Genomic DNA, 135,000 nt, shown 5'->3' with positions numbered 1-135,000 from the left:
AGTTTTTAGCGCAATTTTGGGAATCAATAACTTGAAAGTACAAAAAGTTTTTGCAAAAAAAATTGAAAAAACTTCTAAATTTTTCAATTTAAAAGCTTTTTTTTCGTTTTCATAATGATTTTTTTTCAAAAATGTTTTCCAATTGACCTATTTTACTATTAAGTTCAAATATATCTAAGTTCTATTTTTCGCTTAGATTTTTTATCACAACATGCAGAAGAAAACGACACCAACTGCTTAAAAAAAAACTTTTTTTTTGTTTTTTAAGACTGTGGTCAGACTATTCTGTGTTACTGGCACAGTAACCGGATATCCTTGTTCCGTTTTGGTATGTTCAGTTTTTAAAATACGTGACAGACGTTTTGTAGAAACATGATCAGTTTTCTGTACAAACCGATTGCTGCAAACTATTCTCGGTCCGTTTCGAAGTAGCTTGGTTGGTGTCGATTATTCATCCGTTATTATTTGTTGAGTTCTGATAGTTTGATTTGGAGTTGTTTGTTGAGGTGTTTCCTTGTTGAAAACTTTGAAAACTTGAAAATTGGCACGGAATCTCTCGGCATGCGTTTGTGTATATCTGGAACCATTCACTTGAGACAGTTAAAGGAGGACAGTCCCAGCCATTGCCAATAACATGCCCCTGCCATTCCAAGGGGACTCGGTTTGGTAGCTTGCGAGCGCATTGTTCGAACCTCTTGTTTGAAGGCCAATCGATTCACAAGGCACTACGCTAATGAAACATGATCTATTGAAAATAGTTTATAGAACTTTTGTGTTGAGGAAACCATCTTAAAAAATTTCGAGACATTAGTCTTCGAGAAGTCCAAGCTTCCTTTAAATATCTGAGTGTTTGAAAGTTGTAAAATTGCCATGTTTTAGATCATTTTATGAAGTCTTTTTGAAGTTTGTTTCACAAATTATTTATGCTTGGCCGATTTATTTTTGCACGAAAAATTATCCTGCGCACGAAATTGTTTTAAGTTGAAATGCAGCGAGCAAATTGATCATATTTTATATATGGGTGTATATGGAGTCTTAACAGTCCTAAGGTTATGAGTCTCAAGGTCAAAAGTTTTTCCCTAATTTTTATATGAACCAAAAAATGAATTTTTTGAGCGCTAAATGAAATTTTAATTTTATTCAAATGAATATATTTCTTCATCTTAGAGTTTTTTCTTCATCTTAGGGATCAAAAACTTGAGAAAAAAAAATTTTGAAAAATTAAAAAAAAATTAATTTTTTTTTGATGTTTTCGTTTTTCTTGTCGTCAAAATTTGTTTTCCAGTTTGCATATTTTACAAGGACTGACGCGAATCTAAGATCTATTTTTTTGCTCAGATTTTTTTATCACATCAACCCGAAAAAACGACACTAATTGGAAAAATAATTTTGTTGTAATTTTGTAACACTGGTCGGAACAAGCTGTGCTATTTGCACAGTAACCGGCTGTCCTTGTTGGTGTTTTGTCTTTTTCTTTCAACACGAGACATTGAACTGAAATGCGCTGCTTATTTTGTAAGGCTGATAAAACTTTGAATCATGTGCAAATATGAGTGTTTGCTTCTATCCGAAACTTTGAACAAGTACTTGATTTTTTTTGAAAAACAATTGCAGGATTATCCGAAACCTTTCTGCTGACTACTAGATTGGCGTGAGATTTCAGTGCAAAGAATTTACTCGAACTCATTTGACATTTTTTGTATAAAAATTTTAAGCCTGATTTCAAGCACTGAATACTCAAGGTGAAAAAAAAATCAGTCAAAATTTTTCGAAAATTGCCTGAAAACGCAGTTTTTCAAAAAATTTCCCGCGGCTTAGAAAAATTGGTCGAAATAGGATCTTTATAGTGATTTTAGACAGCTGAGAAAATCAATTTAGTTAACCTAAAAAAATCGACAAAATAAAAAATCCTAGATCCGCCTCTGGCCCCTGCTATCATTTAAGTCATTTTAGAGACTTAGCGGTTAGGTGAAATTACTAAAAAGGACAAATAACGGCTACGAAGATTTGCTCATTGTTTCTCTTATTAATGTCCACGCCCTTGAATGTGAAATTACTCAATTAGAACGAAATTCAATTAGCGATTAGGAAAAGTTGAAAAAGCAATTGGGGGAAGTTATTAACATTTTTGTTCATTTTTAAGCTGACGTATTTGTACTCTAATGTTTTTCTACAAGAACGTGTCACGGTTCACGGTTATTTATGATGTGGTTTTCATTGATTCATTAATGATATTGTGCCTTTTCTCTCTTTTTTCCTTTGTACGCAAGGGCTGAAAAATGAAACAATAGTCTTTTTTCGATTCCAATGCTGCTTAACTTTTTTTGCTTCTTTGTGATTGCGACCAGCAAAACAGGTTTTCAGTTTGATGACGTACAATTTGCTCTCCATTTAATGAACAATTCCCCCGTTTAAAACGGTAAGACTGAATTTCAATGAAGCACGTAAGTAGCTGCAGAAATGCAAAAAGGAATATGGTTGTACCTCTTTGGAATGTGAAGCTTACCAAGGAAGTTTACTGAGAGCCTGTCACATGCTGACATTTACTCTTCTAGTAATTCTTGACTCTCTTTTACACACATTCGAGCCCATTAACCCCTCAATTTTGAAATTCGAAAAGCGTACTTAACATTTTCATATTGCAAGTGAGCGACCTAAATTTACCCTGATTTGTTTACATTGCAAAGGAGAAGCAGGAAAATTTTTTAATTTCAATAGAGCGATTTGTTGCGCTTTAATCAACCCGAAGGGAGAGAACTTTCGTAATCTATGTTGTTCACGCTGTGATTTATAGAGGAATTAGTGATTATTTGCCTCTTTTTACTACCTGTTCGGCAGTATGTTTTGCATTTTCATCCAGTTGCACAAAAATGAACTAAATGAACACGTTTCATTTTGAATAATCCAACATTTTGAATACGGGCGGTTTTTCAATTTTTACGTAACGAGAGAACATTGCGTAATCTTTTTGTTCACGTGTTTTTTTTATAAATCAGGTCACGTGCATGTCCTTGAAAAAAATGTCCACTTGCGTTCGGTTGACCAATTTGACTAATACATAGGCAGTCGAACTGCGATCACACTATACGTTGTTCGCCTACAAACGGGAAAAATTTACCCATTCTTCACACGCTTCCTGTGCTCCTCTTTCCTGGTGCTAGGAAAATAAGACAACAGGCCATTAATACGAGAGGCCATTAAGACGACCAATAAGAGTTATTACATGTACAGTGAGCAGTTCGAATTTAAGCGGTTTAAATTTAACAGAAATACAATGTGGAGAATTACATGTGGCGTCGTTTTTAAGTCCCACCACAAACGGTTGTCGTCTTAACGGCTGTCGCCTTATTTGCCGGTCACCCTCTTTCGTTGTATTTGGACGGATGGTTCGGTTCATCTTGATTGCGTATCAGTTGTAAATACTTTTTGTTAAATTTTTCAATGGGAAAGCTAAGGTACTCCGGACGGGGAATTACTACTTAAGAAAATTGTAGTAAGCAAATACATAATTCATATCCCTATTTTTATACCGGGAAACAATTCAATCTCTTAGGCATTAGAACTGCCGCTTTTTACTCGATTAAAACAGAACACAAAATTTGATCACAAAAGCTCAATTATTTCAAGCAGTCTATCCTCAAAACGGCGTCAATCTATAATTTATCCGTCAACTCTGACTTTGCCGATTTGCTACTTCCTCTAAATTTATCTTTCACTCACCTTTAAAAAGACATTTTGGGAAAATGTCAGCAGCTCTGCCTATTCAGACGTTGCCGCAACTACAGGACTCGTTCGCGTGTTATCGCGAGAGGGAGCCCGAGCCAGACAAAGTGATCGCCACCTATATCTGGATAGACGCAACTGGACAGAATCTGAGGTGCAAGTCGAGAGTGCTGGATTCCAAACCAAAGAAGGTTGAAGGTACCATACACAAATAATGTTGGAATATGTACGAAAACAGATGTAAATTATTTTTGCTCCCTCTAATTTTTGGTTTAAACTGGTTAATTAGGGGGCTCTGCTTCTACAAACCACCCAGATATAGGGTGCCGGACATCAAGCCGACGGGACTTGAAGCCGAATTGTAACTCTTTTGAAGAATTTTCAACAGTATTTAGTGGCGTTTTCAAAAAATTTATGCCTCCGAATGGGTACTACTATGATAGAGTGGTCCCTCGAAAAAGCAACTATGATAGACGGGTCCCGTATGCATTTTGCATGCTATAATTTTGAAAACCAAATTGTGTATAAATTATTCATTTTAAAAATCTCGCAAAATATGTTCAGTCAATAACTTTTCAGAGTAAAAATTGTAATTACTACATTGTTTATATATTGAAGTTTCCTCGCATATTTTTACTTTACGGTTTAACAACCATAATTGGATTGACTTATTTGTCATCAAATTCCACTATTGGCGTTTTTTTTTTTTAACCTTAAAGTGGCGAGGGAGAGGTTTTAAGACGTAACAAATCATAAAATTTATTTGAAGATATACTGCGACATCTTTCTGAATGGCGAGATCATAATTATTAACCGTTTGAGAGCTCTATATGTCTTATTCTCAAGGGACCTGGTTATTTTCAAGGGACCACTCTATAATTAGTAGCAAAAAGTTCGGACAGACAGAATTAATTAAAATGAGCAATCAGTGTGTTTCGACGCTTTTTGCATGCAAAATCTGGAGCCGAACAACCTTGAATTTTTTGTCAGACCAAAATCAAAATGCGAGATCGTCGATTATCCGATGATTATGCTAGCCTACTTTTTCAATACTGCTAGGAACATCCAGATTTTACTATAAAACATTTCGACGCTTCGGATGTTATTACCCACCGTGGTTATAGGTTTTGAGCGAAACTCGTATCTACTCAACAATCTCCCTCCCATTATTATATCTACCAAAGAGTCTCCAGCCTTGTAAATAAATTGAGTAAATTCGCACTTGCGCGTTGTATGTAAATTCGAATTTGGCTGCATTCTGATTGGTCGAACGTTCGCTGCAATTAATCTTTTTAACGATCTCCTCCCCTTTCTTGAAAGGGGATTATTAAGTAGATTCCGTAACTCTGCTTTATGAACTTTCGACGTATTGTTTATTTCAGTTTTAATTTCGGTTGATGTCTAGACAGTTGCTCTTTTTAATTAACTCTGTCTGTCCGAACTTTTTGCAACTCTCTATATCATAGTAGTACCTCCGAATGATGTTAAGGAAAGTTGAAAAATAAAACATGGCTGAAGGCAATTTTCTTGATTATAAGCTATGCATTTCAAAAACCGGCTGATACATAAACGGATGCCAATCCCAACCCGGGTTGACAAAAAAATGCTTATCATACTATTTCATATTATGAAAAAAATGCTTATCATACTATTTCATACTATTTCATAGACCAAAAAAATACTATGAAAATAGCATGATAAGCATTTTTTCCCTACCACGAAATATTATGATAGGCATTTTTTCCATCCTATGAAATTGTATGATATGCATTTTTTCCATCAATGGAAAAAATGCATATCAAAAAATGAAACATTAACCCTGGACTTTTTTTCATAAGAAAACCCAGAGTGTAACTCGCAGTTACCACGCAGATGAACTGCATTTGGCAATTTTTGCCACCTACGTTAATTGTTACATTTTCACATGGAATTATACACCAAAAATGCAACTTTTTGTTTATGGCTAGATAATTTTTGGTTTGACAATTTTGGTAGTTGAGAAAAAATAAAATAAAATTTTGTTAAATCTCATGTAAATTCATCCAGAAACATCGTTAAATTAATTTGGAAGATTTTATTTTTTCTATAGCAAAATGCTTATCGTACAATTTTCATATATGAGAATATTATGATAAGTAATTTATTGACCAAAATTAAAATCATGTTTTTATTGAGCAGAATGATTCAAAAGATAGAAAAAGAACAAAGTATTTCTCTAAAAACGTTTAATACAGTTTTTAAATTTTGTATGAAAATTGTATGATAAGCATTTTTTCCATAGTCGTCATATATGAAACTATATGATAAGCATTTTTCTTTTATGGACGTCAACCCGGGAAGTGATTCATTGTCATGAACAAAGCTTATTATGGACTAAACTTGCCTACAATTTTGAAAAGCAACGTTTTACAGATGAAAAAATGGTGCTTTGAGGTGCTTGTAAAGTTTAAATTTCGGCCTGAAGTCCCTTCGGCTTGAAGTCCCGTCGGCTTGTTGTCCTAGACCCCAGATATAAACCTCACTTTCACGGTGTAACCATTATATTTACGATGTTTTATATGCGGACCAAATGTGTTTTCAATTGGTTTATCGACTCACATGCTCATTTTCAAAAAAAGACGTCGAACAAAACCTTACAAAATATTCACCTTCAATGCTCACATGCTCATTATCAAAAAAGACAACGTCGAACAAAACTTTAAAAATATATATTTGGAAGAAAGGCGGGGGCGGGGTTGGGATTGAAAAACCGATTTTGTACACTTCCCAACCTGTTACAAATTAATTTGGCAGTTGTTTTACGTGTTATTACGGCTAAATGCGAGTTGTTGTTACGATGTAAAGTATGAACAAAAAGAATTCCACAATAGTTAATTTGTTCATGTAAAAGTTTCAATATCAAATTCCAAATAATTTTAAAAATTGAAAGTGAAATGTGGTGGGGTAGAAAGCAAGAGCCAAAAACCTAACTCGGGTTACCAAATTAATCTGAAGAATACACCCATATTACTCATCCTGTCTATTTTCCACGCATCTGCATTGCGAATCGATCAATTTTCACAGTAGTTACATGAAAAAAGGAGCCCTTGTGTCGATTCTAAATATATGCAGATTACCCTGACTGGAACTTCGATGGATCATCCACTGGCCAATCCTCCGGCCACAACAGCGACTGCTGGCTGAAGCCCTGTGCAGTCTTCCGAGACCCCTTCCGACGAGACCCGAATGTGCTGGTGCTGTGCGAGGTGTACCAACACGACTGGACTCCCGACGCCCACAACAAACGACACTCGTGCAAAAAGGTAACAAAAGACCAGAAGACCAATTGAGTTCATGAAGTGCACTCAATACCTTTGATTTAGCTAGATCCTAAATTTCGAGGTATTTCAAACAGAAATATTTGTTCATCAAGTTTTACAGTCTGAATTTAATTGATTTTGAGTTCTTGAAGCTTTTCAAATCTTTAAAATTTTTGAAAAGGGAAGTTTTTAATTAAGCAATGAATTTTTCATTTTTTTTTCGATTGAACCAAATCAATTTGCCAAATGTACCTCCTGAATTGTTTCGTCTAATTGAGTCAAAAAAATTATGCTTGCAGGCAATGGACGCTGTGAAGGACCAGGTTCCCTGGTTCGGAATTGAACAGGAGTACACTCTGGTGGACCAGTCGGGATTCCCCCACCTCTGGCCACAGGGGGGATTCCCCGGACCCCAGGGCCCCTACTACTGTGGGGTGGGGTACACTAAGGTGAACGGGAGACAGATTGTAGAGTCTCACTTGAGTGCTTGTCTCTATGCTGGAGTGAAGATTTGTGGGACCAACGCGGAGGTCATGCCTTCACAGGTAAACGGGGCTGAGCGGTTATTTTTGAAAATCAAAGTCAATTGAGTCAAGAGCGTATCTAAAATATTTACTAGAGTAGCAAAATTTTTTCTATAAGTATTCAAAAATTCTACGCTTTTTGTTGTTGTCGTTGCGTTCTTCGTTAACCTCCCTGCCCGTGACTTAAGTTATATTAAGCACTATGAGCGCTTCTGGAAAAATTTTCATGTCGGTCGACCACACGAATATAAATATGGGGGCAACTATTTGGGCGGGCGATGAAGGGGTCGAGTTTCTTACGGATTTACCTAGACAGCTTTTCCGTTGGTGGACTAAGTTTTTCAAAATGTTATTGGCAGGCGATGAATTTTGGTCTGTGGAAGCATTAAGAAAGTTCTTCGTCTAATCCTGAGTTTTGAATGGCAATTTGATTGCTATTTCTCATTTTCAGATGTCGGTCATTTTTCTTCATATTGTGTTGATTTTCTGAAGAATATATTGATGTAATCCGGGTAAAATTCCTACAAATCTTGGGAAAGTCTTATATTTCCTCACAAAAGAGTACATTTTACAGTTCTCAAACATTTTTACGGTTCTGAAAACATATTATGGGTTCATCTTTGGTCTTATCTAATCACGTGCGCTTTACAATAGATTTGATTCTAACTGAGAACGACTTGGTAAACATATTGCGCTAAGCACATGGGCCTGTGTTGCAAGCCCGCATATTTGCAGAAACAAAGTTCATTGTGAACGGCAAGCAAATATGATCAAGACGTTATCAAATTGTACCGAATTAACAAATTTTTCCGTAGCCTTGAGGTGAAATTTGACCATGCAATGTCTGCGAACACTAAGTTTGCCGTTAAGAGTCAAAGCTTTGCCGCCCTGATTGACTTCTTCATAATTCTATACACGTCTATTAAAAATGCATCCTTAAGCTTTTAGACATTTAGTTTTAGATATTTTCCTTTATTTCCTGGTCAGCAAAAATTGTTTTCGTCATTTGGATGAAAAATTACTTGAGACACAATGACAGAAGAACACTTACAATTTCGCGGCAAAATTTCATTTTTCGGAATAGAAAATGAGAAACAAAAATCTTTTCTCACTTTTTGAAATTTTTGTAAGCGTATATCGAAAAATGCAGATCATAAAATTATTTTTCATATAAATTGTTGAATAATAAACATTTTTCTATGAAAAACAAAAAATTCACACTTCAAACATTTTTTATATATCCGACTTTTTCGGAGTCGATCTTGCTGAAAATGAAATGAAAAGAGCCATCAACATGGAAAATATGGTGCACGGACTGCATATAATTTCAGTGTTTTTTTGTTTAAAACATGTTCAAAACGTTTTAAACGTTTAAAACGTTTTTTTAAATCGAAACGTGTTTTTTGTAACCCTGATTAAAACGCCCTGTTTATTTGAAAACGTTTATTTAAAAAAGATATTTTTCAATTTTCAAAAATAATATTAGAAATAATTAAAAAAGTAAAAAGTTTTTGTCTATTTGACGGCCCTCATGTTAGAAGCGCATAGAAATGATTCTGTACAATAAGAACATTTTTTTCTCAAACTTCGAAACTTTTAAGTCATATATGGAATGCAAATAATTCAATTGATTTTTAGTTCATTTTAAACGACAAAATAGTTTCCAAGCTTAATTAATAAATTTCAAAAAAAATTCGCCTTTAAAGTGATATTTGTTTGACATGTTTTCCGTTTTTCGGTTCAGAGAGATGGTTATATTTGTCAAAATAACACCTAGGAAATTAAACGTATTTGCTCTCGATGAACTTATTTATTTTCTAAGCTGGAACTCTGTATCCTGCAATTTCAGAAATTAAAACTTTTAAACTTCTTAGACTCACACAATGAAGATTTAGACTGATACTGCTGATTAAAGTTTTTCAGATAGCTGTTTAACCAACACATGCAAGTTACTTTAAAAAAACTTAAACGTTTAAAATCAACCTCATCAACCTCCTGTCTTCATAAGTACTGCCGAAAGTTTGAAATAAGATGAAACAAATTGATAACAGATGCCCTGCAGAAACGTTTGCGAACCAGAAAATTTTTAAAATTATGTTACTTCACATTTTATGTTAGTTTTCCTAAAAATCAATTTTGTCAAGAAAATCCATTCCATGTTAAAAAGCTTACCGGACAATTCTATAGATAAAAATGAATGAAAATGGCATTATAAACACCTTTTTATACAATGGGATTTAGGTAAAATTTATTTCTTCGTAAAATTTAAGACAGCAGTTTTCATATCAAAACAAGGATAGGCGGTTATTGTGCAAGTAGCACAGAATATTTCGACCATATTCTTAAAAAAGCAAAAAAATGTTATTTTTCAAAAGTGTCGTTTTTTTTCTGCGCGTTGTGATAAAAAGATCATAACAAAAAGTAGAATTTAAGCATAATCGACAGTCATAATTAAAAAGGCCAATTTGAAATCAGTTTTTTTTTGTTGTAGAATAATAACCAGAAAAACGAAAAAAAAAATAGTAAAAAATAAAGTTTCTGTTGCTTTGCTGGCTCCAAAAATGGCTCCAAAAACTAACATCACGTAAATTTCGCGTAAATAAGCTATTGTAACCCTGCAAGCTTGCCTTAATAGCTCGAAATTAGACCAAAAATCAACAATTTCGAACCGGTTTTTCTCGACACTGAGAAAATTTATATAGTTTTTTAATGTCGCTCAAATCACGACTAAAAGGCCTTTGATATGATATATAACTCGACCCATTCCGATGATTGTTTGTGGTGTGATAAAAACCTGAGTTTGCGTGGAAAACAAAAAAGAATGAACTAACCACATCCAAAGAAAAAATTACCTCACATTTTGCAAATACGGAACAATTAGTATCAGTATTGTTCGAACTTAGGTTCCGTTTTTCTGATTTTTTTGGTCAAAAATACCAAAATCAGAAAATTTGCGTATAAAAACGCACAGGTTTAAAAGCAAGATAACCTCACAGATAAACTGCTTTTAGAGATTCGCCATTCCAACGAAATTTTTTACACATTTTTTTGCATGTGAAGAGAAAGTTTCTAATGAAAGGTTTCTATTGGTGTTTGAAAACTATGTCCTGCTTATCAATGTGCTTTCAGCCGAAGCACTAATGGAGATTTTCGGAGTTTAAAATCACCCAAGGAATAACCCAATGGACCAAAAACACTATCTCTACCCCATATATCTACTTCGAACTGCGAAATTAAGAATAATCGAAACTGTAGCTTAATTCGTAAAAGTTGGGCTACTGAAAAACTGGCTGACAAATTCATATAATAAAAATTAAAAATATCAATCATACTGAAAAGCAAAACAGAGTTTTCTAAAGCAAATAGGAAATTTTCAACTTCAGCTTTCAAATTTAGGCAAAAAAGAAAACTTGTCACATTTCCTGGAAAATTCGGGTTTTGTTTTGTCCAAATTACTGCTTTCTGATCGCATGAAAAAATAACAGGTAACTTAAAAAAAACAGGTTTATTCTGCTAAATTGTTAAAACTTTCAACACAATAGCGGAATGATATTTCATCTGAAAACAGAAAAACACTGATTACTCCGCATATTAGTAAGCTAGCCACCATATGACGTTGCAATTAACGTCAAAGTGCAGAATCTAATGGTGGGCGGATTAAAAAATCTACCTACTGGAATTGCCCATATATGCAGTTACGCTCTGCTGCCGAACAAAAGGAAAGAAGGTTGCTCAAGTTTCTATAATAGACGGATTAGAATTGAGTGCAACCTTCAAGAGGGGTAAAAAAATAAGAGTAAAACTGACTGAATAATGAAAATTGGAGATCAGTACTCGAATTGAAAATTTTAAAAGAATAAATAACTTTTGAAGCTTTTTTTTCTCTGGAACAGTTTTGTCTGTGCAATTTAATAATTTTGGCGGATTTTTTATAAGAAAAATCGGGTAAAAGGTCTTGAGCTTAGAACTGAGAAAAAAATTGAGTTGGTAAGATTGCTAACTTGGCTAGTTTGCTATAAGAGATTTAATCGGTCGATCTTTTCAATCATCTATGAGCACTTTGAGTAAGCAGCGAATTAACAGACGCCAAGCTTTACTAGACATTGACGCCAAATGTATCCAAGTCTTACTAGATATTGAGCGCGCGCGTGAAAATATAAAAAAGTTCCATAATTCTTTGAAATTTAGTTTTTTTCTTTCTAATCAAAAACCACTTCAGAAACGTTAAATCGTGTCCAAAACATTGTTTTTCACCTGATGCTATTTTTCACCCAATTGCATTTTATTGCGGTTTTGACAGACCTCACCTACTGTCAAAAAAGAGTGCCCGATAAAAAAGGCTTAATTTATATACGAAAACAAAAAGATCTCCATTGCTCAAGTTTTCTTTCAAGAAATTTGTTCGGTGCAATTTTTAGAATGCTTACATAGACAGTCTACAGGGTTTGACCGAGACCAAAGATTCCCAATTTCGAGAAATTGTTCAAGTTTTTTGACAGAATAAATTACCTGATACCTTTATATTAAAGTATTTGACTCTTCTGACCTGTTTTTAGCTTAAACACAACAAAGAGAAAATTTGACTGAAATTTCCAAATTGAAATGTTCATCTTCAGCTTTTTTTTTCCGAATGGACACATACAACTACGGCGTTTTGTTTTCGAGACAAATTCGTTTAAAGTTTTGAGTTTTTACTCCAATTTGGGGCGAGTCGAACTTAGCTTTCTTTTTCTCTGCTGCTTACCCACACTGGATTTTCATCGATAGTAGTTGCTTATAATGGATTATTAGTGACAAATAATTGATTATAGATGCCAGTTTTGAAACTTAAATCCATTTTGAGACACGTCAGTAACGTGTCCCATTAAAGGTCCAATCAGTGAGAAATAAATTTAAGTATACCTCATAAAGGGGCATAAAAAGCCCCAGTCCAGAAAAAGTCCGCAAAACATTGTTTATAAATCATAGTATTTAAAAACTTAGTATTTAAAAAAACTTAGTATTTAGAAAGGTTCCGTTTTTGTTTTTCATTCAGATTTTGTTAATAACTATTGAAATAGACTCGTTGTTGCTTTTCCAGTGGGAGTACCAAGTGGGTCCGTGTGTGGGAATAGAAATGGGGGATCATCTGTGGATGGCCAGATTCATCATGGACCAGATCAGCGAGGACCAGGCAGTCGTGGTCAGTCTGGACCCCAAGCCCATACCCGGCGACTGGAACGGGGCAGGGTGCCACACCAACTACAGCACCCTTCCCATGCGAGAGGAGGGAGGCATCAAGTAAGTTTGGGCATTTTTACATATTATTTGGAGATTTAAAACACAATTTTAGGCGTGAAACATGCCGCAATTTACTTTGAAGACTATAAAATGAAATTGTACCGATAGCATGGCAGTTCATTTGATTTTAATAAATTATGCGCGGTGTTCCAGCATGAGGGAATCCCTCGCATAGTCAGTCGGATTGGAAAAATTAAGATAATCAAAATCTTAAAAGATCCTCTGCGCACCCAAAGGTCCCCCTTTGGTACTTTTTAAGAAATCCATTTTTGGCCGACCGACCCTAAAATTTTTCTAAGGCGCCAGTATATATTAATTTTGAGGTGGAGCGCGCGCGCCAAAAGCAATTTTTAAGTCAAAATTTTCCGAAAAGTGCCCAAAAACGGATTTTTTGACCAGTTTTTTTTCATAAGTTTGCCTGCGGCGCAAAAGACTTTGTCTAAATAGCGTCTCTTTAGTGTTCTGGGACCGCCCGCAAACTCAATTTGGTCGAGCTAAAGAAAAGAGCGACAAAATTTTCAAAACCTTTTTGAAAATCCGCCCCCCTCTCTCGAGAAAATCCTAGATCCGCCCCTGGTTATGAGAATAGTATTTTCATATCGAGAGGAAATTCAAACCGAATAGGAGAGAAGACCCTTACTGTTCTTAGGAATCATTTTTTTTGTGACGAAAGAACTAAGACAGTTTCTTCAGGAATTGTTAAGCTTCTTCCAGAGATTCGCTTTTCTGCCTTTGATTAAAATGCGCTTTTTTCCCAATTAGCGCCCAGAAAACGTTGCATCATTGAGTGTAATTTGAAGGAGAGAAGTCGTTAAAATCTTTTGTGCCAATAGTTTTTTGATCTTGCCTCATAGCAAGAAAACAAATCTCAGAAGGTTTTGGAAAACAAAGATTCAATGTTGTGAAGCCGAAGGATGGGGATTTCTTTTCCGACCCCATTTTTATATTCCTGCTAATTTTTAACAAATTAGTTTCAAAGCAAGAGATCAGAAAATGAGAAAATTTTAAAATTCTTTTATCCAATAAAATACGAGGAGTAGTGGCTACAGATTTTGACCTGACGCTTTGTGTAGAGTTTTTTTTTAGAATAATCGGAGTTTGCAGGCTAAGGTGTCTGTTTTAATTTTCAGGTACATCGAAGAAGCGATTGAGAAACTGAGCAAACGACATGATGCTCACATCGCCGCCTACGATCCCTCGGGTGGCGAGGACAATAAGCGACGACTGACTGGACTCCATGAGACAGCCAGAATCGACCAGTTCTCGAGTGGTGTCGCGAATAGAGGCGCCAGTATCCGAATCCCGAGGCACTGTTCGGCCGAAGGCAAAGGGTATCTCGAGGACCGAAGACCGGCATCCAACATGGATCCCTACGTTGTCACTGAGATTATCGTGAGAACTACTCTTCTCAACGAAAAGTGATTAACTGTGAATGAAACACCTGAAATGGAACTCTCAGAAGACGACAGCGGACTGATTTATCTGTAATAAACGTATAACCAACCAATCAAACTTACACATCAGTGCACGATTTTTGAACCAAGATTGATCATTTATTGTGATATGATAAAAATATATTGAAACTATATCTTTTGGTTGTCAATAGGTGCCATCAGGTGTAACTCAGCCCAGTGGAAATAAATTTTCGAATCAATTGGGGTGGCGTAAGGAAAGGCCTAAGAAATCACTCCTTAACAAAATTGAAATGTAGAGTTATGGACAGCAAAACAAAATAAAACAGGGTTCTTTCTATTTTGCTCTACAAAAATTTTAGATGTATACTTAGATAAAACCGTATTTATGAACAAAAACCCTGACTATTTGCAGTTTTTTTTTCAGTTTTGGGGTATATTTTGGAAGTGGATCAATACAGCTGCATATGGTTCGAAATATTGTATTTTGAAATGCCAAAATATTGATTCAGAGCTGAACGTTAGATTTATCGACCAGTTTTGATTAGCGCCAAAAACGATTCTCGAAACGCTTTTCCAGGTGCGAGAAATTCAACTTGGACTACGGTTCAAATTTCTTGCAAACATTGAGGGTTAAGACCCCGAATCACTCATTGAATGCTTGTTACCGATAGTCTGACCTTGACAAAACAAATTTCAATAACTTATCTATAAAAAAGTAAATTACTGTCAAAAAATTTCTTGAAACTAAGACATCTGAAACTGTCGTGGAAGTTACGAAAACACATCGGACATTTTTAAAATTCTAAGGATTAGATTGACGGAAATGCATGGAAAATTGTTCATCCGCAAACCAATAAAAATGAATGAGGGTTTTTATGTTTGGACTCCTATTATTTGAATTTGACGGGACAAAAGTATTGATCGACGCAAGTATTTCAACCAGCTTAGGCATTTTTTTCTGATAAAATCAATGTGTTTTGTATTCAGTTTGAACGCTTGAATACTTCAATTCCTTTTTGATAAATACGGTATTGTTTGCACCTGCTTGAGAAACAGTGGGATCTTAAAAATGAGACCCGCAGTACTACGCAGGATGCGTTTTGATTACTTCAACAAGCAACCTACATTTGAACACAATCGCTGCGATTTGATAAATCGATTTCTATCTAATCTTAACAGTTAATGCTAACTGTATTACGGATGTGAACGCTCGTTCATTAAGTTTTGTGGTCTATAGTGTAAAATCGTTGGCGTAAAGTGAGGAAAATAGACGGAAAAGTTTTTAATCGTATTTGACTTTTTTTTTCAAATACTTCTGCAATGGCATTATTTATGCAGTACTCTATTCCATCATCAAATTGTTTCCTATAGCTGGATTTTGAGTATAGTTGTAAGATGTATTAAACATCACTCCAAATACCTGAATGATCAATTTAAGCAACGCTATAAGTCGGCAATAATTCGTGTCTAATTTAGAACCTTCTTTGTGCATCGATAAGTTTCGCATCCAAAAGTTCTAACTGGCAAACAGCTTGTTTTTTTTGAATCATTTATTTTTGTGGTCTGGTCTACATTGGAAGATTTATTTACCAAATATAAAAATAAAAAGCCGAATTCGAGGCTAGCGGTTGCCTAAAAAAATCAGACCTGAAAGATTCAGATAAACTGAGCCCTTCTTCCGAATATAGTACGGTTGAACATAACAGTTCAGCTGAGTTTGCAAAGAAAAATATTGAAATCACTTGCGATCAGTTGAGACCATTGTCCAAACTACCGATTTTGTTAACTGCTTAGCTAAAAAAATTGCTGTTTTTTAATTTTTACAGAATTCTTTTTAGTTTTCTTCAGTTGAGACTATTGTCCACAGTACCAATTTTGTTAATTGCTTAGCTGAAAAATTTGCTTTTTTAATTTTTAATGATTTCTTTTTAGATTTCTTCAGTTGAGACTATTGTCCACATTACCGATTTTGTTAATTGCTTAGCTGAAAATGTTGTTTTTCTATTTTTTAATGATTTCGTTTAAGTTTTCTTAGAAATAAGTAAAATTGCATTTAGTCTCCAATACATGCTTTCCATGAAATTATATAGTAACATGTCTAAACATTATCTCATCAGCTTTGTTTATTAAATCAGTGTACCTCAGTTTAAAAAAAAAGTTTATGTTTGATTCCTACTATTTGAACTTGACGGGACAAAAATATTGATCTACGCGATTGTTTCACCCAGCTTAGGCAATTTTTTTTCTAATAAAATCAATGTGTGCTTTGTATTCAGTTTGAAAGCTTGAAAAGTTCAATTCCTTTTTGATAAATACGGTATTGTTTGCACCTGATTGAGAAACAGTGGGATCTTAAAAATGAGACCTGCAGTACTACGCAGGCTGTGTTTTGATTGCTTCAACAAATAGCCTTCATTAGCACACAATCGCTGCGATTTGATAATTAGATTTCTATCTAATCTTAGAAGTTAATGCTAACTGTATTACGGATGTGAACGCTCGTTCATTAAATTTTGTGGTCTATAAGTGAGGAAAACAGACGGAAAAGTTTTAAATCTTTTTTGATTTTTTTTCAAATACCTCTGCAATGGCATCATTTAGACAGTACTCTATTCCATCATCAAATTGTTTCCTAAAGATGGATTTTGATTATAGTTGTAAGATGTATTAAACATCACTCCAATTACCTGAATGATCAATTTAGGCTACGCTACAAGTCGGCAATAATTCGTGTCTAATTTAGAACCTTCTTTGTGCATCAAAACCGGTTAATTCGTGTCTAATTTAGAACCTTCTTTGTGCATCGATAAATTTCGCATTCAAAAGTTCTAACTGGCAAACAGATTGTTTTTTTGAATCATTTAATTTTGTGGTCTGGTCTACTTTGGAAGATTTGTTTACCAAATATAAAAATAAAAAGCCGAATTCGATGCTAGCGGTTGCCTTAAAAAATCAGACCTTAAAGATTCAGATAAATTGAGCGCTTCTTCCCAGTATAGTATTATTGAACAAAGCAATTCAGCTGCGTTTGCAAAAAAATATTAAAATTTCTTGCGATCAGTTGAGACTATTGTCCACATTACCGATTTTGCTAATTGCTTAGCTGAATAAGTTGCTTTTTTAAATTTTAATGATTTCGTTTTAGTTTTCTTCAGTTGAGACTATTGTCCATATTACCAATTTTGTTAGTTGCTTAGCTGAAAAAGTTGCTTTTTTAATTTTTAATGATTTTGTTTTAGATTTCTTCAGTTGAGACTATTGTCCACATTACCGATTTTGTTAATTGCTTAGCTGAAAAAATTGCTTTTTTAATTTTTAATGATTTCTTTTTAGTTTTCTTAGAAATAAGTAAAATTGCGTTTAGTCTCCAATACATACTTTCCATGAATTTATATGGTAACATGTCTAAACATTATCTCATCAGCTTTGTTTATTAAATCAGTGTACCTCAGTTTAAAAAACAAGTTTATCTTTGATTCCTACTATTTGAACTTGACGGGACAAAAATATTGATCTACGCGATTATGTCACCCAGCTTAGGCAATTTTTTTCTGATAAAATCAATGTGTGCTTTGTATTCAGTTTGAAAGCTTGAAAAGTTCAATTCCTTTTTGATAAATACGGTATTGTTTGCACCTGATTGAGAAACAGTGGGATCTTAAAAATGAGACCTGCAGTACTACGCAGGCTGTGTTTTGATTGCTTCAACAAATAGCCTTCATTAGCACACAATCGCTGCGATTTGATAATTAGATTTCTATCTAATCTTAGAAGTTAATGCTAACTGTATTACGGATGTGAACGCTCGTTCATTAAATTTTGTGGTCTATAGTGTAAAATTGTTGGCTCAAAGTGAGGAAAACAGACGGAAAAGTTTTAAATCTTTTTTGATTTTTTTTTCAAATACCTCTGCAATGGCATCATTTAGACAGTACTCTATTCCATCATCAAATTGTTTCCTAAAGATGGATTTTGATTATAGTTGTAAGATGTATTAAACATCACTCCAATTACCTGAATGATCAATTTAGGCTACGCTACAAGTCGGCAATAATTCGTGTCTAATTTAGAACCTTCTTTGTGCATCAAAACCGGTTAATTCGTGTCTAATTTAGAACCTTCTTTGTGCATCGATAAATTTCGCATTCAAAAGTTCTAACTGGCAAACAGATTGTTTTTTTGAATCCTTTAATTTTGTGGTCTGGTCTACATTGGAAGATTTATTTACCAAATATAAAAATAAAAAGCCGAATTCGATGCTAGCGGTTGCCTAAAAAAATCAGACCTTAAAGATTCAGATAAATTGAGCGCTTCTTCCGAGTATAGTATTATTGAACAAAGCAATTCAGCTGCGTTTGCAAAAAAATATTAAAATTTCTTGCGATCAGTTGAGACTATTGTCCACATTACGGATTTTGCTAATTGCTTAGCTGAATAAGTTGCTTTTTTAAATTTTAATGATTTCGTTTTAGTTTTCTTCAGTTGAGACTATTGTCCATATTACCAATTTTGTTAGTTGCTTAGCTGAAAAAGTTGCTTTTTTTAATTTTTAATGATTTTGTTTTAGATTTCTTCAGTTGAGACTATTGTCCACATTACCGATTTTGCTAATTGCTTAGCTGAATAAGTTGCTTTTTTAAATTTTAATGATTTCGTTTTAGTTTTCTTCAGTTGAGACTATTGTCCACATTACCGATTTTGTTAATTGCTTAGCTGAAAAAATTGCTTTTTTAAGTTTTAATGATTTCATTTTAGTTTTCTTAGAAATAAGTAAAATTGCGTTTAGTCTCCAATACATACTTTCCATGAATTTATATGGTAACATGTCTAAACATTATATACTCATCAGCTTTGTTTATTAAATCAGTGTACCTCAGTTTAGAAAAAAAATGTTTGTCATAAACTGCCATTCAGCCTTTTTTGCTGAATAAGTATCACTTTTATTATTTAACTACGGTGGGTATAGTTTTTTATTCCTTCAGGCAGCATGTTATCGTTTCAGCAAAATTATCACACGTTTCAACAAAACTTCGGAGGTTTTTTATATGACTCTCTTACACTTCCTACATCCAACGAAATTTTTTTCGGATTCGAGAGGCTGAAAAAGAAAACTTGTATCCCTTATAAGCTAAGATTTTTATGCTGTCTACTTCAAACTTGATTATGACAGGACAATGATTAAGGATTTGGAAAGCTTTCATGTGATGAAGCCTCTATCTTGCAATTCTGTAAACAGTTCTTGAAAATCTTATCTAGGCAGCTCTTTTTTTTCGTTCTGCTTTTTTAGGTTGCGAGGGAACGCACAAAAATGAAAACTCCTCTCGTGACGTTTAGCAGATTCTGTCCAAGATCAGTGAGTTGACCTGCAATTTTCATTTTCAATTATTATATTTTTTGGGAGGCAGCGAGAGGATCAAATACAAAGCAAGACATAACAAAAAGCTTGAAAAAACCAACACTGTAATGCTGTTAGTTAATAGTCTGATTTAAATTGACCGGGCAATCCGCGTTAAACTTGAAAATTAAAACGCGTTTTTCTCAAATTGGATTGAGTTTAGGTGAAAACTTATGAAGACAAAACTTGCTTAAAATTTTAGCAGAATTAATATGGTGTAATTTGTTTTTAAATGGTTTGCAAACTTTTTTGGAGAATATATCCTTCTTAAAGTTTGTTGGGCTACTTAAGGGGCTCACTTTGGGTGCATATACAAAACAGTCCCATACAAAACAGTCCAATACAAAATAGTCCCAAAAACCATGTAATGGAGGAAAAAAAACAGTCCAATACAAAACAGTCCGGTTTAAGGTCGCCGGTGGGCGCGTTGCACGCTCGTCGTCGCTTTGCGGCGATAACCGGCTCTAAATTTCGTATTAAGTCCTACCGTCTGTTGGCAAGCTTGCAACACGTTGGCGCGACTGCGGCGGTCACTATTTTGTTCATTATGCTTGTTGAACAAAGGACAATTCTCGGCCTGCCGGCTTGTTAAAACAATTATTAATTGGGACTGTTTTTCGGACTGTTTTGTATCGGACTGTTTTTTCGTTCATTTTCATACTTTTCCGGACTGTTTTGTATTGGACTGTTTTGTACAGACACGTCATTTTGATATAATTATGTCGGTGATCGACTGGATATTTTTGGCGTAATTTTTGATTAAATAAGAAAAGGCAAAATGACCCATTTAACGGATAAACGTTTGGGCCTGAATTTCGCAAAACAAATAACACCATATTAATTCTGCTAAAATTTTAAGCAAGTTTTTACCTAAGCTCAACCCAATTTGAGAAAAACGCGTTTTAAATTTCAAGTTTAACGTGTTTTGTCCGGTTAATTTAAATGCAGCGTGTATTAAATTTCATTCCTGTCATTAACCACTCCTTCCAGATCTGAAAAAAAGGAATGGTCTAGACCTAATTCTATTCTTTTTTGAAGTTAAAAAAATTCAGCTGAAATCGAAATAGAGTTTGGAAAATGAAAACACTCCATTTCATAACGATTTTCTTAAAGAGCTCAAAACTGAAATCATAGTGTATTCCTTTTTGAAAGTCCACAAAGCAATGAAACTCTGATGAAGCAAAATCGAAAACTTGAATAGCAGTGGTTAGAAATTGATCTTAACTCCAAGTTCATCACGAATTTAGCTCCGATTTGAAAAATAATTTTCCTTTTTTATTACATTACAGGTTTGTGCTCAGAAATAAATTTGTTTAATTTATCATTAAGCATTGCGTGTAATTGACAAAAGCCCTGCTCGCAGTCTAATTCATTTTATTTTTGTTCCAGGTTGTTAAAGCCAATTCAGATTAATAAAATCGCACGAAGACGCAAAATGAGGCCACTAAGCCGATATAATATACGCTGAAACCTATTGGACCGAAAAAAAATTTTTCTTCAAAAAAATCGAATTCGTAAAACTACACGAAAAAAGCAAGCTTCGAATAGAAATGATAATTAAAAAGCTACCTGCTCAAAACATATAAGTTGCAGTATTTCCAATGTAGAGGAACAGGAGATTAAAAAATCCCAAGATATGAATCCGGTTACAAAAGTTATTTTCGAGCAAAAAATTCTAGTAACCGATTGCAACAACCTTGCTTATCGCAAGGGTAAATGAAATGAGTTTTTCTTAAAAACAATCATTTTGACCAAGCAATTTCGTTTTCCGCGCGTTCTTTATGGGCATATGTTCCCATTACCGACGCTAATGGAAATTTAAACGAAAAAGCTCTATCAAGTGAAATAAGAAAAAGTAGAAATAAGCATCGAATTAGCGAAAACTCGGCTATGTCTCGAATTCCAATCTGCGACCTAGCAAATTTGAGTCTCACGCACTAACCACGGATGCTTAAAATCCCCCAAAAACTAGCCACCAATAACGCAGCTACATATGCTAACACAGCTACATATGCTAATAAATTGCCAATTCGATGCAGCAAAAGTAGCGCCAAATACAAAAAGACACAATTTTGCATGTATTAAATTGGAAAGCATAAAGCCAAATTATGTATAAATTATGCATTTCAAAAAAATTGCTAGATATATTGAATTGGAAAATTTCTGAAGCCGAGATTTTTTATCTTTTAACAGCTTTTTGAAACAAATAACATTTCTCAGTTCATTTGATGAATTAAAGATAATTTACTACCGCAGCCTACCGATTCAAAAGTGCGACCAAAAGTAACACTTAAACGCGACTTCGGTTGGAAAAATAGAAAGTTCGTACTAATACACTTTTCTTCGCAAATAAATATTGTCTTAGATTATTAATTGATGATGGAGTGTTCGATTTTTAGGAAAACCCACCTAACATCCAGGCGCTTGTTTTGATTACGTTTTGAGCAAAAACAAACCTGTAGATTCTACCCGAGTCATGGGTTCTGATTACGTTTTGAGAAAAAAACAAACAACACAGCTTTTTTAATTATATAGAAGAAACTTACATTTACTCCAATCATTCGAAATACAAAGATCTGAAACTATTCAACTGATCTACAAATATCCTGATCTACTCCAAACAATCTAAAAAAGTTTAAAACTATAAAATTCAGAAGGTATTCAGGCAATTCGCGAGTTTTAAAAAGTTTGACTTTAAAGAGGTACATTTAGGAGCTCGAGTAGATTGGTTTCCTGCAAATCTCGCAAGCCATCCACAAAAGCATTATATGCAGAGTTGTTTTTCGTCTCTAGTACCCTAAGCAGTTCGTAATTTTTCATGAAGGTCGTCTCGTGTCGAACGATCGTTTCTCGAACTGTATCTTCGATTACTTCATGCGAAATGAGGTAGTCACAAAGAAGCTCGCATGTCTGTAGTCGCATACAAATATCGAAGAAAGAGGCACGTAGCAACTTGCTACGGTCAATGTCCATCTGAAAAAAGTCAAATTAGCTGCAATTCGCTAATTCAAGAGATAATTACGAAATATAATAATCCAGTTTAGAAAAATCTAGGGGCTAAGCTAGGATTTCATCGGCGTAATTGACACAGAAATGCCAGTTTTTGGGCATTTTTGCGAACGTTTTGAGAGAGAAAAATGCATTTTCCAGCACGATCTCCAACCTCAAAATTATGCGGCCAAAATTGAATGTCTTAAAATAGTATCAAAGGAAGGACTATCGGGTTGAGGGGGGGGGGAGGGAGGCAAGTTCATGAGGGAAGGTTGTTGTTGTTAGTGAGGGACGATCACAATGATGTCGTGGGAGACTCGGAGAGTCTCCCCACTCTGCAGACGAACGATAAGATCTTCTCTGGGTGTTCTTGTAGCCCAGACAGATCTGGATCTTGCCCCAGAGTGTCAGATCTTTCTTCTTCTCAGAACGGACAGGATATCATGAAACGTTCGGTATCTTCAGGGGGCTGGTTGCAGTAGCGGCAGATGTCGTTCTCGGCTCTCCTGTGCCGATGGGCTACATACTTCAGCCAGGGAACCCTGTTCAGCCTCAGTTGATGAAGGATTCTTTCTTCTCTTCTTGATCGGTTTCTGTCAAACTTGAGGACGTTTCCATTTGTCGCTAATCGGTAAGTTGAGTCAGTCGGCGTGTTTTTCATGTAGTCTTTTTGCGTTCTGGCTTCATTCCCTTCTCGCAGATGATGTCCGATGCAGGCTCCTTGCGGGATTTGTACGCACCTCCTGCTGCAGACCGTTCTCCAATCTGCGCGGTACTACTGGACGCCTCTGGACTTGAGGCGAGGTCTTCCTTGAGACTTGATGAGCGGACTGAGTCCGCCCCCTCCCCTATCTATCTCCAACGTTTATTTGTTTCTTAACTCCGCAACTGAACCGACCGATCACAGTGCTTTTGCGCTTTCTGTTGCAATCACTTAAGATTATAGAGTCTTTTCTCTGCCAATCAAATGAATTCATTTTTGAAATGAAGATAGTCTAAAAAAATCATTGCAGGAAAAATTTCTTGAAAAAAATCTTTCAGGGAGAGAACATAAACAACAGACAATTGGAAAGGTGTCAACGAAGGAAACAGAAAAATACGACTGACTTGTTTTTTTTTTGATTTCTAAGAAATGTATCGTCTTCGAGTTTCGTAAAACTCAAGACGAATTTATTATGGAAAACTGTCAACTTTTCTGTTAGAGTTGACCTAAATTGAGAAAACTATATCAATAGATATATTTTGTATTGCACTTATAAATCTAAACATTAAAAACCGATTCCGAAACTAGAAGTTGCTTAAGAACCATTTCAGATTTCGTATTTCGAAAGCGTAATTCGCCTTCCTTTCAGCAAACTTATTTGAACTAAACTTAAAAAGAAAACAAAATACGTAACGCGAAGATAAAATTAGGCCTGAACATTTTAAAAATATTTTAACACTACCTATATAAGTGTCTTCACTACGTTTGTTGACACTTCAGCATCTGATTTACCGACTAACTAGGCTATTTAAAACATATTTGATCTTGATACCCAACATTGAAAAGATTCTTTTGTTATGTGAGCGAAAACTGGATCGTTGTTTTTATTTTGTAACAGGATCAAGAGCCAAAACTGGATCAAGTGGTAATTTTTACAATCCGTTGTGAAATTTACAGTTCAAAATCCGTTTTTGGAACTAACACTCATTCTTTATTCACTCCACCAGGACTTTCTTTATTGGAGAGCGTAATTTGCCTTCTTTCCCGTAAAATAATCTGCAGTGAACATCAAGTCATATCGCGAAAAATCAACCGAATCAACAAAATGAGCCGAAATGATAAAATTTTATGAAAAATATTTAAAATTTCAATTCCCTATTGCTATGAAAAAGACTATCACTTGCAACTACAATGGAAGATGCTGACAGCAGAAGAAAAATTAGTGATGTGACTACTAAGCCGACAATCTTCAGGCAGACACCAGTTGACCCGAAAAAAAGAGAGTTTGTCGAAACTTTTTTTAATCTTTCAAGTCCCTCCCTGAAAAACTAGTATAATTTGCTTACAGCGCAAAAAATACCCAGGGATGTGACTACTAAGCCGACAATTGTTGAGCAGACACCAGTTGAACAAAAAAAAAGAATTAAAAAAGAAAATTAGTTTTTCAAGTCCCTCCCTGAAACTGGAATCAACAACAGTTGCACTTGCAACTGCAAAGAAAGTTGCTTACAGCGCAAGCAAAATCCGTGATGTGGCAACTTAGCCGACAAAACTTGAGCAGACAAACGAAAATCCGACAATTAATTTTTAAACGAATATTCATTTGCATACAATTGCTAAATACCAAGATCCGGCCGAGACTCAATCCCAGACCTTAGAGATGGAACCTGGAAATAAAAAAGAGCAAATAGAACGGTCCAGCACGGAAGAAGTGAATAGAGCGGCCATGCTAACTGCTGCAACTGATTTTGTGAAACTAGTTGTTAAATCAAAAAAGTAGTTATTCCGATTTGATAACGCTTGCTAATCGCAAGCGTAACGAAATAGTTAAAAAGAAAAGAAACATCAAGACACTATTTTGAGTTATTTCACCAACGTAAATCATTATAAAAATAGAATTTTCTCGAATAACTCAGTACCAAAACTTTTCTGCCTTCAGCTCAAAATGGAGTTAGTAGGCACTGCTTGAAAAACTTCACCGAAGAATTAAGTTTTTTTAGCACAGTCATTCAAACAGTGCCGATAAATAGAATCTTCAACAGATGGCAAAATTACTTGTATAAGTTCTTCATTTGAAACAAAGAAAGAAATTTATTTCTCTGATTCAAAAATATACTTACCTGAATTTTTTTACATTTACAAAATCATTGACCAGCGCGGACACTAAATAGACTTTCTGGTCGAAGGGTAGTGCCCCAACGATTCTAAGCACTATGTATAATTGTAGCATAGACAACCACAATAATTACTTCCACGTGAAACTGCTTCAAGATTATGATTTTAAGCTTTCAATAATTGTAACAATGAATTCACGCCGATTATTGAGTTTTTTTAGGCGGTCATTTGGTACCATTAGAACCCCATAACAAATTATCATTTCCCAGCCTAACCGCCGCGAAAGACCCATCAAATAGACGTTTATGCAACCTTTTTTCAAAACAGTTTATAAACAGGGTTAGAAAATTCGTATTTCGAAATCATGCATCAATTTTAGCACAAATTTAGCAAGATGGTTATATTATCATTTCAGATTGTGATGTCCAAGTTGACGCTAATCCAAATTCTTCATATCAACACATCCGAAAAATTCGACTAGTAGAACTTAAAAAAGCACTGGCAGCCGGCCCTCTCGGAGTAGCAATCGTATTAATTCTTACTTCCCCGTAGAAAAAAACATTGGCAGGCTTAAGTGAGGAAAAATGTGGATAAAAAAATGCGATTGAAAACAATGATTCAATAATGGATTTTATTCAAAAATTCGTTTGGTCAAATCATTATTCCCCAGAACATAAAGATGTTTCATTCTTTGAACGTAACTACTCACTGGCGAGACATTTATCGACTGACATTCAATTGGAATCAAATTATTTTCATGAAGGATATCAAAGAGTTTAGATCCTCGATATAACAATGAATACTTTTGAGTTTTTGACTTGATTCTCATAGTTTTCAAAAACTTTTTATTAGATCTTCTAGTAGTTCTGCTGTGGTAATCGAAACAAAATAAATAGTTTAGATATTTTTCGAAGTGATGACCATATAAAGATCGTCTAAGAAATTTTAATAGCTCATATATGTCTAATTCACGTACTGTAAAGATTTTTCTTGAGGCAAAAAAAATTGAAGCGTTCATCTTTATTATAGCTTAATGGTTGATGAGCTGTGAATTTTCGAGCAATGGAGTGAACCCCCCCCCTAAATTTTCTACAGAAAATGACTGTCACTTATAAAAGAATAACAGTCAACTAACAGGATTTCTTCTCTGTCCTAACACGCCGCTGGGACCCGATTTGCCAAGATGTTGTTCAGCTGGCACAACTCAGAAGGTTTGCCTCCTTTTTCCAATTCCTTCAGAAGTTACAGTGGAAAACTAGTTGCTGCGAAAAGGTTCAAATTTTGGAACTGACTACGGGTACATACAAACACAAAGCGGATTTTGATTTAATTTTTACGATGCCAGGTTTTAAGTCACTGAGAATCTGTTGATCGTTAAATATAGAACATTTGCGAAGTACACCGAGTCAATAGATTTCATACAAAACTTGAAATTACGTTTCCAATATCCCATTATCTCTGTCTATTTAAGCAGTTATCATAATAAATTTATCGACTGAAAAATAATTTTAAAAAAATAACAACACCCAAAAAAAAACAATGGGATATTGTAACCTCGAAAACACCATGCTTAGTTGTGCATATCAACAACGGTTTTTACGGTTCATTCCAACTGATAGCCTTGGAAAGTGTTGCATTCAAATGTACATTTAGGTCTTCACTGCTCAAGCAATTAAATGTAAAGCAACAAGTTTAGTAAACCAAAATGAGAAAAAATGAATCAGCTTTTCTTTCTCCATTTACATTTCATTAATTATAAATGCAAATTTTATTGAATTCATAGCAAAAATAAACTTAGGGTAACTATTTTGAAGCTGTAACTAAATGATATATCAAAAGGGAATAGATGAAAATGATGTAAGACGAAAACAACACAGGAAGCTATCAATGCTTACATTTCAACTTTAATCTGAACATCTTTTCCGTAATAATAACTCACAAATTTTCCCTTTTTTAAACAAATCTGCGGTGAAAAATGTCCAAATCAAAATATTCGAAAAAAAATTGATAAACGGTTTCATCTACTATCAATGACAGTTCAAACACTGCGGGTCACAGAGTTCTCATATGTAGACCATAGCCATGACTATGGTTTGAGTTATAACTTCCCGCTTTCATATCTCTCTTCCACGTTCTGATTTTGATCTTCATGCGTATTTGACATCCTTTCTGAACGAGTTCAGCGCACAGCATCCCAGCAGGAGACAGAGCAACTGGATAGCCACCAGCGCACCCCCAGCATACATCAGAATATCCATGTTGTCCTCGATTTTATCAACCACTGTCGCTTTGCATCCTTTTTCGTATAGCTCGGTCCGATCACTGCCGTTGCAGTTCGGGAACGCCGGTTTGCAGCACGAACTTGGGATCGAACCGAGAAGCTCAGCCCATTCCGTGTAGTTATTTACGGCGCAGCAGTCGAACTTAGCCTGGAACTTGTCCCAGGCGTTTTTAACGTCGCTGTCCGAGCTGTAGTCCTTCATTGAATCTCCGAGCCAATCTTCAGTTTTCTCCTCAATGTCCGTCCCGTAGAGCACGAACATCACGACAACTGCGATTTCAAGCGCCACCACAACAGTCAGAAGGACGATGTATATCACTACTAAGAACGTGCTCTCCTTGTAAGCCCCGCAACATCCTGCGAATGAGATGAGGATCACGACCACGGCCACTCCCGCGAACACCATCGCAATGATTTGGAAATTAGTTCCGCCGAGCATCTCGCCGATGTCATTGTCGTCGAACGCGGTTTCAAACACAATGTACAGTCCAAATCCCAGCGATGCGACCGCAGCGAGGAAAACCACAAAGTTGAGGACGAATAAAACCACCTGCGAAGCTCCCATGATGACAAATTTTCTATTCCAATTTTGTGACTTCTGATCGCGGCTAACTACAAAATAGCAGTGCTGTGATTGCTTCTTTGTGTGTGAGGTACGGTTAAAATAGTGTAAGTATTGCCGGTTTTAGTTAAGTAAATAACTCATAAATATCTGAAAATGGTAAATCAATATTGAAAACAGTTCGCGAATGGTAAGTTAACTGATTAACTAAGAAGTCCCAGTTAGGCGGTAAATTAAACAGATTTGCATCAAAACTGAAACTGACGATAAACGAACTACAATTTTTTGAGCTAATATGACAACACCATTCTAACGCGTTATACTCAAACTAACATTGGCTGCGCTTACACTTTTTTTAAGCTTTTGCTTTTTTCGCTTACGCTTTTTCAAAAAGCTTCAGATTTTTTCTGTGTGGAATGGTAAATTTCCATTTGAATGCGTTTTTTTTACGGCGGTTTATTGCATAAAATTGAGGCTATAAAAAAGGACACTATTATGTAATGCTATTTTTAATTCCAGATCACATCTACGCAGATTGATCACGTCACGAGACATTATTGCATGCATACTATATAAAGAGTAGCATATTGACAAAACATTGTGGAATCTCCTTTTTTCGGACCAGAAGTGCAATGGGCAAGGTTTGGTATACTAGCCAATTGCCAAAAACGATCCTTTCCTTACTGATATCCTGTTCATAGCCTACATACAGTTGCTTTATGGCCAACCGTAAAAACAATAAAAATCATTTCATACTTTGTGACTACACGGCCACGTTTTCCCAAGGATTGTAAATAATAAGAAGTTTTATCAATTATCAAAGAAACTCGATAAGCTGAAAACTTTAATTTAATTCTACGCGTAAATAACCATTTCTAAACACTACATCGAAATATGTCATATGCATTTTCAATATATTTCAAACAAACTTATCACGTATTTATCGAAAACGTATTTGATTTATTGAAATAACTTATCTACTAAATCAAAACATATATTCACCGATCAGCTAAAAAATACACATTTTTTTTACTATTAATTGTCAAAAGAAATGAACCAGGAAGGAAGTTAAACAACAAATCACGAAATGAACTACAAAGCAACAAGCTCATTCAATTATTAAAATAAAAAAATATTTCAAATTACGAAGGAAGTAGAAGCGTTTCCATAAAGTATTACTCGCAATGGCCAAGAACTAAACTGCATTATATGAACCACATTAAAAAGGACTGGTATTGTCTGTTATACGGCCCAAAATATTCTAATTTCAAATTGGAACTTGCTCGAATCTGATTGCTTGAAATTTATTCCAGCGAAAGAAAATCTAAATTTGCCTTTAAAACAAAAGCTCAATTAACACTGGAAAAAACCCTGAAGTACATCGAAAATTTTGTTGGTCTCAGAAAAAGTACAAGGATATATTGCGAAGAATAGTTATTACAAAAGTTAGGTAGTCAGCATTTTGGTCTTTTTTAAAAATCAATTTTAGCAATTGAAAATCATTTTCTTTTAATGGACCTAGTATATTCTCTTGCGAAAAAAATTGAGGTGAAGTTATCAAAGTTGAGAGTTTCTTTTGATTAGCCGTGACGTAGTTATTTCACTTTGTAATAGTGGGGGACAAAAACACTAGGTGTTCTACATTCTCGAAAGGATTATGTTGATGGTCAGACTAAATCGGCCGCAAGAGGTTACGCAACTTCCCCTTTGGTTTGTGCTCTCTTCGGCTCTCCTCTGGCCTCTTTAGCTAGTTCAGCAAATAGTGGGATCAATAGGTAAAATCTTCTTCAACCACAGAGGAAACAAAAAGTAACTTACATGGCCCTCAATGAGTTAACTACTATTAACTACTTCAATAAGGAGCCGGCGTCTCGTTTCGTTCAATCGCTTCGCCAACTCACTCGTCAGTCTTCACTTGACCCGATTCAAAAATCGCTAACGATTACCAACTCCACAGCGCAACTCGTTCACGCAACTAATTCAACACGGTACAGTTAACTAATAATTGTTCCCTCCTGAATTATTCCAAGTGCAAATACCCGGAAAATAACCTCGGGGGTCAGCCAATTTAATAACAATGAGAACCCAACTACTCTCATATTAGCTATCGCTATCCTGTCCAATAAACTGACAACCAATCATACTCTATCTCAGTAGCATCTGTTCTTCCTTATGGTAGGCTATTTGTTAATCTCTATGTTTTTCTATTTGAGTTTCAGGTATAGTTAGCATTTTGGTCGTCCTTACAAGTCCTGACGTTTACTTTAGTAACCCTTTCACACAGACTCTACCAGATTCTTTCTCTGTCGGTACTAGTCCTGTACTGCAAGTTCATTATAGGTATCTCTAACTACGTTGCGCAAGTCTAAACTTCTGCGCAAAAATCAAGGCAAAAATCAAGTTTAAATTTTCACCTCTAAACCGAGTTATGTTTATTTAACAAGTCTCCTAAGGTTTTTATTTAGTTGTCTCATTAACGTTCCGACCTCCCGTGGGTAGGGGAAGACCCTTTCCATGGGTCGCTAGCACAATCTAAGCCTCTAAAATTCCTATCAATACACTATTCATTCAAATCCCTACCTTCTGGCTATCAGGGGAACGTAACTTGTTTATTAGGGATCAAAATGTATCGAAAAGTCAACTCCGACGAGCTCGGTAATATTCCGTACATTCATATTATTTATGAGACCTACTTCCGATTCTATTCTCCTATTACCGCCAATTTTCTCTGGGACTACTTTCTAAAGTCTGAATGAGTTTCTATTAATAGCGCATTCGCCAGGCTAAGTTAAGCCGAATGTTTGCAAAGCCCACTTTATTTAATTCCACTAATTCGATATTACAATTTAAAGGCTACATCTCTTTCAGATTCTGCTTCATTTGCCAACAGGTAAGTTCCCTCCCAATTATAAGTGAGGTGACCAATTTTCAATCTCAGGGGTTGGGCCGGGGGAATACGCCACTTTCCGGTGTTAATCTTGAGGTTTTCTGTGCAATTCTGGTCCCAAACTGTTGAACGTCATTTAAAGGTCACTCCGGGGTCAATCTTCCATTAACAGATTTAGGATCCCAATGGGACCGGAGGGTCCCATTTACATCCACATCCCGTTAATACTTCCCGAGTTAACTCTTTCCTAAAGTCCATTATCTTTTTTATCGGGAAATGCCTATTAACACCACAAGGAGCCATCGGAGGGTTTTTAAATCGATGTTGGAGTCTAGTGTCTTTTTTCCGCCATAAAATCGATATGCCCCCGCTCAAAATTTTGCGTAAATTGCCAATTTCCGGTTTAAGGGGTGTTTTTCCCAACTGCTAATAACTTCCAGTCCAACCGCTGGATTTTGTTCAAACTATAACACATGATGTAACTTGCTAATAATAATAATGATATCCAAAAGTTATGACCCCCTGAGTTCAGTGGTGCCCGAGAAACGGCTTCTGGAAGTCGAAGTCGGGACTATTTGCATAGGGCATAGCACCGGAAGTAGAGGTCCAGGTGGTCTGGGATTCTTAACTAGAGCTTCCCACGACTAGGTTGATAACATACAATATTTTGATTCTATTCAAACCGCTGGTTACCGAGTTCTAATAAGGCTTTTAGCACTTCCGGGAACCGTTATCACTTGGGACCGGGGGTCTAGATTTTTGCATCCTCGGGTCAAAATATCTCTAGTACCCGTCCCAGGAGTTTCATAAAGCTAGCCCCGGTAGTTTCCATTGAGGGGGTTATCACATCTTACTCCGCCTGGGTTTTCAGCAACTGGAGGGACTATATCTTTGACGATTCGAATATATTTTGGACTTAACTATTTGTTTACTTTTCTACTTATATTGTTGCCTAAACAATCTTAAGAGTACGTGCTACGCATTAGCTTTACATTATTAGGTTCACATAATACATTCATTAAAATGGACTATAAAGCCTATAACGAAACTCTTGGGTACCATAAGGGTAACCTACGAGGCCGAAAGGTCCTTCCCTTAACTTAATTGAAGCACAGCAGGAAGCTTTCGCCGAAAAGCTTCCAAGTTCACGTTTAAGCGGCGTAAGTTATATCGGGACGAGAAGGTAGTTTTACACGACCGGAGGGTCGATTCAACATTGAAGGAGGTGCACGAGGTCACGTTGAGCCATCGAGGATCCCACAGACTGGAGCAGGATGTCCGCACCAGGTGCCTTATAGAGTACCTGCCCCAGCACTGTCGGGCCTTTTGCATTGACTGCGAGGGCTGTATCGAAAAACGCATGACGATTATTAACGACGGACCAATGATTCACTTGTCGCCGGAGACGCGAGTCCGCATTTGCTAAAGATTGTGGTTGGCGATAGGAAGCAACCCTGTTAACACGAAGGACTGCGCCGAAATCGACCTCCTCCGATACGAACCATTGGGCTTAGAATGCGCTTGCCCCGGGTCCAATTGCTTGCTAGATTGCATCCACCACCTTTTTACCTGGACTTCTGATCGGTCTGTTTACGAGGCTTCAATAGTTGCTCGCGGAACAACGGATGCAAACTGCCCGTTATCAGTCGCCTTTTTACCTCTTGTCAACCCTGCCCAGAGTATCGTCTAATGCGGGATACTCAAATCCGATCTTCAGCTTGTGGCGGAAACGTTGCGAAACCACGTCTACAAGTAACGCCTCGAGCAGGGCCAGTAGGCTAAGTGAAGTTAGCCTCCGGGCAGACAGGGGTTCGGAAACCATTTATTTGCTTGTTTGAATTTCAGTCTCAGTCGGGGGAAGGTCACTCGCTACTCGTCACCGGTCTTCGTCCAAAATCTTAGATGATTCTAGAATTGACAACTCTACACGCGATCTCATGATACTCCAATATATGTACTTTATTAGGCATTTATTAGATTAAGCCTTAGCTTAATGCCTTACAGAAACAAAAGTTTTTTTTAGGAAAGACCAAATTTTGTTGAAGATCCCTGTATCGAAGCTTATACCTCGTAGCAAACTTTAGCTACAATGGTGAAACTTCAAGGACTGTCAAAGATTGTGCTCAGAGAATCGAACGAAAAGAGAAACCCCATAGCTAACTAAACAGCACTAGCAGATCCAAAATGAGTTCGTAACAGATGATATTAGTAAGCGATAGCACTTAGTCGTTAGTTGCTTTCTTTTCAACCTCATTAAACAATCCTAAGAAAATACCTACAAAACATCAGATTATTGGCGCTTAAGTAAACACACTTTTCCGGGTCCAGACGTACCACCTTACAGTGGTGGACTCGACTGACGGCTTCGACTGTCTGCAAATGGCACAACTTCAACCTCCCATCATCAAAGCCCGATTTTTTTGTTAGGACCGTCTGAAGCCGGCCAGGATGCTCAGTCTATTAAATCAAATTTTGCTATTTTATTCCGTCACACACCCCAAACCCGGTCCTTTTTATGCTTCCGTGCAACCAAGTCATCGAAGAAACCCAAGCAATCGTGGTGCTATATTAGAAACCAAAATAAAAAATCATATGCCATGTCAACAATTTAAAGTTTGAGTCGGAAAACATAGGAGGTGCGACTGTTTACCGTGAAAATCAAAAAAGTGGTCAATTCATCTCTAATTCTCAAGTGTTTCCATTTCGATTAGTAAGTTTTTGGGTAAATTAGGCAACGACAGAAATCTTGTACAAAATGTGCAAACGGAAAAACGTTTTTAACTCAATACAAATCTGGCTGTACTGGACTTACCTAATATTGAAGCTTCAAATCCTGATTCCAATTAACATAACATTTTAGACGTAAATCTGCGATTCTATTTTGACGAAGTTGAGCCGATTAATCCCATTGGAACAAGAATCAAAATTCATAAATTAGATTGTTTTAATTTGACATTGTGCAAGCTCTCCCATGGATTTCATCTGACATGCGCATGATGCATATTGTTACGTTTTTTGCCTACCTTGACAGTAGAATTTGGTTTTCGGGAAAATTTAAATGCAATAAGTGAAGATCTCAAACAACTTGAAATAGCAATGGAAACTATAAAGGAATAAATATTGTTTGACAATGGCATGACTTTTTTGGCTGACAAATTTGACATATAATGGTTTTTAGGAAAGTTTTTCTGCGGATAGCTGTTGCTAAGTGTTTAATTCCTCAATCCATGTCTAAAGATAGACATGAAGAATGTTTTGATGAGTTGAGAAGCCCGACCAGAAATAGTTGTTTTGAAACTGTCGAGCAGAAGCATAACGGTGTCAAGCTTGTTTTCGAATTTTAGAAAAATTTCTTTAACCAATATGAAAATTTCACAGGTTATTTAGAACATGACATATTCCAAGGCGGTCTTATGCACACTTCAAGAGTTGTCTCGAATAATTTAAATCCTGATTACTTGACAATTACTAATGAAAATTGTAGGATTAGTCATTTTGGATACGGTAGTGATATTGACAGGAAGCCGTCAGAAGTTAGCTATGACAGGGTTAAGGATAAAAGTGCCGGGAACTTTGAGCAGAAGTATGACCAAATGTTTACTCTATGCCATTTACTGCTTTTTCTTTGATAACTTTATGCCGGTAATGTATGATACATGGTTGTTTTTGTTAGAATATTTCGATCTTACTTCTTTTTTAATGAGTCCGGCTTTTTTTTTTACTTCTATGCGTTTTAATTGGTAAGTTTTGTTTTAATAATTTGTTTTCAGCACAGCAAATTTTTACTCAAAGAAAAAATGAAGTTATTGTTTAGACCAACAAGTGGCTGCATTCAGGGAGATGCATCCATCGCAGTCCATAGTTTCCAATCAGCGCAAACTGATCCATTACCCTCGCCTTAAAACATCAGGACCCTTTTTATATCGAAGTATTCTGAAATACGAAACAAAACATTTTTACAGAATTTATAACCAACAACAACATTGATTTGAAAAAAAATATGTAGGGGTAAAGTTGGTAGACATCAGTTAAGTCAATTTCTTGATTAGCCCGAGTTTCTTCTCAGAAAAAAGCGAACGTTTTCCAAATGGAAAGATGGTTACAATGTCTGAAGACTTAGCCCATTGTTTTTAACCTGAAAACTTTCCAAACAATGAGGTCTTCAAATCTCAAAGTCTTTTAGTACAAGGTACACGATACTCAGCTCATGATGTGCCTATATTATATTTTGAAAATGCTGACCCTTTAACATCAAAGGAATTCTAAGCTCAACTGATTGGATTTTTTTCAACTCATACTAGAATATTGTGATCGTTTCACGATCGTTTTTGTTAAATCAGCGCCAAAAAGATAACAACCAAATTGAACGCCATGCAGAACTTTTGGATTTTCATCCACTATCGCTGCATCATTGCTTTCTAGCGTCTTTCTCGCTTTTTTCACATTGTCCTAAACAACCGTCTTGCAGTTAATAAATTATGAATCCTTTAGTAGTAGCTCAAATTAGCTCTTGTTGTGTTAATAACTTCAACTGTTGTAATTTTAATTGACATTTACAGTGCCATTAAGAGTGCCCGAAAACTTAATGCCCACCTACACTACTAGCTCCCCAAGAGCAGGAAGAGAAAGAAATTTTTAGCATGCTGCAATATATATTTTATAATATGGCTGTAATTTATAGACTTTTTGGATGAAATATGCTTATAATGCTAGGAAAGAATTCGATCTATTTAAACATCTTAATACAGTCGTAAACAGTAAATTAAACAAATTGCTCTCGATAATTGCAATCTCTTTATCCAGAAACTGTGCGATTATTATATATTGTAAAAATAGTTGGAAAAAAGATTTTTTTTATACCGGATAAGGCATTGAAAATATATGGAAAAGAGAAATGACCATAATTCGGAAGCTGCGAGACTAATCAACAGAAAAGTAAAGAAATTTTTAGACTCTGATTGAAATATATACAACACTTTTTCTTTTGTACTTTCAGAGACGACGGACATTACCATTACCATATGAAACCATCAGATTTTGGCAGATTTGCAAAATTAATGGCCAACTGTTGTAAAATTAAGATGGAATGACTCGCTACGAAGGAAAAGTAATACTCGCAGAAACAATCTTTAGTCACGTTTTGAATTTTCATCATAATTTCAAAAAAAAAGTCGAAAATCAGCAAAATTCATATTTTATGGCTATGATTCCAAAACTGCAAAACCTACAAAGGTAAACACAAAAATCATAAAAATGATCTAGCTGCTTATTTTCATTTCTTTTTTTTACAAAACCCTAAGAACAGCTTGATTTTGTCGTAACTTAAATGTTTGTTGACTTTATACAATTGTATTGCTTACTTATTCAAATACATAAAACATCATTCAAAAAAGATAAGTAATTCAAAAGAAATTATCAATTCTATTTCCATTCAAAATACCCTGAAAAACACAAAGAGAAAACGTCTGAAACAAATTTCAGGCTTATTAGGATCTATGTCACAGTTATTGTACCCATTATATTATAAAAGCTTCTTTCTTTGGTTTCGAGTATTTTCACTTTGTAACATGTGTTGTCAAGATGTTAATTTTAAAGCCTAAAATGTGCCTTTCTCACATTGTATCTTTCAGATAGAAGGACTGTTTTTGTGCTTTGCAGTCTTTCTCTTAAATTGCAAGTCATAAATTTTAGTTTGATTTTGGTTTGAGGTTTAATCCTTGTCGGGTTTAAATGAAATCGTCGTCATTTCTTTTCCCTTTTGTGTAAATAATTTAAACCAGATCTTTGCAATCGCACTTTGAATGGAATCATTCACATTTTGTTCTAGCTAATCGACATTCAAACTTAATTGAAGTTAACCGTAAAGACATTTATTAACCAAGCTTTTTTTATTTCATATTGAAATTCTTTTTATGGCCTAAGGGTTTTCTCAAAAATTAGTACCTTTAAAATTGACGCAGTTTGAAATTGAAACCTCTTCGTGTTTACTTGCATTCAGGGTCAAGGCATAAGCATGATTTAAATAACTACTAACTTTTTAAAACTAAATGAACAATTGAGGTTCGAAATCTTTTCGGATTGATCATCTTGTTTATCACTTACTTGATGTTTGCTAGAAATTGCTCTGCTTAGATGTTTGCTTTGAAACAACCTTTAACTGAGCATTATTTAGCCTTAAAACAGATTCATTGGAATGCTGTTTTCAGGTCATCGTTTTCTCAATGAAAGAAAAAGCTGTTTGTTTAGTTTTAAAATCCAAGCAGTTTACATTCGACAAAATTTAGTTTTAAGGGACTATTTTTTATGCAATCCACAACTCCTTGCCTGCTTCAACTCCTTCACTTTCTTAGATTGCATCAGATACTGATTCTGGTTTGAAATTGCAACCTTGTCGGGCTAACGTGAAACCATGGCCATTATGTTTCACTTTTGTGTTTAATGTTTTAAACCGGAACTTTGAAATCTTTCTTTAACCGGAACCATGCGCACGTTGCTCATACTAATCCATATTTCATAATTTTGTGATTAAATTTAATCGTTAACCCCTATAATTATTTAATCTTACTTATTTCAAATTGCAATTCTGTTTAAGGCCTTGCGGTTTTCTCAATTTCTCAAGTCTCTGTCAGAAGTTAATGGCTTTGAATTGACTCTGGTTTGGAGTTGAAACCTTTTCGGGCTGACTTGCAATCAGAGTCAAGCCAAAACCATAACTTGAATAGGCAATAAATTTGTTAATTTAGAATAACAGTTGAGCTTCGAAAGATTTGTGGGTGGATCATCTGTAATTATCGCTGGTTTGATGTTTGTTGAATTTTTTTAAGTTAGTTAACTTTGCTAAAATAAATTCTTCCAGTTTAGTTAATTGTTCAAACTATAAGCAGATATATTTGATTGTTGTTTTTGTACTAGTTGATGTTTCCAGTTCATCAATCAGCTTAATAACCACCTTGAAAATTAAGATGTATCAGCCTTAAAAAAAACACTTTTAAACATTTTTATAGCTAAATTTACCTTAAAAGTTAACCTTAAAAAATTTACCATAAAAAATTACCCTAGAAAAAATAAGTAATTTACTTATACTTACTGAACACAAAATAAAAAATTTAAAGTAAATTAACCTGAATTGCTAAGGTTAATTAACCTTAATTTTCTTCATTTCTAAGGTTTTTTACCGCATCACTTCAGTTAACTTACCTTAACTTTTGTATTTTTCAGTGAAAAACATAAGGTAAATGCACCTTAAACTTACGGTAAAAATAGGTATTTTACCTACTTTTGTACGGTAAATTTACCTGTAAAAACAGTTTTAGGGTATTTTTCAAGGCTGATACACCTTAACTTTTAAGGTGTTTTAGGTACGTTAAGGTGTACTTGAGGTAGTGCAAGTTTCCCTTAATTGTTAAGATGTTTTCAGGTATTCCTCATTTCATCGCAATTTGATCCAAGCGTATTGTTTCATTATCCAAAGACAAGAAAACCAGCCACTTAGTTCGTTGCATAAGACACCAAACACTTGAGTTCTGATTAACTTCAAAACATCGACGGAAGGTTCAAATAAAACAACTTAACATCTACATAAATATTGCCCTTTAATTAAATCTAGTTGCACAGGAAATTAGCACATAAAATTCGCATATACTGCAAAACAATTTTAAAAATTCATATTTTTAGACATTTATATCTTCAATTGTAAATCTATCGTCCCTGTTAACGATTAGCCCATTGCCAGGCGGCGCTTGACTCTGGCGACCCGCTGCATTCAGTGTTTGATTCAGCTGACCTCTGTTTGCAGCCGCAATAGTTTCACCCGTGGGATCTCTTTCCGGAGTGACAAACTTCTCCCCTTTGCTGTTTACAATTGAGTAGTCTCCAGGAGCGTCCAATATCAGGTACTCTTCGTCTGAAGTGAAGTTCTGGAACGGTGCAATGTCATTGTCCAAAAGGTCATCGAGGTCATCTTCAAAAAAATCTTGAGTATCCGCCGCAACTGAAGCCGGGAAGCATCCTCGTCCTGACAAGAACGGTTGCAATATATGAGTAAAAATAACGTATAATATTCCAGTTCCCAGCGCTGCAAAAGCTGCTGATCTCCACAGAACTGTACAACCGAATTCCTCGTACAGAAATCCACCAATCACAGCTCCTAATCCAACTCCGACGTGCCAATAGGAGTTTGAAACCATTGATTGAAACGCGGCGCTCAATCCCATAGGCGCAATTTGGGACGCCATGTCAATTGACGCGTACCACATTGCCGAAAAACAAATAGCGTGCAATAATTCGACTGGCAAAATAATAAGAGCATTCGATGCCCAGCTGTATAGATAAAACCGGACGAAGTAAGTTGAGAGCGCGAAGTAAATAACCGCCCTTGGTCCCAATAACGAAACTAACTTTCTACGACTGAAGTATAAAACTAGATCCAGCAACGCATACATGCTAAATGCAATGCCTATATAAATAAAATATGCGTCTAGCTGCAGTAGGTACAGGACGAAGAAAACGCTGTGCATGCCTTGTAAGCATCCGAGAATCGTCATCACGATTACGAAGACCAGAGACTCTCCACTTTGTATTAGAGTGTTCAGGCCGAAATTCAGTTGTGCCGTAGGTGTAGGTTGTGGAAACTTGAAGTAGCTTGTCAAGATTAAGCAGATGATTGAAAACACTGAAAATGGTATGAATGGCGCAAACCCATTGAAGATAGATAATGATTTAACGTATTCTGAGAATGAAAGAAGAATTGAGGATAAAAATGCGGCTCCACCAAAACCAGCGGTTGCCCATAGTTTCTGCATATTGAAATCAGAGTCAGGTAAATTTCTACAATATTGCATCGACAAAGTGTCCAAAACTGGTAATATGATGCATGAATAAACACTGTAGGCTGTCATTATAACCGCATACTGCGTGAATGGATTTGAGTGATTCTGATTGGTTGCTTTGGTTTGGCGATCGCAAGTTTTGTTTTGGATATCGGAGAAAACAATTTGATCATCGGAGAAAACATCGCTGCATCTTTTGCATGAAATTTGCTGACTCTCAATTGGATAGAATAACCCGCTAATATTATTGGTTGATGGCGCAAAGCATTGGTCTTGTAATTTTTGGTTACCACTTGGAACTTTCTTGCTGTAAAAACAGCAGTTCAAATTAACTCGATTGTTGTAATTAGGATCTTGGCTTCTGTCCGAAATAACACTGAAGTTGTAATTACAACTCAAGTTTTCGTCCCCAGTTTGCAAGTAGCAAAACTTATCACTTAGTCCCTGAACTTTAGTCGTCGAAGGAGTTTCAAAACATTGCATATCAGAGTGAATGGTTTGAAGTAAAAGCAGTACGAATGTGTTCAGTGCTATTCCGATGACCAAACTTGGTTTGAAAAACGCAAATTTTTCAATCATCGACATCAAAAGGGGTCGCGACACTAACCCAATCAGTGGCGGGAGCGAAAGGAGAATACCACTTTTGAGAAAACCGACCCCACTGCAGATAAACAACACCGGTAGGTATGGTATGATGGCACCGAAGGTGGCTGAGACAAAAAAGTGAACGAGTTTGAGATGGCCCAGTTCCTTCATGATTGATTGATGCTTGGATGATTAGTTGTGTTTTGTAGTGTTAGAAAGGGCAGATACGTAGGATAGAAAAGACAGACATACACAGGATAGAATGAAACCACACCCTTCTGAAATCGGAATAGCAAGTAAGCTTAATGAGCCACGCCATAACGAATTAATTATTTCTAACTATTTTTTGAGAGATTTTAAGGTTCTCATCTTGAATCAATTGCTATTCTCTGATGCTCCAGTTTAAATAAAAGCCTAATTCAGAAAAAAATTGCAGCAAGTATTTATGGTATTCATTTAAACTAACTATTTACGAATAATTTTTTATATTCAATACTAACTAAAAAGGAATACGCATTCAAGACATAGCCAACAGATAAATGCAAGTTAAAGCGAACTCAAAAAGCCAGAAGAAAACAACTAATTGCCCGAAAAATAAAAAAAAAACTTTCCTTAAGAACTTTCACTGAAAAAAAAATTTAAGAAAACTATCTGATTATTTGATGGTTCAATTCGTCCTTAGCACTTGATACCAAACTGATTTCACCAACTGCACGCAATCCTGTTGAGTAACTCTCCTCGATTTCGAAAATTGACCATAGCTATGGTTGCATTGTAATGTAAGACTTTAATTACACATTTACGATTAAAAGTGAATTTGGCGGACACAGATTCCGGTTTGAATGAACCACCAAATGCATTCCGACCTTTTGCAGCCATTCACAAAAGTGGATTGGCAAAAATTGACAAAAAGGAATTACTCGTTACAAGGAATTACTAATGCTGAATCACTAATAATCACTAGGGCAAACACGAAATTTGATTAAGCTCAACGCGCACGACACTATTTTACAAAAATAATTATAAATGACTTTATTTTCCACTTCATCTATTAGTCTTTGACATTTTTTGCCTTATTGCATGTTATTGTTAGTAATTGAAACTCCATTTCCAGCATCGTCCACTATTGTTGAATTTACACGAAGCATGCCCCGATTCTAGTTTCAGCGATATATCAGATTATGTGGCACAGTTTAAGTTACATCATCACTGGTAGTAATTGTTATCAGTTGATTGAAGAAATTGTCAGTACTCTAGCTAGCATATTTATCAACTTAGAACTAAACTATTATACCTCTTTATAAAGTTTAACAAACATTTATGCTTCAACACTTAGTTCATTGAGAACATGAGCTCGACTCGTGTTTAAGATGATATTTCCTCGATACACAGATGCTGAAAAAATATGACTCAGAGGTCGATTTCATATTCTCGTAGGATAAAGTGCCATATAAACTCAATATATATATAAACAAAATTTCAAATCTCGAGTGAGTTTCTAATATTTTTTTTTACAAAAACTCAAATATTGCATTTTGGTTGTCTTTATATATTGCACTAATGTAAATTGTAATCTTCTACACATATTCCGTGTCGTGGTTGATCGCTTTCAAAACACAGCAAGCGATCATCATCTGTACGACATGTGTTACGAGAAGAGTGAAATATGAGATCTGCAGAACCAACACCTGGCCATCGATCGCACCCATAGTGGCGTCCAGACATCCAGTCATGTACCATCCTTGTGCGCCGCATATCTACAATATAATATAACTTGAACCAGTTTAGGTTCAACACAGAGGCGAGGCTGCAAAAAAAAGCAAAATTCTTCTAATTAAATTTGATCAAATGGGTTTCAAACCTCCGCCCTACAGAACCTCTCGCAAACAACAGAAACAATAAGCTTAAAAATCCATTTAATGAGTCAAAACATCGCCAGCAGCAAATTGGAAACAGAAAAGAAAACACGGAGACTGGTTTAAAGAAATTACACATGATCTAAATTAAATACTAGGCGACATTATAAAAACACATCCGAAAAATATCAAAAACACTAAGTGTATTATGCCCTTCAGATGACGCAATCATAAAAAGTCAAAAAAGTAGAAAAAAACGTTGAGAAAAACTGGGTGTACCAAAATTCTAGTGTCTCGCTAAAACTACATTCTGAAAAAACGGGCCCTAGCAAAACATTCGACAACAAAATTAGCAAATTACCGCGGCGAAAACAAAGCCGACGATCCTTGAGAAGACACCAGTTGAGGCGACAAAAATAGTTTTGTTTAAAAGCCCGCCCTAATATTAAAATGAACTACAATTGCAACAAAAATGAAAATTGCTTAGAGCACAAGGAAAATCTGTAATGAGGCAACTAAGCTTGAAAAAACTTGGTGTGACAAAACTTGAGCAGACCAACGAAAGTCCGACAATTCAATTTTTACCGAAAAAAAATTCTATTTCATAAACTAAAAAAAAATAAGGCCCAACCGGGCCTCAAACCCTAGCCCTTAGGCTGCAACGACGCCCACGTAACCTATAGGCCAAGTGGGTACGAACCTGGAAGTTGATAAGTTTCAATACAAAAGCAAGTAAGATTTGTAAGAAAACATTTTTACGGGAAAAAAGTCCAGTTCCTCACATGGAGACACTTGTGACAACAGTGTACAAAGTTTCAATAAGGTTAAAAAGTGGGAAAAGTAAAAATAAGAAAACAAACTTTCAACTTGTGCAGGAATCAAACCCCGACCTGGAGATTGAGTGTCATTTCTGCATTAGAGTTTAGAAATGATCTGATAATTAAAACCAGGCGTTTTACTTAAACATATCAAACAGATGCTACTAAATCGCTTGCCAATGGAATTGAGCACAAACTTGTCTAGCACTGTTGTCCGTGTAGGATTATAAAAATTGAAATGCCCAACAGTGAAAAAAAATGGATTGAAAATGTTTTAACTAGTTTCAACTTTCGAATAAAAAAATATATCGAGTCGACACAATTAAATTAACCCAATTTAAGAAAACTGGATCGATGATTAAGTCTTCCGCTTGGCAATCATTAAATTAAAAACCTCTTTCAAAACTAGAAGTTGTTAATGGTTTTTCGCGCCATTTTACCAAAAATTGTCATGACCTTTATGAAGAAATCACTGCGTTTTTTACACCAATTAAATTGGTTCAGTAGCACAGATGTTTGCGTATGGAAAATAAATCTTGGAAAACAGGCAAAAAGCGCAAACTGCCAAAATATAAATTCGACGTGAGCAAACTATAAGACTATAAATAAAAGAAAACCACTCTACCAAAATCAATAAAATATTTTAATAAGATCAACCAGAAGTTTAACACAGAGGAAGAGGCACTACCAAACACAAGCGAAAAAACAGCGAAACATAGCTCTAAAAAGTTAAGCTTATCTCTTCTTAAACTTTGTAGGGCTATGTAGGAGGCTTCTTGTGATATAATTTTCTCATCAAAGTAGTTTCAGTGTAATTCTTGATTAATTGGAAAAACCAAAATGACCCATTTTTGGGGTAAAATTTTGGTTGAGAATTTCGGAGAAAAAATTGCACCATATTAATTTTGATGAAATTCTAAGCAACTTTTGTTCTCTTCAGTTTTTGTCTAATTTTAACCCAATTTGAGAAAAACGCGTTTGAAAATTCAAGTTTTGTTTGTTTTGTCCGGATAATTTAAATCAGCACTGTATGTTAGCAAAGGAGCCACATATGTCAGCTAAAGAGCCACAAAGTTCAACATGAACACATTTAATTGCGAATCGTGTTGGAAAAAAAGCAATATAGCACTATGAATCGCTAGCTCGACGGTGTAAAAAATGCGTAGCCTGGTATTTTTCATGAAAACTGTTCAGTTCCAACCACAAATATACCTGCAAAAAAAACTATAGCTCAAAAATGAAACGACCTAAAAAGACCAACAAACGCTTTCAAATCCTATTTCTAGCTCACTAAAGTAAAAAAAAAATCGAGCGCACGCGACTGGAGCAACAGGTATACAATAATAACAAAATTTGAAGTTACCTCTCCGAACTCGGAGTGCTTTCTGCAGCATGACATCGGAGGTTTCACAGTATACTTCCACCAGTTCATGAATCCAGTGACTCCACAACATTCCATTTTAGACTGGTACCCATTCCACAAAGTTCGTACAGTCTTGTCCTTGGTATACTTCTCCATTGACTGAAACATGAGCTCTTCGCCGACATTTCGGAGCTCGCCTTTCGTGTAATATCGGAAGAGCACCGCTCCTGTCGCCAGTTCGAACGTAATCGCCATAGCCAGGAACGAAATGTAGAGAAACATGCATTGTTTGCTCGACTTGAGGGATCCGACGAAACCGAAAAAGGCAGTGAGAACAACGAGTAAGATGAACCCTACTAGAATGTACACCAGGTAGTTCTGTGTGGATGGTGAGGCAATCCAATCTAGTTCCTCGCGACTGGAGAATATTAAGAATCCGACAATTGAGACAAAAATGGCAGTCAGAGTAAGCAGAAGACAGTTTGTGCAAATCAAAAGCTGCCGTAGAAGATGCATGATGGTACAATCTGAAAAGAACACGAACTGCACGCGTATTCTATAATTATGCAGATGGCTAAGAAGTTCCAATTACACAATTTAATTTTTTTCAAAGGAAAATCCATTTCTAAACAAGAAAAAGGGTTCGTTCCTATGCAAGAAGCGCAGATTGCGCCGACTATAACTATTAATGGAAAATCTCTGAAAATGCATTTTTGGCATAGAGAATTTACAGATAAAACTACCCTTCAACTTTTTGTTTACTGCATTAAAAATCTTAGTGCCAAGCTCAATTGCATCTGCTCTGTGAATTTTTTTTGGAATCGAACCGTATGTAAATGACAGGGTTTTAAATTAATTTTTTTTTCAGGAAAACACGCTTTGGCATTTAAAACACGTTTTTTTTCCGAATTACACATAATTGTTTCGTTTTTTTTTCCATTGTTTTTCTTTAGTCTTGAAATACTGCCTACATACCAACACGACCTGGGAAAACAGCGATATAGGCAAAAGCTTTTGTTTAATGCAATTACCATTCCTATAAAACATAGCCAAATAGTGAACCACTTATTCGGTTCAGCGCAGAGAAACGCAATTCATAATTCATTTTCAAATCCAGGAAAAATATACTGCTTTAGTTTTGTTTTCCTCCCGGACAAAAGTGAATGCAAGAGGAGGGGAAAAGAGGAGGGAAAAACAAGCTATCGTTTTTTATTCATCGTGCTAATTTCTCAGCAAAAAACTATTTGACCACCTTACCTTCATAATGGATTTGAAATTTTAACCCATTAGATTTGTTACAAGTTTTTTGGATACCTAAAATCATTTGAATGAAACATCGAACGACTCCATAGTTCCGTCCTTCTACTTCCAAATTCATAAAGTGGTCAACAAACGAAATGATTAAATCAAATGATCAATGTTTCTTCTAGATTAATAACCTCTTCTTGGCTTATGATTAGTTGATACTCAAAAAAATTTCCCAACATTGTTGCTCGATAAGTTTCATAAGATCAACCCCAAAAACTGACGCCTACAGAGTCGCTCTGCGATACAAACTGACTGGCCTAAAATCTAAATTGAGTAGCATGACGCCATTTAGCCTTCGCACAATCAAAGGAACTCATTGTACATTACAATTGGAAAATAGACATTCTTCACTTCTTCTCATACAATACTATGCTGCAATGAAATAGATAATTTACAGAATTTAGGAGAATAATAATTTGAGGGTTCTATTTGCAAACGTTGTGTGCTGATGAGCACACTGACAAGTTAAATAATTTGGCATCATTATGATAGCATAATTCACAGCAAATTAGGTTAGGTCATGGCCGGAAATTGATCCCTGATTCCCTGTCGTGTTGCGCGACAGGAAGTTTGGTGTTCTCTTCAACAGCCATTGAGTAGCTGAAGAAGCGCTCTGATTGGCCGATTGACTCATAGCTGCTACCATTTGTTTCAACTCGGCCACTTCGTGTTCTAGTTGCTGATTTTGACTTTGCTCTTCCACTAGTCTCAATTTAGTCAAAGCGAGCTCTTGTTCCATGTGTAGGGATTCTGATTCAGAGTCTCTCGATGATTTGACTGCATTTTGGTTACTGTGTCCGTTTGCACTGTTAGGGTTCTCTGAGTCACCTGACGACAAGAGTTCGCAGCATTTTTCTTTGCAATTAGAGCACTGCGTTGCCACATCCTAAAATTTTTTTCAACTTTAAGTCACTTTACCCAATTTCGCAAGCGATCTTTTTGCATGCCGTTTTTTTCGACCATTCATTTTTATCTTTGCAAACGCTCTCATACGAACGCACTATTACTAGTGTGACCAAATGCCCTTTGTTTTCAAAAATAAAAGTTCCTTTTGAATTTCCATATTCAGCTTGTTAATTTTTACTTCCACTTTTTCTCTAATCGAGCTCCAACATCAATTTGGAATCACAGAGGCAAAGCGGAGCTTCGCAACACTTGCGATGCAATAAAAAGATTGCGCTGAAAAATAGTGAATGAAAAAACTTAGAAAAAGTTATGTTGGAAAAAATTACTTGAAAAAATAACTTGACAAAAATTACAGCTGAAGAAACTTCATATATTTAGATGAAGTTCATACACAGACCTTAAAAATTACGCACAATAAATTGGCTAAGTCGATTGGCTAAGATCCTCTAGAAGTGAAGAACCTCTAGAAGTGAGGATCCTGTGGACAAAGTTGTTTCCGGGGGAAAAAGTCTAGTACCCGATTGCAATACCCCTGCTTATCGCAAGGCTAATGATAGCAATCAATTTTTAATGGGAAAAACTGAAAAACAAATCCTGCACAAAGCTATTCATATGAATATTAAACGCATGCTGCCTAATTTTCCTAATTGAGAATCAAAGATGCTCAGCAGTTGCTTAATAATTTTAACGTTGGAAGAAAAACGAAAGCCACTCTGACGATGGCTGGGTTTTTGACCAAACAATGTTCGTAAAACTGCTGAAAGAGTACAACAATACTACTCTCTGACGGAACTGCCGACTATCTGCCGAATTTCTGAAGTTTTCATGCAATTAAGTTGAAAATTTTTCTTCGAGGGTGAGCAGTTATTTGGAAGTTGTTTAGTTTGAAACATTGAGCCTGGGTTGATTTGATCGGTTGCTTGCAGGGTAAACTATGTGTACTAAACAAGTTTCTCACTTTGAGAGTGTCCACTATTTTGGTCTGTGCGTCTCGTTCCTGTTCTAATCGTGAGCACAACTTGCGATACTCGGCCACAATGTCTCTCTGCTGATTCGTCTCATTCGTCGACTTAGTCACTATCTTCTTCAACTGAAACGTCAACCAATTGTAATTTCAGAAAACTTAGTGAAACAACTTCACAAAAATTGACATTATTATCACACAGAACAAAACTGAACAAAACAGAAGCAGAAAAGTCTATGCTGAAAACATTATCAAAAATTGCTAATTGCTACCGGAAAGCGTGAAACCAAAATGTAAATTGTTCACAGTTTCAGCTAGGTATCCTTTCCCCAAGCAAAAAAAACACCTCACGCCTGTTTGAATAATTTTATGACAAACACTGTTCTCGATAAACAGGTGAGGGTAAATATTGGTGCAGATATTTTTGATCAGGGGCAGATTTGGGAGGAGGGTTTTATTTTCATTCTCTGCCACCCAAAAGGCTCCCTTCCCTCTTTGGTACTATTTTACAAACGACTCAATTTTTGGCCATCCGACCCAATATAAGGTAATTTAAAGTAATCTGAGGTCGAAATAGGGTAACTTTGGGAGCGAGCAGAAAATTAAAGGCGAGCAAGGAAAATCATTTCGTCAATCAAAAATTACGCCTCCGAAAAATCCTAGATCCACCACTGATTTTGATGGTAATTTTGAAAAGCTTTTTAAGTGTAATTTCAAGTTTTTCGTGTGTCGTTTTGATTTCAAGTTTAGTCATTTTACATGCAATCAACTTTTGGCAAAAAGGACAAGTCAATGAAAATGTCAGGGTAGTTTTGGTGCTTTATTCAAGCACAAGGTTTCGAGATATACATTGATTTTATATACATTGGGACATTTATGACCTCAAAAAAACATAAGACACTGGACATAGCAGCTAATCAATTTGATGAACAGAAAGCAATTCCTCACTGATGTCAGTTTATTCTTCAACGAGTTCTTTCGCTGAAAAAAGAAGGCTAGCTTAGTAAATAATGATTAAACTTGCTACAAATTCCAATGCATAGAAAATTGAAGTTAGATTAGAACGGTTTTCGTAGATTGTTTGAGGGTCGAAACGAGCTGTATTCATTTTTCAGAAAAATTACTACGATTGAAAACAAAATTTAAAAATGCATTTCATTCCTGTTTGAAGTTTAAGAAAACCCAACTCCTAATTGAATATATTTGGGTTAAAATTAAGGGAACACAGCTTTTTTGACCACTGCAGGGGCAGTGAGCCAGAAATTTTTATGACTTCGGAATTTTTCAACACAGTGGCGAAGCTGAGCTTCGCACCACTAGCGATAAAACATGTATGGGATTAAAACAATATGATACTCAAGAATTAGCAAAGAGGACTTCGAACGATGATAACGTGGAAAAAACGAAGAAAAAAAATCGAAGTTTTTTATTTTAAATTTCATTTAAATCCAGCCTCCCCCTCAAAAAAAAACAAAAAAAAATGCAAATCAAACAGCGCAATATGATAAAACTAAGTCGTAACAATATAGGCCGAAACCTATTAGGCTGAAAAACAGGACAATGAAAAAACGAAATTTAAACGAATCCAGTTGGTAAAATTACAACTAATACAAAAAACCAAATACAACTGATACTTAAAAAACGTTGACATGCTCAAATAATTTTGGTTGAAGTTTTTCAACAGAGAAGACCAGAAGATGAATGAATCCAGGAGCTGATTCATATGAAGAAAGTTATTTACGGAAAAAAATCCTTGACTGCCATACCATTGTTAATCGCAAGGTAGGTTGAAAAACAGCGAACTGACAGTTGGAAAAGAGTCAATGAACGCAATTAAACAGAAAAAAAACTTTCAAATTTCAAAGAAAAAAATAGATGCCCTTACTAATCATAGAATTCCTATTTATCGCTGACCTTTTTTGATAACGCTAACCCAATTTGAGAAAACTGGATCAATAAATAAAACTTTTATTTCACTGGAAATTCTGAATATTAAACTCGAAACTAGAAGTCATGACCTTTTACTGTTCGTTGGTGGAGTTTGCATTCCTTTTAACAGAAGAAATGAACTGAACTTTAAAAATCAAAATGCAAACCGCGAAACATCAATTTTGAGCATGAACAAATTAAAAGACTTTTCCTGGAAAAAAAACGACCAAGATAAGAGTCTCTAAGTTCATCGACTCTTAATAAGAATTACACTATACAGAACGCATTTTAAGACATGTAGAACAGGACCCGTTGAGCATACATTAAATAAAAAAATTGCCTCGTTTTTTTTCGCCCTACCGTGAAAACTGTCACTTTTGAAAAGTGCAGATACAACTGAAATAAAATTTCATCTTCATTCTTCCTCATTTAGGGTGGTATAACCAAAAAGACACCAAAACTGTTGTAACTAACTGTTTGCGCAGCAGTCTAAACTGGAGAAATTAACGAAATTACATAACTTTAAAAGAAGACAGAAACAAAGGCTCAAATACAGAGTCGAAGCAGAGCTTCGCACCAATTGCGATACAATACAAAACTAAAACAAAAGAAGTCGAAAAAACTGGACGAACAAAAATGTTCGTATGTCTCGATAAAAAAAGAACTAGTCGCCCAGCTAAAGCTAGCTGTTTGATATTTTTAGAATTTGTTACACTGGTGCGGGATGAAATGCGTTATTTCAAAAATTGGAGTTTGTCCAAAAGCTTAGTTTTTCTCTACTAAAATAATTAAGACTGAAAATTCCAAAAGACATAACATTTTTCTTACAAAAAACTAGGAGTCGCTGCTTCTGTAGGAAAATAATTGCAACCCGTTTTTTGGATTGCAGCTTTATCTCAGGCTTGATAAGTTAGTTTCTGAGAAAAGTCAAAACTTTCTAAAAATCAGTCACAAATTCGAAAACTTGATTTTCCGAAATTCATAACGTTTTTCTGCAAAATGAAGGTCTTGGTCGCTTGAGCAGAAAAAAACTCCCAAAACTAGCTTTCTTGGTTGAATACTTAACGAGTGAATAATTAACAGTTAAGAATTGGCAGAGTAGTTTTCGAGAAAAGTCAAAAAGAATTAAAAAAAAACATCAAAAAGTCAAATATCTGACTACTCTGAAAGCCATAAATTTCCGTGTAAAAAGTTTTAGCGTAACCGCTTACGCGCAGGGCAGCTTCATACAACTATTTTATTCATTGAAATACAACCATTTTATTCATTGAGCCCCAATCTCCGATTTGGGGGAGTAGTTTTTGAGACAAAAATCCTCCACGGTCAAATACTCCCCCGCGGACATTTCGAAGGCTGTAGACAGAACAGTAGCGAAAAACAGACTAGAGGAGTATGCAGAAACACATATGAGTGGACGATCTTCCAATTGATACTCTTTTCAATATTAGAAAGAGTCGCTTTCTACCGAAAACCATCTTTTGCGAAAAAAATGAAAAAAAAAACATCAAAAGCTTCTCAAAAAAGTAAAAATAAAAAACCAGTCTCACACATTTTCATAAAAACTGATTGAGTCGGACAGGAATTTTTAAGCCCTCGAAAGTGCACAACACAAGTTGACTTATCCGATACGAAATCAGCCCAAACCGTTTAATCGAAAAAAAAAATGATTTGCAGCAGAATTATTAAAATGAAAAATTACAGAACTATCAATTATGAAATATGAATTACAGAAAAACATATTTAGAAACGAAATTAAATCCATGCTTTACAAAGTAGGACAATAGAAGTTAGTAGTAGATAAAATAAATGCCATTAAACACATAACCAACAGAAAGGAGCCAATGAACGCAAGTAAACAAAAAAATACTGACTTGTTTTATGAAAAAAATCTCAAAATTCAAATAAAAAACTTTCGAATTTCATGGAAAAAAATAGATGCCCTTAAAGCTCTTTGAAAATATAAGACAATTTATCTTTGACATTTTATTGATAAAAGTAACCCACTTTGAGAAAACTGGATCAATAAGTTAAATTTTTGTTTCACCGAGAAATCTGGAAAATAATTTCCACTTTTGAAACTAGAAGTCTATCACCCCTTTTGTGACCTTCACACTTTTTCTGTTCGATAGAGGAGTTTGTCTTCCTTCTAACAAAGGAAATAAACTGAATTTCAGATGCTAAAGAAACCAAAAAATCAAACCGCGAAAAAATAAATTCTGGCCTGAACAAATATTAAGACCTTTCCTAAAAAAAGGAAAAAATCTTCCCGACCTATGTCGAAACAAAAGGAAAAAAACGGAAATTGAACCGACAGAAACTAGGCCGAAAACCACGAATCTGAAAAAATTCGACATTTTTTTCAAAATATTTCTTTCAAAAAATAAATAATGCCCGAAACGTGCTCCACCTATTTATTACTTCGATGAGGTGGCTTTATATGAATTTTCAGAAATTGAGCATGTTTTGAAATTTACCATTCCTACAAAATTGACAATTCTGTAAAAAATAGTTATTTACGAGAAAAACATCTAGCACCCGATTGCAATACCCTTGCTTATCGCAAGGGTAATAAAACTAAAATTTCACTGCTCATATCAGAGTAAAGACATTAATGATCAGTGTCCTTCGATGCAATTATCATCAAATTAAAAAAAAAAACTTTTTTTGTGAAAACTGTAAAGACCTCCAATTTTCTCCGCCGAATTTTTTGCCGCATTTGCTACGCTTAAATAAACAAAGCCAGCAGACAGTAAGAAGAGTCAATTAACGCGAGGAAACCAAAAAAAAAATTTTTTTTAAATTTTAACTTTCGAAATTCACCTCTTTGCATTTTTCTACCACCTTTGATTTTCAATTTTGAAAAACTATTTTAAAGAAGTCATAATGCAATGAAGCCTCGGCGTGGTGAACAACCTAGCAATTGTGAGCCGATTTGTTCTTAATACCTCACATCGTAACAAGACGCGTTCAGCCATTAAACAAAAAATAGAAAATTTTAAAAATGGTGGTGGGGATGTCACTTTTCTGTTAAAAAAACTCAATTTGTATGACTCATGCTCATAACAGACTATATCTTAAGCTCAACCGACCTCCTGCACTTCAGTTTCTAGATTCTGCTTCTGGTCCTGCATCTCAGCCAGCTCCTGATGAGTCTTCTCGAACATGTTCTGGATCTGAGACACCTTCTCTTCCACCGTCTCCAACTTCCTCTGGGAGTCCAGTTTAGCACTCACCAACTCATTGGCCAAATTGACCGCCTCTGCTTCCAGTGACATTATCTTCGAATGGCTCTCCTGCTGCTCCAGCTACATACCATTCATTTTTCAGAAATTGGAAAAACCAATATTTCATTATGTGAAGCTAAATTCATCGCCTGCAACTGTTACATTCCGGTTTGCATTTAAATTTTAAAATTAGCTTTAATTTCATAGCAATAAAAAGTTTTGTAGGTTTTCCTAAGAAGTCTTCAGGCATTAATTAATTGCTTTTCCATTAAAGTAAACAAAAAAAATTATAGCGCTTTGGACTCAGTCATACCCTCCAGCGACCTGAAAAATCTTTGAAGTCAATCGAAACTACTTTTTAAAATAAACTAATTGCAATTTTTGGTTCATAACATATTAAAAATCTTTTTTCTTTAGATGAAAGAAAAATGACTGAATTTCAGATGCTAAAGAAACCAAAAAATCAAACCGCGAAAAAATAAATTCTGGCCTGAACAAATATTAAGACCTTTCCTAAAAAAAGGAAAAAATCTTCCCGACCTATGTCGAAACAAAAGGAAAAAAACGGAAATTGAACCGACAGAAACTAGGCCGAAAACCACGAATCTGAAAAAATTCGACATTTTTTTCAAAATATTTCTTTCAAAAAATAAATAATGCCCGAAACGTGCTCCACCTATTTATTACTTCGATGAGGTGGCTTTATATGAATTTTCAGAAATTGAGCATGTTTTGAAATTTACCATTCCTACAAAATTGACAATTCTGTAAAAAATAGTTATTTACGAGAAAAACATCTAGCACCCGATTGCAATACCCTTGCTTATCGCAAGGGTAATAAAACTAAAATTTCACTGCTCATATCAGAGTAAAGACATTAATGATCAGTGTCCTTCGATGCAATTATCATCAAATTAAAAAAAAAAACTTTTTTTGTGAAAACTGTAAAGACCTCCAATTTTCTCCGCCGAATTTTTTGCCGCATTTGCTACGCTTAAATAAACAAAGCCAGCAGACAGTAAGAAGAGTCAATTAACGCGAGGAAACCAAAAAAAAAATTTTTTTTAAATTTTAACTTTCGAAATTCACCTCTTTGCATTTTTCTACCACCTTTGATTTTCAATTTTGAAAAACTATTTTAAAGAAGTCATAATGCAATGAAGCCTCGGCGTGGTGAACAACCTAGCAATTGTGAGCCGATTTGTTCTTAATACCTCACATCGTAACAAGACGCGTTCAGCCATTAAACAAAAAATAGAAAATTTTAAAAATGGTGGTGGGGATGTCACTTTTCTGTTAAAAAAACTCAATTTGTATGACTCATGCTCATAACAGACTATATCTTAAGCTCAACCGACCTCCTGCACTTCAGTTTCTAGATTCTGCTTCTGGTCCTGCATCTCAGCCAGCTCCTGATGAGTCTTCTCGAACATGTTCTGGATCTGAGACACCTTCTCTTCCACCGTCTCCAACTTCCTCTGGGAGTCCAGTTTAGCACTCACCAACTCATTGGCCAAATTGACCGCCTCTGCTTCCAGTGACATTATCTTCGAATGGCTCTCCTGCTGCTCCAGCTACATACCATTCATTTTTCAGAAATTGGAAAAACCAATATTTCATTATGTGAAGCTAAATTCATCGCCTGCAACTGTTACATTCCGGTTTGCATTTAAATTTTAAAATTAGCTTTAATTTCATAGCAATAAAAAGTTTTGTAGGTTTTCCTAAGAAGTCTTCAGGCATTAATTAATTGCTTTTCCATTAAAGTAAACAAAAAAAATTATAGCGCTTTGGACTCAGTCATACCCTCCAGCGACCTGAAAAATCTTTGAAGTCAATCGAAACTACTTTTTAAAATAAACTAATTGCAATTTTTGGTTCATAACATATTAAAAATCTTTTTTCTTTAGATAAATGAAACTTGAGCTGACTCACTTTCAGTCTTTCCATTGGATCTTTCAGTCTTTCTTCTCTCTGGACTAACTCGTAGTATTCTTTAGCATATAGTGACAGCTTTTTGGGGTTAATCTAAAATCAGAAGTCAGAACTATTGGCAGGTGTGGCAGAACTACAAAAGTCTACTGGAACTATAACAACAATGATACAAATTATTGTTTCAAGTTATTAATGAAAAGCAGCAAATTTAGACACAGAGGCGAAGCTAAGCTCCGCACCATTTGCGATACAAAAATGAATGACCGTGATTAAAATTAAATGAAGAAAAAAAAATCAAAAATTAAAACAAAACCTTCAAAAAACGTTGTCATAAAATTTTTTAAAAATCGCAAAAAGCCCAAAATGCTTGGAAAAAATATGCCTGCACCAATAAAAACTTCACAGATTGGTTTCCGAATGCTACAAAAAGCTGAAATTTCAAAAAAAAAAATCGTTTTTGCGGGAACTAAGCCGGCAAAAAAAAGCAGACAGACAAATTCTGAATTAGCCTAAAACTTTCACTTTTAAAAAAACAAGTCCCGACTGGAATCGAAATCCCTGGCTTTGACTTCAAGCACGGTTGTTACAACCTAAAAAATAGCTGAACATTCAAAAAAAAATCCAGTTACAGAAACTAAGCCGACAAAAAACAGTCCGAAAAATTACAGAAACAGGCCCCGGCCAGATTCGAACGACAAGCCTTGAGAAAACCTTCAAAAATTGAAAAAACTTTGGAAAAAAAACAGCAAAAAACTTCAAAAATTTGTCGGGAACCAAGTTGTACTTGCGGAAAACACGTCCAGAACATATTGAAGGCGATTAATGAAAATTCAAAAAACTTGGAAAATTTCCCGTAGAACCGAAAATATAATTGTTGTCATGAAGAATTATTCAATCCGGAACGAAGTATGAAACTTATGCTTCCCTTGAAATGACCCCAGGTTAAATCCCTAAGCCGATAAAGTATAATCCGAAATCTTTTAAGTCGAATAAAATGTTCAAGTGAAACAAAAACATAGAAGTCAAGAGTAGTAAAATAACAAATTGCAGGAGTAATTCCGTGCACTAAAAGCAACTAAATCGAAAATTGCAGATAAAAAATCAATTTTATCAAGTGACGTGACAACTAAGCCGAAAAAGCAATAGGTTAAATAAGTATCTGGTCAGAAGTGCTGGAGACACATGAAAATTTGAATTGATTATGAACCAAGATGCAAAAGATTCTGTCAAACAAGTTGTTAACCCGAAAAAAGTCTTTATTCCGATTTGATAACCTTTGCTAATCGCAAGCGTAAATATATCAAAAAAAATTACAAGGTTTTTAACATTATATATATGTGTCTCAAAAACTTGTCATTTCATAACCCTTGATCCCCCTCAATCAATTTAAGGGGAGATTGTTCACTTGGTTAAAAGTAATACTTTTCAGCCAATCAGATTTGAACATAGTCGATGCCGGCCCTACGGCTTGAACTTGCCACTTAATTTTAGGGAGGACAAAAATTCCGCTTTTGGTTTGATGAAATTCCCACTTTTTCTAACTTTTGCAAGTTTAAGAGCTACAAATAGTTTCCATAATATTTGTTCAAGCATGAATGAAAACAATATTTTCTCAAATTAAAAATAAAAACTAATTTCTTGCCTATTCTCTTTTCATGAAAGCCCTAAGTTTAAAGGTTAAATCAAATTTTTTCAATTATTGCATTCGCTGCATCAACACTTTAAAAAACGGTTCCAAGAACAATTTGGAAGGAAAAAATTTGGGTGGAAGGTACCGAGGAACCGCAACTCAATGGAACGTGATTACCAGAAAAACGATGAATCGAAGATGGATTTGCAAATAAAACTTGCACCAAGATTTCATATCTCAAAATGCTCAAACAGATCTTTGGCCGTTTCTGCTGGATTGACGAAATCTTAGACGCATATGGTTCACGCAAGACGGAAAAACAATCCCTGCGTGGAGCATATTCTCAGTTGACTAAGGACCAAATTTAACAACAGAATCATAAAGCGGTGAAGGATGTTGAAAATTCTTCAGAAAATTTCAGCATAATAGAGATTCTGTGTTTCTGAAAAAGGAATGCATTTCCTATAACCTTTATATTCAATTTCAATTTTACAATTGAAAAAACTCCAGCTAAATATCTCTTTCGCCAGAAAAGTTATGTTAACTTTTCTCCATAAAAGGTATGGCAATTTCAAAAAAATACAGACAATTTGAAAGACCCTTTTTTCCAAAAAGATTCTATGTATAATTCTGTTCCTTTTTCAGTGATGAGTTCACATTTAGGGACTAACTACCATAATTATAACCAAACATACTACAAAACCCTGCACATTGATGTTAGATATCTTAACTAACTGTTCTCCCTCTATTTTCTCTTTCTAACCTTCATTTGCAGAGCCTTTCTGATGAGATCCTCTGCACAAGCGGCGTCTCTGTACTTGCGGGGAATGTTGGCCTTGATATAAGTATTGCATTCTTCAAACGATTTCCGACACAGCTCTTCACTTGCCTCTCTCAAAAGCGCCAGCGCAATATTGAGGAGGAACGACAATCCCTGTAGTCAAAAACGAACAGATGACTAAAAGCTAAAAGATAGATTATGATGATAACAAAAGCATTCAAAACGCAGTCAAACATAAATGCATCAGGGCTGAAAAATATTCAGCTTAGGTTCTTTTGCCGTTACCCGTCCTTCCTGTAATTTTACCAGATGAAACTATTACCTTTTCAATTCCAAACAAAAGAGCTCAGCATTATGTCTCATGAATAATAACATCCTACTTTTACGCCGTAATCAAATATAAGCTCACAAGAAAAATATGCCTCTTTAGGAGATTTTGTTATGAAAATCTAAAATTCCTAAGGTCTCGTATTTGTTGGCAAATGACTTCTCAACATGCTGCGGAAGCACCATATTAAAATTCCCCACATTTACCTCAAATAAACATAGCCAACAGAAAGTTGGAAAAGAGTCAATGAACGCAAGTAAACAAAAAAAATACTGAACTAATTTTTTGACAAAAAAATCTCAACTTTCGAATTCCTAAGAAAAAATAGATGACCTTACAGCTCATTGATTTTTTGGAACAACTTATGACATTTTTTTGATAAAAATTAATCCAATTTGAAAAAAACTGGATCAATCGGTAAAATTTTGTTTCGCTGAGAAATCTTGTAAATAAATTCCATTTTCGAATTTAGAAGTCGATAGCGTTTTTCGTGACTCTTTCGCTGTTCGATTGTAAGTTTGTCTTTCTTTTAACAAAGGAAAAGAACTTAAAAAGAAACCTAAAGTCGAACCGCGAAATCTGAGCTTGGACAAATTTTTAGACTTTTCCTGAAAAAAAAACATCCCGACCTATGTAAGAGTATGAGCTACGTTCATCGACTCCTAATCAATCTTCATCGACTCGTTCTCTGGCGAAAGAGAACAAATATGACCGAAATACTTCATTAAACTAACACAATTAGAGAAAACTGGGTCAAAGGATTTTCATTCCGCTGCGAAATCTCGAAATTGAAATCTATTTATGAAACTATACAAGTTTTTTTTGCGCAAGTCAAGCACGTTTTTTCGCGCAAATTGTATTTTGTTATTATTAACAGTAAAGTCCAGTCGCGAAAACTTGAGCGTGAACAACTTTTAGGACTCCATCCTAAAAAAAAACAAAAAAAACACAATCCAAATAAGTGTCTTCACTTCGATAATCGGCACCTAAGAATAACGATATTAGCCGGAAAAGATAACGATAACGAAAAAGCAAAATTTATACCATGGTATGCGAACCTACAATCAGCTGATTAGGCTACCACCTCACTCCATGCCTAAAATGATTAAATTCTGCTCTTATCCACACATACAAATAGATGTGAATGCGCAGTATTTAACCGAGTACAAATTCATGCTAATGAAAGTTGCCTAATGGAAACCAAGATGCACTCAAATTTTAGAGCTCGAGAAATCGGAGACTATGGTACGAAAAAAATGGACTCGTTAATACATAAGACTTTAGTTAAGACATACACAAGACATATGTTACTTTAGTTTCAATATTGCGTTTTTATGCCAGTTACGGATAAAAAATCATACCTAAAGGCATAGTGGAGCTTTGCACTGTTTGAGGTACAAAAACGTAATTCTAACATTTTTTCTATTATTCAGAAGAGTATGTTTTTGCTCTTTCACACATGTTTTTTCACGACAAGGAATAACTGAAAAATGAAATATTAGAACGCATGAATGAAAAAAGAAATCATTTGCATAGTTTCGCGCACTTTTCCAGGCTTTTTCACAATTTTCTGGTATCTTTCCCTCAGAAAGAGCAAAAACGTACTCTTCAACAGTTAGAACATAGTTGAAGATGGCCTCGGGCATAAAGAGCCGCACTCGGGCACTTCGTGCCCTCATGCAGGGCTCTTCCCCCCTCAGGCATCTTTCAACTATGTTCTAACTACTACAAGGAATTATATTTTTGAAAAATCTTTACTGAGCGGGAACAACTTTAAAAACACGCTACTAGGGCACGAACTAAAATAACTACCAAACTGAAGTTCTTACTTCGCTGAAGATGATATCGTAGACTCTGTACACCAAGTACAGCGGGAACTTGGCCGTGTAGAGCGTCAGGAACCACTGGGACGAAAACATGTGTGACTTCAGTCCTATACTCTGGAAATGGTAATAGAGAGTTGGAATGTGATCCTTCACAAGACTGTCCAGCTGGTACCACTTCAGTTTCAGTTCGTAGAAGTCTTGTTTGTACAGTTCGCGTAGCTTGAATAGACCCATAAGACGGACGAACACACAGAACGCTTGCTCTTCAGGCATGTGCAGGAGTAGAACAGCTGCTATGTATGTGAAGCCTTGACAGTAGCCGATCTCGTGGTCGTACTGAGCATATGCCTAAGCAACCAGTTTCTCAAAGATCGCTTTCTTCTCAAATAAGGCATACGATAATAATTAGGCGTATAATTCACTATTCAAAGCAACACATAACTTGAGGGACGATTAAGGCTTTACAGAATATCCAAGAGCGCCATATGAAAGCTTGCCTGACTTTTCGATTAATAAATGAAGTAGCTGAGAGAATATCCAGTTTACAGTTTTTAATTATTTTTCAGTGAGACAATATTATAGTTTAAGGCAGGGTGACCAAATACGCTGATGACAAAAGGGGACCTCTCATATATTCACAATAAATTAGGAATTGGAACCGAAAAACACTATAACTGTAGAAAAAAAATGGATCAAAATTCATGAACGCTCAGTGCCATGAACGCTCAGTGCCCACGGGAAGTCGTTTTTCATTGCGTCATTGAAGCGACATTTTCCCATTGCGTGATCTGAAAAAGATAACTTTGAAGCATCTGTAAAAAAAAAATAGAAAAGGGGACCACTGAACGCTCGGGGTACCAAAAGGGGTACAAAGGGGACTGGTCCCCCAAAGGGGACCGATTTGGTCACCCTGGTTTAAGGTAACCTCCTGTAGATAAATGCAGCCATTGCATCAGTAGTATTGTATTACCTTTGCAATTTTCAGAAGTGCCTCTTGTCCTGGTCCCTGGTCGTCCTTGAAGAAGTCGTTGGCCGGGAACGTTCTGTGGATGTCTCTCTTTATCTGATCTTCATTCGTGAACTCCTAAAAACACAAAATTCCCAAAATTATTACTTGGAAGGGTAGAGCGGCTCGCCAAAATCTACTCGTTATTGCATCTTAAAAGCAGGTACATAATTTTAAATCAAAAATGCATTGTATTTCATTATTTACACAATTTATCCAATGATATGAGAAGACAAACCTGGTCTAGGAACTCGCGATACTTTGCGCATAGCTCCTCGGCATCCTCCGTCCCAACCTGTCGCAACCACACCTCCCCTCTGAGAGCCTCTGGGATACCGACAGTCCGAACTAGGTGTCTCACTTTTTTCGGTTGCGGCCGACCTTTACCGGGCAACCCAAATGAGAAAGTATTTTGTTCCGGTGAGTCTATCGGTGTGACTGGGGTTCCAGTATCTTTCCATTCTTTCAAAACTTGATCCCACTTTTCCAAGATGTCTGCGCTGCAGTCTTTGGACACTGAGCCGTACCCACTCATCAACACCACGTCATCAACTGATTCTGAAACAACGACAGATAGTCAAATCAAAGTCGGAAAGCGTACCACCGTCCAAATTTATGTAATAAATGATATTAAATGATCAGTAGCTCAAAATCATATTTCTCTAATTTCGTCAAAAACCAATCAAGTAAGGACCGGATCTCTTTCAAATTAACTTCAAAGAACGGATTGACAACAAAAAATAGTTTTCGTCAACAGGGTCTACTTTGGAATACATCGACTACTTCGAAAACATCTTAAGATCCCACAACAAAAATGATAGAAACTGTTAATGTACATACCATTCGGGTCATCTTCTGCCCCTTGGTTCAAACTATCAGCCTCCGACCCCCCATAGAACTCGTTTGCAAAGTCACCAGCACCATTCACACTGGACAAACTGTCCTCCTCTTCGGCCGAGAAATCGTAGCTGTGAGCAGAACTGATCCGGAATATACTTCCTGCTAGACTTCCAGCCATGCTTCCAGAGTTCGTCTCTCCCTCGCACTTCAGAGCTTCCACTCGGTATGAACTATCAGTATCGGGCTTAAAAAAATAGCCGATAATCTCACTTTCAAACCAACTTGATCTACCTCTTCCGTTCTTTTGCAGAAATTTTATTTGCAGTTATTTATCGTCATCTAATTGAATTTTATGACATCATTCGTATTTTTTTAAACACCATTTTCTTATTTCGTTTCGATTCATATTATGGTGCAGTGAATTGAAACATGCATTCATAAAAAAATACTCTTACCAACTTGCAATTCGACGCATTCGAACTCGATTCATCAACCTACACGAGTTCTAAATCCGTTTCTCGGCAGTTAATAGATTTTTAGTGATGTATTTAGTGTATACAACCAGAAAATATCCATTCGATGATAATATTGAGCATGCTATGCTAGAAAAATACAACAACAACTCCACTCCACTACAACTCACAATGGCTTTGAGGTTGATGATGTAGCTTATGACTAGTGGTCTCCTGTTGGGGTAGAAGAACCTCTCCCCCTTGCCCACTATCCGACACACCACGGGAATGTGGAATCTCACAGGAGTCTCAATTCCCATGAACACCACGTCCAATGCAAAACGCACATACAGCAAACCGGCTGAAGCAGACATTGAAATAATTACTCCATGCATGTTATCAACTTCTTATGATGCATTTTGTCAGGAAGACATCAGAACATATGTGAGTAAGTATTGAATTGTGTGCATGAATTCATGGTTTTGTCAGAATCTAAATAGGTTATACTACGACTTCGGCGGTACAACTACAACTTGGTCTAAAAAAAACGAAAAATAAGGAAAAAATGGGAAAGGAAAAAAGAAACCGAGAATAATAAAATAGAACTCGCAGTGGGACAAAACGGATTGATTATTTGAAAAAGTACATGTCTCGGCTCGTACTTCTACAAAATATTAGATCACTATCTAAAAAATTTTAGTAGTTTGGAAGTTTTTCTTTCAGAACTGGAAAGAAAACCACTAGCAAGAGCATTAACAGAGACATCGTGCAACGAAAATACGAACAAAAAAGCGCTAGTTCTAAAGGGATATCAAAAAACTGTTGAATGCAATAGAGCGAAAAGAGGTGCGGGCGTAGAAATATGCATCAAAAAACAACACAAATATCAAATCATAAAGAGGACTAAAACCATCATTTACAAATTTTATCGGTAAAAATATTGAGAGAGGCAGAAAAATTGATTTAAACTGTTTTAAAAATCACCAGATGTTGGAATAGATGAAACTTTAGACATTCTACAAGAACACAAGCTGAGAGTAAAAAGCCAAGCTAATTGCAAACACATACTTTAGGGAGATAAAAATATAAATAAGATGAAGACAACAAAAGTACAAAAAAAATCTGAAAACACTATTAATTCAAGGATAGCAGCCAAGATTAATCAGCAACCCAACTAGAGAAACAACTAAATCACAGACCTGGATCCATGTTTTATTCACAAATTTTCAAGCTCAACTGGAACAAAAGTTACCGAAATATCAGATCATCATGGTGTATACTTAAAAGCTGAAGACGCTTTGAGTGAAAAGAACGAAAATGATTTCTTCACGCTCCAAGAAATTGAACAGACCCTTCAAAAGGCTTCAATCGAAAGCAAAAACAACTAGACCTCAATTATTTGATTTACAAAAAGTTAAAGTTCACTGAAAATTATTTTTTTTCTAAATCCATTGATGACATAACTTCAAAGTTAAACGAAAGTTTACTATCAGCATTGAATTAAATAATACCAGAAAAAGAAATTATTTTCCGCCCTTACTACAAGGATTGAATGAACAATCGGGTGAAAAATATAGCAGCAAAAAAAACTCTTATAAAATCTTTTGTGAAAAATCTCAGGGGGCTGGGGAAACTTTTAAAAACTATAGAAATAAAGCAAAAATTATAATCAAGACAATTAAAACCACTTACTACGAAAACAAAATAGATCAATCGAAGGACAGTTCAAAAACTTTGTTCCAATTGGCCAAAGAAATTGATGGTGTTCACACTAATCAGAGAGTAGAGTTCAGTCCCGATAAGATGAACGACTACTTTGTGAATATCGGGAAAGAACTAGCAAAAAACTTCGCAGTACCAATGAGTTTAGAAACCGTGAAAACAGTGACCGAGTCAATGGTCTTTCAGAAAACAAGCGATCATGAAATTTTTTGTGTTTTAAAAAACTTGAAGAACAAAACATCAGCGGACTGTAAAGGCTATAATAATTATCTAATTAAAATAATATATCCCGCCGTATGTAGCTATCTTTGCCCAAGTTGCCCAAGTAATACCGCTGTTTAAGAGTGGAAACAAAGATAAATGTGGAAACTACAGACCAGATTCTATTCTTCCGGTAATCAGTTAAGTACTTGAAGAACTAATCTATAGCAAAATGAAAAATTTGTAATATCGCAAAAAATTTTGACGCCAAATCAATTTGGATATCAAACTAAAAAAAACACAACAGTAGATGCAGTTTTGGATGTTGTAGACTATTTCGAAAAATTTATCAGCTAAAGATGATGTCGCATGTACCTTTATTGATTTGTCCAAAGCGTTTGAGACCGTTGATCATTCAGTTCTTGAAAAATGTTACCGATATGGCTTTCTTACATACCCAATTCATGGACTTCTGAAGTCATACCTTGAAAACAGATACCAGTATGTTTAAATTGAAAAACAGTTATCACAGAAACGCTCGATAGAGTGTGGGCTGCCCCAAGGTTCGATGCTTGGTCATATACTGTTTCTGCTTAGGTGAGTGATCTTCTTTTGTCCAATTACAAAATAACCGACTTTGCACATGACATAACATTGTTTGGAACTGCTAAAGATGAAGGTAAATCAATGTCCGACGAATTACAGCGCATTTCGTTATGGATGGAGAGCAATAAGCTTACAGTAAATGCAGGTCAGAGTAAAGTTCTCCATTTCAAGCCAAAATTAAACTACAAAATCAATTTGAACGACAAAGCATTAGAACTACTAAATAAAATGAAATATTTAGGGGTTACCGTAGACAACACTCTTAAACACAAATAACATATAAATCAATTGATAAATCGATTGTCACCACACACAGGCAAAATTTAACATCACAAATTGTTTTTGAGTCAAGATTCTCTTATAAAACTATATCAGGTTTGCATTCAACCAGTATTACAATATGGAGTGCTGTTATTTGGTCTGGCAAAAAATACTGATTTTAAAAAAGTTGACACAGCGCAGAACAGAATTTTACGAATTGATTTTAACCTGAAAAAAAACGGACACTACGTATAGTAAAAAATAAATACAAAATAATAACTCGTAAAGAACTTCACATATATGAACTAATGAAAACATTAGCAAAAGTATTAGGAAAACAACACACTTTCGACAACGTTGACGACTGTATACATGTGGTTGAGCTTGAGCTCTGCTTTTTTATGAACTAATAGGAACAAAGGACGAAAGTCGAAGAAAAAAGCCTATACCTATCAAAACAGAACAATTAGCTTCCGGATCAGAAAATGTTTTAACTTTTCAATAAAATTTGATTAATCAATTTAAGTGGACATAAGAACAGCAACGACCCAAAAATTGGATAAAGGTTGCATCATTTTCAATATCTTATTATATAAGACACTAAAGACTTTTGAAATGATTCTGTTAAGTTGTGTTGCCTTTCTTTTTCGCTGACTGCACCCAATTACTTTTCGTGTACTCTGACTGCACCCAATTACAGGTTTGGTAATTTCGCTTTTTAATTTTTTATTAATTCCCATTTTAAAAGCGTCATCTCGAAAATTTAATGGGCCTCTGGAGAAAATTGGAGACCAGATTTGCAACCACTGAGAGTCCCTGAGAGCACCCTACTAGAGTTAGGAATTCAAAACTTGGTGAATTTTTTTAAACCCAAGTTTCCGAAAAAAAAATTGAAAAAACGTCTTATCTCGGAAACTAAAAGGATTTGAGCATTCATATTAAGAGGCAAGATTTGAGACGCCAGGGTGTACGCTGACAATAAGGTTGTATCTTCATCGAGTTGGTAATTTCCATGTAGATAAATTCTTTGAGAAGTTTTGAAAAAATCAAAAAACGTCACATCTAAGATACTAAAAGCATTTGGGCAGTCGCGTTTAGCAGTCACATGTGGCAAGATTTGAAACTCTTTAGAGTACCCTGACAACACCGAACTATAGCGTTGGGACTTTCAAATTTTGAAAAATAATTAATTTGAACTTTCTGAAAATTTTGAAAAAAATCACAAAAAAACGTCATATCTCGAAACTACAAAGAATTGAGCATTCATACTTGGAGGCAAGATTCACAATCCTTGAGAGTACTCTGGCAGGACCTAACTAGGGGGTTGGGAATTTCAGATTTTTAAAAAATATTAATTTTATTTTTCTGAAATTTTTTTTGAAATAATCACAAAAACGTCATATCTCGAAAACTACAAAAAATTAAACGGTCATATTTGGAGGCAAGATTTGTAATCTTCGAGAGTACTCTGAAAGGACCTAACTACCGGGTTGGGAATTTCTGATTTTTAAAAAATATTAATTTAATTTTTCTGAAAAATTTTTGAAAAAATCACAAAAAACGTCATATCTCGAAAACTACAAAGAATTGAACGGTCATATTTGGAGGCAAGATTTGTAATCTTCGAGAGTACTCTGAAAGGACCTAACTACCCGGTTGGGAATTTCAGATTTTTAAAAAAATAATATAATTTAAGTTTTCTGAAAATTTTTGAAAAAATCACAAAACGTCATATCTCGAGAACTACAAAGAATTGAGCAGTCATATTTGGAGGCAAGATTCGCAATCTTTGAGAGTACTCTGAGTGGACCCAACTAAAGGGTCGAGAATTTCAGATTCGGCGAAAAAAAATTAAATATAAGTTTTCTGGAAATTTTTTGAAAAAATTACAAAAAACGTCATATCTCGAAAACTACAAGGATCTGAGCAGTCATATTTGGAAGCAAGACTCGCAATCCTTTATAGTACTCTGACAGTACCCAACTACAGGGTTGGGAATTTAAAGTTTTAAAAATTGTTTTGTTATTTGAAATTTCTTAAAATTTTTGAAAAAATCTCAAAAATCGTCTTATCTCGTTAACTAAAATGATTCGGGCATTCAAAATTGGAGGCCAAATTCGCAACCCCTTATTCGATATTGGGCTGCTTATTCTATTCTCAGTAAAATAACCACTTAAATCAAATTAGAAAATCGAAAAAAAAATTCTTAACCATTGCAATATACGATACAGCTTAAACATGCAAAAAATAATACGTTGAAAAATCTTAAACATGGCGAGATAGTGACGCCCGCATTTAAATATATAATAGATTACAAGCAGTATAAAAACAACGGAAATTCTTTTCTTTACAAAGAGGCGAAGCAGAGCTTTGCATCACTTACAATACAACAGAAGCATAGCATTGCAAGCTATCGATAAAATGAGACAAAGAAACATGGTGGCAAAAAATTTTTGGAAAAACAGTCGCGAAACATCCAAGAGCGATAAATTAGACTTTAGGGTTAACAGAGCGGGGCTAATTAGCGAACAATACGTAATAGACGCTCATTGGGTCGAAAACAAATTTTGTTGTCAAATACTGAAAGCGATAAAAGTAGTTTGAACTTATATTTGTACCACAACCGACCTGATTTACTTAATAAAACAAAAATCGATTTCTGGCATTCAAACAATAAAAAATAAGTTAATTTGGCCGATAAAACATAATCCGAAATCATTTAGGGCTAATAAAGCTTCTGAGCAAAAAAAGGAAAACATACACAGGCGAAACAGAGCTTTGCTCCACTTGCGATAGAAAAATGAATGACTCTCACTACTTGCAGATGAACCAACAAATTCGAAAAACAAACTTAAATATCCGAACTCTTGAAGCATCATTACCCGCACCTTTGAGAAATTAAAAAGTCAGGGGGAGCGAAGCACGCACTACTTGCGATAAAACCAATACAAAATGAGAGCCGTAGAAAACGCCGAAAAAACTGATCTACCAAAAAATTCATTTCTATTTTCTTGATTTTGTCTTGATTATAAAATCCTTTCATGAAATCTACTAAGAAGTAAGATTATTGGATATTAAATCAGCATCACAACTTAACTTATCAAGCGGTCAAAAAAGCCGACAATTTTTGGGCAGAGAGACGTGGCACCGAAAAAAAAATTAAAACTTAAAAAAATTGAGAATTAAATTGAAAGTTTTTAAGTCTCTCTCAAAATACTTATGTAAAACACTTTCGCTCCTCAAACGAATCAAAAAATGCTCTCTAAGCCGATATAATAAAAGCCGAAGCCTTTTAAGCCCACTATAGAGAAAAAAAAAGAGAAAAAACTGAAACATAGGCTATCGAAGATTGAAAAAGAGTAATGCACGCAGGTAAACATAAAAAAACTCAAGACTTTCTTGAAAAAATCTGAACTTTCGAACTTCAAAGAAAGAATGGATGCCCTTTAAGCTCTTTGAATTTCTAGAAAACTTTATGATTGGCGCTTTTTGATCAAATTGACCCAATTTAAAAAAAAAACAGGATCAATAGGAAAAGTTTTAATTCCGCTGGAAATCCAAAAATTCATTTCCATTTTCGAAACCAAAAAAAAATTCGAATAGAACGGGCATTTAAAAAACAGACAAGCTCAAAAACTGTCTGCTATCTATCTGTTTGTTCGTGAAAAAAAAATAAAAATACCTGAGCAGAAACCCTACACTTTTTTTTTAAATAAGGAAAAATCAAAACTAGAAAAAAATGTTGAAGATCACCCTCCTCAAAACGCGCACACAAACGCACACATAAAATTCACTCACCCAAAAAATGCAATATGGGACCACTAAGCCGATATAAAATATGCCAAAACTCATTAAACCGAGAAAAGAAAAGGAGAAATAAACAAAAATGGAATTTTAACAAACCGAGTTCGTAAAACTACAACCAACATATAAATAGGCCGTATATTTCGAATAGGCCGTATATTTGAAATGCTAGCAAGCTCAAAATATCTCTGTTGCAACAGCAAGGACAAGCGGATGAATGAGTCCAGGATCCAGGAGATGAGTCCTGTGCCTAAAGTTATTTACGGGAAAATATCTAGTACCCAATTGCAATACTCTTGCTTATCGCAAGGGTAAACAATTTATTTTTCAATAGAACAATTGATTTATTTTCAAACAACAGATTCATGATAGACCTGAAAAATACGTCAGTTTGTGGGACTTATCACTATTTTGGAAAACAGTTTGATTCATTATCCCATCAATAGTCAATGAACAAAAAAAGTCAATGAACGCAATTAAACTGAAAAAAAGTGACTTATTTGAAATAATCTCAACTTTCGAACTTTAAAGCAAAAAAAGATGCCCTTATAATTCTTTGAATTTCTAGAACAATTTATGATTGACATTTTTATGATTAAATTAACCCAATTTGAGAAAACTGGATCAAAAGGTAAAAGTTTTATTCCGCTGCGAAATCTGAAAATTAAATTCCACTTTCGAAAGTAGAGGTCAATCACGTTTTTTGTTACCTTTATATTCTTGCTGTTTGATAGTGGAGTTTGTCTTACTTTTAACAAAGGAAATGAACTTAGAAAGAGATGGTCATACAAAGAAAAGTAAATTTGAGCCCGAACCTTTTTTAAGACTTTTCCTGGAAAGATTGAAAAAAAATCATCACGACTTATGTAAGAGTCTGAATTAAGCATCGATTCTTAAATAACACAATCAGCATAATATTTCTAGCTAAGGCCCTCCGGATAGACCACAGGTGTTCACCAGTTGAAATGGTTAAAAAAATTCTTCCCGCGGCAGATTTCGTCCCATTAATTTAGACCTATTTATGTCATAATTCAGTAACCCGGTAGATTTTGTCCTATAAAATAAAATGCTTCATGTCTATTGTACTCGATTCATTCGAAGATTTAATACACACAATCGGGTTGATGTGTTGCGAGCTTACCAATTCCGAGACACCGACTGTTTATGCAAACGTCTGGTATTTATCGGCGTCACCGCCTCGACACTGGGAGCATTTATTACGACGAAACCTAGGCCGACCCATTGAAACATGCAAACTAAATTTTATATGCAAAAGATGAACAAAAATATAGAAATCCCAAAGAACTATGATTCAGTTCTTCAACATTATCTACACAGAACATCAACATAGCAGTGCGACACATGTAATTTCTTTACATTAAGTTAGCAGGTATAAAAAGAAAAATTTGCACTCAATGTAAAAAAAACATGAATGAGACTGTTCTTTACTTCTAACACGGATTATTGCAGCAAATCCCAGCGTATTTATGGCACAGATAGCACCAATTTTACAAGACTATTTACCTTTGCCATGTACCATGCAGACGAAGCGGTAGGCACACAACAACAACAAACAATATACCTTTGCCAGTTAGCAAGTTGAACAGACTGAATTGTGGCGAAGAGGGGTCTATGATTCCTGAGGCTAAAACTTCGTTATTTTCACCCGAAGTGTTCTCCAGATGATCCAACAGCTCATAGTTGCGGTTCTTCACATTCGCAGCCGTATCGTCGAACTGTACGAAGAAGCCACACGTTCTGAAATCATTATTTTATTAGAATTAATTTTTTGACATTGAAACGGGAAAATTACTGCACTGGACGAGCTTATTGTCACTAAAAACGGACCTGTTTCGAACACTCACAATTGGTAGTTATTTGTGGTTTCTGCGATTCGCAGAGGATCTATGAAAGGCTATCTAGCCTGTTTAAGCATAGTCCGTTTCTCTTAATTCCCCACACTCCAGACTGGGTTATTTTTGTTGAGCGAGGCTCTTTTTTTGCGACTCAAGGCCGTTTTTTTGCGTCTAGAGCTTTCACGTGGTACAACTATGGCAGCCGTACTCGGTCACGCTGTAGTAGAGCTGAAGCTAGAGGTCAAGGGAGAGCTCGTCCTCACACACTATCATTGCCATGGCAGGGGATCGATTACACAATCTGACCATCTCAAAGTGAACGCCTTACCACTATGCTAAGTTCCTCTGCAGTTCGACTGATTTTAATCTTTTAATGATTTTGACTGGTAAACAGTAGAGGAGACATTTGATATTGCAAAACATTTGATACTCGAATCCGAAGTACACCTTTATTCGTTTTCGCTCCAACACACTTCTGATATTCGACTAACCGTTCGATGGGCAACTGGGGTTGAGACACGACTTTCACTGCAATCTCAACTTTCTTCAGCACCGACTGCCGCAACTTCAAACACGTTCTATCTCTAAACAAGAAATCCTTCAGATTAGAGGTCGAACATTGGAAAAACAATCATTCTGTTTATTGCAAAAAAACACCATCTAAGGCGGAATATATTGTTAACATGAAAACATACCAAAAACATCCGGTAAAACTGTGAATAGGCTTGTCGGATATCATAGACTAGAAGATCAAATAGAAGCTAATGGTTTATTAGAAAAGAACTTTTTGCAACAAAAAACTGAAAGTGTAAAACTGAAAGTGTAAAAACGAAAGAAAAGTGTGTAAAAATGGAAGAACGTCCACAAAAAGCATGAATATTGTCTTCAGAGGTACAACAGAGGTTCTACGTTATCAGCTGAACAGCTCTCGGATATTGATCATTTCCCCTGTGGATAAATAGACTTAAAATTCAATTTAAAACCTACCTTGGAACATTATAGGCGAACTTAATTTCCGTGCTGGTACTGCTTGCGGATCCACCTGTCACTGACTGCACTTGTTTCGTCTCCCCCTCCTTCACTGAGACATTGAATTGAACCAACAGAAGAGGCTCCTCCCCCAAGGCTGCATGGAGACCCCCAGGGGGCATAGAGTGCATGCCGAAAGCCTGAGAGAAACTGCTCAAAGCAGCCGAGATCTGAAATGAAAACCACTGATTGTCTTTTTGGCAGATTTTCAAGTTTGATTTGAGCTTATTAGAGAAATCGGGACTTTATACGAATAACTTATACGCATGCTCAATTCAACGTGGTTTGGAAGCGCCTTTAGACCCACTTGCCTTAAGGTGTATCAAAAGTCCGGTGCTTATCTCCCACGAAGTTTTTGCAAAAGCGCTTACTTAAGTAATTAGCGCCATTTTGCCAACATTATTGAATCTTCAAAACGTTTTACTTTCAAATCTCAAAATGATTTGAATTAAAAGATCTCTTAACTGCAGCAACGCCTGTATTAACCCCTACATATTTACATTAAGAGTTTATGTTTTCTACACAGAGGCAAAGCTTCGCTTCGCAACACCAACGAGAACACGACATAAAGTAGCTCTTTAAAAGCAATAAGACACAAATGCGAAGCTGCGCTTCGCAAACAATTGCGAGAACAGGACCAAAAAGCAGCTCTATCAAAGTGTCGGATTCGAATCTGCGACCTAGCAAATTTGAGTCTCACGCACTATCGACTCAGCCACGGATGCTTCAAATGCCAAAAAAACTAGCCAAAAATAACGCAGCAACATATGCTAATAAATGGCCAATTTGATGCAGCAAAAGTAGCACCAAATACAAAAAAAAAACACAATTTTGCATTAAAAAAAATTGGAAAGCATTAAGCCAAATTATGTATAAATCATGCATTGCAAAAAATTGCGCAATACTTTGAGTTCGAAAATTTTTCAAATCAAACTTTTTATCATTGTACTGCTGTTTGAAACAAATAATTTTTTTCGGTTCATTTGATGAATTAAAAATACATCAGCTGTGTTAACTTTTTACTAATCAAATGTCAAAGCACATGCTATCAAAAAGCTGTAAAAGTACCCCATACAAGGCACCATTATTTGCGACTTAGGTTGGGAAAAAAAGAAAGTTGGTACTAATACACTTTGTTTCGCAAATGTAAAGAAGTAGAAATAAGCCTCGAATTAGCAAAAATTCTCCTACGTCTGAGATTCGACCCTGCGTCCTAGAGATTATGAGTCTAACGCACTAACTGCTCAGCCACGGAACCTTGCTAGGTACTAAACACTAGCCAAAAATAAAGTAGAGAACAGATGCTATGCAATTTCCAATGCTACAGTGAAATTTCCAAATAAGTTAACACATCTTATGAACACTTTATTTACGAGTTAGGTTAGAAAAAAGAAGGCTCGCAATAATACACTAAGCTGAGCGCTAGTTCAAAAGATTATAGCTCTTTTCCACCCCCCCCCCCCCCCCCCCGCACACACACACACACACACTTCAAACTTTCCATTTTTTCAATGGTCTTACATATAATTATTCTTGAATGCGTGATGTTACGATGAAAGGTATAAAGAACAAATGAGTTCACAATCGTTAGCTTTTTCACCACGCAATTTTTCATTACATTATGATAATTTCAAATTAGTTTTTCAAAATTGAAATTCAAAAGTAGGGGAAAGTGGAAAAGAGCCTAACTGATTCCCAAAAAGTCAAGCTTTATTTTTTTACAACTCACTGTTTCGAGTGCTGCGAACTGTACCACGTGGCACAAATAACACTCGGTCGGCACTGACTGCTCCTCTTCAGTAGCTGAAATGGTTCCTTGGGGCCTCCGAGTGGGCTGACTGACCACGAATCCCAGACAGTCTTGCATCTCCTGGGTGGTGCCACGTGTGCAGCAGGCGATGTTTCGAATGGAGACTGAGAACTTCACTTCGTCAGTCCCAGGTGTAATCAACCTGCAAAATATGTAACATCCTAAGAATCAAAAGTGAACCAATATCAACCATAGCTATTAATCATGTTAGCCCTTACAATCAATTTACAAACAAAGATAGCCGGTTGATTTGAAAGCGGCACTAGATGTTCCGACCACAAAAAAATAACAAGTTTTTTTGCTCAACTTTCGTCCCTTATTCTTCGGGATGAGGATCTGAACTAAAGCACAGAACTTTGATAGAATTACGTTACAATTGACAACATTTTTCCACCAAAGAAATAGAAAGAAATCAAATTCTTTCAAGTTAATTCCCATGAATGCGCTTAAACTATCTCGAAAACAAATTTAACTGTAGTAAACCTATACTTTCACGACATAACTTGTGCACAGAGGCAAAACTCAGAGCTTCGCACCACTTGCGATATAAATATGAATGACTTTGATTAAAATGAAACGAGAAAAAATTGAAATCGTTGTTGTCATTAAAAAAATTGCACTAAAAGCCCAAAATATCCGAAAAAAAACTGCCTATATAAATAGAAACTTTACAAAGAGAGAAGCTAGAAAGAAACCGAATTTTCCCAAAAAAAATCATTTCTGCGGAATTAAGCCGACTAAAATAAGCAGACCGACAATAACTCTGAATAAGCCGAAAGTTTTCTTCTTGCAAAAAACAAGAAGTGTTTGTTGTGCTTACATAACAATCAGTTGTGCTTACCTCTACGCCGGACGCGCTGGATTGTCGATTGAACTTGAATTTATAATTACCAAGCGGTAACAAAGCCGAAAATACCTGAGCAGAAACCTTCCATGTTGAAAAAATTCTCAACTAATAAAAAAAATTTGTCCCTTTTCACCTCAGAACACACGCACACCCACAAAACTTTTTTCGATCCCCAAACGACGCAATAAGAGGCCGCTACTTCGATATAAATTAAACCAAAACTTAAGCCGATAAAAAAGAAAATAGATGAAACTTTTTTTAAATCGAGTTGGTAAAATTACAACCATGTAGGAAACAAACTTCGATTCATCCGGATTTTTAAATGCTAACACACTTGAATTAACTACAGAGAAAAATTTTTACAGCAAAAAGATAGCGATTCTTAGACGTGGCAACTAAGACAAAAAAAACATAAACAGACAAATAATTGGCCAAAAAACTTTCGACCGGAATATTTACCGTTTGAAGAAAACAGGTCTTAGTCAGATTCATTTTCTTATTGCAAGGGAATTATAGCTTATTGTAAGCCTTCTCACTCGCTTTTACTCGAAATTAGACAAAAATCAAAAACTTCAAATCAATTTTTCTCGCCATAGAAAACATTTTCAAATGTAGTTCGAATGTCGACTGAAAGAGCTTTAACAAGACTTATCATTCCACCCATTTCAATGACTATTTTTGCGAGGAAAACAAAGAAAAAAAAAAAAACACAACTGAAGACAAAAGTTTCTTTCTGCGCTGCCAAACACGGGAAGGGGCATTGGTGCCATTTGCAGCGACTTTGGGGGCACCATTGGGACGGTGGCATCATTGGGCCAGACAAAAGTTCCTCCCACCTTTTCAGTAGTCGGAACTTCGTTGGAAGCTTTTTCAAACGCCAAAAACTCATATTCCAGTTTTTTCAACTTAATTTAACTGCAACAAATCAACAGATGCCTGAAGATCTCAACTTCGTCCTTAAATTTATCTTTTGTTCGGAACACATATTTTGAACACCATTTAAAATGTTACCTTAAATTTCCGGACGAGTTTGTTGGAACCACGAGTGTCACTGGAACGGCACTCATCGCCTCTCGCTTCAAATCCAACATGACCTCCAGGGCCCCCTTGTAGCCCATAGTCATATCCACTGAGCCACATCCTAGATACGTCACACCATGCAGATACGTACTGTCCACTTGCTCCTGCATCTCTTCTGAAGTCCCAGTGAGAAGACCAACCAAGTCTAGCAGAGTGGCGCAGAAAACAGCACAAGACTGAATTAACGAAGTCGAACACAAACACACAATTTAAACTGGGCTCCATGGTCAAAAGTGAGGCATCGATTAGCGAAGCAAACAAAGTGTCAGGGGGCACAGAACAGTGGCGATTAAGTATAACCTTAATTCTAGTCTATTTTTCGGTACACTTGTCAGAGATCGTTAATATCAGCTTAATTTCTTCTTTCAAAGAATAGACCCATTGAATGTACTAGGACTTATATTGTGCTATCTTTGTCAAATAACATGTAACTATTCAAAAATTGAGCTTGAATTTTTATGGAAAAGGCAGCGATAGAATTTTCAAGCAATAGAACAAGCATGTAAAAAGAAATAAGTTCGGATGGGTTGATAAGATGAAGGTTATAGCTAAATAGACTATTCAATGCTTACCTATATCATCTCGTTTATCTGTCTTCTCCCCAGTGGTCGAGTTCGATTCCTGAAAATACTTTAAACAATAAATGATACAGACCTAACAAAAAATTGAAAATTCATCACCCATACTCTACCCTACTTATTTCTCGGGACCCCCAATACAGATCGACGACTTCTTCATCGACACGAATTTACCATTTTACCATTTTTTTAAACAATTTTGACCAGTTTTTCTAATCAGAATCGATCCAAAGTTGCGGGACCCCACTGATAATTTTAAGCCCCCCACAATGAAAAACACTTTTTTTATTCAAAAACTGCCCATTCTTCCCTTCCCGGTAATTTTCGACCTCTCGCGAATTACGTACTGCAGAGTAAAAATTTGCCCAAAACCCACAGGCAGAAGTAACGCAAGGCTTCGCATCACTTCGGATGCAAAACTATACGTCAGTTTTGATTTACACGGAGGCGGAGTGGGGCTTCAAAACACTTGCAAATAATGAAAACAATCTTCTTGCAAAATAAACCTTGAACAAAAAGTAGGAAATAAGGTATATAAATGAAAACAAAAATTTTTTTTTAAAAAATCGCTCCCATCCAAGATCGTATTGCTACTGATCATTTCGCTACCGAAATGCCGTATATTTTTGATTTGAGCGTGGACCATAAGTCAACAGCGAGCATGATATGCATAAAAAGAGCCGATTAAAACTTTTGTCTATAAATCAAAAGCGAGTAGACTTGAATGAAAGATTCATGAGAGACCTGAAAACGTTTTGATTCATTATTCCATTCGTATAATCGTTTCTGTGATTATTGCAACTTAGCGAAAAGAGGAAAACACGACAACGAGTTTCAGCACAAACCACTAAGTCTACCAAAAGTTATCTAGAAAAATTAAATTATTTCGTTGTAAATCGGACTGCTTTTGATAGAACTTTTCGTTCACATCTCCAACACCACCGTTTATACTTAGGCAGCCAACAATTTCATATGTTGCCTCAAATTCAACAAGATAAAACAAGAAACTTCATTGAAAAATGCAAAAAGTTGATTGAAAAACTTTAAGAAATTCAATTTAATTAACGTCTAAATTGATTATACTTTGGACCATCCCAAGACTTCAATAGCAAAAACTTATAATTCAAAATAACTGCTAGTAGACTAGAAAATTATCAATTAGGCTAAACAAAAGGGCTTCAAAATAATCATTACATAGAAAAAATACAATCTACAGTTTTCAGCCGAAATTGATGAACAGAATTTTCAATAGCTTTCAAATTGTTTACACAACGATTGGAAAATGAAAGAAAAATCAACACGAACACTGCCTAAATGAAGAATTTGTTAAAATACCGAATTTCAAATAAGCATTTTCAGCGGAGCTTTAAACTGTTGAATTTAAATTTGGTCGTAGAAAAGTGTTCAACTATAACAAAAAAAGTCGGCAAAATGACTTAGAGGAACATTTAAAAAAACTTTATTTATATAGCTTCAACTATAGCAAACAGGCAGTTGGAAAACAGTCAATGAACGCAAGTAAACATAAAAATCTCAACTATTGAACTTCAAAGAAAAGAATAGGTGCCCTTTAAGCTCTTTGAACCTCTAGAACAATTCAAGATTTGCGCTTTTTTGATAACAGTAACCCAACTTGAGAAAACCGGATCCACAGGTAAAGTTTTCATTCCGCTAGAACTCCGAAACTAGAAATTTTCCACGAATTTTTGCGCCATTTGCACGTTCGTATTTTAAGAATGCTATTTACGTCACTTTCAGCTGATGAATTTCTATTTAATCAAAAAGTGCATATATACCTAAGAGCATCAATATAAGACTTTTTCCTTAAAAAAATCAGCAACACCTATATAAGAGTCTTCACTGCGTTCATTACTCTTAAAAAGTCTGAAATATATTCACGGACTCTTAATTAGGCTTTTTTGAAGATTTAAACTGTTGAATTTAATTTTGCTAAACAGCAAAAAGAAAATTGGAACAGAGTATAAGAAACAGTGAAACCAAAAAATAATAATCGAAATTCGAAAAAAATATATCACATTGAAGCTGGGAATTCACAAAAATGAAAGCCGTTTTTTGAACTGGAGGTCAATCACGTGTTTATTGACCTTAACAATTTTTCTATTCCACCGTGGATTTTAACTTCCTTCTACACAAAGGCGAAGCTGCACTTCGCAAACACAAGCGAGAACACGCAGCTCTAAAAAGTACAATAAGAAGAAGTAGAAATAAGCCTCGATTTAGTAAAAATTCTGCAGAACCTTCAAAAAGGGTTCGAGCTACGTGAACTAAGCCGACCACAACAAACAAACAAATAATTGTCCGAAGAGTAGAAAATTTCTTGTTTAAAAAAAAACGATTCTGGACTAATTCAAACCACAAGCACTTGTCTCGCAAGCAGGTGTTTTACCTCTATGCCAGACTCCCTGGATGCTTGATTGATTTTACGGGAAGGGTAATCAAAAACCAGAGCAACAAAATACATTTTAAAAATGAGCGTGAAAATATATTACGGTTTTTCTGACAAACCGTTTTTTGTCAGCTTTTTCGATAAACTGATTTTTTTTTGTAAATAACTTGTTAGACCACAAAGTTTGAATGACAGTTAACACCGAAGAAATATGCGTAGCAAGCTGTAGTACACGTCATTGATGCATGCTCCGCTGTGGAACCTAAATTTGTTTTATATGTCGGAAAGAATTGTCCATAAAAAAACTGCGCCCGCTCAAGTAAAAACCAAACAGGAAGTCCCTCCAATAACAACCATGACAAATATTATCAACCCAGCAGAGCAGAGCAGCACTTGTGATACATGTCACATATAGCATTGCAAGCTAGCCGATAGAGAGCAAGACGGAAGCCACTTAGTCGAAAAAATTATTCTAAAAAAATGTCGAAAAAACTATACATTCAAACGTATGTCCGGGATGCTGTTCACTTTGAGGGAAAAATGTGAAAAACATAAGGCACAGCGTCAAAATAACACTTAAACAAAATTTACCGAACAGTAACTAGGTATACACTACTTGGGTATATGTCCCAAAAAATGTTTTTACTCACAATTATTTTTTACCCAAAGATTTTAACAATTTAGTTTTTACAGAGCGACAAAGCACAGTAGATCAGCTCTTGCACAAATACATTTCACAAATAGCATTGCAAGCTAGCCGATAGAGAGCAAGACGGAAGCCACTTAGTCAAAAAAAATAATCTAAAAAATGTCGAAAAAACTATATAAACAAACGTATGTCCCTGATGCTGTTCACTTTGAGGGGAAAATGTGAAAAACATAAGGCACAGCGTCAAAAATAACACTTATACAAAATTTACCGAACGGTAACTAGGTATACACTACTTGGGTATATGTCCCAAAAATGTTTTTACCCACAATTATTTTTTACCCAAAGATTTTAACAATTTAGTTTTTACAGAGCGACAAAGCACAGCAGAGCAGCACTTGCACAAATACATTTCACAAATAGCATTGCAAGCTAGTCGATAGAGAGCAAGACGGAAACCACTTAGTCGAAAAAAAATAATCTAAAAAATGTCGAAAAAACTATATAAACAAACGTATGTCCCTGATGCTGTTCACTTTGAGGGGAAAATGTGAAAAACATAAGGCACAGCGTCAAAAATAACACTTATACAAAATTTACCGAACGGTAACTAGGTATACACTACTTGGGTATATGTCCCAAAAATGTTTTTACCCACAATTATTTTTTACCCAAAGATTTTAACAATTTAGTTTTTACAGAGCGACAAAGCCCAGCACAGCAGCACTTGCACAAATACATTTCACAAATAGCATTGCAAGCTAGTCGATAGAGAGCAAGACGGAAACCACTTAGTCGAAAAAAAATAATCTAAAAAATGTCGAAAAAACTATATAAACAAACGTATGTCCCTGATGCTGTTCACTTTGAGGGGAAAATGTGAAAAACATAAGGCACAGCGTCAAAAATAACACTTATACAAAATTTACCGAACGGTAACTAGGTATACACTACTTGGGTATATGTCCCAAAAAATGGACTATAAAATGTTTTTACCACAATTATTTTTTACCCAAAGATTTTAACAATTTAGTTTTTACAGAGCGACAAAGCACAGCACAGCAGCACTTGCACAAATACATTTCACAAACAGCATTGCAAGCTAGTCGATAGAGAGCAAGACGGAAACCACTTAGTCGAAAAAAAAATAATCTAAAAAATGTCGAAAAAACTATATAAACAAACGTATGTCTCTGATGCTGTTCACTTTGAGAGGGGGAAGTGATAAGCTTAAGGCCCAGCGTTAAAATAACACTCAAACAAAATTTACCGAACGTTAACTAGGTATACACTACTTGGGTAGATGTCCTTGAAAATGGTCTATGAAATGTTTTCAATTGTCCTCCGAAGCACAAAACGCATGAAAACATATTTTACACTACCTAAGAGGAGGCAACTAACCAGATATATAATAAACCGAAACAACTCAATCCCAAGAAGATACAATGCAAAATTATAACCATTATGACGGAAATTATACGACATCTGGGAACTCAATTACATGGATTTTTAAAAAAATTAGAAAATTTTCTAGACATGAACAATCACATACGAATGGGCCCCGAACCAAACCTGGGCTCCCAGTGGATGCACTTTAATACTGGACCAAATGACTAGGGCTTGTAAGTTACTGAGGTTTCATAACAAACTGGATCATTTTGTCCGATTACAGGTCAATTGTTCGCGTAAGAGAAAACACCCCGCTCTTAAAATGCACGACTTAATATAAGAGCAGGTAGCCGTAATTTCTGTTCAACACAGGCAGAGTTTAGAGACGAAATTGCATTAAGATATGGATGAGAAGCAAGTAATCTCCCGCAAAAATGCACATGCAATGAGTTTTTTACTGTTAAGAAGAGCACCTAGACTACCTTCGATAATGAAACTTGACGGCAAAGAACTTGAGACAGACAAAGAAAAATGTGATGCGTTTAATCAATTCTTCTGTAGTGTACTTACGAAAGCGGAACAAATAACCGAATTAAGTATCTTTGAAAAAGCAAAATACAACCACATCGAGCTGAATAAAGACTGCATTGAGAAAATAATGCTCGAACTAGACATCAACAAAGCAACAGGTCCAGATAATTTGGGAAATCTTGTCTACACAAACTTAGCGAAAACAGTATCAAAATCAGTCCTCCTAATTTTTTAAACTTTTTTGAATAAAGGTATATTCCCAGAAACGTGGAAGTTAAGTGAACTTGTCCCAATCTTCAAAGATGGGAACAAATGCGATATTAAAAGATACAGACCGATAAGTTTACTATGCTGCATCTCAAAAATTTTCAAAAAGATTTTATTTGACTACATTTATGAAAGAGTGCGACATCATCTTCATAACTCTCAAAATGGTTTTCGTAAAAAACGATCAGCAATTACCCAACTCCTTGCTTACTTACATCAAGTATACCTAAATTATGATGACCAAACGACCAAAAATATAACAGCGCTCTATCTAGATTTTGAAAAAGCTTTTGACTGCGTTCCGCATCAACTTTTAATGCATAAATTGACGTGTTATGATTTTGGAGGAAAATCAATTCAAATAATAGCATCTTACTTATTTCTTCGAAAACAGTATGTGCGAATAAACAAAGCAAAGTCTAAGATATGTTACAAGTGGTGTCCCAAGGTAACAAGTGGTGTCCCTCAAGGTTCTCTATTGGGACCATTACTTTTCATACTATATATAAACGACTTACCAGATAACTTGAATATAGTTGACTCTTTTGGAAATGCTGATGACTTTAAAGTTATAGCAACAACTCAAACAGAAATGAACTATGCCACTACGACAATTGAAAATTGGTGTAGTAAAAACCAAATGCGTCTAAATACCGGAAAATGTACTCTCGTTAATTTCAAAAACGAGCTGGAAGGTCAAATTAATGGAAATATCCTAAAAATCGAAACTGAACAAAAGGATCTAGGAATTTTAGTAACACCCACTCTCTCATGGAATGTAAATGCGTCTAAGCGTTGTCAGAAGTCGCTATCGGCTTTTTACTCACTAAAGCGTAACCTCTCTGAAAACTGTCCTATAACTTCTAAGCTAAATGCCTACACGGGATATGTAGTCCCAATTGTAGTTTATGGCGCGTCAGTAACGCACTACTCGAAATCAAACCTCCGAGCAATTGAAAAGGTTCGGCGAACGGCGACCAAATGGATGCTTAACTCACATATCCCATATAAGTGTAGACTACAAAAATTAGGAATGCTAACGCTGTCTCATTACATTGAAATGCACGACCTCCTTCTTCTCATTTCTATAGTTCGCAATAACTACGAAATTGACATTAACCAATATGCCGAAAACACCAAAAGCTCAACGAGACAAAATGAAAGAAACGAATATCAAATACCGAAAACTCGCCTTAAGAAAACCAACTCAGACTTCTTCATTAGATGCCCAGCACTTTTCAATGTCATAACTCGACATACCTCAAAACAGTTAACCGACGTACAGAAATCTGACAAAGCGGAAATTTATTGGAAATTCTTCCAAAGATACTCATACTCAGAAATGGACAGCTGCACATGGCGAATAATGTGTCCACGTGGAAACTGTAACCCAAATGGAAAACTCAGAACTCATTAACACTAAAACTACATTTTGGGTGCAAACCCATGGGATAACAACCCTAAATCCTGTTCTACTACTACTACTTAATCATGCTTTACATTGCCCCTAAGGTAGATATACTCCCATAAGACATATTGAGATACGAGGAGGTTTGCTGATTTAATGAAGTGTGCTACGATGTCCAAATTGAGCCGCATATTCAAGCGCTAGATGGGCCACTTTACTTACAACTCTACTAGCACTGATGATGAAGCAAGATTAGATATTAAAGCCAATGGACTATGGGAATCTCGGTTCAGTAAAACCTACTCTGAAGTGAAGTTCAACCCACAGGCCAAGACATGCCCACGAAACATCGAAGAAGCTAACAAACAGCATGAAAACTCGAAAAGGCTGAAATTCGAGCAGCGAGTCGTTAATGTCGAACATGCTAGCTTTGCCCTCTAATTTTTGCCTGTACAGGAGCAGCAAGCCCATCATCCTCACGTGTTATTTACAAACTAGCTGACAAAATTAGCCAAAAAAAGGACGACAGCTATGCAGACGTCATCACTTCGATCCGCACTTAGATCTGTCCTCACGTGTTATTTACAACGTAGGTGACAAAATTAGCCAAAAAAGGACGACAGCTATGCAGACGTCATCACTTCGATCTGCCCTCTCCATCAGTGCTATGCACAAGCTGAGGGCGTTCGCTCCGCAAAAACGCTCCGCTTGTTGATTCATCGCCAGGTACCATTGAGGAAAGGAGGCTTAATTGCTAAATTACTCAATTCAAAAAAATCTCGCGCACTATGTTGACTCAGAAACTTTAAAGCCAAGCTTAAGTTAGATTTTAATTAACTTGTTTTTTCCTAAAATGCACATGCAGCCCAAAAATCTCCTAGTAATGATAGATTCCAAAACCTCCATTACAAATCTAAAATTTTTAAGTTCGTTATCATGTTTCGTTAATTTTCGGATTTAAGAAATGCCATTAAATCAACTTTATCAACCTGCGTTGCAGATAGAAAAGATTTGCTATCCTCGCTTTCAAATGCAGCATCACGTAGTTTTTCTTCCAGTTCCTCGCGACTATCTTCCGGAGTCATGTTATATGCTGAACGTGAAACTGATGTCGACCCAACACTGCTACCACTTGCAAGATCTCCCTAAACAACCAATCAATAAATGCACAGGTGGTACATAGTGGTATCAATTATAAATCTGATTGTTACCTCATTTACTAAACAAAACTCATTATTAATTGAAGAACTATCTGATCCGGTGGGAGCACCATTTCCTTGTTCATCGTTAGTTTTGACTGAAATTTCTTCATTTTCTGATTTTTGTTTCAAGTCATCTTCTAATGATGACATTTTGCATTCTGTTTATACAATTTTCATGCCACAACAACTGAAAAAGAAACATCACTAATGCCACATTGCCCATTCAGCTAACCTAAAATTGATCGCCATTTGTCTTTAACCAATAGTCATCAGCTCCGTTTCCTTCTTTCTTATTCTATCTGGTGGGTTCTAGCATCGAAGATTTTGATGTTGTCACAACTGGTTACAATGTTTGGTAGATAGGCAGTTTGGTAGATTCTTTCATTTAATATAATCGTTTGAAAAAAACCTAACAGATATCTGGAAAGTCAGCTGTAACAGTCGTCCGCTTACGTCACATATGAGGTTAAGAGAAATAGGCCCTATAACCATTGGCTGAAGAATCACGGACACTACCTCTTGTGTTTTGCACCTCATTCTGTCGGAGCCAATTCGGTTCGTAAACAAGCAAAAGAAGCCCTCGAAATTGTGTATTCCCGAAGTGAGAATGAAATGAAGCGCACACTAGAACTGCTACAGCCAAAAGGAACATCCACATGGCTGACTAGTCTGCCATCTAGGGAGCAGAATTTTTACATGAACAGAGACGAGTTCCGGGATGCGCTATGTCTCCGATCAGGGATGTCGAATACTCGGATTTTTTGATATTCGTTATTCGCCGCGGCCCAACTATTCGATATTCGACTTCGGCCGAATAGTGCCCTTACTATTCGGATTCGGCTTCGGCCAAATGTTACTACTCGAACAACTATTCGGATATTTGGTTATTTTCCCAAAAAACTTAGCATAAAAGTTTGATACAACAAATTCTATAAAAAGTATTGAACATAGCATTTTTCAAGTAGAATTGGCTGGGACTTGCGTAATAATGTAAAAACTATTTAAAAAAGAGACCGTAATTTTAAAACAAGTTTGCTAATGAACAGTTTGCTCTTCTACATTAGCCATCTTAAAAAAAAACAGAAAAATATTGTGAAACAAAACAGTAAACCAATATTCGGAATATTCGGGTTTTTTAGCAGTGGACCCTGGATTATTCGGTATTCGGCAAAAAAAAAATATTCGGATTCGATATTCGGATTTCAAAATTTTAATATTCGGATTCGGCTTCGAAGTGCCGAATACTCGGTATTCGGGTCGAATACTCGGATTCGAATCGATATCCCTGTCTCCGATATGGATGGCACCTAAAAGGAATGGCTCAAACTTGTGAGTGTGGCGCGGAAAATGATATCGACCATGCCTTGATTTGAAAGTTGGGTGGTTTCGTCATAATGCCTCACAATGCTGTCCGCGACGTCGAAGCCGACTTTTAACGTAACGCGTGCAAGGATGTGAGCGTTGAGCCCGGTCTGATCCAATTGACGGGAAATGAAGAACTTGCAAGTAGAAGCAATCTAGAAGACAATGCAAGACTGGATATTTCTTGTCGAGGTTTTTGGGCACCGCTGCAGAAAATGTTTCGTGACGTCCGTTTCACACACCCGAACGCTCCAAGTAATAAGAGCCGAAAACTGAAGCCACTCCTAAAGACTCATGAGAATCGGAAAAAAAGTCGAATACAACGACCGCGTTCTGCAGGTAGAGCATGCCTCTTTTACCCACTTGATTTTTGCGACCAACGGCGCCCTGGGTGAGGAGACAGAGCGATATCATGCTATACTGGCGGAAAAAATGAGTGAGAAGCTGAACTGTACGTATGCGGACACTATCAACTATATCCGGAAGAAGCTCTCCTTCACCATCCTGAAAACTTCCTTGATAGTCTTGAGAGGACACCGGAAGAAACCTCAATACACGTCCTGTAGTACCCGAGACACCAACATAAACATTTTGTGCCACAATCAAAAAACATTCCTCATCAAATATCATCCCAGCATAGATTGTACACTTTCGGTATTTCTCTATACTTTATACCGATGGTTAACTCAAAACCCTTCGCTTGTTGAGGAAGGAATGCTTGGCGAAATAAAAATAAGACATGGGACATCTAGATCGTGTTATTATGATTATTATTATTATGAGTATTATTATTTTTATTTTTAATAAAAACTCCACGGGAGAGTCCGTGAGGGTTCATCAACCCTCTGGGGTTATTTTTAAGTTGGTAAGATTTTTTACAAATTTCTGCAGCTGTCACAATCACAATCACAATGCATTATCCAAAAGCAGGTAACATCTTCATCAAAATATTAATTGAAATAATTCCAATACCATCGAAGGCCTTTCTTGCGAGAACCAATATCTGTAATATCAACATGACTTGGTGCTAAATTTGCAAGTCGAGTCGAACGAAACCAGAAGTTCTGTTCACATAGCTTCAACTTTAGGCGTTGTACCAGAAACAAACTAGAATCAGCAGAGCTTGTATTAAAAAGAATTTTTTTTGTGTGTGAAAAACTGACCGCTTTGGCAGTAAAATCGAAATCGTAAGACCCATTCATTAGTTTCGATAGGTATAACAGATCTAGCATTTGAAGATATTATGGTACGGGTAAAATGTTTAGTTTAATTAGGCGCTTTTATAAATTTTAAGACCAGTGATCCAATAACAAATTTCTTTCGAAAGGACTCCAATAAACGAGTATTTTCGGTGCTTGATTAGAAGCATCAGCTCGGATATATGTTATAGTAGATTAAAACATTTTTTTTATAAAGCTTCATTTTTGTGCTCCTGGAAAGTTTAGGAGAACTCGTCTCTTTCACACGGAACGCAGAGTTAGCTTTTTTGATACTTTCTGATAGGTGAAGATCCCAAGAAACGTCCTCGGTTATGTTGACCCAGGTCTTTGTGAGATTTCAAATTAGTAATTGGAATATTATTGAAATATAAATATTTTCAAATTTTCGACCTGAAACTTATTATTGCTTAAAAAATTCATCTAAAAAAAAATAAAAAAATGAAGTGAGTTGAAGCCTTTTTTCTTAAACCAAACTGAGAATTATGAAAAAAAAATTTGCAAAAATCAAACAGCGACAAAAATAAACATCACTCAAGTATTTTCAGAGATACTGATAATGAAAAGACTGGTCGATAGTTTTCTACTTGAATTGCCCTTTTTATGTATTGGAGAAAATACTGAAATTTTTCAGGCTTTTGGATAATTTAAAGATTGTTAAATTTTATGAAATAATTGATGTAGTGAACGATAGACTGTTCTAGCACATTTAGAGAATGAAAAAGGTGAAAGGTAAACCTGACCACTTGCTTCATAATATCTGGGTTTGAACAAATATCCATAATCAAGGACTCGTGGATAAAAAAATCATCTATAATTCAGAAGATTCGATATAGTTTTCAGCGAAAAAAATAGCAATTAAATCAAACTTCTCGAGGTCAGTCGAGGCTTTCGCGCTGCAAAAGCGCAAGGTTGGCGGTAGCGGTGATTTATTTAGAGACCTATAACATTTAAACAAAGCATTTGTGTTTCTGCCATCTGCTAGGCGTTGAAGGGATCTTCGACAAATTATAGATGTTGCAAGATACTTGGGATGTTTAGCACCATATATTCGAGAAGTTGTTTCAATCCGCTTGAGTATATTCGAAGTGTCAGAAGTTACCCTAGAAGGAAGTGAATATCTGTGTTTTGTCCTGATAGGAATGGTTTCTCTCAGTTTTTCATTCAACCAATGATTCCATTGTTTAATAAGAAATGATACATTAGACCAGCAATAGGGTTGAAAACCGGATTGTATAATAATGTTGTTTAATTTTTCAAAATCCCATTACAATAGCCAAAATTGACTTTGCGGTCTAAATCCGAAGTGAAATTTTTTCATTAATGGATACTCTGGCTTCTTTGGCAATGCGGTCTGATATATCTAGATTTTGTTATGGCAATTTTTCTTCAATTTCAATATCTTTGGATGTAATAAATAAATCTAATGAGCTTGAGTTTGTGGTAAGGAAATCAATATGTTGTTGAAAGCTGTTTTCATCCACAAATTCGAGTAAAAACGGTTCTGATTCAGTTCTTGAGGAATAATTTCCCATTCATTCCCCTCAAAAATGAAATCGGCTGTAAAGATCAGGTGGTAACAAGTCAATTGGCGGATAAAATTAAGCATTGAAATGAAATTTGTAAGGATATGTTGTAAGGACTGTCATAAACGCCGGTACATAAACGCATACGATACGACAGTCGAAGATGAGGTACCGATGTCTATTGTGCATATACGAAAAAATCAAAAGCTTTCAATTCATCGCAGATTTCTACTTGTAGGGAGGTGAAATGTTTAGTAACATAAATCATGACAACACCATAAGCTGATGCATCATTTTCCTTTGAAGTTCGATTAGATGTGTTTATGTTGTCAGGAAAAAGGCAAAATTTTTCTTTTGAGAAGTTATCTGCTAGCCAGTTTTCTTGTTCACATAACACATGGTATGAAGTTGATGCTGAAAAATTGAGAGCAATTGACGTCTTTCAAGTCCTATAAGACTGCGTACTTTTTACGACAGAAATCGTATTTCTGTTACTGAGATCGAAAGTTTGACAGGCAGTCAATTATCTACGTTAATTTTTTCATTATTTTAGAAAAATTCTAAATAACGAATTTTTATTGATTTTGGACCAGCACCTGCATCCAACATTTCACCTCTTTTTTGCAATAAACTTTTTTTCAATTCTTGTTGTTTTTTCTTAAGTGGCAATGAAATCGTTTTTCAGCTTAATCAACACAGATCTTGGACTTAATTTTTCTTCGAATTTACCCAGTCTATTATTATTAACAATATCTGATGATTACAGACCGATGTGATACAAGATTCTATTTATAGATTTTTCTTTGTGGGTGATTATGTCCATTCAACTAGCCTTCTTGATTCGGATTTGAGGATTTAAATTCAATGATACCCGAAATACGAATTTTATTACTTGCTGAATGTACAAAAGACGAGCAGTTCGCGCTGCGTCGCTATATTTCATTTTAATGGGGGACACCGCAGGAAAGTTATCCACCAATTCTTGGAGGGATGAAATAGTGGTAACAAAAGATGTTAATTTTTCTTCGTTTAATTGAGAAAAGCGACATTTTGCAAGGCAGTCAATAGCAATATCTTGTTGATTCGTTCCCAAGAAGCCATTGCAAATAAGGAGAAAATTCAGTTTTATTTCCTTGATACCATTTATTGCAATTTCTGAGAATCCTGTACATGTATTTGTAAGATGCATGGTGTTGCCATAAATGATACAGTTGAAGATATTTGCACCATTTGTAATCCAATTCTGACATGAAGTACAGCAAACTCTAGAGTCATTTGATTTCCTTTTCTTTGATAATTTTTCGCTGGACTCAACTCGTCCAGCACCAACCGTTTTTAATATGAACAGCGTTAAAAACAGGGTTGGAAACACAAGCATACCGCTATTTTTCTTGGAGAGTGGAGCCTTGAAGCATTTCAGATGGATCAAACTAAAACTCACCTTATCTCAACATAATTGTGTAAAATACACACATAAAATTAATTTCAAATTTCACATTCTGACATTACTCTAGACTCAAGTAAATCATGTTACCAAGATAACTCTGGAAATTTTAAGTAAAAAGTTTTGACTCAAGTAGTTTTGTTCTCTGAACCATTGAGCAGTTGGACTCGTCTACCTGCCTAATCAAGATTCTCTCTTGCCCAGCGATAACAGTTTTGTCTGAATTCGCGATGTCCTCTGTCGGGAACAAGACAGCTCTCATCGATTTGATGATTTCTGTAATTTTGCGAATAGCAAAAATACTCTAGTTTGTCCCCAATTTTACTAGTTTTATCAGTTTGTCCCCAAATTTGATTCTTCTCCAATCAGTTGTCGTGGTAAACTTGAGCATGACATGATCGATTCGAATTTTCAAAAAATTACATTTTCCCAAAAAATCAAGGGCAAACTTCCGAATATGACCGAGTGTCATGCACGCCTTATTCGAAAATTTAAAAATTGTTTCATCAATCGAAATTAACCCCTTCGAATACGTTCATTTGATGAACCCCCATACTATTAATGCTTCGAAACAGCAAAGCCTCCCACTGTACTGTTCTGAACAAAAATTGTTCACGACTTGCATTTCAATCATTCTGGTCGAATGTCATATCTTCCCCGGTCAGCTCGGTCAAAGATTAATTCATGAGATTGGTACAGTTTCATCGAACAGAAATTTTAGAATGCATCAAAAAAAACTTTATCCGGATCACATCGACTCACTAACTGCTACAAATGGCATCATACTACATTGCTATAGCCTTTTAACATTGTCACTAATCTGCTCTCTGAGGATACGACCTAAGATAAAATATCTTTTCTAACTTAAATTATCATTGTCTCAAGTTGAAACGTTCTCTCCTAGGTTTAAAAGTTGTTGAGACGCAGGACAGTCCTGCCAACCAACAAACTAAAAGATTTTTACCTGCTTAATTTTCTTCGTTTAGAAGTTCTGAATTTTCTAAATTTTTCTAATCATTTTCTTTTCTGCATCTTGTCATCTGGCAGTTGTCCTTACTCCATCTCCTCTTCTTCCTCCGACATCGACTCTGCGCTCTCTGTTTCTGCGTCTTGCAACACATCGTTGGCCCTTCTGACGCTGTTAGAGACAGTCCTCCTAGACCTCTGCTCTTCTACCCTTTGTTCGCAACAAAGTAGAGGGTCTACACTAGTTTCACATTTTCTGCAGAAGCTGTTGTGGAGGCATATCGTCACATTTCTCTCCAGATATTCCTTCAACGTTTTTTCCGTCACAATCAATGGTTTTCACCGTTCTTTTCACTTCGGTAGTTACTGCATTCCGATGTGTCAGTAAAGCTCGCTCGAAAGCTTCTAATCCTAGGTCCCTTTGATACGAACTGTACTTTTTGCTGTGTTTCTAAACAAGCTTTTTTGGCATACTCGTACAACCAGGCAGTCACATTGGCTCTGAAATGTGGCATCAGTCGTTTTCTGGCCCATATTGTCTTTACTTTCATCGGAATGATCAAAATTTTGCACATTTTCTCAAAAAGATCTATATGCTTTCGACAATCAAGTTTTCTAACTGGTGCTTCCTGGCGGTTGTTCTCTTTATCATGAGGTTCCAGCCATCAGAACTCGAACTATCACAATCGTTATGGGTTGTGATGAGTCTGGTAAGCCCATGGAGAGCAGCTCTCAAGAGTTCCAGATCAACACCAGATTACATCGTCCAGGATACCACCATGTTTGTAGCAAACAATGGCATGGGAACTCATCATGTGCCAACATTATGCTTCTCCGTTTTCATTTTCCTGACGCTTCCAGCAGTGGTTTCACTTCCATCATCACTCGGTAGATTTTGTCTTTATCGTCTGCTGCATTGTAATCCATCGCTGTTGATCCTCTTTGCTTCTGTCTTTCAAAATCATTAAAGTTCACACTAGCATATTCGATGAACTTCTTTCCAAGTAACTCGTAAGATTTCTCCGACATTCTCGCAAGTCTAACAAAATTTGGTACTGAGAAAGCCTGATCCCGTATCGTCCTTGTGGTTTTTATGTCCACTGCCAAAAAACGTACTGGATATTGTGTTTTGCACATTGGAGCCATCGTCGAGCCTTCTAGGTATCGAGCTTTAGACTGTCTGCGATATGTTTCGCTTTGCCGAATGTTCATCTCCACTTCTATCGCTTGTCGCCATTTTCCGATACGCTTCTGTTCAATTTGTAAAACTCCCGCAAAACAGTTCTACTACAATTATGGCCGTGACCATCTCATGTTTATGACTCTAAAGAACCAAACATGCTGTAGAATACTAGTGACGTCCTTCATAACAATCTAGTTCTGTTTCTGTTCTCATTTTCATCACTTTATTTCCAAAAGGTATCGTCAGTTCCTCTTGCTTGTTTTTACGCAGTCAAGACCTCCACATATATGACATTATAGTCCACAGACTTTCGCGAGACAACTAACAGATTTGTCCCAGTCATCTGGTACGCAGCCAGGAAACTCCACATTTTTCTCTCGGTTCCTCCTAGAGGCTGTAGTCATCAAGTTGTAGATGGTGTTGAGATCACTCAAATTGCAATATGCATTCAATTCTCTCTGTTCATCCTTCGTCGCTCGCAATATTGATCCAGCGTTTGTGCTCGGGAAACATGATGATTTACCAAATCCTTCACTATCATCAAGCTTGTCCTAAGCAGTTCATCCGAGGATCCCAATCCAAACTCCACTCTGTTGTCAAATTTCGGTATAGAAGGTGCAGTCACTTTTTCTTCCAATACTTTTCCTAGCTTGACTTGCTGACTGGAATAACTTTTATCGTTGATATTCTTGACAACCAGAATCTCACTAACACAGCTTGCTCTTGGTCGAAGTAACAATCACGTTGATGAAAGGATTGTACGCCATTTCAAAAATTCCTGACACATAGTGGCATGACTTCTTCCTGATCGGTCCACAGTAATCACTGGACTTCATCAGTGTCCCCATCGATTCTTTCGTGAGCCTATTGATTCTTCCGGATTTTGTTGATCTTTCTCAAGTGTTCTAGCTTCACAGCTTCTTTCATATTCAATCGCAGTGGCTTGCTCTCGTGAAGTTCTAACAGCGCGTCTGAGAGCAAGGTCTTTGCCAGTTCAATGCCTTCTCTCAGCGTTTCCTCACAAGTATTTAACGCTAGTACCGAAATTTGTTCCAATATGAACCTGACAAAACAGAGAGCGCCTCTTCTTTTTGCAGACGCTACTGTTGCTCCTTCACAGATAATTAGGTCTCCTAAATGGGTCATCAAGAGCACCTTCTCTTCGTTCGACTTTTTCCCTTCTTCCGAATCGTACTCTCCCATCGTCAGTCCCGACATACACAAGCAAGTCTGAGTTGCAGCTCTGTTCTGACGCACAGTATCTCTATCAGAGCATGTTTTTTCGAAGTAGTTCGCACTTCCTCTTCGAAATGGCGTGGTAACACTGCCCTCGACGGCAAACTCACCAAGTGATACATCGTCTCTGTGTGCATTTCTGAAGAAGCTAACATTCCATTAGCCTCCTGCTTCATAGTCGCACCCTTGATGAGTTCTTCCAAGTAACATTTCATGGCTTTTTTATTTTCTACAGTGATTAGATGTCCTCTAGCTGAGGTCCTGTATTCCATCAATTCCATGTATATACCGGCGGGCTCCTCTATCAATACTGTGTCCAATACTGTCAATCGATTGTGTTCTACTGGGGTCAGCTGTTCTACGACACTTCCCTTTCCGTGTTCCCTGCATGATGGTTTGAAATCCCTAAAGGTACTCTCACCACATTGGCTGAGTCTTTCCATTTCTAACGTAGCTCCAGGAAGAGTGCGGTCACTCTGCTTTGTTTTGTAGCTGTCTGATCTTATCCCTGCAAAAAGGATGGGTGGCACAATCGCTACATCGGTCATCGTTTTCGATGTGCCTGGCAATCTGTCATCGCTTTGTCCCATATCAATGGCATCTTCTACTCGTTTTCGGTTAGCCGAGTGGGCAGTTTTTGTTGCTTTTTGAGCTCTGGACAGGTACAACAGTTCCTCGTTGCCTTCTTAGTGCGTCATCTTGATCGTAAAGTTGTCTCACTTTCCTCAGTGGCGAATCAATTAGCAATTCGCTCATTCTTCATTCGCATTCGTCCAATTTGTCAAGAATTTTTTGCATCAATTGTCTGTTGAGACCTGTGTTCAACATCGACTGGGTCCCGTAGCACTGCACTGCCGTCCAGACCTCCTACATAAAACCAACTCTGTCCATGCCAAAGGATGTTCCATTTTCATGATTCCGGTGGCAAAAACTCCACTCTTCTTCCGGCAGGGTTCCCTCGATCTGCGCCTACTGTTTTTCTCCTGTGTGGTGATTCCGTTAAAAGTTTTTTGTAGTAAATTCGTACATTCCGACAAGTTATGGGCTGCATTCATGAAGGCTGAGGGAGGTTCCAGCGTGCAAGTTTTATCTTTTGCTGGTTCAGTCGTCCCCGCCACTGTTTTTTTCGCCTTCGTCCAGGAAGTTGAAGTCCAGGCTCGACACACCACCTACTGAGGCTTTGTCCTCATCCTTTCCCGCTTGGTCCGGATCCTGCTCTATTGGTTCTTTCGGCTGACGGCGTTCTTGTTCTTCGTCAGCTCGCTCTTTACTCTTTCACGAGCCTGAAGGCCCTTGCTCAACACTCATCGTTTCGTTTGGAACCTTGGAACGACTAGCTTACCTGCTGACTCGTCTTCACATTCCCCGTTCCTGCCAACGCTGTCAATATTGCCAACGCTGGCCTAACATTCATGATTATTAGTGCAGACTCCTGCAAATCTGCTTTCCCTCTCATCATGATTGGCAGCAGTCCAACTTGGCCCATTCTTCCTCGAATATTCCAGGTTTCGGAGTGGCTGGGTTGCTCAGTCTTCTCCCCGTCGACTCATCCACACATGCGAACTGCGTATACTGCAGCACGGCAGCATTTCTGCCTATCGATTTAGGGTCCATCGATATAGAGAACTTTACCATACCTCTCGTTGGTTTCAAACGTTTTCAACCTGGGAGTGTGTACTACGGAGTCTGCTCCAAGCAACATTCTACGGATTAGGGGAAACTCTGATATTTCTTCATGTAGCCTCTCTTAACCGCCCCAGTTTTCAGTTTTCTTCCCCTGTGCCAAAACGATTCTGCAAAAGTTTTTGAATTACAGTGTGTCTTAAGTCCCGCATTTTAGTCGAGAGGCTGCAGACCTTGTCATGTCAAGTTTTTCACCTACTCTCTCACTTGTTTGTGGTAGCGAGTCAAAGTCATTATCTCTCTTAACTTTCCATGTGTTATTTCAATCAGTGTCAAGAGTTGGTCCAGGCCAGGCAGAGATTTTGCATTCTTCAAATCAGCAGCATGGCTGGTCCTTATCCAAAACTTTTTGATCCAAATGTCACAAAAAGTCCCAGGATCACCACGATAGGTAGTTGCGTAACGGCCTTGAGGAACTCCCGTATTTTATAGCCATAGAGTCCTGAGTAAGTTTTCGCCCGGAAGGACGCGGTTTATCCTGCTCCCAACCCTTCCAACATGATATCCGTCCTCTCAAAACCTTCTTCTCATCGCACCTTTGCTGTCCAGAATGCCTCGAGTGTCGTCTGGCACATCCTATCTACGAACTCCGCTGACTTCTCTCCTTCGTTTTCCGCCAGGTTCAATTCTCTTAATAGGTAAGCGTGGATCTTCGCGATCATCAGTGGGCCCCGCTCGAAAGCGTCGATGCTAATTGCTGCTACTCTAGGAGTCAAGTGCAGCCACTTGTTTGCCTCCGGTTTTGTTTGCAAAGTCATAGCTCTCAAGTTAGCTTTCGTTTCTTTGGCGCTCTGTCTCTTATCTTCTTCTTCCTCGACCTCCAATACTATGAACCACAGATCATTCGACATCTCCACTATCACTTGATGATCAATCGTCGTCGATTCCTGGCTTCATCTTGAGCTACCTCCCGACATTGGACAGTTCCGATCCCAACACTTCATCTAACACGAGCAACAACCATGTGTAGCGAATAATCTTTCAATCCTCTCATGGCGTTTGAGGTATCTGACCCTACTCTGAGCGAAGTGGTCTGAACTCCTAAACCTCCACTTCGCGATTTGGGACAGGTATGATCACGTCATATTTCCAAAAAGGGAGGAGTGCAATTATCGCATACAATATTCTCAATCCATCCGGAAGGTGTGCATATCACGGGCATAGCACAAATAAGGGCTTCGGAGTTGTCTTCTGGGACCCGCCATCTTTCAACACGTCCACAATCTCACCCATGGACTCCAGAACGTCTTTAATTGCTGGCCACACAGCAGATTCTGTCGTCGCTGGCTGTGAAGTGATCGTTGATGCCGGCAAAAACGATCGTTTTCGGTTTCAACTCTGTTTGCCGTTTAACCCCAATGCCATTGATATGGATTGCATCCAATCCAGGTCGTTTGGTACCAACATTATCACATCGGGCCAGAACAAAGACTTGGAGGTTTACAAGGTTCGAGCTCGAAATCACATATATTATGGCCTTCCCCATTTCTGCTTTGTCGTAGGCAGCGAAGATAGTCTCGTCAATTTTGAGTTTCAGTCCACCATATCGTTCTACATCACCATCTTACGTTACTTGTTTTGAATAGGCTCTCTCCTCCAAATGAGCTGGAGGCGCTCGCACCTGTTTATACATCTTGACATTTTGCCCAGTGGATGCTCTTTCTGTTAAGAAACTTCCTCGTCTCTCCTCCATAGTTTGCTCCCTGTTTTTTTTCTTCACATCTTGCAATTGTCCGGCTTTCACAGGACCCATGGTGTTATTTGAGGGTAGTCCCTCAAGGTCAGTCAACCGTAATGCTGTCTTATAGCTGAAGTTGATTTATTCCGTTATCAACCCGGCCACTTCTAGGATCGAGTGCAATCCATTTGATGACAGTCTCGCACCATTCAGCATTCTCATTGCATCAGACGCGAATCTTGCCGCTTGTAGATTCAATTTCATCAAATCCTGCTCGTAATAATGGCAAAAGGAGGTATGAGTCTTGACCACATCACGGAACTCCTATCCGGGCGTCGCTCGTCCCTGCTCACAGTCGTCGTCGTCGTCGTCGTCGTCGTCGTCGTCTCGGATCTTGAGCTGCCTGAGGTCGCGTCCGTCTGATTGACTGGTCCCAATTTTCGTCGCGGTTGTTTATTCCTTCTCGCTGGAGCCTTTTTTAGTCGGTTCGAAACGTCTAACCTCTGTTCTTTCTCACTCAAGCTCTGCAATGCTTGCCGCACGGCTGGGGCTGGTCCCAAGTGTGTATCCAGATTAGACGGCACAAGGGTTGAAACTGACGGAGCGTTTGTCGCCTCCTTCGTTCTTAGTGCTCCAGTGTCGAACAGTTCAACCTCCAATTCTTCATTCGTTCTTGGAAGACACGGTTAACCCAGGCTTGTCCTTCTATACTGTCGAAGTGCTTTCAAACAGTGCTCAGTTTGGCCTAATCCAGAGCACTCAACTCACTTTCCAAGTCCATCAAGTAAAATCATTCGTCCATCATTGCGACTTACCAGATTACGCACTATGTCGTTTCACCTCTCGACTCCTTCATTGTGTCTTCTCGCTGTGGCTGATTGTGCTCTTGCATTCATTGGTATTGTACAGACAGTCAGTACTGCGCACTGAAACTTCTGCCACACGGCAGTAAACAAGCACAAAAGCATTGCTTCCATTTGATTCTTTTCCGAGTCTTAGCCTCTAGCTACGTTGTTGGTGCTTATTAGAATGGTCACGTTCACGATTCTATCCGGATTCATCAACTCCACCATTAGATAAAGCTGGGCTACTGTGGCACCTCCGAATTCAATCACCGTATTGATCCATGGGGTTCTCAAGTTCTTTAAAACTCTCTCAAGACTATCGCCCAATATCAAATGTCGAATACCGAGGTGTGGTTACTGCATATTATTTGCCGGACTCCACGTCTATTAAAAACAAGCTCTCATGTCCGTGTCCGGGAGTCCCGAGAAGCTATTCTTGATCTGGTTGTTTTTCTGTTTCTTCCTGATTTTTCTGGCGGAAGTCTTTCCTGACTTCGTCATCGTAGCAGCTCCTCTTTTCTTTATCACTCCGAGGAGAGCTCTGCTCTGGCGGTATCATCAATTTTTCCGTAGGTTGCAGTCACCCTGGAACCTGGCCCATTCTTGTTGGCTACGAGTCGACCAGCGGCTTCCACCAGCTGCCTCATCGTTTTCTCCACAACTGGATCGCCTAGGGTGTCGCTTGAGGCCGAGAATGTCACACTACCGGATCCTGTTAGGACTTGCACTTCCGTTGTTTGACTCACCTCGAAAGGCGACAGAAGCTCCATTGACAATTACCCAGGGGGAACGCTTCCTGCAGGTAACGGTCGTTCCGTTTTTGTGACTTCCAATTGTTCATATTGCTCCTTCTACTCCTGCCTCAAGCGTTCTATCTCTTGTCCCTGCTTCTTGTTGCGCCCTCAATTAGTCTCCTCCACATATCTCTATCTTCCTCAGTTCTGACCATGGTTTTTCGCACTCGGTCCAACTTGTCTCTCGTCTCGTTCAGAACTTCCATCGTTTCAATCATCTGTACTTTTTCTTCTACACTGCCTCTCTTGGCGGGTACTGCAGCTTTCAACTGTGAGCTAGACAAGGCAGCCTCGCTACTCATTTCTTGTTGGAAAGCTTGATGTCTACTGCTCAAACCGGGCCTAAGTCTAGCTGGGAGAAGCATCTCTCCAGGTTGGTAGGTTTTCGGGGTGCCCACCCCGTTGAGTGCGCCAAGTCGTTTCCAGAGAGCGGTACGTGCCCTGCGATGTTCGTAAGAGGAGCCGTCAACATGACTAACTCTGCGTCATCCTGGGCGAAGTCTTTTTTCAGTAGCATACCATAGAGCTGTCTTTGGCTGGCCCCACATAGACCTCGTCTAAATCAGGATTGTCCATTCTCGTTCGTTCGTTGTTTGAATTCGATAAATTGATTCACTACAGGTTGAAATTCAGAGAATAAATTGATCAATCAGAATCCAGAAATAAGTTCAAGACTATCAGATCTCTCATTATTGCTCCAAATATAAATTAAAACTTATTCAAAAATTGTCAGATAAAAAGATTTTGATCTTAAGATATATTAAAATTCAATTCAATCTAAAATCTTGGAAACTGATCTAAGAGAGGACAGTCCACACTTTGGATCTGTTCCCAAAATAATTTTCGATCATTCGTGGTCGCTAACCTTTCCAAATCCAAGATCCCTATAACAAAACAACATAACACATAACACATCATACACTCAACCTACATTCAACCTATACCTAAATAATAGTTCTTATAGTTACATTTCTATGTCGGTATCCAAAAAGATCACGTGTATCAGCATTTACAGCTCCCAATGATTCAGTCGTCCTCTGTTTGGGTCATATACCGGAAGCGAGAGTTCTTTCTCTCCCTTTTCAACCAAGAAGTCTATTGGTCTCGTGATGGACAAAACCAAATCTTTGTAGTCCACGTGTTGCTTCTCCGTCGCCCTTGTCACCAAGAAGCATAATTACTTTCCTGGTATCTGCGAAGCCGCCGGTGGCAAAGCTGCTACACCCCCTATTCCTGGGCTTCCACAAGAACTCTTTGTTCTGGTACTCCCTCCTAAAGTCGGCTGTTAATGCTGTTTTAAATACGGTTCGATATCCGTAAGTATAAGTAAGGATTCGGTTTGATATCCGCGGTTTGATATCCGTAAGTATAAAATCAATTTCTGTTAGTAATATGCTATCTGAGTATTCAATTGGCAAGGTAAATTAAGACACTACTACTCTCCCTATGTCTGGTTCCTAAGGGCCTTCATTTGTTTTTACCTCTAAAACACCTGTTTCTTCTACAAATTTTAAAGTTTCTTATAATTAACATTTCAGTGTGTATAAGTCCTACCTCCACTCCCCGGAAAAAATTACCGATCGACATCCCCGTTGATCACATCCCGGATATTAAGTTAAGATTGAACGCAGGATTGAACAATGGCACTTCCTGGGCTGTCCAGGAAGGATCTTATTTGTCATCATTTATGTATTTCATGCTCTCGCGGTCTACGTCCTGCTGTTCGTCGTCAATTTCCACTTCGGGCTTATACCGATCGCCGATCCAATCTTTTTCTAGATCATCGCCAATGTTCACTTCCTGTGACACAGTTAGCTCCCCCAGACCCACTAGGTGTTCTACTATCCTTTAAGGTCTATCCTGTCTCCTACGAATTCGTCTCCGTAAGGATTATACTTCTTTGGCAAGACCCGTCACTTTATACGACAAAGTGACGGTGCTTGGCCTGTCACTTTGTCGTGTCTGCATCGAAACAGGTAGACCTGGTTCCATAATTTTGGAAACTTTTACCTTTTTGCGGTTTTCTGCATTGAGTTCTCAACTGCATTGGGTAAGACTTCTTCATCCGCCTTAATGATCTCATTAAGATCCAGGTCCAACGGCGGGGTTGTTCCTTCTTTCAGTGCCTCAATCCCATCGTTCTTTTCCCTGGTGTCTTTCTCATTGATCTCGCAAGCAGGGTCCATCATACAGAATTGCCCTCTTCCATGTCTTCAGGTATACACAAGTCTTCTGTCGATGGGTTATTTTGTTTAATGTATTCAAATTGCTCAGCTCGGCTGGTACTCAGTCGGTAAAAACGTACCTCTTGATGCACTTCCGTTATCCTGAACGGTCCCCTTCATTTATTTAGTTTTTTTGGGGTTCCTTCGTTACTTTCGGTGGGATAAAGTTCTGAAAAACCCACCTGTAGTCTCCTACAGAGTAAGCTTTTGCGCCAGCTGCTTTCTTGTCAAGGTTTTCCTCTAGCTCGCCTGAGCTTGTTGAGTATTGCGTCTAGATAATTCGTTTAACTCCTGCTAACGTCTGATCACATTTCCTACATAGACCTGTGGCTACGTCTTCGTTTCTTCTTACTCGGGGTTAAAAAAAGTCAAGGGCAAAGCTTTTTTAATCCCAGCAACATCATATGTGGACCATCTCCTGTGGTGGACTCTCGCAAAGACATTTTTGAAAATTTAAAATGAGTGTAAACCAAAGTCACTTTCGGCACAGAGTATGTATAAATTTTTCATTTTGTAAATGCGCTTTGATGAAGGAGATTTTTGATAAAGTCCCAGTTTTGGAACCAATTTTGTGATCTTGCACACAAGAAGTTTTTCACAGTACTTCTCTGGATGAAAGCAGTATTGAGTTTGAATTTGAAACTGCTCGTAATCTCTACTTGGATATGCGTGATACCCATCTTAGTTTAAAGCTTCAATTATTCAAAAAAAAAAGCAGAACATAAAGCAAAATCGGAGGAAGATTCAGATGAGGAACCACAAACTTACTTAACTTATGTAAACAATCTATTACATTCTCTATTCTCCAACTGTGAAGTTTATTTTAACAATACAATGGTCTACAACGCCAATGGAGTATATCCTCAAAAGACACAAATATCGAACGAATTCAACTCGTCAGCAGTGAGTAATAAAAGAACACTTGCTTGTCATGGATACAGTTTTGAAGAATTTCCTGATGCATTTGATATGCATCCGTTCACTGATAGAGCAAATTCCTTAGGAACACTATAACTTTTTCACTCTATGGGAGGCTTGTCATTGATTTGCTTAATTGCGAAAACTGTTGCTACCAAATACCAAAGTTCGAATTAAATTAATTCGAGTTAGACCTAATTTTTACATGCTATCTGATAATCCAAATGTCAGTCTGAAAATTGTTGGTTGTTCGCTGTTTACTAGTAGAATTTTAGTTGCTGAACCTAATCATCAATACTTGCAATGGAATCTGGAAAGAGAACCTGCTCAATACAATTACATGGAAACTATAGCAAGAACCTTTATTTCCTCATAGCAAGGCATAAATCAGTGAGTAGGGGCATGACTCCTACATAACGTCGAAGCACGTCCTCTTGCAGCACGATACACATTTTTCAATCCGTTCGGAAGGTGTTCATATCATGGGCAGAGCACAAATAAGGGCTTCGCACTTATCTTGTGGAACCTGCCTTCTTTTAACAGGTCCATAATCTCACCCATGGACTCCACAACGTCTTTAATTGCTGGCCACACAGCAGCTTCTGCCGTCGCTGGCTCTCTGAGTCTGCGCAGGAGACCTCTGCTGTGCAAGTGATCATTGATGCCGGCAAAAACGATCGTTTTCGGTTTCAACTCTGTTTGCCGTTTAACCCCAATGCCATTGATATGGATTGCATCCGATTCAGGTCGTTTGGCACCAACATTATCACATCGGGCCAGAAAAAACACTTGGAGGTTTACAAGGTTCGAGCTCGAAATCACATATATTATGGCCTTCCTCATTTCTGCTTTGTCGTAGGCAGCGAAGATAGTCTCGTCAATTTTGAGTTTCAGTCCACCTTATCGTTTTACATCACCAAAAGTCGAATGCCGAGGGGTGGTTGCAGCATAATAATTGCCGGACTGCACGTTGATCTTTTAAAACAAGCTCTCATGTCCGTGTCCGTGAGTCCCGAGAAGCTATTCTTGATCTGGTTGTTTTTCTGTATCTTCCTGATTTTTCTGGCGGAAGTCTTTCCTGACTTCGTCATCGTAGCAGCTCCTCTTTTCTTTATCACTCCGAGGAGAGCTCTGCTCTGGCGGTATCATCAATTTTTCCGTAGGGTGCAGTCACCCTGGAACCTGGCCCATTCTTGTTGGCTACGAGTCGACCAGCGGCTTCCACCAGCTGCCTCATCGTTTTCTCCACAACTGGATCGCCTAGGGTGTCGCTTGATGCCGAGATTGTCACACTATCGGATCCTGTTAGGACTTGCATTTCCGTTCTTTGACTCACCTCGACAGGCGTCAGAAGCTCCATTGACGATTACCCAGGGAGAACGCTTTCTGCAGGTAACGGTCGTTCCGTTTTTGCGACTTCCAATCGTTCATATCGCTCCTTCTACTCCTACCTCAAGCGTTCTATCTCTTGTCCCTGCTCCCTCAAATAGTCTCCTCCACAAATCTCTATCTTCTTCAGTTTTGACCAAGGTTTTTCGCACTCGGTCTAGCTGGTCTCTCGTCTCGTTCAGAACCTTTCCTGTTGGATACTGCAGCTTTCAACTGTGAGCTAGACAATGCAGCCTCGCTACTCATTTCTTGTTGGAAAGCTTGATGTCTACTACTCAAACCGGGCCTAGGTCTGGCTGGGAGAAGCATCTCTCCAGGTTGGTAGGTCCTCGGGGTGCCCACCCCGGGTGCATGCGCCAGTCGTTTCCAGAGAGCGGTACGTGCCCTGCGATGTTCGTAAGAGGAGCCGTCAAGATGACTAACTCTGCGTCATCCTGGGCATAGTCTGTTTCAGTAGCCTACCATAGAGCTGTATTTGACTGGCCCCACATAGACCTCGTCTAAATCAGGATTGTCCATTCTCGTTCGTTCGTTGTTTGAATTCGATAAATTGATTCACAACAGGTTGAAATTCAGAGAATAAATTGATCAATCAGAATCCAAAAATAAGTTCAAGACTATCAGATCTCTCAGCATTGCTCCAAACATATATTAAAATTTATTCAAAAATTGTCAGATAAAAAGATTTTGATCTTAAGATATATTAAATTTCAATTCAAGCTAAAATCTTGGAAGCTGATCTAAGCGAGGACCGTCCACACTTTGGATCTGTTCCCAAAATTATTTTTCGATCATTAGTGGTCGCTAACCCTTCCAAATCCAGGATCCCTATAACAAAACAACATAACAGATAACACATCATACACTCAACCTATATTCAACCTATTCCTAAATAATATTTCTTATGTAGTTACATTTCTATGTTGGTATCCGAAAAGATCACGTGTATCAGCATTTACAGCTCCCGATGATTCAGTCGTCCTCTGTTTGGGTCATATACCGGAAGCGAGAGTTCTTTCTCTCCCTTTTCAACCAAGAAGTCTATTAGTCTCGTGATGGACAAAATCAAATCTTTGGGGTCCACGTGTTGCTTCTCCGTCGCCCTTGTCACCAAGAAGCCTAATTAATTTTCTGGTATCTGCGAAGCCGGCGGTGGCGAGGCTGCTACACCCCCCTATTCCTGGGTTTCCACAAGAACTATATGTTCTGGTACTCTCTCCCCCAAAGTCGGCTGTTAATGCTGTTCTAAAACTCATATCCGCGGTGATAGCTATCGCACACATCCTATCCGTAAATATAAAATCAATTTCTGTTAGTATTAGTTTATCTGAGTATTCACTTGGCAAGTTAAATAAAGACTCTTCTACTCTCCCTATGTCTGGTTCCTACGGCCTTCATTTATTTTTACCTCTAAAACACCTGTTTTTTCTACAAATTTTAATTAATAATTTATAATTTACAAATAATAATTAATAACTTTTCAGTGTGGATAAGTCCTAACCCCACTCCCCGGACAAAATTACCCATCGACGTCCCCGTCGATCACATCCCGATATTAAAATAAGATTGAACGCAGGATTGAACAATGGCACTTCCTGGGCTGTCCAGGAAGGATCTTATTTGTCATTATTTATGTTTTTCATGCTCTCGTGGTCTACGTCCTGCTGTTCGTCGTCAAATTCCACTTCGGGCTTATACCGATCGTCGATCCAATCTTTGTTTAGATCATCGACAATGTTCACTTCCCCCAGCCCCACTAGGTGTTCTACTATACTTTAAGGTCTATCCTACCTCCCACGAATTCGTTTCCGTAAGGATTATACTTCTTTGGCAAGACCCGTCATTTTATACGACAAAGTCGTGTCTGCATCGAAATAGGTAGATCCGGTTCCATAATTTTGAAAACTTCTACCTGCTCGGGGTTTTCTGCATTGAGTCCTCAACTGCATTGGGTAAGATTTCGTCATCCGCCTTAATGATCTCATTAAGATCCAGGTCCAACGGGAGGCTTGTTCCTTCTTTCAGTGCCCATCTTTCTTTTCACTGGTGTCTTTCTCATTGACCTCGCATCATCCATCGACGTCCATCATCCCGTAATTGCCCTCTTCCATGTCTTCAGGTATACAAAACTCTTCTGTCGATGGGTTATTTGGTTTAATGTTTTCAAATTGCGCAGCTCGGCCGGTACTCCGTCGGTGAAAACGTCGCTCCTGATGCACTTCCGTTCGTGAACGGTCCACTTCATTTTTTAAAGGTTTTTTGGGGTTTCTTTGTTCCTTTCGGTGGGATAACGTTCTGAAAAACCCACACGTAGTTTACTACTGAGTAAGCTTTTGCGCCAGCTGCTTTCTTGTCAAAATTTTTCTCGACCTCGCCTGAGCTTGTTGCGTATTGCGTCTAGATAAATCGTTTAACTCCTGCTAACGTCTGATCACATCTCTTACATAGACCTGTGGCGACGTCTTTGTTTCTTCTTCCTCGGGGTAAAAATGTCAACGGCAATGCTTTTTCAATCCCAGCAACATCATATATGGACTAACTCCTCTGGTTGACTCTCGCAAAGACATTTTTGAAAGTTTAAAATGAGTGTAAACCAAAGTCATATTCGGCACAGGGTATTTACAAATTTTTTATTTTGTAAATGCCCTTTGATAAAGGAGTTTTGATAAAGTCCCAGTTTTGGAAACAATTATATCATCTTGCGCACAAGAAGTATTCCCCAGTACTTCTCTGGATTAAGGCAGTATTGAGTTTGAATTTGAAACAGATCGTAATCTCTACTTGGATATGCGTGATACCCATCTTAGATTAAAGCTTCAATTATTCAAAGGAAGAAAGTTTGATGCTTTCAAAAAATAAAAAGCAGAACATAAAGCAAAATCGGAGGAAGATTCAGATGAGGAACCACAAACTTACTTAACTTATGTAAGCAATCTACTACATTCTCTATTCTCCAACTGTGAAGTTTTTTTAAACAATACAATGGTCTACAACGCCAATATCGAACGAGTTCAACTCATCAGCAGTGAGTAATAAAAGAATACTTGCTTGTCATGGATACAGTTTTGAAGAATTTCCTGATGCATTTGATATGCATCCGTTCACTGATAGAGCAAATTCCTTAGGAACACGTATATTTTTTTCACTCTATGGGAGGCTTGCCATTGATTTGCTTAATTGCGAAAACTGTTGCTACCAAATACCAAAGTTCGAATTTAACTAATTCGAATTAGACCTAATTTTTACATGCTACCTGATAATCCAAATGTCAGTCTGAAAAATGTTGAATGTTCGCTGTTTACTAGAAGAATTTTAGTTGCTCAACCTAATCATCAATACTTGCTATGGAATCTGGAAAGAGAAACTGCTCAATACAATCACATGGAAACTATAGCGAGAACCTTTATCATTCCATCTCGTCAAAATCAATTCTTACAAGGAAATATATTCAATAACGCCCCCAATAAGAAAAATAGCTGTTGCAATGAATACAAATTCAGCTGTTGAAGGATCTTTTCATAAAAATCCTTTCAGCTATCAAAACTTTCATTTGAGAGAGCTGAGATTTAATCGGGGTGTAAGAGCAATTATTTCATAAGATACAACTTCTCCTTGTCGTCCTTATGTTACAACAAGGAAAGCAAGGCAGTTTAGCGAAGATTTCTTAGCTCTTCCCAGAGTCGATTTTCAAAATCACTATTTTCTTGTTTTTGACTTGACTTCACTACAGGATGCAGCTGAACTGTTGCATTATCCAGAACTTAGTGGAGTTCCTGAGATTTCATATTTCCCTTGGAGCAAGTAACGAAAGTGATAGTCTTGGGAGAACGACTATCAAGTGTTCAAATTGACAAATTTGGAACAGTCTCTAAAAATGTTTTATTTTTACGAGTTTTCAGGTTGCTATAAAAATGTTGTAACTTTTTTGGGACTTTTCCTTGTTATTGTTTCTGTACTCTCTATTTGGTTATTCTTGAGACCTAAATCTCCAGAAAAAGCAGATAATGAATGCTGTTTAATTGAAAACCCAATGAAATCTTCAATCTAGACTGTAAACCAGTGTTCAAAAACATTTGTCCAGTTCACAAATTTTGTGTATGGGACTTTGTTGATTCAAAATCTAAATGAGCGTAAGTCATTAACCTCAGTTTTTTTACCCTAAATTACATAATCAAATTATCTATTTCTTTGTTGTATATCATGTAAATCAGCTAACAATTGCAAAGATGAATGAATTTTCAATTTTGCAAATTATTGAAAGAATTCCCGAACTCAGGTTCAAGTACATGGGATCTTACCCTTCTGATGAAGTACCTCAACTAACAAAATACTCTTCTGCAATTGTTAACTCAGCTCCAAGCAAGGATAGAGGGGAACACTGCAATCATCATAGCACGATTGGTCAAAACTTACCACTTTGCTGATTCTTTGGGTCGAAAAAAAAACAACTTATTCCTTTCTAACTAAAAAGAATTGGCAAATGGTTCCCAGGAAACTACAAAAAACTGATACTTTGTGTGGATTTTACGCAATTTGTTCAGCATTTCTTCTTTTTAAATTGTACCAGAGAAACTTGAAGAAAAATCATAATGTGCATGTTGTGAGTCTTATAATCAATTTTATGTAATTATGCAGTTTTTTATTTGTAAGTGTAAATTATTGCAGTAAATTTACGATACGATGCAGTGATTTATAGAGTTTCTCTGTAATTGAATTTTGTTTCTCAAAAAACTTGACTTTTTTCGAAGTTTCAGCATTGTTTCAGGTAGATGAAAAGTAAGATGATTTAATAAATTAGGTCGAATTAAAGCTAATCTGATCGTGTTTTGAAGTTTTTTTGCAGTTTTTTTTTCAATTTTTTCGATTTTACCCAAAAACTCTTACCATTGACTTACCATATACCAAAAAACTAATTAAAAGACCTTCATTACACAATCTACACGTAATTATTTTTTGATATTTACAAATTAGATAACAAGCGACAAATTTTTTGCAAAAAAACTAGACATTCCCGCTCAAAAACCAAAAAAATTACGTGTTTCTCGCCATTATCTTACAATCACACTAATCATGAAACCTTACCATTGGTTTTCCCTATCTTAATAAAATGCAGACTCTATACCAGATCTTAATACATAGCATGGGATACCGGAAATTTATGACGTATCTTAATACATGGGGTTTCCCATGCTCCCCCCCCTCCACTGATCACCTCCAACATCTACTAATCAAGTGACCACAAATCTTTTCATAGTACAGTGATTTCCTTTCTAATTTATGCACAGCAATTCATTATTGGCTATTGGATAAAAAGCTAGCACAGTCTGATGAAATCAGTATCTTTAAAAGATAGTGCACTCGCAACCTAATCGAGAAAGATCAATAATAAATAAAAAAAAATACTCAACTTGAACAAGAACGAATCAAAAAACGTATGTTTATTCTGATTAGTCTATCGCAAATTATTAGTCGAACTGGTTTCTAAAGAAAAAATTTTTGCTGTTTAGTGCCGCACCAAACAGACAATTCTTAAAGGCAGTCTTTCTCTCAAGTGGGCGAAGGTTAAACATCTGCATTCGGATTGTCCGAGCTATACCTCCTAAAACTCTCAAGGTAACCTTTCTTCCAAAAAATAGTTTCGAATTCTAATCCAAAAAAAATTAGTGTCAAATTCTGTTTTCGGTTAAACATAGAGTCCCGAATCTCCGGGTTTAGGCCTGTTTTGGTTTTACTATGGTCTTTTCAGTTTTAATTAAAGGGCTTCCTGTTTTGTTTGGTCTGCCTAATTGTCTTAATATCTTAGTTATATTCTCTAATTGTCTTGTTTTCGTTCTTGTACGTATAAGGATCCCTTTGTTCGCTCTCGTAAAAAAAAAATTTTTTTTGAAGCCTCCGGATCAGTGTTCATGGACCCTTCCGAATTGGCAAAACAGGACCCCTGCGAATTGGACCCCTCCTGGCTTGCAAAATATGGCCCTTCCAAGTTGTCAAAAAAGCAAACCGAGACCTTTCCGGATACGGTCTTAGAGCCTTTTATGCAAAATCCTATTCCTAGGAAGTGTTCGTTCTGGCTTCAAACCCCTCCTGATTGAAGCTAAGTTGCTTATTTAACAATTTCCCTTAACTATGAGGGGTCTAATAAACGGCCTATTTCTGACTTGGTTCACAATCTCAAAGCTCCCTACCCCTTCTTTATAATGAAAACAAGCTCAAAAGGCCTTATTCAACCGTTACTACCATTTGATAGGGGTATAAGTGTTTTCGAAAAACTGTAAACCGTGAAAAGTCTAGTGGTTTTGCTAAAAACATTTTAAAAAATTTATTAGTTCTTCAAAAAACGATTCGCTCGCGTTTAAGGCCTGATCTAACGGTACCAAGATGAAATGGATATGTTCAGTTGTTCAAGAGTTATAACGTAAAACGTCTTTTATGCAAACTCATAAAAATTTCAAACTTATGGGTTTCGCCTAACTTTTTCCGCAATTATTGTCCTACTGACCTAAAAAAAACTGATCCGAGATCTGAAGGCTTATATCCTTCTAATTTGAGGCAAAAATTCAGATCTAACACGTTTGATTTGAAAAAATTTACCAAAAGTTGTGCTATTTGGACCCCTGGGGTTTGATGAATCCACTAAATCAAACTCGTTAAGTTCGATCTCACTGTGGCAAGTAAAGTTGCTGGCAAAGAGGTTCTAAAACCTGTCGATTCACTAACGTATAATGTCCGGACTACAGTTTTTATTACACTAACTCAAAAATTTCTCAAAACTTTTTTGTTTTGCGGCGTTTCGTTTCTCAAAAATCACGAAAAAAAAGGTTTTCGATACCTAATTAGTCTCAACCAAGTCCGATCTAAACTCAGCCGGTTCGTCTAGTTTTATTAGTCCAGTTAGAATGTAACTAACCATTTTAGCTCTTTTTCTGTTTTAAAAAATATGGATATCTCCAAAATCACAATTTGTGGTAGGATCAAAGTATCACTATTTTGTACCTAACAGCCCGTCTGTTTACAGTATATTTGATTGAAAAACGGTATAGGAATTTTAACACACTTAGTATAATTAGTAGTAATAATAGTATGATACCCCTCCGGGTCCGCTCAATATCCGAAACAAGGTGCTTAACTCGGAAATTCGCAACTCGGTGGAGGGTCATTACAGTGCAGTCACGGTCGAGCCCTCCACAGATTGATATCGTACTTTCTGTACCAAGAGGGATAAAAAACTTGTTAATGATACCCAACAGTCGATTGTTGTTGCCCTTGAGACCGTTTCTGCTGCTCCTTTCACTGCTTGCCGGATCAGTCTTCCACTCTAATCCTCTGACCCTTACGGATTGAACGCAAATTAGCTTTAAAATGCTTAAATACACAATTAACCCTAGAGTACAGGCACCAAAAAGTTCAAAGATTTGATAATATCGATCTCGTATGATATAAATGCTTTTAACAAAAACATATCTAAAAACAACAAACGGAAGTGTCGGATCACATCTAGTATGCGGAGATGATTTCTACTGATTTTTGTTTACGGTTTTCGGTTTTTTCGATTATTTTTTATATTGTTTGTTTTTTCTTGGGTGCTATACTATTTTTTGTTTGGTTTCTTATATATCTTTAGGCGTTGTTGGTCCTATACAACTCAGTGAAAAACGAGACGGCCGATCTCCCACTCTTCACGGTCCGTGAGATTTGGATCCTAAATATGTTGAAAAGCTAAAACAGGAAGTCCGGAAGGCTTCCGCATTCCAAACCACCCTTATGGTCCTCGGTTAAGGGCCTTATTTAGAGCATCCACTCGGCGCTGAAAACATCGTTAAGGGGTCCGTCCATCATGATTTCAAAACACTAACACCCAGGAGTGCCATAGAAACTTATATGTAACATTCGTCCGGAAGTAAATAACGACGGAAAACAAAGCTAGATTCTAAAAAGACTGGTCAGCGTCTAAACGCATCTTCACATAATTTTGACCGTCTCTATCAAAGCCAGCTCAACGTGTGTACATTAACATCAAAGGCTATCGGTCAAACCTCGCAAATTAATTTAGTTACATGCAAAAATAGTGAGTTCATGGCTGGGTCTCAGTACCACCAGACCTCGATGTCACTCCTAAAAACAGGGCTGCACCTTTAATTTTTGTTTTGGTATTGTTTTTGTTCAGTATATAAAAATCATCACATTCTTCCAAGATGGATCAACCCTTCCCTCAACTCCTAGCTTCTCATTATCTGAAAACGAACTTGATGTTATTTATTTCTGTTCAGGACAATCCAGGAAGCTAAAAGTTGCTAAAAACCAGTTCATTGTCTTTTCTCAAGACCCTTCCGGAATCTTGAATCCAGTCGAAGAGCTGTCTTCTTGACGACCAAGATGGGTAGCAAATCTGCCCAACAAACCTCCTGATTTTCGGGAATTGCTCAATAACAATCGTTCATTCATTACAACTTGGAGCGCTCTTCTTCTAGTTTTGTTGAAGACAATTTTTGTCGTACGCCATAATTTTTTCACGTCTTGTTTGCGTTAGCACAAATCGTTAATCTGATTTTCTCGCTGTCAGCGTTCGCAAAAAAAATTGTTTTTTGAGTTAGGGTGCAATTTTTTGGCAACTTGCAATACCCCGCTTGGGTAGCCTTAAACAGTCCTTACAATATCGTCTACAAATCGTAGGAAAACCTATTATCGTCAGCTCACACTCACGCCTCTCATTGCACAATTTGCAGAACCAAACTTTTTGTAATAAGCATTTGTAATCCTCATACAAAAGGGCACCACAGTCTTTAAAATACCAATTCGAACAATTCTCACATTTCACTGCCTTGGTTCTGAAAGTCACACTTCTATTACTTTTGGGCAATTCCGATCATGCCCTCTAGGATATCAATCTTTTGAGGGATGTCCATAGCCAGAATTTTTCCATAGTCTTTCATCTTTCAACCAAAGGTTTTCCGGAATGACTGCCAGGGATCACCCATAGCCAATCCATCCTGGGCCGTTCTGTATATACCATGGGTCATTGCACTTAAAATGAACATTACTAATATAACAGCCATGTACAAAAGGCGTTTTATTGTACTTCTTGACAAGTCAGGTGGTTTATTCTGGCTGTATAATTTCTTCAGCACGATGTCAATGGCATCTTTGAGTGGAACATTTGTGCGCAGGTAATTCACATTCAAGGAAATGATACTCTCTTCAGAATCTAATTTTGTTTTTTCTATCATATCCCCAGCTGCTTCAGTGTTGGTCTCAATATTTGCACCCTCGATTTTTTCAAAAAATTTTGCTAGTGTTTTATTCAGTTTTTGAATCTTTTGAACAAGTTAATCAATCATATTATCATGTCTCTCAATTTGTTTTGATTCTAGCAATTGGGTCAATTTCTGTTCATATGAGTGTTCTTTTATGACGCAAAACGCAACAACGTTATCAGAAAGAAATGCCACTAATCCGTTGTTTTTGAGATATTTTCTAGCTGTTTCAACTCCCATATACTGTGGAATCTTGTATATGGAATCTTCAATAGCCGCTTCAATTTAACATAACTTTTTGCCAAAAACGTCATGCTTGTTCAGTTCCGACAAAAAATATCTGTCTGTTAAAAAAATGGATTTAGTTGAATTTGTCTCCGACTGGATGTTTAGGCCCCATAGGCAGTAACTCATCCACCCATCCCGGTAACTAATCTCATCTAGTACCTTTATTGCTTTTCTGTGTATCTTTCCTAGGTCCTAGGGGTCTGTCTTGTCTATCAGCTAACTTCTCAATTTTCTTACAGTGACTGAGGCGAGTGGCTAAAGTGTCGTCTCTTGCTTTACGCAGAACATAGTTAATGACCGAGGGCATAATCTCTCATCAATTGTTCTCCTAAGTATGTCTCTTACCTTCTTTTGGAAATCAGATCGAACAAACGCACCTTGTGCTCCAACGCCTGACACAAGGACTTTAATTTGAACTCCTGTTGTTGGTGGGCCTCGCTGTACCCTTCAATGAACTCGGGTTGAAACTTCTGCTTGATTTTGAAGACCAAAACTTTTCTGTCGAGATGGTCAGAATCCCCGTCTTTATCAATTCCTCCGAAACGTTTGGGTCACCCTTCTTTTGACAGTATATGATGGCTCGACTATCGTCCTCTCTGTCTTCTAGATTCTTGATGAGACCTCCGATTGAATAAAGGAAAACTGTTTTTTTGTCATGTGGTTTGTCAAAGAGTTAGTGATACAGTCGTGCCACAATAGTAAATTATCTTCTCCCCTCAGTGGGCTTTTATATCGAGTACGTTCAACAGAATCCTGTCCCTGTTGACTTGATTGTGGTTCAATGCAAGGCCAGGTATGGCTGGGATGTGTCCCGAATGCTTACTTTTTCCATCTGCAAAGAGGTCTTTCTGGCTGTGCGCAAGAGCTCTGGTTGACACAATATGTATAATTCTCCACATAAAAACATCAGAAAATGATTTTAAAATGAAAAAAAAAATGGCAAAAGCCTTTTTTAAAGTTCCGAATTGCTAAGTGTTTTTTAAAACTGCGCCCGCGTGAAATGTAAAACTGTTCAAAACCCGAGCTGGCAGCTTTTCTGAAGGTCGAAATCAGAAGTTCGAAAATATCATGGTCACCGATGTTACAGTCAGAATTCCACTCATTATATTATCCAGTGAAAGTAATAGGAGTTAAGGATAAGGAAGATAAGGGAGAGTAAAGTATAAGCTGGATAGAAGTAAAGACAGTCATGTGGTTGGGTCTCAAGCCACCCAGGTTGAGAAAACTAACGTCTGCAAAGCAAAAAATGGAGTTGAAAGTGACTCAAAAGACTGACTTTATATGAGGCAACGGGTCTATCAAATTTTTTTTATAAAGCTACACTTTTGTTTCCTTGGCTCTGAAATATAAAAAGTCTTCGAAAGTAGTTTTATCATTAATATTGCCGAGCACAGAGGCAGCGTTCGCAACCTGTATGGGGAGGTAGATTCTCTGCTTAAGAAAACTACCTGCATGGGTTCCTCGATACACATGCTCAAGTACTTAGAAAGCCTATTCAGAAGAACCTGTTCTAGGGCCGGCGGCATCGTGAACATCAAAGGTTCTGGCTGAAAAATATATCCATCAAAAATTAAATCTCTATTTTTGTCAGATTTTTGATCTTCAGGTTATCCATCTTCGGTTACGTCTTTTTAAACATCACTAGGAATTTTTTAACATCACTAGGTTCTAGATTGAAAGTAAATTGTGAAGTTTCCTCATCAAAAATGGGCTCAGTAAATTTTTTTGTGGATTTCCTTTTCAGAAGCTAGTTCGCCTTTTGCTGAGTCAAACCAAGGTTCTATTGCATCATTATATGTTCCATCCTCGTGATCCAAATCCAAAATTTCAATTAAGGTAGCTTTCGCTTCTACTGCTGAGGCTAAAAAAAGCGGGTAATGCTAGTAGGCAAGCGGAAGAAACACCCAAGTCACCTTTGGCTCCAAGGAAAACTGCTTGCAAAATTGGCTATCATTCTTTTTTACAAAATTTACCTCACAAAAAGAGGTAATTAGATTGTTTTTTATCAAAAAAAATTTATGCAAAAGATGCGGCCTTGTGCGCAAAAAAATAGGAGTTTTGGCATGCTAAATTATAGTCTCATGAGGTACAAACCATAAAATGTATCGAGGTAAAAAATAACTTCCGAGATTTTTCAAGACCAGCTAATTGCTCATTTAGCAATTCGAAGTGATAGTATTAGCCAATAGTGGAGCCCAAGATTACAAGTTCATCCTTGGATTTGAAACTTACTTTTGGACATACTTTTTGAAATTGATGTGTCATTATATTTTACTTCTTACTTGTGGTCAGTCCTAGAAGACATAGCTCACATTTTTCTGTGTTTAGGCTTAAGCTATTTTTTAATAATTTCATGATGTTGTACGGTCTCAGTGTGAATAAAGTTTCAGTGTCAAAAATAAAAAAACAGCTTAATAAAACAAAATAAACTAAGCGAAAATGATTTCACGCCAGCACAATTTTTGTTGCGGTCAAAATTTGTGTTATCTTTAAAATAGTTTTTCTTCAGTTTTGTTATGAATTTTGTTGCAAAAAAAATCGAAATTTCGAATGATTTTTTGAGTGATTTCCATTTTGTGGCGGCGATATGGGAAAATGATATGTGGAGAATAGCAATTGAGCTATGGTTTTGGAAAAAGATTTTAGATCTTTTCCCCTTGATTTTATATTTTGCAGGATCCAGCTCGATTTCGCCACAGAAAGGTTTCTCATCAACGCTTATGACAATTTCTTGCCTTCTAATCAGACACAATGTTTTACAAAAGTCACCTGATGATATAATGAGTTTCTGAACATGAGACACGATATCGAAACAGTTTCTTTTTACTGCTCAGTTCAGCTGCTTTTCAATGAATAAATGAGCGACTCGCTTATACTAAAGAAAAAAAGAGAGACAAGTAACTAAAATGAAGAAGGCATTGGAAAATGGTTTGGTTTAGTTTTTTTTATAACACCAATCGTTCTAATGCCTGTTGCCATTCATTCATAAGACAAACTTGCCCTGAGATCCCATTTCTGAAAGCACATGGATATAAGTTTAAAGTGATCTGATCTCTGTTTTTTTTTCATTGTTGAAATTCTAACAAATAAAAACTCATCCCTTTTGGGACAAATCTCATTTTATTGCAAAAAGAGATAGTTTTGGTTGATAAAGCAAAAAGTTTATGGCCCTGACCAAATGCGGCTAAATTGTTCAAGCCGATTCGTTGCAAGCGTTTGTTTGTAAAAATTTGTCGGCATACTGTTTAATTATGTTTTAATATTTATTTGTTTTTCAATATCCTAAACGTTTAAACTGAACAAAAGCGTACCAATGATTGCCTCTCAAGTTATTTCTCTCTTTTTTTTATTGAATCCGAGAGGGATTTTTTGAGAGTAACCCGTTGGTTGCTTTTCGACGAAAAAACTGCCAAAACTGTTGTAAAATTGTGTGAAAGTCCAATATTTTAAATTTTCCTTAAATATCATGGTCTAGTGAATCAAATAATTTGAAATTTCTAAGGAAGCTGCATGGAATTTTTAATTGTCCTCAAGCTCTTTCGATAAACTTCTATTCCATATAATCAAGCGTCAAAAGATGAGTAGTTTTTTTGAAATCTGAATTGGTATGGGGACATAGTGTTGTTGATTTCTAATTGCTCTAAATTTCTAAAAATTAGGTCGGTTGTAAACGCTCAGTTTTTTTCAATAAAGCGCTATTTATTGACATTTGCCATTGGTCGGTACTTAGAAGTTAAAATTATGTGGCCAGACTTGACAATTGCATGCATTAAAAACAACAGTAATAAGTGATGCAATAAAAATTTTTCCATCAATGATAGCCCAGGCTCATGTTTTGTTCCTAATAGTTTTTTTATATCAAAGATTTCTTTTTCTGATGCAAATTGTGATAGGGAAAACCAAGTGTGAGAGTGTGATCCCAAATCGCACTAAATGTAAGCGATTACAGCAATTAACTGAATCAGTTCGCGCCGGTCTGCCGTTTTAAAATTTTTCTCAAACTCAACAAACTTACCTATTCCGCGCATACTTATTGGATACTAAAACTGAATTAATCAAAGCACTAAATCGGAGAATTTTGAGGCTCTCTTTATACATTAGGAACCCGGGTTTTTTTTGAAATCGATGTATCAGATTTGTATCGCTGCAATGGAACTACCGCAAAAAATCAAAACAAAAAAATTCCACATATCAATGTTTGATTTAAAATTAACCATTGATTGTAAACGCTTGATTAAATTGAAACTTTATTGAAACGAACTCAAAACAAACATTCCAACGCAACCGGTAGAAAATTTTGCAAGAATGCAAAACATTAACCGATCCAAATTTGAATGCATGTAGTTTGATGTTTACATCCACACAAGTGAAATTGATAGAGCGGAAAAGTTCAAAAAAATGCCAAGATTGAAGATAAAAATATGGAAAGAAAAATTTTAAATAGTTTTTTTTGGAGAACTAATTTTTTCCAAAAGCTTTTTACACAATCGTAGAAACGTCAAAGTTATGTGACACAATTGGTGGTTGTTGGACTCGCAGCATCTTTTGAAATCAATTTGTGCACTTTTAGTTTTTGTGTGGTGTGAGATTCTTGATTTTAAGGACTTTTTCATGTGCCATTTGACCAGAATGCGGTCTATTTTACATTTGAAAGGTAACGAGTAAACGATACAATGAAAAGGAAGAAAAACGGCGTTAGCTGCCTTTTGAAACAATTTAGGAAGGCTATATTGGAGATTACATAAAAAATTTTAAATTTTCGGCCTTGACTTGCATGACACGTAACAATTTTTTTTGTGGTAACTGAACAGCGCAAAAATCAGAACGACGATTTTCGCTTCTCCAAACAAAACGAGAGATTGCACTAGGATGACAAAAATCACGGGTTACGATCGACTGATTATTGAAGAAAAAACCCTTCCAAGTTGTAATGGTCGTACAGCTACAATCAGTAATAGCCCTATTTTACCGATCGGGAAGGCCAAGAATAAGAATTGGAACCCTTCCTGGTAATGAAAAACTACAGACAGATATGAAAAACTGGGAGTTGAGGGGTCGATCAATCTCCGATGGCTGGGGTATTTTTCAATGCGCTACAAAATAATGGTAATATAGTAACTTAATGATGATAGAGTAACAGCCCTCTTTATAGGAGAGACATCGCGGTCTGGAGATACTGAAACCTGACCATTAGTTCACTGATTCACATGTAGTTCAGTTAATTTCCGCGATTCGACTTATTGCCTCTAGACAGTTACATTTTATGTCGATCCAATGTTAGGTGAACCACGTCAAATTGGCCATAATACAGATAATCAAAAGCGTGTAAAGCTCTGTTTTGACTTTAGTCAATCGCTTTTGAATTTAGCTTAATTATCGTTCGATTTATTATTTGCCAGCAAAAACTACCACAAAATCAAACTTTAAAAACAGACTCGGAAACGGAAGTTAAAATCTGAACTTAAAATTTAATTGAAAAAAAAACGACATAAATTGCCAATTGAAACTAGAAAACATTTGCTAGTGTAAGACATGATTATAATTACTATACAAGATGCGTGTTGTTTCAATATTACAAATATTTATTACGATTTCTATTCTACAATTACGCTTCACAAAAACTTTTCTATAAGTTGCTACTAAAATAGCTTGTTTAAAAACAGAGTAGAACTTTTTAGTGCATGCGGCAACCCTGCAGTTCCGTGTCGTCTAAGTGAACCATGTTTGCGCTCCGATCGATTGAGATAGAATCGATGGTGCCTCTGACCTTTGAGCCACTGGCTATAGAGCCCATCATTCTTATCTCAATAGTGACGAAAGTGAACGACTGCTACGATCGATGGTGTCTCTGACCCTTGAGCCACTGGCTATAGAGCCCATCAATCTTATCTCAATAGAGACTAAAGTGAACAACTGCTACATAGTATTTTTTGACGCTCCTGGGTGATTAAGACATCAAAACTACGAGGTTAAACACAGCATACAAGGCGACGGGCCACCTCTTTATTTTGAAAAAACGGTGTGATGTTTCAATTGAGACGCCTCCACCTCATAGCTGCACTATGATAGCTTTTCAGAAAATAAGTCATTTGTTCAATCAAGTCTTTAATGAGGTTACGAAATATCGCTCCTAAAAAGCACCTCAGAATTATTTTCTGACATTTTTTCAAAAATCTATCACGGTACGACCAGATCGTGGACACGTTCCAGTTGAGTCATACCACCGGTACTTTAGAATGGGCATGTAGGCAGGAGCTGTGTCAAGTAGGTTCGATACCGTAGTCATGATGTCGTAAAATCACCGAAGGGCGCAATAGAATTTTTATTCAGCAGTGATTCACTAAAATCCCATATGAGGTTACAAAAAATTGGCCCCAAAAGCGCGCCCGAGAGATTTTTTTAAACTAATTTCTTCAAATGTTATCGCGTTTTGACCAGAAAGTCGACATGTTCCAATTTAACCGTACCATGGGTGCTCTAGAATGGGAGTGTAGCCTGGAGCAGTCTCAAGTTGGTTCAATCCTCTAGTCATGATGTCGTAAAAACACCCAAGAGGGCCATAAAAAACACTATGTGACAATCATTCACTAAGTTCACATATAAGCTCATTAAAAATAGGCCCTATAAATTTAATAGACAATTAAGGTTGTTCCAGTTCGGATGGGTAAACCTAAAACTCGCCTTCGTTCATTCTAGGGAAGCAAAATGCACTCACATAACGGAATTCAGATACTCACATCTAGAAGACAACTCTAGAACTAACTCCAGAATCATCCTATTTAATTATTGAACTAGAAAATTTAAATTGTAGTTAATTGTACATAGTTTGCTCAAACCTAGTTAGAACATTTTAATATTTTATAACGGCGAAGTGAAACGAATCGAATCTGCGGGACCTCCTTCATTCTGGACAAACCACACTAAGTAGACTCCTTATTCTTGAACCCATTGGAGTGACCAATGTAAATTAGTGATAATAGCAAAAGAGAAACTGAACCTCGACAATTTTAGCAAATCAGAGTTCCCAGAAACAGAAATTTGCAGTTTGGAGCAGGAAACAGGACGCGTGCGGGACACGGGAAGAGCCAGTCAGGAAAAAAGTGTAAAAACGCGATGAAAAAATATGAGGCCGTCGAAGAGAAGCGGATAAAAAAGAAAAATATTTAAAAATCAGTTGCTTAAAAAGAACCGTCCTACAAAAACAAGTTACAATAAATTTAATTCCTAGCTATCGGTAAAAAAGAGAAAAAAAGAAAGTTTTTGCTCAGAAAAACCCTAGGGTAAGAATTTTATCATATTCATTTAACGGATTTTGGGAAATTTTAGACACAGCGTATAATAAATCCCAAAAAATCGCAATTGGGAAGTAAACACTTTTCAATCAAAAACAACAAAACTGAGAATCTTTCAAAAATTCTGAAGAGCGTTGACAGACGTTGCCAGTACTTGTAACATCAGAGACACCGAGGCAGCAAAATGGATCAGAGTCTTCATTTGCAATATGAACATTTGAATAGCGAGACCCAACGGAAGCTGTTGTCAACGACCATCAGTCATTCAGAAGCTGTAAATCGGGCACTCATAGATGGAGAGCGGTTTTATAAAGATAAGAAGCTAACGAGCATGACAAAATCAATGTTCAATGGGACGAACCTCAAAGTCTAAGTAACCACGTAAGGAAAAAACCAAGTCCCAGCATTGAAAGAAGTAATAAGTGGAGAGATTCAGCAAGCCAATTTATTTTTATCAAACAAAACATACTACATGAATTGAAGCTTATATACACCAACATGAAAACGTGGAGAAATGGGAAGAAGTTATGGTGCGGTAAACCATCAACACAATTAACATTTTGATAAAAATCATTTGTTGAGAGTCTTTCCAACAGGTTGATTTGCGAAGAAACTCCCCTTTGCATCACGAGAGGTGAGAGGTCTCGAAGAGATCATCTTGGGCAACGATAATCTCCAAAAACTTGGGATAGAATAAAGCAGAAGAAATGTTATTTACCGACTTGTTCATTCAGTCACGCACCGGGGGAGAGTAAGTCCACTGAGCTATCATTTCTGACGAATCAACTGTTTACTAATTTTAAAAACTTATTCAATAGAATCTGCAAGTTACCAAATAATCGAAAAAAATACCCGTTTCCCTTTCCTATTTAAATCGGTTCAAGCTAAAAGCAGAAGAGTGCCATTACAATTATTATCGGGAGTGATTGAAGAATTAAAAAGAATGGAAACTGAGGGACACATCGAAAACTTGAAAGCTGGGAAGTTGATTCATAAACCCGATCGTAATCACCAGAAAGAAAACGGCTCGATTAGGTTAGCATTGAACTCAAAACTACTGAACGATCTGATATTCGAAAACAAATATCAGATGCCTAATATTTATGGACTAATGAAAACTGTTGCGCTTCAACTATCGGAAAAAACCGACCGGCAGGCCTGGTTTTTAACCTTGATTTAAACAATTCATACCGCCAACTGAAATTATGCGAAAATTTAAGAAATCAATGCACTTTTTTTTAGCGTACGCACCGACACACGACATCATGGGTACGTACCAATTTTGACCGGATTTTATAAACTAGGCGATATTCCCAACAATTTTCAAAGAGCCATGAACTTACTTGTAAAAGTAATACCATTCACAACCTGCAAGGACATACTGTAAATGCAACGAGAAATAAGTCCAATTATAAACAAAAAACTTCCTTTTTAAGGAAATGCGAGTACTATGTGATAAGTGTTGCGCTTTGCAACGGACTTTTTGTCCGAAATTTTGCGCTTTTCACTTATGATAAAATTGCGTCATTCAATGCTCAACAAGACAGCAAGAACCCTGCAATCGAAAACTTATTACCGTTTGAGAGCATCGATATCTTTCAAATTATATAACAACCACCCTTAAACTGAAATGTCAACTCTGCTGAAAGTCTTATAAATTCGACTAATGTTTTTCTGGAGTAAATGAAACGCAACAATCACTTGTAGAGTCTTCTTATTTTCAGAAATTGAAGAAGAGTAAGACAAAGAGCTTGCTCATAAAACGCTCGATGCATTGATACCATTAAGTGAATCAATTTTTTGGTCAAAGTTCCACTGCAGTAATGAGTCTTTTCGGATAAAGTTTAAAGTTTAAACTGTTTCGTCCTGTTTGATGTCAGATTGGTTTTGTTCATGGCCAAAATTATAGCGGATTTTTCGTCTTTAAAGTCTGTCTCAACGTTTGTAGCCTTCTGAAAATCGTTTTGGTTTTCTCAGACAAGTTTTCTGAGCATCATCTCATTCCCTCTTTGTCTCAACTTGTTTTCCATTCAGCTAGGTTGGAGGTGAGAATGAATTACCCTTTTTATATTCTCGGATTGCATCTTTGCTAGTGTCAGTTCATGTTTCCCCTGAATTGAGTTCAATGAGTACGTTTATCTGTAACGAGGCTCAATCTGCTTCTGCACAACTAAAATTTTGATTTTTGAGAAATTTCAAATTGAATATTTCAGTTGAACATTTGAGTATTTAAATATTTGAGCATTTGAGTAAAGTACAAGTTACAATATATCAGAGTAAAAACGTATAATGGCTAGCATGGTAGGTTTGGACGCCTTAAACCGGAGGTCGCCTCCTCGAAATTTCAAAGGCGACTGACTTTTCGACCGCCACGACTAATTTTGCAACCACCGCGACTAATTTTGCGACCACCGCGACTAATTTTTCGACCATCGCTACCGAGAGACGCAATTTCCAAAATTTGTCCTTGACCTAAAACACTGTTCAGGATAGGAATTTTGGGTCGCAGAAGTAACATTTCCTGGATCGACAAAGTCAAAAAAATAGCGGGAAGTCATCCGCTGAGTCCAATTGCGAAGCAGATTCAACAAATCTCAAGTATTATTGGTTGATTTCCACTATTTTATCGTCCGCATGTTTTACATTCATCAGAGACAATTTAAAAACCTGCAGGCGTGTTAATGGGGTCAATTGTGTAGTTAGCGAGGTTGCATAATTCATCAATCCTTATCTCATGTGTTTTTCGAATACTGGTTACACTGATTGGTTGACCTTTCAACCTTGACCGCTTTTATTTTTGACTGAAGTGTGTCTCTGAGCTGAAAGATCTTGATAAAAAAAAATTTAAGTTCCTAGTCTTTCAAAGCACTGGGTGATTTTTTGGTTGTGCTTAAGTGCAATGGGTGCAGAATAAACTCAACTCGAAAACGACTTCTTAGGTTTTTATAAAAACAGCTTTCAGCTTAAATCTGATGTCATTCACCGCACTTACAGGAAGAAAACGGAATTGCTGACGAAACCTCACTTTGATTTCTAAGCAAGCTATTCAAGCTTGAGAACTTAAAGTTTTCTTTTAATGCCATTCAAGCTTTGAAATTATTCAAATTAGTTCATAATTTAAGTTTTTCTCAGCAAGCTTTCAAGCTACGAAAATTTGCAATATTTCAAGTTTTTTCATGGACCAAATCGGTTGGTGAAAACCTTAATTTTTCTAAGCAAGCAATTCAAGCTGAAATTTTGAAAAACTTCAAATTATTTCATAGATCGAATCACTCGTAAAAAGTTCAAGTATTTTGAAGCAAACGGTTCAAATTATGAAGATTGAAATATTTCAAGTTCTTTCATAGACCGAATCACGTGAAAATTTTAAGCTTTTTTAAGCAAGTTACTTAATTTCAATTATGAAATTTTAAAATATTTCAAGTTATTTTATAGATCGAATCACTCGTAAGTAAAAGTTTTAAGTTTTTTGAAGCAAGCTATTCAAACTATGATTTTTTGAAATATTTCAAGTTAACTCATAGACCGAATCACTCGTGAACAGTTAAAAAAATTTTATGCACTGAAGTTGCTGAGTCTCGTTGATTCGTTTCTGACTGAAAAGAATCTGTGCACGCAATTTTTTAGAAAAAAAAGGAGACGTAAAGCTTTTAACAAATTTATCGGACGACGTCTGAAATGTTTTGAAATAATTCTGACTTTGAGACAGGGAAAAGGCGTTAAAATAGCAATCGAATTTCCAAAACTTCACTAGAACTCATAAGGCACAAACAAATTTGCGCTTGATAGCCCCGTAAACATTAGGTCTTTAAAAAAGTTTTTTTTTCATTCAACAACGATTTGCCAAGTAATTTTTCAAAGCAAAAAACGCCGACAAAATGGCAACCGCGAACCTTCAAAATAGAATTTTTAGTTAGTTCAAATTTGTAGGACAGAATTATTTCAGAAATTTAATGCGCTGTCCGAAAAATTTGTAAAAATCTATAACGTCTAACCTTGAAGTTCAATCGAATTCATTTTGTTTAAATAGTTCCTGACTTTTTTCAAACAAATTTCTAGAATGTTCTAGACTGAATGATTCTGAAACGTTCTGATTTAAGCTTTTTCAAACGTTGCACTCGATCTTATGCAACATCTCATGAAACATCTCATGAAACATTAGGTATTATGCTCAAAACATGTCATTCATTTAATATATAAGATTCAAAGCAGCAATACCCCCGAAGAGGTCATCAAGCTGGCGTTTGATCTTTCATGTCTTGAGTTGTAACCTTTCAGAGCTTCACATTTTCTAATCACCGTTAAAAAAACAGAAAATTGCCGAAGCAAAGAAAGTCTGCTAAAGGCATGAAAACATGCTGATTTGTCTCAAATTACAGTTTTAATCTTTAAAAAATTATAATTCTACAGCTTGTTGACACAAAACGAGTTTAATTAACAGCTTTACTCGAAAAACATCAAAGCACTTTATTTGCCGATAGATCGATGATTTGACCGAGTCAATGGTTCGGCGGTTTATCAGCTTAAAAACATGAATCGAAGCGAAAAATATATCATATTAACGTATTGAAGTTACAAAACGTGTTGATTACAGTAGCAAGTTTATGACTGATTCGTTCAAATAAAAACCGCTGTTGGCAGTACTCATAGGTTGAGTATGATAAAATGAATACGAAAAATTTATTTTATGAACAAATCAAGATTTAAGATTTGTGAAATTGTCTGCGTTTATCCTTGACCTAAAATTCTGCGGTTATGCTTTCTGATGTTTGAGAGCAACATGTAAACAAGACTGCTCGTATCAGGGCGAAGCCCTGAATGTTCCGACTGCCTTTTAAGTTTTATGAAGCAGCAGTAATAACATAAAAAAATTAAATGAAATAAAATAAAAAGAAAAAAATTTTTTTCTAAAATTTGAAAATTTTTTTGGAAATCATTCCCCCACACGCCATATAAAGTACAAAAGGATAAATTTCGCTCCTTTTACCAAATCAATTATGGCAAATAAGCTTCGTTCAACTAATTTGGAACGATTTATAAGACGGATTAAATCTCCGCTTATGCGTTAATAGTGCGAATTATATCGCGTGTTAATTGTCCCAAATTGGTCAAATTGGCCAAAATGGCAATCTTTAAACCCTCATAACTTTACGAAAAATAATCACAGGTAAAATATCTTTTCAAATTTGAGCTCAGGACAACAATACCTTTTGAATGATATAAAAAATTCCGTCAAAAATGGCTAGTTAAAAAGTCAAAATTTGTCTGAAGAAAAAAAAAACCCACCCCGAGCACAAATATTCCGTCACTTTCGTATCGAAAGTCGGAACAATAATTGGCGCAGAAAACAGAGTAATTTAAAAATGTCAATTTCTGGAGCTCGGAAAATAAGTTTGGTCGGCTTGTTTGATGTTTGATGTTACTTATCCCAACCAACGAAACTCTTCTCACCGCAGAAAGTTTTGTGCAAATTAAGGACCTAGTTGCACCTTTGAGTTGTAATGCTTGAATTGATAACTTAGACTCAAAAATATAAATTTATCGGCAAACTGATATAATTTTAGTAAAAATTGGGTTTTCAAAATCATTAATTTCAATCTGCGTACTATATTTATATTGCATTCGATACTTCTGTTCTGTAGCAAAAATAATTGAAAAGATTTGTCTGTATAAAGCAGAAAATTCATTTTTGTTTTATCTACAGTTGGTGCTTTTTTGTGGATTTGGAGTCGTCAACAATTTCTCGGATGTTTCTTAAAGATAGCTTCTTGCTCCATTTACGGCGCTGGCGGGGGGGGGGGGGTGGGGGTGAGGGCGTCTATTTAATTTTTATATTCAATTGTTTCCAGAGGGACTCCTCGTGTTACTATTTCTTACGCTCCCATTTTTGGCACGCCATTGATTTGGGGGATATTTAATGAGGAAGCTATAAGCGTGCCGACTCTTTGCATGGCTAAGGAGTCGTGATAAGATAGGGGGTTTTCGATAAAATGTTACCAACTTTTTTTGCAATGTCTGGTCTTTTTGAGGAATTGGACAACCTGACTTGAGAAGAGGATGCAACTTTCGAAAAAAATTCTGTGTCAGAAGAAGCTTCTGAACAAATATGGAGACATTTTGAAACCTACAAAAACGCATTACCTCCCCCCCCCCCTCCTCAATTTGAAAAAATAGACCCCTTCAAACGTTGCTTGAAGTGTCAGAACTCGTTGCGGTTTTTGTGTCTGTTGATGTGAACTTTGAGGTGGTCTGAGCGTGCGAATTTACGGCTGCATATGTGGCACTGAAAGGGCTTCTCCTTCGTGTGCACTCTCCTGTGTCTGCCCAGTTCGTCTGACCTGTTGAACCTCTTAAAACATCCCTTCCAATCACACTTGAACGGCCTCTCACCTGAACAAAACAAATATCGAGACTTATTGCAGAAAACTGATGCAACTTCCTCAGATGTTACAATTTTCCACTACCTGTTCTTAATATCTTATCTATAAAATGGTTAACAACGTCCAATTACGCGCCTAAGTAAAGGACTCCTCCTCTAAATCGGATTAATAACATCTAAATGCAAAGCGGTTTTTACAAAAAATGTGCAGCAGCTATCCTCCGTTATGAGCAGAATAGATCGCGCAGTGGTCCTTTATACCCTCGTGGAAAAAATTAAACTTTAACAAAAACTTGAATGGCAACCAATACCAATCAACTTATACGTATGATCTCTATTTCAGCCAATAAGACTTTTTATCCTTACAAGGGAAAAGGATCAAACATACGAGCTATTCGGCTCACCGAGAGAAACGCATTCGTGCCGTGTATAAAAGTTTTTTTTTGCTGGTATACGTTGCCTCACCCTCAAACAACGAAACTGATCAGCGTGGATTTGAATCACCGACCACTGGATTTAAAAGCGGGGGTAAATCCACTGTAGCAATCCTAGTCAGGGATAAATAATCAAGAGGGGAAAATTATCTCTTTTTTTCCCGAAAAGCACACATGCGATTATACATTTCCTTTATAAGCCTTTGTGCAAAAAATTACCAATTGAAGCGAAGCAGAAGGATTTTCTCTTCTGCTGGGTACGAACGAGTTTAATATTTGTATTCCTTTCTAGCTCATCTTTAAAAAATAAATTACACCTATTTTCATATGAGAAAAAGGAGAGATTTTGTTCTGAATAGTTTTAAAAATCTATGAAGAATCAAGATGAGAGAATTCTACAAAAACAACCAGAACTTGGTAAAATTTTTGCATAGGAAGACTAATTTGAAAAAATTAAATTAAGTTTCCCACCTGTATGCATGCGCATGTGGATTTTTCGTTGAGACCTCCGCGAGAAGACTTTGTTGCACGAAGGTTCCCAGCATCTGAACAATTGCACGTAATCCTTTCGCCTCTCTTTTTCAACGTTGCTTGCAAACTCCTCAAGGTTTTTATTTCTGCAACTAAAAACCGGCTGGAGAGAATGCGCATCGAAATCCGGTTTTCCCCGGTCTTCGTCAAAAGGCAAATGATGCGCTATACATGCAAGTTGCTTCGTCGCTTGAACATGGTTTACAGATTGACCAACAGTGAAACCCTGATTGCCGAAGTACCTGGTCATAATATTACCACTATCGTTTGAGGAATTAATTGGGCCGTTGATGTTATTTGTGATTAAGAATCTGTGCTCAAAAAATGGTTGAGGTTCACAAAATTGCTTTTCGCTTTGATTTGGTTCGACCTTCAAACATCTTTGGTTTTGTTGGAAAATTCCGTTTTGCTCTTGGCATGTATATACAGGGTTATAACTAATAACATAGGTTTGGTTTTGAACAAAAGGCGGGGAATTTTCCAGAGAACTTGAGTCTAGCGATGAAGCGATGGTTGCATTAGACAATGAAGGGGGAGAGATCTCGAAATTAGATGGTCCACCTACGCTCGTTTCGCTGATAACGGTCACTTTCTGCAGGAATGATTCTGCTTCTAATTGACAGCACGCTTCATTTTGTAATTGATTCGGATCGATCGAACCACGAGGGCTGTTTGCATGCATTTCAAGCTCATGTCCATTTATTACCGATGGTTTCCGTTGAAATGAGTGAAAAGTCATTTTGCTTGAGTCCGGTGCGAAATTTCCAGAATGGTTTCCGTCTAAATAAAGCTGGTCCCTTGAAACATTGTAAGATTGAGGCGCTTTGTATGACTTACTGGCTCCAATGAAGAAGCTTTCTGGCTTCTTTTGTTCTGACATTGACTCGCCCGTGGTGTTATCATCCAGAAAATTTTCAACTGATTCTTGATAATCGGACAACCCGAAACTTTGTCCTTCGTATGTTTCTATTTGGTTGCACTGGTTTGAAAAACTACAATGTTCTGACGTTGAAAAACTTCTTCTGAACTTACTTGGACTCAATTTGCCATGAAGTATCAATTCTGGGGGCCCTTGCATAAAATACTGCGAGGTGTTGACTAAAGGATTTTCTTGTAATGACTCTTCCTCGTTCATCAGATCTATTACACCAGGCATAGTATCTTCATCAAGATTGCAAATTGGAGATAAAAATTTGGTATTTCCATTTTGAATTCGCATTTTCGCCAATTTGCTACAATCGGCTGAATTATTGGTATCCCAGCTATGTCGAAATGTCTGCTGATTCTCTAAAACATCTGTAGTGGAGAATGATTGGCTCATTAGGTGTTCACTTGGCAGAAAGTCGAATTGGTTCTGTGTGGCTATAGATTTGAAAATATTTTCATACTGAGTAATTTGAGATCTTTCTTCGTCGGAGAGTACAGAACTGAAGTTATCCATCTTTATCGATAGTTTTTCTTCTGAAAATCTAAAACAAATTACAGACTTAATTAAATCAATAATGATCATCAGACTAGAATAATGTATACGCCGTTAATTAATTAAAAACACCAATCAAAAATTTCACTGTTTGGTGTCATAGCACACTTAGGATTCCATAAATAAAAATCAAAGTTGGTTGAAGAAATAGACTGCATAAAAAGTCCCTAGACTAATACATGTATCTTGATTTTATGACCTGTTTTTTATGATTTCATCATAATATCGATAAAAGCGAACGGCTGTTTAACATTGACAGACCTAATCAATGATTGGGTCGTAAAAACAAAACTTGTCTGAGAGGTCAATTATTTGAGAGGTGCGAAGTAAGCTCATGTATAAATTTGACAAAAACTCACATTAGAATATCAGAAAGTTTTCTTCTCTTTCTGAAAAAAATCAAGGTTGCGTATGCTTGATCAACAACTAAAAAGGAACCAGAATAAAAAATGAAAAAAAGATAGGCTGAGCGAAGAAACTAAATCTGAATTTGAAAGAGCATTGTTTCGAATTTCTGTTGAAATTATCTGAAAAAGGTTTCTCAAATCACATTCTAACATGCAGACATGCAGTTCCAAATAAAAGCCCTGAAATTGGTACTGCTTACGGTGGAAGACGTTGGTTTGAAAACTTTTGAAGAAGAAACTGAAATTTATCTAAAACAGTCAGTGAGGAAAAGGTGATGATTATTCTGGTTTCAGCAAATCGTTTAAGCTTTTCGTTTAAGTCAGTTTCCTCATTGTACCACTGTTTTTACTAAAAAAGAAAAAATTGCCTCCAATTCCAGTGGGGTTTCCAGGAATTTTTCGAAGAGCAATCCAGGTGCGGCGCACATTAACAAAACAAAACAAAATTTGATGACAAACAAAACAAAACAAAACAAAACAAAACAAAATTTGATGACAAAAAATGGATGTTGTAAAGTAGTAGGGAAGGGACCCTTTGGGTAGTCAAGGTGTCGAACCTTCAGGGACATTCTTTAAAGTCTGCATCCAAAAACTTTCTACCTGTTTGATCCGGAGAAGTTCCACCAACCACGGATCACCCTCGTGCTCGTGCTTCGCAGGCAGCAGCCGCTAACTTCAGTCAGAGAAACAGGAGTAGTAATGTTAAATACCCATCATTATTATTCTTTCATATCTTTTTGAAGTAAAATCGATCAGTCAAAAACTGATTTTCGCTGTTGCTGTCACTGCAGTTTCAATTATTATTGGTTCGCTCTAAAGAAGTTCTTTCAACTTTCATTGATAAAGTCTATAAAAATATAAAATCTACTTTAAATCAGATTTTAAATCACATATTTTTTCAGCTGTATATAAAAAGCGCAGCTAATCCCGACTCAATTAAGTTGTCACTTAAATCAGTATTCAACATTCTCTTCAGTTTTACAATTTAAAAGTTATGTTTTGATTACAATATTGGTTTTTTAAACTAACAAAAAAGCTCAGTACATATGCTAAAAATCTGATGGTCTTTCAGACATATGGACTTAAATACAGATCTTTTTTGTGCTTCAGATTTTCGTAGGTGAAAATTTTCGTGAGTTGTACATGTTATGTATCAGAAAAGTATGTAGGTGGTAAACCAGAAATTAATTAGTAGGTGAGCTTTATCATTGTCGGCGCCAGAAGACACAAACAAAATAATTAACTGCGAGCACTTTTTTCTCCAAGCTATCTACTAAAAAACGTCCTTCAGGAGGAATGTTTGGTCAAAATAAAACCCTCTCGGCAAAAAAGGTTAAAACAAAAAATATTTCAGCTGGTTTTGAGAGACAGGAATGATTAATTTCAGTTTATTGATTGCGAATAATGATTTCTGTCAAGTTTTCTTTGCTTGTTCTATCTTGAACGTAAAATCATCCATCGTTACTATAGTCACGTTCTGAAATCCTGCCGACATCAAGCTTGCTATGACTCCCGGCAGGCCTAAAATCCCTCGATCTCAGAAAACATTAAGCCAGTCAGGTCTTTTTCCTCATTTACTGACGTTTATTCAGGGTTTCTGGGACCCCAGGTCTCCCTGCCAAAATTCTCAATAGGCATTTGAATGTTATTGATACGAAACAAATGGCAAATAAATCAACCAAAACAAGCCTAAACTAGGCACATAAGAAAATCAAAAAGCATGCTAGACTGCCTCTATTATTTTCATTAAAATTCAAAAATCTTGTTCAGAGATAGTAAATACGGTTTACAGGGTTTTTCGCATTTTGCATGTTTTTTTTTTGTATAAAAGATCAAATACAAAAAATGAATACCATTGAGCTTTCGAGACTCAGATTATGCACTTCTTTGAGCTTTGAAGAACAGCTAAGAGATATCGCTTCAGTTAGAGCGAAAAACTAATTATAGTTTCTTAATTAACCGTAAGTTTCAATTTTTAATTTTCTTACGCAACCATCTGTCAGTTAGAAACAGACGAATTAGATGTAACAAGACTTAGACGCAAGAAAACGCAATCTACAGTTAGAAACAGACGAATTAGAATAAAAAGACGTAAGACATCGTTGTGATTTTTTTCGTTGTTTTAGTACTGGTTTATATCAAATGGCAAAAAAATAGATTATCTTGAGATTATGGAGAAAAAAAAATATTTTGGCGGAATTAAAATATGATATAATCGCGGTCAAAATAGCCTTTTTCTCGCTATTATAATAGTAAATGTTGCCGGAGTTGGTTCCCACACCGAGGTTTAATGGATAGAAACCGAGTATGGTTTTTTGTTAACGAAATTGTTGCTAATTTATTGTGGCAGATTTACACATTGTAATGGATTTGTAATCCATTATGAACAAACTTTTTTTCAAAAAAAAATCCATCAAATCTATCATAATCAATCATAATCCATTTTTATTTTCAATTTAATCGATCAATTTTTGTATATAAAAACCATAAAAATCAAGTGTTTGTACATATCTTTTTACAGCTTTCTGCAAAACTCGAACCAGAACGGACATGTTTATCCCCTTGTTCACTACTCACTAACCCACCTCAACAATTTCCCGCTACCCCTTTCCCCAAAAATTTTTCGCCCCATCACCAGAAACTCCACGTCTCCCCCGCTCTCCGCGTTTACCTCACCTCTAAAGCGTTTAACCCCCCCCCCCCCGCGTTTAAATCCCCCACGCAGTTGTAATTCAATAGGCAATTGACAAAAAGCAAGAGACAAATGCGTTATGTGCAACTCAGTAATCTGGGACGAGGCGGATGCGAGAGTACGAAGCTATTTATTTCTATTTCTATGTATGGCATGAAAGGACAAAGACAAGTTCAACAAAAACGACCAGGACTAAATATACAAACAACATCGACAAGACAATTAAAACAAGTATTGGAAGACATCTTTATCACACAAAGAATCATACAATTTCATTCGAAAGATACAATTTTATTTGCCGTACACAAAGAAAAAAATGAAACGCTGGAACAGTTCCAAGCGGATCTGGTGGAAATAGCTTCACATGCAGACTGTCGACTCAAGGAGGTTGAATGGGTTCGTGATATGTTCACCGCGCATATGAAGAATGAAAAAAATGCCGAAGAGCTCTTAGCCGAAACAAGAACGCCACAAGAGGCATACGAATATGCAATAAGACGTGAAAAGGTCATCGAACACAGCAAGACTGTGAAATTGAATCCAATCGGACCCACCTCGCCTGTGACGATCAAACAAGAATCAATGGGCTACATCCAACCCATTGGAAGTCGTGGCGAATTTTCTTCAAATTTCCAGAATAATAATAGAGGAAAATACTCCCGTGGAAGACAAAACCAAAACACAAGGGGAAATCAAAACAGAGGTCCGCAGAACTACACTTCTCAAAAACAATGCTATAAATATGGAAAAGCTTTCAGCCCTAACCATCTACAAACATTTCTAGCCCGGGATAAAATTTGCATTTGTGCAAAGCGAGGACACTTTGCGAGAGTCTGTCGTTCAGATCATGTAAGCTTTCTTCAAAATAACAATGAAGACGAAGCGAGAAATGACACGGAAAGTCAACCACACGAAACCGAAGATAACGACCCAGTTGCTTTTGCTGAATTCAGATCACGGATGGGAGGAACTACAGAGAGATAACTACTCCATGATGGCAATAGCAGTTGCATTTGAAATCAAACAAACGGTAAATACCAGTGATGAAGATTTAAATAGACATATTGTGAGATCTAGCATGCTATAATGGAATAGCTTACATCCCGAAAGGACGACTAATTCTAGCAATAGAATCCGGCGGGCGAACTATCGAATCGGCCCCATTTTTTGTGGTGGTTGATCAAAAAGCAAACATTCTCGGTCATTATCTACTCCCAAACATCGGAATAAAATTAGTTGAGGAAAAACCACAATATAAACAGGTCCTAAACATAACACAAGAGAAAAAACCACACCCGGAGATGAAACAATAGGTAAAAGATAAATTCACAAAATTATGTGTTGGAATCGGAAAGTCGAAAAACCATGTTATGAAAACACAATTTATTCTGGACGTTACACCAATTCAACAAAAGGGTCGACGTATTCCAATCCACTTACAGGAAAGCGTGGAAAACGAACTAAACAAACTAATCGGCCAAAAACATATTATATAATTGGAGAAATTTTCCGACAAACAGTTCATCAGTCCGATTGTGATAACATTAAAAAAGGATCAAACGGTCAAACTTGCATTAGACTCAAAGAAAATTATTAAATTCATTCATAAAACAAGTACCAGATTCCGAACATCGATTTATTACTCAAATCCGACCCAGAAGAACAAACATTGATCTCATTCCTTGACTTACGATACGCATATTCACAAATCCCTTTGGATAAGAAAACAAGAGATCAATGCAAATTTAGTCTACTTGGAGGAAACGCCACGGGAACATACCAGTTCCAAACTGGACTTTACGGCCTCACAGATATGCCGGCAGAACTCCAGAAAGCACTTGACTTGACATTAACTAATTGTAAAAATACATATGCGTATTTAGATTACATTTTAATTATTACGAAAGGATTAGTAGAAAAACCTAAAGATACACTGGAAAAATTTATTCACAAACTGGACGAAGAAAATCTCGCGATATCATTGGATAATTGTAAGTGTGCTTGCAAACAAATTAAATGGCTTGGGTTTCACATTGATAGCAAAGGGACTACCACTTCATCAACGAAAACAGACGCTATCGAAAAGCTTTCCCCTTCTAAAACATTCAAATAATTTAAAAGTTTCATGGGATCAAACCATCATCTTACAAGATATATCCAACATTTGGCACAGGCTGTTGTGGCACTACGTCCTCTTCTGAAAAATTCAGACAAGCACAAATTACTTAGTTGGTCGACTGAACATGAATCCGCATTCCAAAGGATTAAATAGTTATTCGCAGAAATTACTCAAAATAAGCATTTTGATCAAAACCTTGAAACACGTGTAGTGTCTGATGCATCTACATATGGACTCTGCGCGACCCTAGAACAAAACACAAAAGAGGGTGGGTAGCTATTGCATATGTGTCAAGATTTCTAAATTTGTTAGAAGAAAAATATTCAGTAATTGAGCCAGAACCATTGGGGGTCTTATGGGCGACAGAACACTTCAAATACTAATTATACGGAAAAAAATTCACAATCGTTTTTGATCATCAAGCTTTGATCAGTGCCTTTAACGCCAGCGAACGATCTAAGACAAGCTAAAGTAGGCTAACGAGGTGGATTGATTGATTAACCCCTTTTTTTGATATCAAACATTTGGCAGGAAATAAATTGGGATTAATTGACTATATATCCCGAAATCTGGTTGGAGTCGCAATACCCCCCTAGCGCGTATGATGAGGAATTTGTTGTGGCGTCAATCAGCTCATTGGTTAACAATCTTGAAATGATTGACAACTTATTTCCAAAACAATTAGCCAATAGGAAACTATCGCCCTATCGGCTGATCAAAAAACGCGCGGAAAGCAATGGGACATCAAACGCTCAATTGAATTCCAACCATTTCATTCTTTGTATAAGCGGTCAAACATTCAAACATGGTTTAACTCTTAACTTGAGTCATTTGCTCACATCTCAGTTTCAAAATCAGTCAGATATTCAAAATCGAAAGTTCAACTTGCCAAAAAACCAAAAACGATACAACGAGAGACCGCCAGACAAAATGAAGAAACAAAATATGAAAAAACTTACGGGGGTTTTATACCAAAACAGCAAAAGAGGGAACGGAATTCACCAGCAGAGAACACAAACAAAGACTTATGGCAAGGAGATTCAGACCAATAGGAAAATCTGACTGACCCCTGTTGGCACAAACGGCCACCAAACAAAAAAAATCAAACACGAAACAAAAACCAGCCACCGTCAAGGATGCGAGAGAAAACATAAAACTAAAACCAGCAATTTTCCGGAAAATAGTCTTCAGCGACTCAGGGGAAGGACCCAGTAAATTGACGCCTCTGATTCTAACAACGACAACATCCGCTCAAACAACAACAGAACCAGTCAACGCCATCATCAAAAAGGACCTTTTAATAGAAACAAGAGAAACATACAAATACTACGTAAGCCGCGTGGACCCTAACATCACGATACAGGAGGAAACCCAACCAAACGTTGAATCACCCACTATGTCAACTACTCAATTGGAGGCCAGCCACGAAATTATTGTTTGTGAAATCGTCGCCAAAATCTACAGGGAGACCAACACAGAGGAAGAAGATGTAGTGGGTGATGTACAGGAAAAACCTCCAGAAAGTATTGGGTGTGAACTTTATCGCCGCTGCAACCCGAAAAGACAAAAACGTGAGGCCACTCGTCAATTTTGTGACTAAGCGGGACTGGGAATCGCTAAAGTTTTTTTTTGTCCAGTACTGGTACAACATAAGAAATTGATTGCTGGTGAAAAACGCTTGCCTACTCATCGACAAACGGATAGTTCTGCCCTCACAACTCAGACGAACAGTTCTGGACAATTTGCGTTTCACTAATCCCGGATCTGCGGCCATGGCTATACCTTTGCCAAAACATCTGCTTCCCGCATATACACAGGGAATAATACAAATGGCACAAGGATGTCGCCAATGTACACAACAAGGTAAAGACTTAAAACCAATCATTGGTAAACAACACTCATTCCAAATGGAACCGGTAGTTGAACCTAACGAAGAGGTCCAACTGGATTTTGCGGGATCGCTCCCCGACGAGTTAAATAAAGACGCGTACAAGTTAGTGGCATATTAGTAGACAAAGGGTCTCAATTCCCGACGGCTAAGGTAGTATCTGAAATTTACGCAACGATACGTTTCTAATGATGGGGTACCCCTCCGGTTAAGATGCGATCAAAACCAAACATTTCGCGCTAAAAATTCCAATTATTTTGCAAATCAAAAAGCATAAAACTTCTGTTCGCCCCGTTGGATGATCATAGATCTATAGGTGTCGTGGAACGACTGATCCAAACAATAAAATGTCGACTCGGAATAATGAAAATC

The 135,000-nt window shown here is 36.7% G+C and overlaps 7 protein-coding genes across 7 annotated transcripts in view; 1 reads left to right on the top strand and 6 right to left on the bottom strand.

The window, feature by feature from the left end:
* The first annotated feature begins 3,334 nt into the window (after positions 1-3,334).
* LOC134840410 (glutamine synthetase-like) lies at positions 3,335-14,431 on the top strand. The gene is made up of 5 exons (XM_063856192.1): positions 3,335-3,921; positions 6,835-7,025; positions 7,322-7,567; positions 12,627-12,826; positions 13,957-14,431. Exons 1-5 carry the CDS (start codon positions 3,744-3,746, stop codon positions 14,246-14,248), a joined length of 1,107 nt encoding a protein of 368 aa, XP_063712262.1. The 5' UTR covers positions 3,335-3,743; the 3' UTR covers positions 14,249-14,431.
* A 12,273-nt stretch (positions 14,432-26,704) lies between these two features.
* On the bottom strand, positions 26,705-28,774 carry LOC134840408 (tetraspanin-3-like). Its single transcript, XM_063856190.1, has one exon. It carries the CDS (start codon positions 28,289-28,291, stop codon positions 27,593-27,595), a length of 699 nt encoding a protein of 232 aa, XP_063712260.1. The 5' UTR covers positions 28,292-28,774; the 3' UTR covers positions 26,705-27,592.
* Positions 28,775-38,418: 9,644 nt separating this feature from the next.
* Positions 38,419-40,908, bottom strand: LOC134840407 (uncharacterized). The gene has a single exon (XM_063856188.1). The coding sequence runs from the start codon at positions 40,757-40,759 to the stop codon at positions 38,846-38,848; it is 1,914 nt and encodes a 637-aa protein (XP_063712258.1). The 5' UTR covers positions 40,760-40,908; the 3' UTR covers positions 38,419-38,845.
* A 317-nt stretch (positions 40,909-41,225) lies between these two features.
* Positions 41,226-45,148, bottom strand: LOC134840406 (leukocyte surface antigen CD53-like). The gene is made up of 2 exons (XM_063856187.1): positions 44,626-45,148; positions 41,226-42,345 (listed from the first exon to the last, which is right to left on the bottom strand). The coding sequence occupies exons 1-2, from the start codon at positions 45,139-45,141 to the stop codon at positions 42,166-42,168; spliced, it is 696 nt and encodes a 231-aa protein (XP_063712257.1). The 5' UTR covers positions 45,142-45,148; the 3' UTR covers positions 41,226-42,165.
* Positions 45,149-46,184: 1,036 nt separating this feature from the next.
* Positions 46,185-83,584, bottom strand: LOC134839936 (rab GTPase-activating protein 1-like). The gene is made up of 20 exons (XM_063855565.1): positions 83,411-83,584; positions 83,189-83,344; positions 75,543-75,591; positions 74,902-75,115; positions 72,963-73,185; positions 71,192-71,403; positions 70,696-70,788; positions 69,931-70,106; positions 61,946-62,115; positions 61,303-61,546; positions 60,701-61,020; positions 60,427-60,540; positions 59,460-59,804; positions 57,285-57,455; positions 54,892-54,984; positions 54,311-54,530; positions 53,700-53,704; positions 52,822-53,037; positions 47,798-47,929; positions 46,185-46,819 (listed from the first exon to the last, which is right to left on the bottom strand). Exons 1-20 carry the CDS (start codon positions 83,549-83,551, stop codon positions 46,442-46,444), a joined length of 3,672 nt encoding a protein of 1,223 aa, XP_063711635.1. The 5' UTR covers positions 83,552-83,584; the 3' UTR covers positions 46,185-46,441.
* A 41,179-nt stretch (positions 83,585-124,763) lies between these two features.
* LOC134839313 (zinc finger protein 236-like) lies at positions 124,764-128,810 on the bottom strand. The gene is made up of 3 exons (XM_063854815.1): positions 128,530-128,810; positions 125,983-127,511; positions 124,764-125,088 (listed from the first exon to the last, which is right to left on the bottom strand). Exons 2-3 carry the CDS (start codon positions 127,481-127,483, stop codon positions 124,898-124,900), a joined length of 1,692 nt encoding a protein of 563 aa, XP_063710885.1. The 5' UTR covers positions 127,484-127,511; positions 128,530-128,810; the 3' UTR covers positions 124,764-124,897.
* Positions 128,811-132,893: 4,083 nt separating this feature from the next.
* The window catches only part of LOC134839935 (uncharacterized), a 4,895-nt gene continuing 2,788 nt past the window's right edge, over positions 132,894-135,000 (bottom strand). The window contains exon 3 of the mRNA XM_063855564.1: positions 132,894-132,986. Within this exon, the coding sequence (XP_063711634.1) occupies positions 132,894-132,986 (93 nt within the window). The remainder of the gene's footprint in view (positions 132,987-135,000) is intronic.

This window comes from Symsagittifera roscoffensis, chromosome 2, assembly GCF_963678635.1.
Source record: "Symsagittifera roscoffensis chromosome 2, txSymRosc1.1, whole genome shotgun sequence".
NCBI classification, from domain to species: Eukaryota; Metazoa; Xenacoelomorpha; order Acoela; family Convolutidae; genus Symsagittifera; species Symsagittifera roscoffensis.
Note: the sequence above shows the minus strand (reverse complement) of the source record. Positions and strands in the feature narration are given on the sequence as shown.

Coding starts and splice junctions, on each gene's coding strand:
- LOC134840410 (XM_063856192.1), top strand. CDS start 3,744: ATGTCAGCAGCTCTGCCTATTCAGACGTTGCCGCAACTACAGGACTCG. Junction 7,026..7,321: donor AACGACACTCGTGCAAAAAG/GTAACAAAAGAC, acceptor TTATGCTTGCAG/GCAATGGACGCTGTGAAGGA. Junction 12,827..13,956: donor CGAGAGGAGGGAGGCATCAA/GTAAGTTTGGGC, acceptor TTTAATTTTCAG/GTACATCGAAGAAGCGATTG.
- LOC134840408 (XM_063856190.1), bottom strand. CDS start 28,291: ATGGGAGCTTCGCAGGTGGTTTTATTCGTCCTCAACTTTGTGGTTTTC.
- LOC134840407 (XM_063856188.1), bottom strand. CDS start 40,759: ATGAAGGAACTGGGCCATCTCAAACTCGTTCACTTTTTTGTCTCAGCC.
- LOC134840406 (XM_063856187.1), bottom strand. CDS start 45,141: ATGCATCTTCTACGGCAGCTTTTGATTTGCACAAACTGTCTTCTGCTT. Junction 42,346..44,625: donor AGCACTCCGAGTTCGGAGAG/GTAACTTCAAAT, acceptor ATTATATTGTAG/ATATGCGGCGCACAAGGATG.
- LOC134839936 (XM_063855565.1), bottom strand. CDS start 83,551: ATGTCATCATTAGAAGATGACTTGAAACAAAAATCAGAAAATGAAGAA. Junction 70,107..70,695: donor CCCCAGTTGCCCATCGAACG/GTTAGTCGAATA, acceptor TAATGATTTCAG/AACGTGTGGCTTCTTCGTAC. Junction 57,456..59,459: donor ACGATATCATCTTCAGCGAA/GTAAGAACTTCA, acceptor TTTTGACTACAG/GGATTGTCGTTCCTCCTCAA.
- LOC134839313 (XM_063854815.1), bottom strand. CDS start 127,483: ATGGATAACTTCAGTTCTGTACTCTCCGACGAAGAAAGATCTCAAATT. Junction 125,089..125,982: donor CCACATGCGCATGCATACAG/GTGGGAAACTTA, acceptor TGTTTTGTTCAG/GTGAGAGGCCGTTCAAGTGT.